Source organism: Loxodonta africana, chromosome 23 (genome assembly GCF_030014295.1).
Source record: "Loxodonta africana isolate mLoxAfr1 chromosome 23, mLoxAfr1.hap2, whole genome shotgun sequence".
NCBI classification, from domain to species: domain Eukaryota; kingdom Metazoa; phylum Chordata; class Mammalia; order Proboscidea; family Elephantidae; genus Loxodonta; species Loxodonta africana.
In genome coordinates this window covers 66618575-66757851 of record NC_087364.1, presented here as the reverse complement: position 1 = coordinate 66757851, position 139277 = coordinate 66618575, and the positions used below count along the sequence as shown (strand labels likewise).

The 139277-nt window shown below is 41.2% G+C and overlaps 2 protein-coding genes across 11 annotated transcripts; one reads left to right on the top strand and one right to left on the bottom strand.

Annotated features, from left to right (window-relative positions):
* Positions 1–24017: 24017 nt before the first annotated feature.
* On the top strand, positions 24018–74191 carry HLTF (helicase like transcription factor). Of its 8 annotated transcripts, none has more exons than XR_010319151.1 (25): positions 24018–24239; positions 25710–25917; positions 29486–29652; positions 31323–31456; positions 31982–32079; positions 33697–33771; positions 33923–34114; positions 36509–36604; positions 39114–39186; positions 40481–40574; positions 42343–42422; positions 42507–42551; positions 43618–43707; positions 49609–49706; positions 53433–53576; positions 54471–54609; positions 56481–56616; positions 58575–58754; positions 63493–63617; positions 64486–64664; positions 66689–66814; positions 67154–67266; positions 67575–67755; positions 70627–70807; positions 71585–71665. XR_010319151.1 is itself a non-coding variant. In XM_010595967.3 (25 exons), exons 1-25 carry the CDS (start codon positions 24220–24222, stop codon positions 74107–74109), a joined length of 3024 nt encoding a protein of 1007 aa, XP_010594269.2. In that variant the 5' UTR covers positions 24018–24219; the 3' UTR covers positions 74110–74191. The 8 variants fall into 8 exon arrangements, 7 of the variants coding, with proteins under 7 accessions (XP_010594269.2, XP_010594267.2, XP_003416211.2 ...); XM_010595967.3 differs by lacking the exon at positions 70627–70807 and adding an exon at positions 73957–74191 and having other exon boundaries at positions 40484–40574; XM_010595965.3 differs by lacking the exon at positions 70627–70807 and adding an exon at positions 73957–74191 and having other exon boundaries at positions 43621–43707.
* A 1053-nt stretch (positions 74192–75244) lies between these two features.
* Positions 75245–125871, bottom strand: GYG1 (glycogenin 1). 3 transcript variants are annotated; one of them, XM_064275579.1, is made up of 7 exons: positions 125773–125871; positions 122693–122828; positions 120667–120841; positions 120226–120388; positions 105830–105956; positions 87301–87520; positions 75245–77193 (listed from the first exon to the last, which is right to left on the bottom strand). In XM_064275579.1, exons 1-7 carry the CDS (start codon positions 125777–125779, stop codon positions 77188–77190), a joined length of 834 nt encoding a protein of 277 aa, XP_064131649.1. In that variant the 5' UTR covers positions 125780–125871; the 3' UTR covers positions 75245–77187. The 3 variants fall into 3 exon arrangements, with proteins under 3 accessions (XP_064131649.1, XP_064131647.1, XP_064131648.1); XM_064275577.1 differs by lacking the exon at positions 75245–77193 and adding an exon at positions 83658–84677; XM_064275578.1 differs by lacking the exon at positions 75245–77193 and adding an exon at positions 83658–84677 and having other exon boundaries at positions 122693–122823; positions 125773–125864.
* Positions 125872–139277: the final 13406 nt, after the last annotated feature.

Sequence of the window (139277 nt, the reverse complement as noted above, 5' to 3'; positions counted from 1 at the left end):
TGGAGTTGAGACAGAGCTGAAAGTCCAGGGAGACCCAGGGAGCTAGAATTTTGGAGGACAGAGTACCAAAGAGCTGAGAGCTGTACACTGAGATATCGAGGAGTCTGCAGAGTCCCTCTCAGTATTCAGTAGGGTGCTAATCAACACATGCAGTATTTGAGGAAATTACCTGAAGCTGGGGAAAGAACCACGGAAAAAGATTAGAGGTAACAGAAACTCGTGTTCACTCAGCGCCTGGAATGACGACTGTTCCCACCAGCCAGCCTGGAAAACCTCATTATTCTTGGGGCATTGGGTAGAATATTCCAGAGTTTTGCCTCAGTTGTTAGTTGCTGTTGCGTGGACTCCAGCTAGTGGTGATCTCACGTAGTCTAAGGAAAGGAAGCCTCGGAGGTCCTGCACCAAACTCACCGTCACTGCTACGTTTGAGACCATTGTTGCAGCCGTTATGTCAGTCCTCCTCACTGAGGGTTTCCCTCCGTTTCACTGACCCTCTACTTTGCTAAACATGATGTTCTTTTCCCACGATTGGTTTTTCCTGATGATGTGTCCAAAAATCAGCCACTGAAAACCCTGTGGAGCACAATTCTAGTCTGACACATGGGGTTGTCTTAAGTCAGAATCAACAGCAGGTGGTATGTATATCATGGTAACAATCAAAAACTGGAATTTAAAAATAACATTTACCAAAGGACTCATGGACCCCAACTACCATGGCCTCCACCAGACTGAGTCTGCCAGTACAACTAGGTGGTGCCCGGGTACCACCAGTGACCGCTCTTACAGGGATCACAGTAGAGGGTCCCAGACAGAACTGGAGAAAAGTGTAGAAAATTTCAACTCACAAAAAAGACCACACTTACTGGCCTCACAGAGACTGGAGAAACCCTGAAAGTATGGCCCCTGAATACCCTTTTAGCTCAGTAATGAAGTCACTCCTGTGGCTCACCCTTCATCCAAAGATTAGACAGGCCCATAAAACAAAACAAGACTAAAGGGGCACACCAGCCCAGGGGCAAGGACTAGACGACAGGAGGGGACAGGAAAGCTGGTAATGGGGAACCCAAGGTGAAGGGAGAGCGATGACCTGTCATGGGGTTGTCAACCAATGTCATAAAACAATATGTGTACTCTTTAATGAGAAGCTAGTTTGTTCTGTAAACCTAAATACAATAAAAATAACATTTAAGAAACAGAACATATGAAATATTTACAGAGGAATCTGATAAAAGATGTGCAAGCCCTGTACACTGAAAGTATAAAACATTGCTTAGGGAAATTAAAGAAGACTCAAGTAGGTGGAGACATTCCAAGTTCATGGGTAGAATGAACTGCTCAAACTGTATAGATTCAATGCAGTCTCAATCAAAATCACAGGCTCTTTTGTATGAATGGGCAAGATGATTTTAAAATTTATATGGAAATTCAAAGAAGAGACAGACAACATTGAAAATAGAAGAACAAACTTGGAGGACTAATGCTATCTGATTTGAAAACCTACTATAAAGCTATAGTAATAAAGTCGGTGTGTCACTTGCCTATTGAAAACATTCCACTCCTTCCCAGGATATTTAAAACCAAAACTTAGGTTGGCCCGCAAGGTCTTACATTATCTGGCCTGTGTGTCCCTCTGCAACCTCAGTGTCTACCACTCTTTTTCCTTCCACCCCAGACACAGAAGCCCTCTTCCTTGTTCCCAAACATCTGCTGCTCATTCCTTTTGATATGGGTTGCACTGTGTTCCCCCCTCCCCCAAAAGCTATGTTGATGTCCCAACCCCCTCAAACCCTATTACCTTATTTGGAAACAGGGTTATCACAGTCGTAATTAGTTCAGATGAGGTAACAGCAGAGTTGGATGGGCCCTAAGCTCTTTGTGTCTAGTGTCCTTAGGAGAGAGAAAACGGAAGACAGACAGAGAGAGAGGGAAGATGGCCATGTGAAGACAGAGGGGAGGTTGGAGATGTGGTGCTACAAGCCAAGAAATATCTGGGACCACCAGAAGCTAAAAGAGGCAAGGAAGACTTCCTCCTCTAGAGGCTTCAAAGGGAGCACAGCCCTGCCTACACCTTGATTTCAGGCTTCTCTCCAGAACTGTGAGATGATACATTTTTGTTGTTTTAATCCACCCAGTTTGTGGTCCTTTGTTACAGCAGCCCTAAGAAATTAGTACACCCTCCTTAGGACCTTAGGAGCCCTAGTGGTGCACTAGGTAAAAGCTACGGCTGCTAACCAAAAGGTTGGCAGTTCAAATCCACTAGCTACTCCTTGGAAACCCTATGGGGTAGTTCTACTCTGTCCAATATGGTCACTTTGAGTTGGAATCAACTCGCTGGCAACAGTTGGTTGGTTAGTTCTCTCTGCCTAGAACTGGTTCCCAGATCATCCTATGACTTACTGTCTTGTTTCTTTTTCGGCCCTCTCTAATGTCGTTTTCCTAACATCCTATGTAACTACTCTCCACCCCAGGCTCCTGGTATTCTCTCCTCATTCTACCTTATCATTACCTGGCATCTTATATATCGTATTTTCTATTTATTTGCTTTTTTTTTTTTTTGTCTTCCACTAGAAAAGAAGCAATTTAAGAGTATGGACTTTCTCTCTTCACACCTCTACCGTGGTACCTGGAACGTCACCTGACACGTGGAAGGTGCTCAATAAGTATTCGCTGAATTAGTGAGTTTGGACTCCGCTGGATAGGGTCGCTAGGAGTTGGACTCGACTCAACGGCTGTGGGTGCAGTGGGTAGTCCTAGAGTTATTTAGTCTCTTAGAGCCTCGGTTTCCTCATTTCTATCTGCCTTAAGGGGCTGCTGGGAGGATTAAATGAGATAAGGCATTTGACGTGTTCAGCACAGTGCTGGGCATAGGGCAGGGAGCCCACACACTCTCTCATGCTTTTACATTAGCCGTTATTTCTGCCATTTTTCTGTGACCCACGTGACCCATGACCCTCAGCAGCAGCCAGGAAAGTATATACTCACTCTCCTCTGGGAAAAGATGACGCAAGCAGAGCCAGAGAATCTAAATCTCGGCTTTTACGTTTTGAAAGCTTATATGGATTCATAGGACAGAAAGATCTGGAAAACAATGAGATCCGTCAGGGCCAGTCGACTTCTAAACCAATGAGGAGACAGCGTGTTAAAATGAGGTGAGAGAAGGAGAGCCCAAGGGAAGCAAAGGAGTCAAAGGCAGGTTTGTGATCCTGAGAAGGGGCCCGAGTTCTGCTCAAATCCAGGACACCCCACCACCACGCAAGACATGGCCCAAAGGAAGGAGAAATGACAGAAATCCCAGTTAGACTTAAAGAATCAAGAGCAAGGGACCAAAAGCAATAAAACAACAGTTGCTCTGCAGAGATCCGAAAGGCCCTAGGGCCGTGCAGGAGCCAGAGAGTGGAAGTGGTGCTGTGGGGAGTATAGGCAACAGGGCCTGAGTGGCCTTATGGCCTCCCTGTGTATCCCAGGATGCGGTCGGGATTAGGAGCTCCACGCACCCACAAAGAGTTTGGAGGTGCTAGGGGCCATACACAGCCCCTTTGGTTTCCCATAGCCCTAGACTGGAGGGGAAAGAAATCAAGAGGGCAAGAGCGCTGGAAAGGCCTTACAGTTACAACCAGTTGGGTGAAGCAGTGATCTGCAGAAAACCAATGGGGAATACAAACATCTCAGCAGATGCCAGCCTGGATCTCCCCCACTTCCCTCCAAGAGCCTGGGTTGTGTATAAGCCCCCACCACACCCACAGAACACAGACACGGAGTTATGGGGAAGGCTCTGAACTGACTGAGGTTTAGTTGTGTCCACTCAGAGAATGGAGGCTGGAAGTGAAGATTATGTTCAATTATAGAAAAATAAAGAGGTACATTTCTTGTAACTCTTAGTTTGTGAGCTGTACTTCCTACTTCCTACAACTATATACAAGGAGCCCTGGTGGCACAGTGGTTAAAGAGATTGACTACTAACCAAAAGGTCTGTGCTGGAAACTACCAGTCACCTTGTGGGAGAAAGATGTAGCAGTCTGCTTCCACAGAGATTTACAGCCTTGGGAACCCTATGGGGTCGCAATGACTTGGAATCAACTTGATGGCAGTGGGTTTCTTTTTTTTTACATCTATATACACCAAGAATCCAATACTATAATTAGGCTGCTGTACTAATTAGTTTCTCCACTGCGAGGGTAGGTGAGCGCATGGTGGGAAGGTTGAATACCTACAGCTCTTCTTCGGCCCTGGAGGATCTCTGTAGTTTGGGCTTACGCTGCTGAGGGAAAGTGGTTGACCTACTCCTTCCCCTCAATGTGGACTCACCTTTGCTCTTTAGGAGTTTGCTGAAAGCAAGAGCAGTAATCACAATTGAGACTGTAGGAGGCCTATTATTTTAATAGGTCCTTGTTATTACAGGAATTTGAGAGGCCTCAAGCACAGGTGGGTTCCAGCTGTGGAAATCCTGGACTACTGCTAGGGCTTTGCTAGGCACCCCTCACTTCCACTGATGGTCTGGCAGTTCACCCCCAGTATGTGCCAAAGCAAAGGTATTCAGAGGATGGCATTTGGACATAAAGTGAACATAAAGATCATAATCTCCGACTTAAGCAAATTTATTTTTAGTGGTTGGGTCTGTTTGACGGCTCTCAAAATGGCATCATGCCACTGGTTCAACAATCAATCCAAGAATGTTCTATGAGTGATCCTCCCTCTGCTGAAAGACTGGGAGAGGGCATCGAGGTTGGATTTCTGGTCTTCAGTCCGCAGGCAAGTTCGGAGGTGGCTGCAGCATCTGCAGCATTGACTGGTGAGTCTGACAAGGCTGGGAACAGACAATGAAGCCAGAGTTCAGGAGGGTTCTAGGGCACTGCCTCTCTGCATTGTTTCCACTCTTGAGCCCCTCCCAAATAATATACAATCTTTGAATTCTCTGGCATAGCAGAGAGGTGTCTCCATCTTTGTCTTCCGTGCATTTCCTCCTTTATCTGGTAACGTTTCCATGCCCAAAGACTACAGGGTTGTGCATGCAATGAGGACTTGGATAATCTTAGCAAAGGCTTATCTGACCTTCTCCAGCTCTCAACTTCTCACTGAAAAAAACTCTCAGTCTTTCAAATTGCTCTGCTTTAATGGGACATTTTATTTCAATAAATATCCATTAATTAAAAAATATATAAACAAAAACATATTATTTATGTTTTAAAAACATAAATGTCCAGAGGAGCTTTGAGAATCTCCATCCAGGAAATGCTCGTCTAAACGAACAATACATCCCAGCTCAGTATTTCTTGCTGATACTTTAACCCATGTCTTTTTGCAGTTTTCTGCTTACAGAGAAAAACTCAAGAAGGCAAACTTCAGGGTGGGCATGCCATTCTAGAAATTTGTAGTAACAAATCCTGCTGAAGTAGGCCTTGTGGACTTCTGCACCAACCGAAAGTATAAATACATATTGGTGTCTAGAATTTGTCCTTTAAAGAAAAAGTGAATGATACTTAGTTTAGAACATCAAGTAGCAACGCCACCTTATGCCCAAGTTGCCACCAAAGTTGCCCCTCTAGCCCTGTTCTACCAGTGCCATCCACAGCCACAAGAGGCCACCCCAGGTGGGCCTTTCTGTTTCTCCACCCCAGAGCCTCTGAAGCCCAGCCAGACCAATGCTGTTCTTTTCTTCCCTTCAGCAGCTCCCGTCACCACCTACGATTCCTTCCCCTACAAGACTGCTCCTAAAACCAACCTTCAGAGTAGAACTGCCCCATAGGGTTTCCAAGGCTGTAAATCTTTACAGAAGCAGACTGCCATATCTTTCTCCCGTGGAACGGCTGGTGAGTTCCAACCGCCTACCTTTCAGTTAGCAGCCAAATGCTTTAACCACTGTACTACCAGGACTCTCTAATGACTGTTAAAAAAAAAAAACAAAAAAATGACTGTTAGGAGGGAAAAAACAAACAAAACCCAAACAGGCAGTAACGGTAAACAATAAATATGAATAAACGCCAAAGGTTACAGATTCTTCCAAAATTCTTAGAGTAGACCCCAGACTATATAGTTCCCCATTTTCCTTTGTGAACGTAAATTTCCTCCTGTCCACAATGACTCACATACACACACTCAAGCATTTCCATACCTACCTTTTGATCCAATAAAGCAGAGCTGAAAGAACAAATGCCTCCTTTTCTCAAAGGGGCAATTTACATTTCTGGTGTCCTCCAGACAGGGTTATACCAAGTCCACTTGGTTTCTGCCTTATTCAGGAGTGGTGCCTTCCTTACATAGGATGACTCACCTTGAAAGAGCTGGTAGCATCCTCTACTAGGCTAATAAGTTATTGCTGAAATTGTATGAAAGCTGTTACCTAATTAGTCAAAGCTCCCAAGTTCGAATATTCTAAGCATATATTATTTTTTTCTTTTCTCACATAGGCACACATATATAAATTAACTATGCTTACTATAAAACAAACAAACAAAAAAAAAACCCCAAAACCCATCGCCATCAGTTCTGACTCATATCTATTTCATAAATAACATTATTTTCTGCTAGCTCTAAGCTAACAAAATTTACTATGAACTAGCTATATTAATTTTTTTTTTATTGTGGTTTAAGTGAAAGTTAACAGCTCAAGTTAGCTTCTCACAGAAAAATTTATACACACATTGTTATATGACCCTAGTTGCTCTCCCTATAATGTGACAGCACGCTCCTCCTTTCCACCCCGGATTTCCCATGTCCATTCAGCTGGCTCCTGTCTCTTTCTGCCTTCTCATCTCACCTCTGGACAGGAGCTGCCCATTTAGTCCCAAGTATGTACTTGAACTAAGAGGTAGTATCTTAATGATGTTTCACAAGTATTATTCTATGTCTTCCAGTCAGAATCTACTCGACGGCACGGGGCATGGGGTAGTAAAAAAGATAGAAATGCTCTGTTGACCAGAATCGACCATAGTCAGTTTAGACCAGCCCTAGGTACTTCCACCTATAAACCTTACTTAAGCGGCATTTCTCAAATCCACATTCTCTTTGAGACTTCATCACAGTAAATCCAAGAACCCTTGTACCTGTTACAAACAAAAGAAAAGGCACTGGGCTTAACCACAAAAGGCTGCTAACCAAAACGTGGGCAGTTGAAACCCATAAGCCACTCTACAGAAGAAAGATGTTGCAGTCTGCTTCCATAAAGATTATAGTCTTGCAACACACAATACAGAAAAGATCAGCATAACTGAACTAAGCCAAAAGCAAAGAAGTTTCCTGAATACAACCAAATGCTTTGAAGGCCACAGTAGCAGGGGCTGGGGTTTGGAGACCATGGTTTCAGGGCACATCTAGGTCAATGGGCATAACAAAAATGTATTAAGAAAACATTCTGCATCCCACTTTGGTGAGAGGTGTCTGGGGTCTTGAACACTAGCCAGTGCCATCTAAGATGAACCAATTGGTTTCAACCCACCTGGAGCAAAGGAGAATGAAGAACACCAAAGACATATGGTAAAGATGAGCCCAAGGGACAGAAAAGGCCACATAAATCAGAGACTCCATCAGCCTGAGACTGGAAGAACTAGATGGTGCCCGGCTACTACCGATCACTACCCTGACAGGGAACACAACAGAGAATCCCTGATGGAGCAGGAGAACAGTGGGATGCAGATTTCAAACTCTTGTAAAAAGACCAGGCTTTAAAAAAAAAAAAAAATGAGACTAGAGGGACCCTGGAGGTCATGGTCCCCGTACCCTGTGTTAGCCCAAGATTGGAACCATTCCCATAGCCAACTCTCCAGACAGGGATTGGACTGGGCTATAAGATAATGATACTGGTGAGGAGTGAGCTTCTTGGTTTAAAGAGACACATGAGACTGGGCAACTCCTGTCTAGAGGAGAGATGAGAAAGCAGAGGGGATAGGAATTGGTTGTATGGACACGGGAATACAGGATGGTGAGGATGAATGTGCTGTCTCATTAGGGGGAGAGCAACTGGGAATACATAACAAGGTGTATATAACTTTTTGTATGAGAGACTGACTTGGTTTGCAAACTTTCACTTAAAGCACAATAAATAAATGAATAAATAAATAAAAGATTACAGTCTTGGAAACCCTATGGGGCAGTTCTGTTCTGTCCTATAGAGTCATTATGAGGCAGAATCAACTCGATGGCAACGGACCCTTCAAAAGGACCTGGCTTTGCTTAAATGACAATTTTCTAGAACCTACTCTTTTTTTTCCAACTAAGTTCCTCAAAGCCTATTGTAAAAGGAATCTGCTATCTTTCCAAATTAAAGTCCTAAGTATTTCCTTTTGAAAGCCAGCCTTCTTTGCCACAGCATTTACTCCCAAATAAAAGCTTTGTTAAAATTGTTTATAACTAACTCAACCCCAGAATCTGTCATTTCACAGCTCTGAGCAAAGTCAAGGCAAAGAGCAAGTTACTTTACCTCACCAAGACGATTCCTTCCTCTGCAGTACTGTTACTGTGAGGCTCATATAAAATAATAGGTATAAAGTTTTTAATGAATGCTTGTCACATAGTGAGAAAATAAATGTTATTATGCTGCTTCACCTCCCTACAACATGCCATGCAATATGGTGCTAGAAACTAGAGTACCTTAAAAACAAACAATGGGTAGAAATGTAGGCTTCAGAGAGGAGAGAGTGAAAGAGTAGTGTCAATGGATGTGATCAAGAGATGGGACGGTAAAGGGGACATTTCACTGTTTGTATATTAGGAGGTAAAATCACAGAATGATTAAGAGTTTGGCCTCTGGAGACAGACTGCCTGGATGTGAGCCATGTGCAATTCACTAGCTGTGTTGTGTGATCCTGGGCAACAGACTTAACCATTTCGTGTCTCCGTTTCCTCATGTGTAAAAGTGTAATAATAATGGTCCTAGCCTGTTGCTACAAAGATGAAATAAAACATGAGGTTAAGACATGTCTGCACATTATAAAAGGTCAATGAGGAAAGCTATTACTATCATCTCTCAGTTTGATTGCCAACTTATTCCAGTGAGACCCTTGCACCTGTGAATACTCAATAGCACAGAGGAGCAGTTACCTTCTACCCTCATTGGAGTTGCATCCAAGCACCTTTTTCTAGATGCTTCCCAGAGGATTCCTGCTTTTCTCTATGATGTCATCCTATGTAAAGTTTAGGTCTGCAGTCCTCTCTCAGAACTGAGAGGAGGGCTTAAGGCTTTGGTTCCCAAACTTTGCTGCATATTAGAACCACTGGGTAACTTTTAGAAATACTGATGCCCGCGTCGCACTCCACCGCCAGCGGAACTAGAATGCCTGGAGATGGGAGCCATGCATCAGTATTTTTTAAAGATTCCGAAGTGCAGCAAAGTTTGGGAACCACTGGCTTAATGGACTCCTTTTTCCCTCTGTTCTTAGGGTGATAAATAAATCAAAGTGCTTATCTGGGGCATTGTTTCAGTTTTCTAAGTAATACATATGTATCTATAAAAATAACAGTGTTGTCCTGTCCAAATTCTAAACTGAATAAATTGCTTCAGGCTGAATACTGTTAGTCAATGGTGCCCTCTGGTGGTGTGATGAGAACCTACAATAACAATATTTTCTTGGTGCAGGAAAGTGTCAATGACCATTCCCCCTGCACCTCTCCCCCACAAACACCTTTTATCCAGAAGGGGAACCTGAGGCCTAGAGTAGTATGCTGAGCAAGGTCACCTAAGAATCATTGATGGCCGTGGAACTGGTGCCCAACTGGTCTACCTACTTCACCTTCCTTTCAAAGGCATCCTCCCCAAAGTGGCCTTATCTTCACACCTTCCCAGCATAAGCACCACCAGTGTTCATCAATAGCTTCCGGGTTCCTTCTCTAGCTCCAAACATGACCCCGATTCCTGCAACTGCCAAACACAGCCACATAACTGACCTGAGCCAGAAGTACCTGGAGAGGAGTGATGAGTCTCCTCCTCTACACCTGTAGAGCCTTGTCTTCCCTTTCCCTGTGGAGTAGAAAGCAAAGATTTCACTGTTGGCTATGGAAGTCTAAGGGACTGGGACAAAAGATATAGGTCCATTTTTCTGATTAAGGATACCAACCAAACCAAACCCGTTGCTGTAGCGACCCTACATAACAGAGTAGCATTGCCCCCTAGGGTTTCCAAGGAGTGATTGGTGGATTTGAGCTGGCGACCTTTTGGTTAGCAGCTGAACTCTTAACCTCTGTGCCACCAGGGCTCCTGGTTAAGGATAACTGTCCTCATTTTACAAATAAGGAGAATGAGGCCCAATGAAGGTTATTGTCCAGATTATCCATCCTGATACACTCCCCCCTCCCTAAATCCAAGGGGCTTCATATCCAGTAGGGCAAGTGAGGTTCAAGGACAGAACTGTCCCCTCAAGGTAGACTTCTGAAAGCTCCTAGCTGACCTGTAGCCCCAGCACTATAGGGGCACTGAAACCCATTGCCGTCGAGTCAATTCTGACTCATAGCAAACCTATAGGGGCACTGGATGAGTGATATTGTCGGTATGACGTAACAGCGGATGATACTCGGGTCCAAAGGAAAAATATGGAATGAAGGGTCGGAAGGAAGCTAAGCTGTCAGAGTTGAAGGCAGAGGCAGAAGATTTAGGATTAAGGGTGGAGGCTGGGCCCCTGTACCTAGATTGGAAGAGTTGAAGCAGAAGTGGAATGGAATCTGAAGACTGAGGGTCTGAAGCAGGGGAGAAGGGAGGGCTAGGGTCCCGGATTGCCATCCTCCCTGGAGATTGAAGCAGAGAGAGCAGCGCCCCCCACCCCCCCATGGCCCACTAAATGTCTGGGGGATCCCACGTGTGGCCCCAGGGCAGAGTCGGGGATGGGAGGAGGGGGAGGACAGAGGACGGCTCCTGACTAGGGGCCTAAGTCCACGGGGGCATCAGACCAGGCGAGGGGTGCAGACTGCACCAGGTGACACTGTTGGGGGGATGACACCACAGGGTCCAGAGATAAGTCCAAAACCAAACTACGCCAGACTTGAGCTGTTCTAGAAAGCCCATGCCCGCTTCATCCATGTTTTGGAGCTGCTCTCTGCTGTCCGGACTCTCCGGGTGATTCACCAGCCCGGAGGGGGCCGCTGGCACTGTTGCCGTGACCGTGATCATCACTGTGGCCGTGGCCAGGGCACCCCTGGAGCCCTCCGGTCAGCCTGCCCATGCAGCCCAGGAAGCGTGGTGGCTGGAAAGTCCCGCAGGCGCACTGCAGGCCACTCGGATTCTTCTTTTGTCCCTGCTATCAACGTCTATTCACCTTGAAATTTGGGGGAGGGGTGGCGCAATTGAGATTGCCCCTGGGCGCTCTAATTGGGAGGGGGTGCAATGTAGAGAGTGCCCCTGTGCGCTGATTACCCTCGCAACGCACCTGTCCCCGAGTACTGGGACCCCTGAAGACCAAGGACCCTGCCCCACCAGCCTGAGTAGGTAAAGGCCTGGGGACCCACTGATCTTCAAGCCACCGGCCTCTGCCTGGCAAGTGGGAGTTGGGCAGCTGCTATGGAGATCCCCGCCTCTTCCATTCTCTCCACAGTCTTCATTCCTTGGAACTTGACACCCTGTGATGACAAACTGTAACAAGGCTATGCGAGCCTTCGCCTTCGCAGACGCCATCCCCGGGAAGTCTAGATTACCTCGGTTCCCGCAAAGGAAAAGATACGAATTAATTTTACTCTCAGCATTCTCTTGGCAGAAAGCTCCCAACCACTCAGAGAAGCGTCGCAGAGCTTTCTGGGAAACGTAGTTCTGAGTGAGGAGGGCGCGTTTCCCGAGGATTCTGGGAATAGTAGTTTTCGGGCTCCGCACGCGCATGCCCAGCTTCATGGCTGCGCCACGCTCTGGGGCTCTTGCTTAATCTCCCGCGAAGTAGGAACGTGGGGCGGACCCCTTAGACTTGGGCTGGTGCAACCTGGGGGCGCGCTGCTGGGGCTTTTCTTCTCCATTTGCCTTTTTAGTCGAGGCTCGTTCTGACCACACTATGGGAGGGGAATTATTTCCTCCAGACTTCACAATCTGGAAAGGACTGACAAGTAAAGCTGAGAGAGCAGCACATGTGTTATAACTGCTGTTGTGGGTGAAAGTATATTGGTGGGAAAGATTTCCCAGATAGACCGAGATTTGAGCCGGAACCTGAGGGACCAACAAGGGAAAGCAGGGCAAGGGGCATGGTCTGAGCCACAATCCGTGGTAGACTCGGGGACCAGACTGGAGTTAGCCGATAGAACTATATGTCATTTGAAGGGGAGACAGATGAGGATGGGGGAAGGATTACCTTAGGAAGTCATGGCAAGAAATGGTAGTGGTCTGGGCTAGAGTAGGAGCAGTGGAGATGGAGAAGAGATGTTATGGAATGGGATATATTTAGGAGCTAGGCTAGAAAAATTATGGTGATTGACTGGGTAGAAGATGATCTCTTACTTTGGGCCACGCTAGAGAACGGTGGTGCCATTCACTGAGATAGGGAAATTCACACACATGTACCCAAACATTGTTACATGATGATGTCTTTATAAACCACCTCATACTAAAAATAAACTGAAGGAGATTCTTGGTGGTTTCTGTGGGCTCACATGCAGTCAGCCCTCCATATCCGTAGGTTTTGCCTCCACAGATTCAACCAAGTGAGGATTGAAAATATTTGGGGCAGGAGGCACAGGCTTCTTTTTCTTGTAATTTTTCCCTAAACAATACAGTATAATAACTTTTTACATTATATAAAAAAAAATTATATAGGCATTATAAATAATCTAGAGATGATTTAAAGTATACAGGAGGATATGCATAGGTTATATGCAAATACTACTCCATTTTATACAAGGGACTTCAGCATCCTTGGATTTTGGCATCCACAGGGGTCCTGGAACCAATCCCCCATGGACACTGAGGGACGACTGTAATATGCAATGCATTTATAAACCGGTACACATAAACATTCACACAAACACATGCACATGTGTTAGACTGAGAAGGGCACATAGAATGAGACTAGGTCCCTGCCATCTAAGCTTCTCATCCTTCCCTGACACACCCCAGGGTCTGCTCTTCTTCACCATATGCTCTTGAGAAAGCCACTTAATCTCTTTTGGTTTACATTCCAAAAGATGACTGCTTAGGGTGTGGAACTCTGAGCACGACTTTTAGGTTCTAACGAGGAATTCTAGTATGTCTGTCCACAGATGGTGGCGTTGGGGAGATAGACATCAGCCCTTAGAAGAGAGGAGCCTAGCATGACAAAGAGACATAGAAAGAAGTGTTGAAGTAAACACACCTTCCAGGCTTTGGAAATGCAGATACAGAAGTGGGAGTCAGGGTTGATAACCTGGGGATGATTTAAACAGAAGGAGATTACTTGGGGAAATTAACTACCCACAGCCTCCTTCATACCTTGGAACTATGAGCATACAGACTTGTGTTGTTGGGAGCAGACAGGGAAGTGGTAGAGAAACCAAAAAGCCATTTCTTTCTGGAACACTCCCAGAGTCAGGATAAGGACACAGCCAAGGCCAGGATGAGCCAGGGTAGGTGAAGGCCTTCCCCGTGAAGCAGATTCTTGCTGGCCAGGCTAAGGAGAGGCTCCACTGGGCCAGCAGCACCTGTCCTTGGCAGGAGGAAGACAGAAGGAACCTGATTTTGCCCACAGGGAGAAATAAGTGAAAACTAGGCTATCTCCTCTCCCTGTGTTGGGGAATACCTCCGAAACTAAAAAAACCCACTGCCATCGAGTCGATTCGGACTTATAGTGACCCTATAGGACAGAGTAGAACTGCCTCCATAGGGTTTCCAGCTACAGATCTTTATAGAAGCAGGCTGCCACATCTTTCTTTGCAGAACAGCTGGTGGGTTCTAACCGCCAACCTTTCAGTTAGCAGCCAAATGCTTTAACCACTGTGGCACCAGGGCTCCTTGGAAGTACCTCCAGGAAGGAATTAATTCACACAGCTGTGCTAATGGTTTCATTCCATTCAAAAGTGGAGAGAGGTATGGAAGAGACCCCAAATTGAGCAGAGAAGAGAGGGCTCCATTTCAGAACAAGCCCTAAATCTTCCGTAACACAGCTCCATCTGGACTGGCTCCCAGGTATGGGGTAACTATAGAGGGCTTGTAGCAGGGCAAATCTCAGAGTCTTTGCATGGAGGAGAGGGTGATACAGGGATGGTCTTGGTTCATACATTTCCCCGGAGATTGTATGAGATCATAGGTCCCTAAGGGGTTTCCACAGCTGGAGGAGGGCTACTGGGATAATTTCCCTGAGACCTCCTGGGGATTCAGGCTGTTTCCTCACAAGTGTCAGGGGCACTGGGGAAGGACAGAGAGAGACTGCATTGGCCAATGGGGGAGAAGGAACTCTCAGCAAAGTTTCCCCAAACAGGTAGTCCCCAACTTATGACAAGTTCCCTTCTGATGACTCTGTCATGACGTAAGTCAAATACCTTAATTATTTTTTGTTTTCATTTTTACTGTCTTTTATCATCAGTATCTTTATAAATCATAACATTGAGCATCTGCAAGTGAACATCTTTGAGTGATCATCCGCAAATTACACGCTGCAACACTGTATGTAGTACGTATTAGTAATACGTAGTAACATCATATTACTAACGAAAAAAAAAAAAACGATAAAGCCTACAAAAAAATCGATGGCGGTAAGTTCAGTTTGTCATAACCTGAATACGTCATAAGTCAGGGACTACCTGTACAGCTAAGTCTCCAAGCCCCCAAAACCCAAACCCACTGCCATCGAGTTGCTTCTGACTCATAGCGACCCTATAGGGCAGAGTAGAACTGCCCCTTAGGGTTTCCAAGGAGTACCTGGCAGATTCAAACTGCCGACCTCTTGGTTTGCAGCCGTAGCACTTAACTACTACACCACCAGCCACCAGGGTTTCCAAAGGCTGTTATATCCCCAGAGCATTTATTCTTCTGAAGTTTCCTGCAATGACTCAGCAAGAATAGTGAGACAGAGACCCCACAGTGCTGTATTCTTTACCTGGCTTCCTCCCCTACAGTGTTGTATTGGAATATCGGCTCCTTTGCTGGGCTCCCCCTCTTCCGCCCCAGCTTTGCATTTGAATCCTGCTTTTTTTTTTTTTTTTTTTTGCTCTAGGCCTGCCTGGGGCTCCTCTGTGCTTCTGAGAGCGGGTGCCTGTGTGGGGTTCTCCCCAGAATGGCCCTCCCGAGGGTCACTGCAGCCCTCCTGGACCCCGCCCACCTGCCATGCTCCTCAGCGGGTGGCTCTATGGGGAGGATGTGGTGAGAGCGGAGCCCAGGAGTCTTGCTCAGATGCAGGGCAGCTGTAGTACAGCATCCTCTTCATTCACCCCTCTCTCTTCACTGTCTTTCAGCCTTTTCTCCAGAGACCGCATGGAGCATGCCGCTGACAGACCACACGGCCGCCTCTAGCCTGGTGGGCTCGGAAATGAGGGTCCTCGGGAGTCCCGCTGTGCACCGGCTCCGTGCTGAGCTGCTTGTCACGGCCCCAGGGCACTGAACAGCCTCCCACCCCTGCGGGCCGCCCCTAAAAAAAAAATAACAATAATTTTTTTTTTTTTTGCTTGGAGGTTTTTAACAGGTTTTTGCTTGGAGGTTATACGTAAACCCCATTGCACCTGCATAATATGATTACAAATGTTGCTGACGTAACTTGTATGAACTCCCTTCTTGTAAACTCCTTTAAAAGTAACTTGCCCGCCCGCCCTTGGAGAGCAGTCTTGGCAGTGTTAGGGGACCCAGAGGCTGAAGACAGTTAGTACTCCACCAGTTATCAGGCCACTCCCAGTCACCTCCCCACCATGTCACTCACTTCCCCTAAGTTGTTTTGCAGAGCCTCTGGAGAGCTCCGTCGGGTCCAGTCTAACCAGCTCAGAGTGTTCAGACATGTGCAGAACAGACAAAGATGACCAACTGACGACCCCAGACTGCCACCACGCTCAATAACACAAGAGAACTCATGTTAAGGAAAGAAAAGGTTCATGTCAAGGAATCAACATCACCGACGTAGGGCATCTGCAGCAGCCCAGCCCATTTCAAAAACGGAGCCTGTCGGCCACTTCGTGCGGAGTCGTAGCCCTGCCTCGCAATGAATAATCAGCAGAAACTGTGAATAGTTAAAACTTCCTGATCCAGCCCGCAGCCTTCCTCCACCTCTATATGAATATGTATAATTATAAAATGTGAAAGTTTCCTCAAATTGAGGAAGTCAATATGAGGTTGATATCTCTGAGTTCCGGCTTGCTATGCTAGCCTTCAAAAAAAACTCTTCCTCTCAAAGCCAGTGTCTGAGAGTTTGGCTTCTTGCACACTGGGCATTTGTCCAGTTTCAGCAGCAACAACTCCGGCTGACTCCATTTCCTTGTACAACGAAATAAAGGTGCCTTTCCTGTTCTCCCATCTCAGTCTGTTTATTGGCCAATACGAGTCATGCCAACCAAAAACCTGGGGTTTCCACCTGGTAATAATAGGCAAGCAAATTTATTTTCCTGTGAAAAGCAGATGGGAACTGAACCAGCCTGTACACAGACGGTACAGTAAGCTACACATATAAGCTAGATTGCCGCCTCTGTATTTCCAATATCCAGTATAAGGGTGTTTCATGTAGGGAGTGACTAATAAAAATTTTTCAAGCAGATATGGTTTGTAGGAAGCAACAGGGGCAATAGTTTGATGAATTGTGATGATGAACAACAATGATTTATTAGTACAATATAGTTTCCCACTATAGAGTTTTTGATTATACAAAAAGTGCATCTAGAGTTGATGTTTTGGTCTTTTAACTTCCTAGCTACACAGGAGACAGAAAAGTGCTCAGCAATCCTTGCAGTCTTCGTTAAAATAAAAAAATAACATTGGCTATGTCCATGATAAAATCCATTGACTTCAAGTCGATTCCAACTCATAGCAACCCTATGGGATGGAGGAGAACTGCTCTATAGAGTTTCCAAGGATTCAAACTGCCGAAATTTTGATTAGCATCTGAGCTGACCAAAAAAACAAAACCCATTGCTGTGGAGTCAATTCTGAGTCACCCTTAAATCATTCTACAGCCCAGACTGGCGCATGCGTGTTGCCCTGAAGCTGAGAAAAAGGCCTTGGGCAGGAAGCAAAGGAGGGGGCATATCTGAGGCTGGCCAGATGCCTCAGCAACCCTCGGCGGGGGCCTGGTAAGAGCATGTAGGGAACCAAGGCCTAAAGGAGGAGGAAACAATTATCTCTTGAGAAAGGGCTGTGTCATCTGGAACACCATAGATTCTTCAGCGTGGGAGTTGGGGTCTGAGTGTCTCTTTGTTCTGGAAACAATTCGGGCTGTTTCAAGGACATGCACCTGGGAAATGAACTGGCTTCTGGCAACAGCGTTATTCTGGTATTTAGGAACAATCCTAACCATCTGTACCAGGAAGTCTACCTAAATCAACCGTATTCCTTGTCAAATGACGGAGGACTCATTAGACAATAACTCTATAACAATAATAGTCATGATAATAAGAGCGTTTACTGAGTGCTTACTTCAGGGCAGGCATTTGGCATTTGTTATTTTATGTAATTAAGAAGAATTTTTTTTGAATAAACTTTAAACCAGACTGTGAAACACAAAATAGGCAATCTGCAAAAGAGACTGCAGAGAGAAAACGAAATCTCGTCCTTTTATATAATCAGGCAGGTATAGTCTATGACATACATATCTAATTAAGAAAAATTTTACTTGGCATTAATTTTACTTTATTTCCTCTGCCCAGTCAACTGTGGTTTCACCTAGGATTCTACCCGGAATAAATGTGAGAAAATTCAATTGTAAATAACTGACTCACACACACAAAAAATTTTCTATCATTTCCTCTGCCTTATTCTCTTTGGTTACTTAAAAATAAGGCTCAGAAATAGTATTGCACCAATGTTAATTTCCTGGCTTTGATAACTGCACTATAGCTATGCAGGGTGTTAAAGTAAATGAGGTAAGGATATGAGGGAACTCTGTACTATTTTTGCAACTTTCTGTGTCTAAAATTTGTTAATAAAAGTTAAAAATTGGTTCATAACTTCCTTACTCTAAATATTTTACATTTTTTGTTATAGCAAAAAAGCAATACATGTTTAATATAAAGAACATTTTCCATGCATATAAGGACCAAGAAGAAAATGAAAATTCCCCTAATTCAAACAGCTAGAGGTATCTGCTATATCTAGGTGTCAATTCACCGAGATATGTGTGTATATGTCTGCACAGCATATATGAACACCTATCACTAACTCTGTTTGCCAAGATAAAACTTTATTTTTGTTTATTGAACTTAATTTGTTTTAGGCCTCCAGTTTGCCTAAAAAAAAAAAAATTAACTTAGTGACTTCCAGGTAGTTCAGTAAGGAGCCCTGGTGGTACAACGGTTAAATGTTTGGCAGCTAACCCAAAAGGTCTGTGGTCTGAACCTTCCCGCTGCTCCTCCAGAGAAAAGACCTGGCAATCTGCTCCTATAAAGACTTCTAAATAAAGACTACAGCCTAGGAAACCCTATGGGGCAGTTCTATTCTGTCCTATAGGGTTCTATGAGTTGGAATCAACTTCAAAACACAAAACAAAAATAGGCAATTCATTCATTTTAAGATTTAAGTTCTTTCAATTTCAGGTTTCAAATTCTGTCCCCTTCCTCTCACCCTCCCCCCAAAAAACTCAGCTGCCATTGAGTCAACTCTAACTCATGGGGATCCCACCTACGTGTGTTGGAGTAGAACTGTGTTCTGTAGGGTTTTCAATGGCTGATTTTTCAACAAAAGATCACCAGGCCTTTCTTCCAAGACTCAAGCCTTTAATTTTTGGTTAACAGCCAAGTGCATTAACCTTTTATACCAATCAGAGACTCCCTTATCTTCCAGGAGGATTATATTTGGATTTCATTCATTTCTGCAGGCAGCCACTGCTGATATAATTTATCCTGCTTCATCTTTGGACATCAGGCCCCTGCTTCTGGTTGCTAGAACCATGATCTGGTAAGGGCCTCCTACCTTCACTGACTCACTAGGGAGTCTCACAGGATTCTGGAAGGCTGTCCTCAGGCCCTTTCACAAAACCTCCCTCACCTTCATTTCTTTATTCCTCTGGCATGTTTCTGGTCTCTGAGGCTCTGCAGATATGCAGAATACTGAAGCTACTGTAGGGAAATGAGCTACAGCTTCCTTTGCTTATGGGGTCTCTGGAAACTTTCCTGCCTTTGTGGAGCTTGGCCCAAGGTGATAGCATTCCTGATTCTTTCCCTAAGACCCTCCAAGCTTTCATTCCTGATCCTGAAAATTCTCTGGCTCTGTTGAACTTTCTCCCCTTTTGAGTGAAAGAAATAAACAAACAAGCTCTTATATTATCATTCATTTTCCTGGAATCTATTATGATGTAAACTTGGGAATTTTTTGTATGGAAGCCAGACTTTTAGAACTCCAGAGTCTTTGCCTTTTTTTTTTCTTTTTTTTTTACCAAAGGCTTCAAAATTCTATTTTGCAAACCAACTGTAAAAGGACATTTTTTGAGACAATTGTGAAAATTTGATAATGAACTAGTTATTAGAATGCATCAAGGATTGATTTATTATTAATTATATTGGGTAGGGTAATGGCCTTATGGTTATATACAGTTACACCTGTGAAAGCTGGAGCCTATGTAAGGCAGAAACCTGTCAGAGAAGGAAAACTCAAACATTTTCCACTAAAACGAGCGATAGCAAAGTGTTATTAACACTACATCCTGTCAAAGGTAGAAAACTCACAAGACCCAGAAAAACAAGGCAGTCCTGTTGCATTCTGGCTCTCACAGGTTTCACTGTATAAAAGTACCTGTATTTTTTAGAGAAGTCAGTAAAGGACATTATAGGCAGTGTGGGGCGGGAAGTGACAAAAGATATGAGGCTGGAATAAGAGGGAAGGAACAGATCTTAAATAGCCACACATGCCATTCTTTGATTTCATGCTGATGGCATTAGACTGATATAATTAATTTGGACGACCAGTAGCCAAAACCAAATCTGTTTCCACTGAGTCAATTTTGACTCAGTGCGACACTATAGGACAGAGAACTGCCCCATAGGGCTTCCAAGGAGCAGGTGGTGGATTCGAACTGCCAACCTTTTGGTTAGCAGCCTAGCTCTTAACCACTGTGCAACTAGGGCTCCTCTATATGTACAGGTGTTAGGATTCCAACACATATTTTTTTTGGGGGGGGGGAACAATAATTAAAGCCATTATCATCTCTTACCTGAATACAATGGTTTCTAATTATCAACTGAGGGTCCCTTTGCTTCTGTTCTTGTTTCCTGTAATTCATTAACCCCAGAACCGCCAGCGTGATTTTTTTAAAAGACTAAATCAGCTTGTCATTCTCCCGCTTCAAACATTAAATGGTTTGCCATGGCATTTAAAATAGAATACATCTTTGCTCTAGACCATGAATTCCTATGTAATCTGGCCCATACCTTCCCCATCACCCTCTTTTTATGCCACTCTCCTCCTCACAACCACACAAGCCACCCTACTACAGTTTTGTTTCTTTTCAGTTACAAATGTTTAGTTCATTTTCCAGAAAACATCTAGTGTGATGTTTTCGAATTTGTAACTGTTGTAACATTTCAATCCAACTAGTACAAACTGCACTTAACCTCATTTTTTTTTTAAAAAAAGAAAGGACAAAGAATAATGAGACAGAACCCCCACAGTGCTATGTTCTTCCTCCCCTACAGTGTTGTATTGCAAAATTGTTTCCTTTGCTGAGCTCCCCCACTCAGCTTTGCATCTGAGTGCTGCTTTTCCTTGGAGAGTCTATGTAAAACCAATTGCACCTGAATCATACCATCAGGAATGTTGCTGATGTAACTTGTAGGAACTCCCTACTTGCAAACCCCTTTAAAAAGTAACCTGCCTGCCTGCCTTTGGGGAGCAGGTCGGCAGCATTAGCTCCAACTGACTCCATTTTCCTTGTACAAGGAAATACAGGTGACTTTCTTATTCTCCCACCTCCGTCTCTCCTTTATTGGCCAATACGAGTCACGCCGAGTTAAGAACCTGGGGTTTCCACCCAGTAACAATCATGAAGTAAAAAACTGTGTCCAACCTGAACTGGTGGATCTGAGATGTAAGATAGTAACAATAGCGAGAAAAATGTTGACCTTGAACAGCAAAATTTTTACTTCATTCGAGAGGCAATCTTCAGCCATGGGGGTGTCATTATTCATAGATCTTAGGTCTAGAAAGAGCCAGGATCGCCTATATTCTCACATAATTTTATCTTTCTGTCTAATGAGCATGGATTCATTATTTTACAGGCAAAAGATTATCGATCTGAGCATTTTCTGGCATATTTTCAAAGAATTTATGCAGAATTTGGCGCACCAAAAATGGAACTGCATTCCACTTGCCACTTAATACTTCAAGAAGAAAGGAAAATAACTAAGATACTTGAAATGCTACTATCTTCGTCTTCCTCATCGTCTGCCTTCTGTTTGGTGAGATAAATCAATAAATTGCTGCAAAACCTATCTCTCACTGCACTGCTGGCTCATGTTTACCAGCTGCCCTCTAGCTGATTGCGACTCATGACAGCCCACGTGTGTCAGAATAGAACAGTGCTCCATAAAGTTTTCAACACCTGATTTTTCAGAAGTTGATTGCTGGGACTTTCTTTCTAGGTGCCTGGGGATGGGCTTGAATTCCAACCTTTTGGTTAACAGCCTAGCATGGTTAACAGTTTGCACCACTCAGGGACTCTGGCTCAAGTTTACGGATCACCATAGTTTATTTAGGAGCCCTGGTGGCAAAGTGGTTAAGCACTCAGCCGCTACCCAAAAAGTTTGTGGTTCAAATCCACCAGCTGCTGCAAGGAAGAAAGATGTGACAGTCTGCTTCCGTAAAGATTTACAGCCTTGGAAACCTCAGTGGGCAGTCGTACTCTGTCCTACGGGTTGATAATGCAATGGGTATAGTTTATTTAGGAAAATGAACAAATGTCTCTAGAAAAACTGTTTTACTGACTGCCTCTCTTACTCTCTTAATGGGACTGTAAAACGGAGCATTCTTTGAAGGGCAATTGTCAATATTTATCACATTTACAAATACATTTGCTCTTTGATCCCAGCAATTGTTTTCTGACAATCTGACAACTGCAATGTGCAAGTAGGCGTGGCTCAGAGCCATTACCAGCTTCATCCAATTCTGGTGCAGCTGAACCAAAAAGGCCTCTCTAATTGGTAGCAGCCTCTCTTTGGCTCCCAAGGCAGCAGAGCCGGCTGGTACCCGTCCTGCATGCCCTGGGCTACAGCCGCCTCACTGGCCCACCTACCAAAGGCTGAGTTCCCCTCAGACTCCTGCAATCTGGCCATGGAGTGTCTTGGACTGCCCCTAACAGTTCGTGGAGGAAAACAAGCTCCTTCCCTGGGGCAGCTACACGTGCCTCAGGGAAAACTTTGACCCAACCATTTCCAGCAATGGCTTTTGGGTTATCAATGCCCACAGAAACAGCAGTCAAGAAATCAAAAGACACACTGCACTGGACAATTCCGCTGCAAAAGACTTCTTTAAAGTATCATAAAGATATTACTTTGATGATTAAGATGCAGCTGACCCAAGCAGTGAAGCCGTGGTCTTTTCAACAGCCTCATATGCATGCAAAAGCTGGACAATTAAAAAGGAAGATCAGAGGAGAATTGGCACATTTGAATTGCGGTGTTGGCGAAGAATATTTAAAATACCTGGACTCCCAGAAGAACGAACAATTCAGCCTTGGAGGAAGTATAGCCAGGTGCTGCTTAGAAGTTAGGATGGCGAGACTCCATCTTGCTTACTTTGGACATGTCATCAGGAAAGACCAATCACTAGAAAAAGACACCATGTTTGGTAAAGAGTCATCGGGAGCCAGAGAAACCCTGCGTGAGATGCATGGGTGGATTATGCAATATGCAAGGTAAACACAGTGCTTACCTTGCTTACCAGATCATCTGTAGTGAACAATTCCACATTTTTTCACCACATCAAAAATTTTGCTTCCAGGTATGGCTGGCATCTGTCTCCCTCCCAGCCCCACAGCACCTCCCTACAGAATCAAAGCCTCTTTTCAAATTTACAACCCCTGACAGGAAGCAGGGTAAGCACAGGTTTACTTCTACCTACTTACTAATACGTAGTGCAGTTTCACACGGGTTTCACTTTGATGTGGCATGGTGAAATCCGTGTTAAATTGTTCACTAGAGATTAGTAAGCACAAGGAAGTCCGCACTTACTTTGTTTACTAGGTAATCCACTCCTGGTGAAATGGATTGACATGCTGGTTGCAACAATGCGTTCAAATTCTCCAAGGATTGTGAAGTTGGAGCAGGACCTGTTTCCTTCTATTATACATAAGGTTGCCTGAATCAGAACGATCAGACAGCAACTAAAAATAACAGTGCTGTGCTTTCCTGCATTAAGAAATGATAAATTTAATTAAAAACAACAACAAACACAACCAAAGTGGGAGAGGTGCTCTATAACTCTAAGTTCCAATTAAGATTTTCTGAAAACCGTCCATCTCATAAAACCAAAAACCAAACCCATTGCCATCGAGTCGATTCCAACTCTTAGCGATCCTAAGGACAAAGAACTGCCCCATAGGGTTTCCGGGAAGCGGCTGGTGGATTCCAACTTATTCAATGGGAGACCCTATTCCATGTCCCATCAGAGGAGGAGAATATTGGAGGCAGGATCAGGGAGGGACTGAAGAATGAGGCTGAGGCTTAAGGCTGGGGGGGAAAGAGGAATGAAGAGACACTGCCTTGCGTTTGACGCAGAGAATCAAACAGAAAACCTAGTATCACGGGCACCGCAATCGGGCCCCAGGGACCGCGTGGCTTTCCCGCGCGCCCGCATTGGGGGCGGGGAAGGACCCGGATGGTCCCACCCCTGCAGCCCGGGCCCCCACCTTCGGTGCATCGGAGCGCGGGGCGGAGTCGCCTTCCCCTCCGTGTCCTGATTGGCTTGTCTCCGTAGGCTCTTCTTCGCGATTGGACGCGCTCAGCGCCAGTCACACAGGGTCGCCGGTCTCTCAGATTGTTGGTAGCAGGGACAGCGTCGACGCCTGACTGGATTCGCGGCGTTTTATCGTCTAGTGGGGCGCTCTTCCTCGGGCGCTTGGAACCTGTCTCCGGCTTCCCGGCCGCGGAGCCTGGAAGGAGGCGTCCCCAGGCGACTGGAGAACGTTCCGGGGGCGCTCAGGAGCTCCCCTCGCCGCCCCGCGCAGCGCCATGTCCTGGATGTTCAGGAGGTACAGCGGCCGGAGGGGTGGGGCGCTGGGGTTAACCGAGCGGCGTCCCCAGATGAACCTGACCTTCCCCGCGCCCCTGCCGCGCTTCCTCTGCTGTTTGCGCCGCTCGTATTTGTGGTGCCCGTCGCTCCTGGGGCCGCGGAAGAAATAAAGGCTGCAGATGGGTGGCCCCCCAGGCGAGTCTTAGGCCAGGGCCTTGGGAGGTCTCTGTCACGGGCTGTGGGGGCCTGGGGCTCCGTAGCCAGGATTCCGGCCGTGCTTTATTCCCCCAGCCGTCCCCTAGGGAGCCACTGTGCGCTGGCGTTGTGCTCGGGGTGGAGGGCCGAGTGGCAGAGTCCTTGCCCCCGAGGGGCTTTGATCGGTTTATGAGCGTGCACAGACGTGCAAACACAGGCTTGCAGGGGAGCCAGAGAGGTCTGCGTGATGTGCGAGGCAAACGCAGGGAAAGGAGCGACTGCCCGAAAACCCAGTGCCGTCGAGTCGATTCCGACTCACAGCGACCCTACAGGACAGAGTAGAATTGCCCCATAGAGTTTCCAAGGAGCGCCTGGCGGATCCGAACTGTGGACCCTTCGGTTAGCAGCCGTAGCACTTAACCACTACACCAGCAGGGTTTTAGGAGAGGGGAAACTTCCTGAAGGCCCCCCGCCCACCACACTCGCCCTCACTTTCATTGTCTGAATCGCTCTTCATGCCAATTCTGCATCATTTTATCCACGAGGGGCCTGGGGTGGTCCTGGAACCAGCGGGGAGAGGGCGGGGCTTGAGGTCAGCTCCCCGTGATGGCAGGGTTTGACTACCTGAGTGAGATAAGGATTCTTTGCGGAGGAAATGAAAGCGGTGAATGCTGCATAAGCTATCCGTGTCTACTGTAATAATCCAGGGATGGGCTGGATTATCTGTAAATACAGAAATTGCTGAGCCGTTTTGGCAAGTCTCTTCTAGCTCAATCCACATTGAAATATTGGCCTATAAATGTAGTTACAGACATCACACATATACCATCTCATATAGATTGGTTATCCTTAGGCTAATCAAGAAATTTGTGAACACTAAACTCTGGTGGCATAATGCTTAAGAGCTACAGCCGCTAACCAAAAGGTCATCAGTTCGAATCCACCAGGCGCTCCTTGGAAACCCTATGAGGCAATTCTACTCTGTCCTTTAGGGTCGAAGTCAACTGGACGGCAATGGGGTTAGTGTTTTTTTTTTCTCCCATTCTGAATACCTTGGGTGTGGAGGAGGTTATGTTCAACAGGTAAGGTTCCTGGAAACCTCTCCTGCCCCAATCTCTGTTTTAACCAGGGTAACTCTTAGTGTATATTCAGTGGTTCACACATTTGATTTCGTTTGCTGTGTGAGTAAAGTGTGAGAAAACTGGCCTATAGATAACTGGTATGGTCTTTGAGAAATACCTGGTTAAATATTGTAGTGTTTTTCGGTGACGACTTTTTTTTTTTTTTTAAATAGAGATCCTGTTTGGAAGTACTTGCAGACTGTCCAGTATGGAGTCCATGGAAATTTTTCACGCCTTTCATACCCTACTTTCTTTCCCCGTTTTGAATTCCAAGATATTATCCCTCCAGACGACTTCCTAACTAGTGATGAAGAGCTAGATTCTGTTTTATTTGGAACTTTGAGAGGTCATGTTGTTGGACTACGCTATTATACAGGAGTAGTGAGTATAAAGTAGATATTAAGTTAAATTGTGACATATTTATGGTGTTAACCTAGAAAATAAGAGAATCTAAAAGGGGATATGTGCAGTTAATATTTATTTTTACTCCAAGTAATTGAATATATCCAGGCAAGAGATAATAGATAACTGAACTACTTTGACTTAATATTCTCTTATGCTTACAGTATACAAAGCACTTTGCCTGCACAGTTTCATTTGATCCCAGCAATAACTCTGAGGCAGATGGGACATCTGTATCCCCTTTTTATAATGAAGGAACTGAAGCTCAGAAAGGGGCTAAACATTTTGCCCAAAACACACGGATTACTAAATGGTGTATTTGGGAATGACTTCCCAGTCCATTGCCTTCTCCTCTTCTGGCCCTTTAGTGCATTTCTGCATTTTAATTTTGGAAGATCAGCTCCTGCTGTGTAAGCGAATTGTCTATTGTTAAGAGCTTTTTGTCTTTTTTCTTTTCCTGTAGTAAAGACTGTCCCTGTCTCCCATTTTTTCTTTTCTTTTGTGCCTGTCTTTTTGTAGCTCTCTATCCTCTGCATTTTGTCTGTGTTGCGCGCGCGAGCGCGCGTGTGTGTCCGAAAGAGAATGTAACTTTCTCTGGTCGGTAATTTGTTATGGTGGTCTAGTATGCCTCTGTGTTACGTAATTTTGTTTATTATGAAAAATTTAAAACATACATAAAAGTAGACTATAAACTCCTGTATAACCATGATCTATATTCAACTGTTCACAAGATCTTTCCATATCTGCTTCGTGTATCCGTTTTTCCTTTTCTTTGTTCTTTTGTACTTTAAAGGAAATCCCAAACATATCAACATTTTACACCTGTATAATTCAGTGTGTATCTTTTTAAAACTACATTTTTGTGTCATTTGTATAGTGAAAGTTAATAATTTCTTCTTACATGTAAGAAGTAATTCATAATCAGATTTTCTTGTCTTTTTGTAGTTGGTTTTTTCAAATCGGCATCAAAAGAAGGTTCATACATTACCTTTGGTTATTATACCTCGTAACCCTCCTGCCGTTTTTTTTCATGTCATTGACTTATTGTAGAAACCAGCTGTGTTATTCTGTAGAATGTTCTAGATTTGTTGCTTCTTCCACGGCCCCATGTTTTTCTTAGGTTGAAGCTTCTCAGATCATTTTTTGGTTGTCTGAATCATGTTCTGCAGGAGATTTCCTTGCGTAGAAATTTTCTGGATTTGTCTATGCTTCTGTTTTCCCAATTTTTTTTTAAATTGAAAGTTTTTTTCAAGTCATTCTGTAGTTGTCTGAAAGATATTTACTAGGAAATTCTATGGAAAGGAACAATGTTTCCTCAGTTTTTACGTGTTCATAGTTGAGGAGTTTATACTTGAAGGGCAGTTTTGCTGAATATGTAATCCTTGGCCCATGTTTTCTTCCTATGTTACCTTAACGTTGCATAAAATATTACTGGTGAGAATCTTGATGCCAGTAGGGTTTTATCTCCCATATAAGTGTATTGGAATTTTTTGCCTGGATGACCAAAGAATGTTTTTCCTTATCTTGAAAGTCCAATTGTTTTGTTATGGTATGTCTTACTTAGTATTGACTCTTCTGTAAGTTCAAATTTCCTTTTATTTCAGAAAATTTTCTGTAACTTTAAATGTTTGTTTTGTTCCATAGCTTTAGTTTTTCTTCACTGATCTCTCTATATGTTAGACTTTCTCAGCCCATGTCTATTATTTCCTTTGAAATCCTTTTTATTGCTTTCCTAATTTTCGTCATTTATTTCCCTTGCCATGTTTTTCACAAGTTCTGTTCACTCTTGTGTTATTTCTGCTTTTGTCTTCAATCCAGAAATGGTTTTTCTTTTTTCTAATTATTTCCTGAATTCTATTGGTTCTTATTTTATATCCATCTCTTGCCTAACCATGTAATTTCTATGCTTTTCTATTTCTGATTTGTTCTATTTTTTTTAAACTTACGTTGTTTTCTAAATTACTTTAAACAATGGTAAAATATTAGATTATGGTTTTCTGCTCTGTTACTACTCTGAGCACAATCACTATTTGATATCAGAACAATCTTTATGACATTGGTAATCTAATAAAAATGTGGTAGGCTGATTAAAAGTCATCAGCATTTAATTTCTTCATTTTTTTAAAAAAGGTGTGTTGTTTATTTTATATGTAATGCTGATGAAAAGTCATTAGCATTTAATTTCTTTATTTTTACAAAGGTGTATTATTTATTTTATATGTAATACATGTTCATTATTTTAAAAAATGGCTAAAAGAAAAAAAGAATTAAATCACCCTAACACCTACCATTCAGAACCATACCGTATTCACATTGATGTTTCTTCCACAATTTTCTCTGTGTGCATGTAAATTGCAATCATATTGTATATTAATAAAAATGAGGTCATATTATGCTACTATTGTGATTATCTTTTTCTGTTAGGTCAAATACAAACAGCTTTGCAAGTGGGTCTTCTAGGGAACCACCAGACTGGTCAAATAATGATAATTCTTTGGGAATGAGACTTTCTTTTTCGTTGCAGAAAGTGTATAAGACACATTTGCCAATTCAACACTTTTAACGTGTATAATTCAATACATTGATCATATTCATGATATTGTGTGACCATTTACCCCTGTCTTTTTCCAAATTACTCTGTCACCATTAATGGAAACTCAGTGCCTGAGAGTGAGACATTGAAAGAACTTTATCCATTCTGCTTCCTCTAGTCCCTGTCAGGCTACGTCAGGAATGCCAGTAGGCTTTTATTCTTAAAGGCTACCGTGTAGTTGGAGAGCAGGGGATGGGACTATGGCACTGATAACTCAGTTATTTTTCCTGAACTAATGCTATTCAGGTTGTCATAAGCCTTTTGCTAGTTTCCAGAGTTGCTTTTATGGAAGAGAAAGTTCTTGGAGGTCCTTACTTTGCCATCTTCAATGATAACACTCTTGGGCAACTTTCAGTCACATGAAATCAGAGAATGGCATTAATTGAAGGCAGGATATATTTTTCTTATTCCAGTTCTTGTCTGCCTTATAATTAACACCTTTATTTTTCACTTTTAGATTTTGGAAAACTGAGGCTGAGGAACCAGGCTGCCTGGGTTCAGATCTCAGCTCTGCTCATAACTTTATGACCATGAACAAGTTATTTAACTTTTCTATGCTTTAATTTCTTCATCTGTAAGATGGGGATAATGATAGTAACTGCCCTACAAGTCTGTGAGGATTTAACAGGTCAATCCATTTAATGTACGTAGAATAATGTTTAGCATATAGTAGGCACTCAGTAAAGGTTTGCTGTTTTTCAGAAGTTGTGATATTAGAAATTTTAGATAGTGTAAATCTGTGAGCTTTTAGATATCAGGAATTTCTTAACTTCCCAATGAATGTAAATTAGAAAAGCACTATAAAAAGAATTACTATAAAATACATTCTTTAATTTTTCTATGGTTTGCTTTCAAGAAAAATGCTTTTCTTATATGATATTTATCAGTAAGCATTAAAAAATAGATAAAATATGATGAAGTAAAGTGTTAACTTCTGCTCATTATTTTTGTTAGGTTAATAATAATGAAATGGTTGCTTTACAACGAGAGCCTAATAACCCCTATGATAAGAATGCGATTAAAGTAAACAACGTGAATGGAAATCAGGTTGGCCATGTTAAGAAAGATCTTGCAGCTGCTTTGGCCTATATCATGGACAACAAGTTGGCTCAAGTTGAAGGGTAATGTACTTTGAGAGTTTAGTTTTAATAATTGGGGATTGGTAGTTAACTCTGAACTTGTTAAGGCTCCTTGCTAGCGCCTGTGTAGGTACTCTAAAAACATTTTTAAAAATTGTGATAAATCTATAAAAACCCTCTCCTTGTTTATCGACATGGTTAGATTCCAAAGACCAGGTTGTTAAGCAAAATCAGTGTTACGTGAAAGTGGAGGATGACCGAATCAGCTGACAAAACGGAGGAGGACTACATCATTGCATAACTGCCAAGCTGCATCATTACATAACTGCCAAACCACTGGGAATCATGGCCCAGCCAAGTTAACACAAAACCTTAACCATCAAAGCCAGCATTGCTCTTGCCTCACACCTTGGCATTCGTTACTACCAGGCTTATGTTGTTAATGTGCAACATAGTTGGATAGTAGCTTTTTCTACTAATGTCATAAATGTGAATGTTGGATAACAAGGTAGTCGATAAGTGAGGAGGTGTGTAACAGATCATTTGCCATTTTGACATTTTTTACACGTACCATTCAGTGACATCAGTTACGTTCATCATGTTGTGCAACCTACACCACCTAAGAACTTTTATTACTGCACCTTTAGTATGTATTTAGTAAGTGTTTTCATCCTCTCTTCAGTCTCCACTACTCCAGCTATGAAACAGGTATCCTCTCACTTTCCTACTGGAGAAATATAGACTTTGGTTCAAATATTAGGAAATCCATACGTCTCTCAAAATCTTTGGTTACATAGGCTTGGGAGTCTGGAAGTGTTTAAATCAGGGGTTATAAACTGGCAGCCTGTCATCAGATGTAGCCAAGTTTCAGCTGGCACAGTGTTAAAACTTTTTTCATTCATTTTAGCATTCAAATATCAGGGTGTTTCTCATTTTATATGTATTAGCTTTTCTTTCTAAACGTAAAATGTATTTACAAAGATTTTCTCTTGACAAATGGGATATCTGGCAATGGTAGACCCTCATTCCCACGTGGCATCAGTTGACTGGAGCTGAGTAGCAGCTGTTTGTTTGGATGGGGTGCACATAAACTTTCTAGTTTCACCACTTCTTTTTTTTTAAACTCTGAGCCTCTTTAGTTATCTTTTTTTTTTTTCAAGGCATTTATGTTTCTGATCTCTTCAAATATTTGGAATATTTAGGATATGAAAAGGTGAGTTTGGATGGTAAACTGCTTAGCTGTGTCTTCCTTTACTTGTTTTCTCCTTTTTAAATTCAAGTTTTTAAGGTATTGAGAATAAACTTTTAATGAATTGTGCATCAGAAATAGTTGTTATGAAGCATTTCCCATTCTCCCAGCACAACTGGTTTGCTGTCTTTGGTGGCCCTATTAACCAAAGCTGTTATCCTCTTATACTGTTTTACCTGTCTTATAATCTTTGTCACAGGCTATGCTTGTATTTTAAAATTGCTTTATCCTACTTTCTCAGTTTCTTCTGGCAGTCTGTTCTTAAAATCTACTATTTTCTGGTTGTTGTTGATTCTATTCCCTGTCCTTTTCCTCTTTTTCTGGTCTGTCCAACCTAGTTCCTTTTTATTTTATTCGCATGCAGCATTTGAATGGTACACTTAGAATATTTAACAGATTCTCTATGGTAAAAAAAAAATTCACACTTCTAATTTCGCACTTTTTTCTCCCCAAAATACAATAGGGTAGTTCCTTTTGGTGCAAACAATGCTTTTACCATGCCTCTCCATATGGCTTTTTGGGGAAAAGAAGAAAATAGAAAAGCAGTTTTAGATCAGCTGAAGAAACATGGATTTAAACTGATTCCTCCACCAAAAAGTAAGTTTAGGGTTTTGTTGACTATTATTTTGATTGTAAAACGTTTATTCTCTTAAGTAATACTTTGAGTTTGGTTGGCCAAACTAATTTGGGGTAAAGGTTCCAAGTTACAACTTTTTTTTAGGCATCTCTTTAAGGAAGTTCCAGATTTATTGTTTTAACTCTTTATTTTCAAATAATTAAAGGTTCACAGGGAGTTGCAAAAACAAACAAAAACATTTGCTGGAAGGTGTCCTATATACCCTTTACTCTGTTTCTTTTGGTGGTAACATCTCTAAATCCTGAATTTTAAGCATTCTTACTGATAAATTATAGACAAGAAGAAAAGGATTGTTTGGCAAGAGTTTGCTCAGATAACATGGAATTATTTTAATACTTTTTTTTAATGATTTAGGATTTAGCTTTTTTTTTTTTTAAAAGACCTATTAAGGGAATTTTTAATATAGTTTATTATGTAAGTTTGAAAACTACTTAATGCAAAAAATGCCTATTTCGTGATTTTGTTTTCGTTTTGTAAACTAACAGCTTTAGGATTCAGTGTGGAAAGTGGTTGGGGCTCTGGAAGAGCGGGACCAAGCTACAGTATGCCAGTTCACGCTGCAGTGCAGATGACGACTGAACAGGTGTGCTTCTCTTTTATTTTGTAATCTAAATTTGAATTGAAAATGTTGAGGGTCGAGGTGTTAAAAAGGAAAAGGCAAATATGTATATGCAAATACTAACGATCTTCGTACATGTTGTTAAGTTATAATTGTAGAATAGGGTACATACGTATTTGTAAACGTTTATGTAAAAAGAAAGAGGTGATAAGGAAATATATTCCGTACACACGTATTTATACATACATAAAGACACATGACTATATGTGGGATGTTTTTCTATTTTTTGAAATTTTTACAATGTAAAAATGAAATTTTTTATAGTATTAATTTTTTTAAAAAGTAATTCTTGAAACTTCCTGTTATTTTTCTTAGTCATTGTTAAAAGGGCTTGAGTCTGTGTGTGGTGGGTAAGCCTCAAGTTACTTCTAATTTTTTAGACCTGGCTTGATTTCTTCTAGACTGCTGCTGTATGTTTAAGTCCTGATTTATAAAAGTATAACACATACTTGTTGCCATGAAATTGAACTCAGTCAAGTTAAATAAAGAAATTAGTGTAGCACTGAAATCATCCTAATACCTTATACCACATAGTAAGTTTCTATTGCAGTAGTAACAAATGGAATGTCATTTACTGAAAAAGATTCAGTTGCACCTGGTAGGATAAACCAAATGGTTTGAATACCACTAATAGAATCACAGAACTGCTCTGACAGGGATCACAATAGAGGGTCCCGGACAGAGCTGGAGAAAAATGTAGAACAAAATTTTAACTCGTATAAAAAGACCCAACTTACTGGCCTGACAGACTGGAGAAACCCCGTGAGTATGGCCTCCGGACACCCTTTTAGCTCAGCAGTTAAGTCACTCCTGAGGTTCACCCTTCAGCCAAAGATTAGACAGGCCCATAAAACAAAATGAGACTAAAGGGCACTGCAGCCCAGGGGCAAGAGCTAGAAGGGAAGAAGGGACAGGAAAGATGGTAATAGGGAACCCAAGGTCGAGAAGGGAGAGTGTTGACATGTTGTGGGGTTGGTAACTGATGTTGTAAAACAATATGTGCACTACCTGTTTAAGGAGAAACTCTGGTGGTGCAGTGGTTAAGAGCTACGGCTGCTAACCAAAAGGTCTGCAGTTCAGATCCACTAGGTGCACCTTGGAAACCCTATGGGGCAATTCTGCTTTGTCCTTTAGGGTCAATATGAATCAGAACCAACTCAATGAGTTTGGTTTTGGTTTAGTTTATTCTGTAAACCTCCATCTAAAGTACAATTAAAAAAAAAAAGGAATCACAGAATTTCAATGGCAGAAGGAACCTTAGGCACAATTTAAATTTAATTCATCCATTTCCATTTCAAGATACAAGGCCATGAAAGTTAAATGTCTTACGCAAATTTAGATACAGGTTGACATGTTACAGAGCTGTTACAGAAACCCAGAACTTAACACTATTTGTATTCTTTTGACTGTAATGCAGTTACCTCTTAACACTTGAAACACCTATTGATTATATCTTTAATGAACAATATGTGTCCCAAAGAAAAGTTTATTTTTGCTGTCTGACTCTTTTAGTTGCATGATTTAAAATCCCTGAAATAAGTGTAATTATTACTTTAATTGGTTTGTTCTTGTTTATTGCAGCTTAAGACAGAATTTGACAAATTGTTTGAAGATTTGAAAGAAGATGATAAAACTCATGAAATGGAACCAGCTGAGGTATCAGGCACTATTTCTTTTTGAAATTTTAAAATATGCTGTTACTCTATACATTTTCTATTATAAGATCAACTTTTTTTTTTCAGGTTCTGCATGTGGAAAGAGAAAGGACTTAGGATATTTCTATTTATGATATTTCTATTATTTATAGGCTATTGAAACACCATTACTTCCACATCAAAAGCAAGCCCTGGCTTGGATGGTTTCACGGGAAAATAGTGAAGATCTTCCACCCTTTTGGGAACAGCGAAGTGATTTGTACTATAATACCATAACAAATTTTGCTGAGAAGGACCGACCAGAAGATGTCCACGGAGGAATTTTGGCTGATGATATGGGTTTGGTAAATAAATAAATTTTTTTTCTGTTTGGGGCTAGATATTACTTTCATTGTAGAATGCACTTTTCCCTATGGTTTTCACTTAAAACATTGCTGGACTATGTGTGTGTGTGTGTGTGTTTTGAGATTTGGTTATGGTACAGTTAAAATAATTAGGTAGCTGTAAACATGTCTTCCTCAATTTTCTTTGCTCTTTCATATTCAGGGAGACCTGTCTTTCATGAGTTTTCTTTAAAAAAGATCATCTTTGATGAAATTGTGCTTGTATTCTCTAACAAATATTGTTATATGTGGAGTGTTAAATATATGTATTTATGATTCCTGGTGGCAGAGTAGTTAAGTGCTCGGCTGCAAACCAAAAGTTTGGCAGGTCGAATCCACTAACCACTCCTTGGAAACCCTATGAGGGCAGTTCTACTCTGTCCTGTCAGGTCTCTATGAGTCAGAATCAACTCAGTGGCAGTGGTTTCAGAAGCGGGCATGATTCCTTATATCAGCAGGTTTTATATTTTTCAGCCTCAGACCTGTGTACACTCTTAAAATTTATGAAAGACCCCAAAGAGCTTTTGTTTTTGTGGGCTGCATCGATAATTATTGTATTAGGAAAGAAAAAAAATTAACTTCAAAATAACAGTAGTAAATCCATTACTTGTTAACATGAATAATATATTTTTAAATGAAAATGTATTTTCCAGAACAAAAGCTATTTTAGTGAGGAGAGTGGCCATATAGGACTTTCCATAGTGTACTCTGTTCCATTAAAACTCATTGGTGTATCTTGCAGTTGGAATGATTATTTACCCATGCCTGATTTTGTGGCATCAGATGTAGCTTGTTTGGAAACTCTTGGTTCACTGAGTTACGCAGATCTGCCACATGTTGATGCAAAAATTAACATGCATTAATATCATGTTTGATCTTAAATTCTAGAAAAGTATTTCCATTTTAGGAAGCTGCTGCATCATAGTGTCGTGTATAAGTTTTCCAACATTTTCATTGTCTCTTGAAAGCTCAAGTCATTGGCTACAAATAATGTCAGTTATTTCCCTTGAAGGTGACAGTCTGGTTTTGCTCATTGCCAATAAAATGTGTGCTTTATACTCAATCATGAATAACCACAGCTGCTAGACATTTTTTAAAGTAAGATAAAGGTGTTGCATGGAAAAAGTGGCTCGTGAGCTTGCAACTCAGTCTCACAGGTGATTTTTCTCCAGACAACCCTCATATGCAACAAAAGTATTTTATGTGTACTTCCCATTTTGTTATAGAGAATATTAAAAAGACAAGTACTTAAGGGTTGATATTTAATAAAATTAATATGTACTACATCAAGGTCATTCTTAAGTGAAACAGGCTTTGTCTTTTTTTTAAATCTCCTTTGAGTTTATAGCAGTTAAGAATCTGATGACAGTAGTTCAGTGCCAACTGCTGTGTATCAGAACTGCTAAGGCAGCAGCAGTTTTATCTACTATTGATTTGTATAGCATTAGTGTAGATGTCAAAACAAGTAAGGTCTTAGTAGTAGTATGAAGAGGAGCCCTGGTGGTGCAGTGGTTAAGTGCTCGGCTGCTAACTAAAAGGTTGGCAGTTTCAACCCACCAGCCACTGTGAGATATAGATGTGGCAGTCTGTTTCCTTAAAGATTACAGCCTTAGAAACCCTGTGGGGCAGTTCTGCCCTGTCCTGTGGGGTCACTATGAGTCAGATTAGACTCAATGGCATTTTTTTTTTTTTTTTTTTTAGTATTAAGAAAATACTTTTGACCTCACATAACCCTGAAAGGCGTCTGGGGGCCCCCAGAAGCCCATGGACCACACTTTGAGAACTGCTGCTTTATGCTACTTGAAAATTGCTAGATTCTTATTTCTGTATTGCTAACAATAAATTTTCTACAGAAAATATTGCATAAGTACTTGTTTCCACTTAAATGCGTAAGAAACATTGTCGTCTTTATGCTTTACAGATAAGTTAGGCCTTTAAGTTTTGGTATTTAAATCAGATGTAATAAAATGATCATCTTATATGTATGTTGCAGTTAACTAATCCTAAATTAGCTCTGAACTTCGTGGTAAGCTAGTAATTTCATGATAAAATGAATAGTTCAGAGTGTTAAATGAATCTTAGAACAGCAATATTTTAATATAGTGACGTTTCTCAGAGGTGTTCATGGTATTTTATGTATAAGTCATTTAATAATTCCCAGTAGTGCAGTGGGGAAAACATTTCCTAACTCAGTCAATGTAGTGCTCATTTTTTATTAATATGTGTGTTACTTTATATAACGATCACTATAGCCTGTAGTCTTGAATGATACTAGATTATTTTTAAATTGCTTTTGGAATGTTTTCTGGTCAACTAGGTTTTAGAATCTGACCATCTTTTTAAAACATTTTAAAGGGAAAAACTCTTACAGCCATTGCTGTAATTCTTACCAATTTCCATGATGGCACACCCCTTCCTGTTGAAAGAATTAAAAAGAATCAACTGAAGAAGGTAAGGTATTAGTAAGTGCATTTCTTTTGAAGCTTCTTATATGCTGGGCAACCTTGTAATTTTGCCATTAAAAAATACTGGCCAAAAATATTGACAATATCGACTGTTTGCAGAGATGTGGTGAATGGCCTCTCTCACAGGTTGCTGGTGAGAGTGAAAGCTGGTAGCACCTGCTAGAGGGCAGCTTGATGATGTGTGCTAAGAGACTTAAATGTATTTATAATCTTAACACAGTAATGCTGTTTCTAGGAAACTATCTAAAGAAGTGATCAGAAATTCTTTTTTCCCCCAAAATATATGTACAAGTTTTTTGTTTTTTTACTCTTACCAGCATTATTTGAAAGTTAGAAGATTTGAAATCTCTCTCACTAGGACATCAGTTAAATTATGATATAGCCATGAAACTTAATATCAGGAAACCACAAAAATTCTACTTTCGAAGAATACTCATTTTGATGTTTTTTAATTAAAAAAAAAAAAAAAAAGCCAGGTATAAATCATTTTGTAAATAGAGTTGTTCTTTATTATTCATGAATTCCATATTTGTGAATTAGTCTACTTGCTACAATTTATTTGTAACCCCAGAATCAATACTCTTGACACTTTTGCAGTCATTTGCGAATATGCGCAGAGCTGCAAGTAATTTCGAGTTGCGTTGTCAGCTCTCATACTGTAAACGATATATTTAGTGCCACATTTTTTTGCATTTTTGTTGGTTTCACATTTAAAATGGGCTCCCAAATGTAGCGCTGTATCGTATTCCTAAGTACAAGACAGCTGTGATGTGCCGTGTGGAGAAAATGTGTGTTAGATAAGTTTTGTCGAGGCATGAGTTATAGTACTGCTGCCTATGCGTTCAGTGTTTATGAATCAACAATGTATTAAATAAGGTGTGTTTACTCAGAAACACAAAAAAAATGTTATGTATTGATCAGTTGATGAAAATATTGTTATCAGAAGCTTGCAGGAACCTGGCCCTGTATTCCTCCAGGGAGCAGTAGTTCAGTTATTTGTTAATTCAGTGTTCATGCTGACTTTATAGAACGTAACTACCGCAAATAATGAGAATTTCCTATGTATGTTTATGTGTGTCTAAGTAAGATTACTTACACACTGTATGTACGAAAATGTTAATAATTTTCTCCAGGTGTGTTAGTCTGGCTCCAGAGAAGTAAAACCAGTAAAGCTTATAAATATAAATATATAGAGAGGTTTATATCAAGGAAATGGCTCACGCAGTTGTAGAGGCTGGAAGGTCCCAAGTCCTTGAGTCAGGATAGAGACTTCTCCTGATTGATGTAGCTGCAGGGGCTGGTGAACCCAAGATCCAACAGGTCGGAGAGCAGGGCTCTTGCTCATGGACTGTGAAGATGGATAAATCCCAAGATAAGCAGGCAAGGCTGTAGGTAAGCTGCTAGCTCAAGTCCCAAGAACTGGAGGTCAGACAAACGGGAGCCAGCTGCAGGATCCAGCGCGAGCCAGAAGCCCCTGAGCCTGACCAGAATGTCCGCTTACATTTGATGCAGGCCACACACCCAAGGAAGCTCATTTGAACTGATCCGCTGCTCACAGCTGATCCCATCATGGGGGCGGTCACATATCAAATCTCAACAGGGAAGTGATCACAACATTAAGTGACTGCCAAAACACTGAGCATCATGGCCCAGCCAAGCTGACACACAATCTTAACCACCACACCTAGTGATGGGAGTGTGGGTGACTTTTCTTTGTATGTAACTTATGTATACTTATATACATAAGTTTTTTATACTCATGTGTATATATATATATGTGTATATATATATATACACACAATAAAATTAATTTGTTTTAAATTCATGTAAATTAAATATAATGAGAAAAATAAATGTTACTAGGAAGGAACACTTATCCATCGTTCTTCCTTAAAATCCAAAGAGCTTAAAGTAGGAAATAATCAAAAATATGTATGCAAAATACCTCTTTTGGACTTTTGAATAACTTCACATTTTTTGGTTTTCAGAGAGGGTGCGCATCAGTTGCCTGCCACAATGTACTGAGATTCTGTTTCATTAATTTCTGCACTTAGTGGCATTTCCTTCTTTCCACTTTCACTGGGAGTTAACTCAGTTATGTCAGATTCAGTTCCCTATCCCACGAGTCCCCGTTCTTTATAAGTTTTCCCCCCTTCTCTTAATTCATCCCTCCCATTGCTCCAGAATGGAGTAGCAGTTTACATAGTCTTTATCATGTAGGAGCCTCTACCCTGGGTGGCACAAATTGTTAAGCCCTGGGCCGGTAACTGAAAGGTTAACAATGTGAATCTGCCCAGAAATGCCTGGGAAAACACCCCTGGAACTGCTGCAGAAAGATCACAGGCATTGACAGCCCCGAGGAGCACAGTTCTATTCTGAAACACGTCACGTTGCCATGAGTTGGAATTGACTCAACGAATATAAAGTGGGTTGAATTTTTAAATTTATATAAAACTGACAGCAGTACCATGTAAGAATTATGTCTGTTTCTCCAGGAATGTAATGTTAACAGTGAATCTGTGAAACTTGAAGGAAATACCAGTGAAAAAGCAGATGGACTAATCAAAGGTAAACTTTAATTTTGAACATGACTCAATATTTGATTTAGATTTTTTTGCTCTGATGGTTTTGTACTAGAGAAATTTAGGGTATCTTTCTAAAGAATCTCACAAGGACTGTGATGAAAAGTTTCATCGAGGAGGTATGATGTTTGCGTTGGGTGGTAGAGCTCCAGTCAGAGAGCTGTGGGAAAGCAATTTTGGTTGAGAAAAAAAAATCCCATGAGAAGGCAGTAAAGAAATATAGCACGTTTTATTTTGGGATTTTAGAGTAGGTTATGGTGTTTGTAATATAATGTGCAGGGATCCCTTTATCCGTTACTAGATAAAGATATAAAGATAGGTTACAGCCAAATTCTGAAGTCAGAAGAGAAATGGAATCAGATTTCTATTTAGCAGTTATATGATCTTCTCAAAATTACTTTTTGAAAATTGATTAGAACAGAGCAAGCTGGAAAAGGTTTTAAGAATAGTAGGTGAAGAATTGAAAGCACACCTGTGTGCTATTGTTGTGCTCAGTTTGGGCAAGGAGATGTAGGATAGTAGTTGGAAACGGAGGTTGAGTTGAGGGTGTTTGTGTTTTAGTTATTCATTTAGTTTTTTGGTTGTAAGAAGGACGTCCGTGGCTAGGAAGAGATGAGGGTACAGTGGAGAGGATGATTGGTCGGCATGTGGGAGGAAATGTGATGAAGACAATAGTTAGATGAATTGGAAGGGGGGACATCTTCCCTGCTTCAGAAGGAAAGGAAGTACGGTTGAAGAAGGTTACAGATAAATGAGGAGATAAAGACAGGGAAATTGGAAGTCTATGGAAGGTGGCATTTGATTTTCTTTGTAACATGAACTAAGGTGTGTGGTGGGAGTGAGAGTTGGAATCCAGGCAAAGGATCATTCTGGCGAGTGGGGAGGGAGACTGAACAATGATAGGTAAGAGTTGCTGAATGACACAAGGCCACAGCTGAGATTTGAAAATGTGAATTTATAATACCACTGATTTGTGGTTCTGTTATTTTTTTCAGCAGCCGTCAGCAGTCTTGGTACTGCAGGAAATTCAGCCAGTGTGGGAATTGACTGCACGGGACAGACTAGGTCACAAGAGATTGAAGAGCTTTCTAGTGAGAAAATACTAGATTAGGAAACAGTGGGTGGCTGATTAACTGAGAAAACAGGGAACTTGAAAGGAATGAAGTCTTAGGAAAGTTGAAGAACTACTGAAGTAGAAAACCAAGTTATTAAGAGAAGTACTGTTAGTTAAGATAATTTATTAATATTCTGTATGATATTTGTCTTTTTCTTTGAAATAGAAGGATCTAGATGTAGCAAAGAATCCAGTATTTCAGATATCAAGGAAAAGAATAAATACCCCATGTCAGAATTTTCTAGCTCCCGCCCCAAAAGGTAAACTGTATTATGATTTGATTATATGTAATTTTTTTATTAATATATTTATTTAAACTCAGTTTTTTGTATTTGTAGGAGAGAGAAATGACCATTATATCTGTTATAGCGTTCTTTCAAATACTTTTTTTTTTTTCAAACTTAAAACTGCCCAAATCATCTGTGACTTAGGGCATTCTTATCTCACTGTTGAAGAAAAGTAATATTGATTTATAAACGATATGGATTGCTAATTTTTGATAACTGCTCATCTTTCTACCCCTTTCTATTTCTTTCACCCATGAAGAAATCTAGCTCTTGGTTGGTTTTTTTTTTTTTTTTTTTTTAATTTTATTTCTTGGTACCTAGAAGAATTTTCTGTATGTATTTGAGGGGATGAAAACGGAAGAATGGTTAATGGATGGCTTGGTAAAGACATTCTTTGCACATCTCAGTTCTTTTTCATTTCACCTCTAGTGGAAATAAGACATGATAAAGTTATTTATACCAAAAAACCAAACCTGTTGCCATCGAGTTGATTCCAACTCATAGTGACCCTATAGGACAAAGTAGAACTGCCCCGTATGGTTTCCAAGGCTGTAAATCTTTACGGAAGCAGACTGTCACGTCTTTCTCCCATGGGGCAGCTGGGGATTAGAACTGCTGACCTTTCGGTTAGCAGCCATGCACTTAACCACTGCGTCACCAGAGCTCCTGGAAGTTATTTATGGAGAGTATTATATTAACAGACTAAAAGGAGAATTTAAATAGAAAAAAGAATGCCATTTTGTTCTCACTTTGAAATGGGCCTGTGTTAACTTTATAGGCTTCATTTACTCTCTGAAGTAGATTGAAATACTAGGCTTTTGTTGCATTGTCCACAATCAGTATCTGCAGGGATGACCTCACATCTATGCCTCTGTTAGCTATTCCACCAACAGAGATCTTTAAACTGCAGCTTTGTTCATTGTTTTGTCATTAATACCCACTGAAACTAAGCACAGAACTTCGCATCTAGATCTCAGATCTCACGACTCTGAATTGACCATAAACCTGAATAACAGCATTACTTGGTAGACCAGACCAAATTAAAGGACGTGGAAATAATGAGGGTATGGAGAAGGTGAAATAGCAACACACGTAGTGTACTAATATATACGTGTCTACTGTGCAAACTCTAACATATGTTAACACATTTTGTCCTGTGAAGTATATTTTATTTTTATTCCCATTTTCCAAATGAGGAAACTGAGGCATACCTGAAGTGCCATAGTGAACAAGTGGCAGAATGTGGATTTGATTCTAGGTAGTCTTGACTTTGAAGTCTGTGGCCCACTGTGCTATATGTTTGTACACAAAAGTTTCCATTGTGAAAGAATTATGGTTGTACCTTTCGGCTACTTATTTCATTATACTGGAAGTGTTCTTTTTGCTATGAGCCTTGGGGTTTTTTTGTTGTTGTTGTTCTAGTCTTATATAAATATTTCAATTACCAAATATTGAATTCAGTATTAAAATAATTATATTTTTAGAATGGTTGAATTCTTCCAATTTATTTTCAGTAATAGTGGTACTGTAGTTTGGGTAGTCAATGCATCTATTTAGGAAAGCAGATTGCTTTTTAGCATATTTGACTTTGCTTTGTCAAGAAGTTTCCTTTGAAAATATTTTCAAAAAATAATCAGGGGCAAGACAAAAGCATTTGTATTATATTTGTTAAACTTAACGTTTTTATATTCCATTTTGTTGTGGGTTGGTAAAAAATTTTTTTGTGTATACTTAATTTTAGAAGAAAAACCGTTGACAAGTATATGGAAAGCAGTGATTCAGAGGAATTCGAAATAAGTGAATTACCACAGAAAACAAAAGGTAATAAGAAATGGGATTTGATTTGATGTGTCCTGTATTCTGATCTCCTAGTATGACTCATGTTTATTTTGGTTTTGGTTTTAGGCAAACTGAAAAATGCAAAGTCAGAGACTAAAAGCAGGGAAAAGGGTATGTTTATACATTTTCTCAATACCTGTAATCTACAGTTAGAGACCACTAAAGTAAAACTCCACCGATCTGTATCTTTTTAGTTTCGAATTCTTTAGGAATGGATCTTAAACTTGGCTGATTTTTACATTTGAACTCTTCAAGGAATGAAGCTTACCAAGGGTGTTACATGAATCAAATGAATGAGGCAAACTGAGTGAATGGCTTCAATTAAAATCTAACGGATAATATTTAAACTACCTTCAAGTGAAATAAATAATATTCTACTAATAAAATGACTTTACTAAAACCTTATTTGTTTGTGCTTGCCCTCTTGGTAGTACTATGACTGTTAATTCACACTATCATGTAGATGTAAAGTAATCAGTGAATATCTTTATCTTGTTCCTGTATTTTTAAAACACATGATTTACTTTTCTTTTCTCAAATTAACATCATGTTTCCTTACATATTCCTAATTAGTCGAGAGATTGTATTGAATTTGGAAAAATAACTGTTCACTGACTTTAGGCATCCTCATTGTCAGAAGTCAAAAATCGTTTCTTGAAAAAATTCTTCCTGGGAGCAGGATCATTTTGCATATGGCTGCTCTTACTTTAAGGAGCCTAGGTGGTGCAATGATTAATTGCTTGGCTGCTAACTTAAAGATGACAGTTCAAACCCACCCAGTGGCTCTATAGGAGAAAACTTCTGTCGAACTGTTTTGGTAAAGATCACAGCCTAGGAAACCTGTGAGGCGGTTCTGCTCTGTCTCATTGGGTCCCTGTGAGTCTGAATCAACTCTGTGGTACCTAGTAGTAGTAACAAAAGTTCTTCTTCACTTCTCTTTCTCAAAGAGAAGATAACAGTCTATCATGGATCAGATACGTCACTTCTCTGAACTGGAGATAAATGGCTAGTGTCAGAAGTGGCAACTCTGCTAGTCCTAAATTTTATTTTTATTTAATATATGAGCTCTTAACATAGAGAATGTGAAGTGGTATTCTATCCCCTAAGAAAGTGTGTGTACCTGAGCATGGGAGAGAATTTTGTTTCATATCTTAATAATCCTGCGGGTTTTCTTCAGCAGGCTCTTCGAAGATTAAAGAGGATTCAGAGTTTGCATGTGCACTTACATCATCTACCCCTACAACAAAAAAGAAAATGTTGAAAAAGGGTCAGTAAGTCTGCTGATTTTCTAGCTTTTGTTTGTTTTTTCTGTTTTTTAATTAAAAAAAATTCACATTATATAAAAGTTACAAAACCACATTCCAAGAAGAGGGCACACTCCCCATCCTTTAGTGATTACTGTTTACCTATGACATCATTAAAAAACAAAGCTACAGATTTTTCTGTTTTCCTCCTGGTGCCTTTTCCTATTCTTTTTGTTTTAAGTAAGCAAAATTACTCTTTTTTAAAGGGGTTCTTAGTTCTCTTAGTAGTGAAGAGATTTCTTCTAGTAAAGAAAGCAATTTATGGCTGTTTTAAAGCTTAATCTAATTTGGATTAATTTATAGTAAAGATATTTAATTCTGGATATGATTAGAATTTGCTTTCATTTAAGAATGTTAGCCATCTTTTATAATTTTGGACATGGGATTCATAAGAATACAACATTAAGAGTCTGAATGTTTACAACAGAAAGAGGTTATAAAAGAGGTTGAGGAGATCTGGAACAAGTTGTTATATCTTTCCACTTCGGTTTCCTCTCTTTTTCATGCTGAGGATACAGCAAAGTTCTTAGTTTGATGGAGCTTATAGTCTAATGGTGGGGTAAACATACAATAAACAACTAAACACATACTTTCAAATAATGGTAAGTGCTGTGAAGAAAATAAAAGCGAATAATGAAAGACTGAAGAGGGGGCTGTTTAAGAAAGTGATACTTGAGCTAACAGAATGATGACTAACAGCCAACTTTTTCAGTGTAACAATCAGAGATAATTTGGGAATTGAAGATCTAGGCATTTCTGATAAGTTACCTTTGACCCTAATTTTGGAAGTTTTAAGCAATGTGGAACTTTCAGTTGCGATAGTATTAAGTTCATACATGGAAACCTCTTTGTCTTACAGACACACAGCAGTGATTCAAGAGAGAAAATTTAAAAGGTCATAGCTCTGTTAAAAACAAACATTATCTGTGGAAGGAGAACCAGATTAGAAATGAAAACCACTGAGTAGAGACAAAAGTCAGAGTCCTGTTTGCCCTTGTGGTAGATAGTGATTTTTTAAATAGGATATAAAAAGTCATGAGGGAAGAAGGAGAGTCAGGATTAGGATGGGGAGGTGGAACGTGTGGCTGATTGCTTCCATGAAAAACTGCCTCCTTTGCCGTGAGATCAGAACTGGATGGTGCCCAGCTACTGTTACTAAATGTTTTGATCAAAGATTCTATAGAAGAATTCTAATCAGAAGGGGGGTGGGGGGGATGCAGAACAGAATTTAAATTCTCATGGAACTTAGACTTTCTGGAGTAATGGAGTCTGGGTGAACCCCTGAAACTACTGCCCTGACATAGTCCTTAAAACTTAAACCAAAAATATCCTCAGAGGCTCCCTAAAACCAAACAATAGTTTAGCTTAACTAGTAAAGAATGTCTGAAGTATTGTGGTCTTTTAAGATCTATCTACATGGGTTCAAATTGACAACAGCCACTCGAAAGATTAAACAGGAAACTTAGGGGGCAGTGAGTTTATGTTAATGGGGGAGGAACAACTCGGAAGGGAGGGCGAGAATGGTTGCACAACTTGAAGAATGTAATCATTGTCACTGAATTGTACATGCAGAAATTGTTGATTTATGTTCTGCTGTCTATATTAATAACAACAAAAATAGTTTATTAAAAAAAGTCATGAGGAAAAGATGGATTAAATTCTACATTTTAAATTTTCATGCATTAAAGGGCATCATAAACGAAGTGAAAAGTGACAAAGTTGAAGAAGATATTTTCGATAAATATAACTGACAAAGGATTAGTATCTAGAATATGTAAAGAACCTCCTACAAATCAATTAGAAAACGCAACCCAGGAGAGGAATAAAGGATATAAATGTGTGGTTCATGGAAAGAAAACCCAAATGACCAGTAAACATAAGGAAAAGACTCATTAATCATTCAATAAAACCAAATCCATTGCAATAGAGTTGTTTCCAACTCATAATGACCCTGTAGGACAGAGTAGAACTGCCCCATAGGGTTTCCAGGGAACGACTGGTGGATTCAAACTGCTGACCTTTTGGTTAGCAGCCTGAGCTCTTAACCACGTTGCCGGCAGGGCTCCTGTAGAGGGATACATGTCTTCAATTTGGTGATTTTTATCTGGGGAAGGGGAGGGTATTTTGATCAGGGAAGTATGCAAAAGGGATTTTTGTTTTTTTAACTGTAGCTAAAATGTTCTCTTTCTTTAAAAAAGAAATCCGAGGAAAATATAGGGAATTTTTTTTTTTTTTTAATAATTTTTAGTGAGCTTTAAGTGAAGGTTTACAAATCAAGTCAGTCTGTCACATATAAGCTTATATACACCCTACTCCATACTCCCACTTATTCTCCCCCTAATGAGTCAGCCCTTCCAGTCTCTCCTTCATGACAATTTTGCCAGTTTCTAACCCTTTCCACCCTCCTATTTCCCCTCCAGAAAGGAGATGCCAACACAGTCTCAAGTGTCCACCTGATACAAGTAGCTCACTGTTCATCAGCATCTCTCTCCTACCCATTGTCCTGTCCCTTCCATGTCTGATGAGTTGTCTTCGGGAATGGTTCCTGTCCTGGGCTAACAGATGGTTTGGGGACCATGACCGCCGGGATTCCTCTAGTCTCAGTCAGACCATTAAGTCTGGTCTTTTTATGAGAATTTGGGGTCTGCATCCCACTGATCTCCTGCTCCCTCAGGGGTTCTCTGTTGTGTTCCCTGTCAGGGCAGTCATCGGTTGTGGCCGGGCACCAACTAGTTCTTCTGGTCTCAGGCTAATGTAGGTCTCTGGTTCATGTGGCCCTTTCTGTCTCTTGAGCTCATAGTTATCGTGTGACCTTGGTGTTGTTCATTCTCCTTTGATCCAGGTGGGTTGAGACCAATTGATGCATCTTAGATGGCCGCTTGTTAGCATTTAAGACCCCAGATGCCACATTTCAAAGTGGGATGCAGAATGTTTTCATAATAGAATTATTTTGCAATTGACTTACAAGTCCAAATATAGGGAATTTTAAAGATTTACTTTACACAGGTAGTGACAGTATGTGGATATTGATCTCCATTTTTTTTGTTTGAAATATTACGAATTAAAAAGGAATGTTTTTTGTTTTATGTAAACTCTAACCCAACCAAAATGAATGTAAAAGAACTCTGAACTTAAGCTACTAGTTAATTTAGTTAGATTCACTGTTTAGGAACAGAAACCTCAATTTATGGACCTTGAAGGGTCTTACACTGCTATCTGCTGGAGTTGTATGTGTGGCCATGTGTTGTGGTGTAGCTAAATCTGAGGAAATGAGCTGTCTCCTGATTAAGTGAGCTATTAGACTGAGAGAAAAATAGCAGCAACATAGTGTCCCAGTGTGTGATACTGATTATCTATTAATATATGTCTCTATGGCAACTGGCAGCAACAGTTGCTGAAATTAGCCTCCCTATTAAGCAACAGTTAACATTTTGTTAGAAATGCAGATGCCACTGTATTTTAACAAACTGGTAGGTACTGCTGGGTGAAGATCTCTAGAAAGAAACCATTTATGATTAGGTGATGAAAACTGAAAATAAGAATTTTCAAACTTGTAGCAAATATTTGTTGGAGGACTGCTGTGTCCAAGTAGCTTCTGGTTATTTGCTTGGCTTGTTCTCTCACTTCACTTAGGTTTCTGATCAGTTGTCCTTCCTCAGAGAGACCTCCGAGCAGCCCTGTCTTTACACGCACCCCACAGTTTGTACACTGATGTCATGATTGGTTATTTCTTCCTAGTACTTACCCTGCCTGACATTGTGATAGATGCCTAACTTCAGATTAAGCTGTAGACCTTACATTAGAACGTAAGGTCCATAAATGTAAGGACTCTTGTTTTATTCACAAAAGTATCCCCAGCCCCTGCTGTAATTTTTGTTACACTGCTAGCTTACTAAATTGAATTATTGAATGAATAAATTGTTGAGGTGTGCACTAAAAATTGCAATGAGAGTTAATCAGTTAAGCACATGTCAAGAATGGTAAGTATTGTATTTTAGTTTTTAGTATTTTTTAGAGAGACTTTTGAGTAGAACGTGGTATTAGTAATAGTTTAGCAGTTGATCTCTGTTAAAATTAGGGGGAAACCTGCATGACTGGGCTTGCCCTTATTTGTAATTCTTTTAAAATAAATAATTGGACTAAAATTTCTGGACACCCGTCAGAGATTTCTGTTGTAATCATAATTGTCTTTTAAGATGATGCTACATAGCATTTAAATGTTATGCGCATTGGTTTTGGTCCTCTGCCCTGGAGATTTCTATTACTGCCCACTTCCACCCCCTTCTCCCCGCTGGTATCAGCAGATCTGGACCATTTTCAGAAGGGAGTGGACACAGAAGGGTTTGCATAGAACCCAGAATCAAGTTCTGTCATTCTCAGTAAGCAACTATTTCCAAGCAGAAAGGTGTTCTGACGTTAGTTGACTCACCTTGGTCTGAAATGATGGCTAATAGTAACATCCAGCGACAGTTCAGTTATTTCGTTGAGATAAGATATACTTTAATAGCAATATTAGAGTAGCAAGGAACTGATTCCTTTGGGGAGATTTCTTACAAAAATTTTGCAAGCATTACATATTCCAATTTGTTTAGTGATAATTTATCTTTTGGAGAAAGGTCTACAAGGATCTTGTAACTTGCTTAATAGTTTATTAATCTCACCTGTTTTTTCAAGAGAGAGCAAAATATTCATTAATCTTTTGATGAGACTCGGCGAGTCTCTTAACACCTTTTGAGCCTCCTCAGACACAGGGAAATTATTAGTATTTTAGGCTGAAGTGATTTTATTCTTATATCAACTTTAAATATTTCATGAAATCTTTAATTTTGTATATAACTAAGGGTCAGTTTTACCTTTGGTTATCTTCAATTTTATTTGAGAAATTAATGTGAGAACAGAATTTTTTTTAAAAGCCTAAAGCTGCATTTTAATTGGATTTCCTGGGGAAGATATTCCACTGGGCCAGGGATATACTAGCTACAGAATTTGTTTCTGAATTGTTTGTTGTAAATGTATTAGTTACCTGTTGCTTTGTACCAGATAACTCTAAAACTCAGCATTTTGAAACTGGACATTTATTATCTCACACGTTTGTTGTGGGATGGGGGATGCTTAGCTGAATGGTTATGGCAGGCTGGTAGTGTCCCATGAAGTTGCAGTCATTAGTCAGGGCCGCAGTCACCTGAAGTCACTTGGGGAGGATTTAATTCTAAGTTCACTTACAGGTTGTTGGCCAGAGTCTGCGATCCTCACCGTATGCGCCTTTCCATAGGCTGCCTGAGGTCCTCACAACAGGGCAGTTGGCTTCCCCCAGAGCAAGTGAGAGTCCAAGATGGAAGCTGCAGTCTTTTATAACTTAATCTCACAAATGACATACTACTGTTTGACAATATCCTACTGGTTACCCAGACCAATGTTGGTAGGGTATGGAAGGGGAGCATACAAGGTTGTGGATACCACGAAGTGGGGATCTTTAGAGTCCATCCTAGAAGCCAGCTACACAATTCAGAAAACTACTTAAAACAAATACTCACTTTAATCTTCATTATCAGGAGATAGAACCTTGCCAGACACTACACAGTTCCTCCTTTTGCTTCCTCCCAGTCACAGCCTTCTACCTACCACCATAAATAATCAGTATCTGGATTTTTAGTTGTTCAAAGTGGCACAGTAAATCCAGTCCCTATTACTCTATAATGGCTGGAAACAGAAGTCCATCCACTTAATTTTTATTCTTCCTAATTTCTCATTTCATAGAGGTGCATTAGTAACCTTACTGACCCCCTCTGTGTATGACTCGATGGCACTGGGTTGTGCAGAGAAAAACAAAACCTAAAGGCGGTGTTAACAATTGGTTCTTTCAGGAGTGTCTGCAGCGGAGGAGTCAAAGAAAACTGATCTTGGAGAGAAACCAAGAACAACACTGATCATCTGTCCACTTTCTGTGTTAAGCAACTGGATTGTAAGTCTTTTAAAGCCCTTTAAAAATGTGATGTAATTTACGTTTAATACAATAGAAAGTATCCTGTTAAAGATTCACTCATAGAAATATATCTAAATGTAAATAATTACTAGGTGAATTGAGGTCATTTTTCTTTGGAAATTTATAGTAGAGAAAGTAAAAAAGCATTATTGATTGATATTGTAAGATTTGTTTTCTGTGTCTGGCTCTGTCATTTCTGTCCCCCATAGTGGGAAAGGTGTGTAAGACTCCACCATATGTATAAAGTGACTTGTTAGATGCCATTTTCTAAGAACTCTATTAACAATAACCTTTTTATAATAATATGTAACATTTAGTGAACTCTTTTATTTGCTTGAGCTCTTTTCATAGATTTTCTCATTTAATCCTCATAACTGCTATTCTCATTGTCCAGGTGACCAAACTGAAACACGGAAGTTACGTAACTTACTTAAGGCCATCCACTTAGTAAATGATGGAGCTCACATAACTAACTCTCCAGCATTCTGAGCACAGAGCTTGCACTTTTAAGACTATCCATCAGAAAATTTTGTCTTTTTTTTCCCCCCCAGATTTTTTTTAACATTATGGTGGAACGGAACCTCTTTTTGTGTTATGTTTAAGGAGCAGCTTGGTTTTTTTTCCTTCCCAGTTTGATCTTCAAGGTGCATGTTGTAATGAAATAATGACTGTGTTGGAGACAGTATGAACATAAAGATGCCTGGATGTGAAGTTTGATTCTTGCCACCTGCAAGCTTACCTGCACCTCTCCTGGCCTTACCCCTTCTCGTCTCATAGGAGAAAGAGGTCCCACTCTTTGCAAGACCAATACTTTAGCCTGTGTATTGTCGACTCAATAGCACTGGGTTGTTTTTTTTTTTTTTTTTTGTATTGGAGTATATCTTTTCCCACCTTTGCTTTTTTTATCTGTTATTTTTTCCTTCACCTAATAATTCAGTCTCTGCCATGGTTTTGTTATGAAACATACTCTGGTCTTTCCATTTTTACATACTTTCTCTTATTATAAGGTCTTGCTTTCTTAATTTTAAAAAGAAAGTACCCCAAAGCTTTTTAGAGTCCTCCTGATTAGTGTGTCATTTTTCCATCTAAGATCAGAATGAATTTTAGTTGTTTCTCCCCTTTTTTCTTGCATCCCAGGCAAATCATGTCTTTGTTTTTGTGTGGGGTCCGTCACACACCGTGTGGGTACTTGAATGGCAGTTTTAGAGTGAGCTTTAGAGGTATTAATGGAGGTAGAAACGATAGATGTTTTTTAAAAAGGGGTAATCAGTATTTCACTATAATTTTATAGTTGGGAAACAAAAGTTTTGGTATAGTAGGCTTCAGGAAGAAAATCGACAAAATGTTAATACTGGGGTCATGCAAAAACCATGATTTTAGGAGAATGAGGGATGTTTGGGCTTGTGGGCTTCTTGGTCGAAAGTTGGAATTTCAGTCTGTCATCAAGCTGCTCTTTTCCTAGCCCCGAAGTAGATGACCTAGCATCCCAAAGGGCAGGCCGAAATGACTTTATCTTCCCTTCTTTGTTTTTAAACAATGAAAAGAATCCAGTTAGGGTAGTTAAGATCCTTGGTACCAAACCCACTTCTACCACATACTAGTTCTGGATTTTTAGGCCAGTTATTTATCCTCTTAGTGGAAAACACAGTACACCTATTTCATTTACACACACACACACATACACATAACACACACACACACATACATGTATATTGATAAAATAGATGGTATTTTATTTTTAGTTGAGATACATATATCCCAGCAGAGTTAATAGAAACTCAGTAACTATAGTTCTTTCTCAAGAAGTTAATTTTTTTTTCTATTCCAAGTCTAACCCTTCAACAGATACTTTTTCAATATGTATGCTGAGCAAATAATCCAAGAAGCTGGACTATATGAAGAAAAATGAGGTATCAAGATTGGAAGAAGACTCATTGACCTGTTGTGATATTCACATGACACAACCTTGCTTGCTGGAAGTGAGGAAGACTTGAAGAAGCACTGATAAAGATCAAAGACCACAGCCTTCAGTATGGATTATACCTCAACATAGAGAAAACAGAAATCATCACAATTGGACCAATAAGCAACATCATGATAAACGGAGAAAAGATTGAAATTGTCAAGGATTTCATTTTACTTGGATCCACAATCAACAGCCATGGAAACTGCAGTCAAGAAATCAAAAGACGCATTGCATTGGGAAAATCTGCAAAAGACCTCTTTAAAGTGTTAAAAAACGAAGATGTCACTTTAAGGACCAAGGTGTGCCTGACCCAAGCCATGTTGTTTTCAGTTGCCTCATATGCATGTGAAAGCTGGACAGTGAATAAGTAAGACTGAAGAATTGGTGCCTTTGAATTATGGTGTTGGCGAAGAATATTGAATATACCATGGACTGCCAGAAGAATGAACAAAGTACAACCAGAATGCTCCTTAGAAGCAAGGGTGGCGAGACTTCGTCTCACATACTTTGGACATGTTATCAGGAGGGATCAACCCCTGCAGGAGGACATGAAGCTTGGTAAAGTAGACGGTCAGTGAAAAAGAGGAAGACCTTTTAAGAGATGGCTTGACACAGTGGCTACAACAATGGGCTCAAGGTAGCAACAATTGTGAGGATGGTGCAGGACTGGGCAGTGTCTCATTCTGTTGTATGTAGGGTCGCTACGAGTCGGAACTGACTCAGCGACACCTAACAACAGTGTATCATTTGAAATATCAGAGGCTTCTTTTGCCTTCTCCATTTTCTTCATATCCCATATTTAATTAGTCTCCAAGTCCCATCCGTCCCTCCTCCTTAGTACCTTTCTTTCACACCTGTCTTTTCCATTGTAGCTACTTCTCCCATTATGGCATAGGGCTTCATGTCTCACCTAATAATTTTTCAGCTGTTTGTCTTTGGTATCTTCTCCCTCCAATGTAATCATTTTTCTTTCTGCACAAAATCTCTCTGATCTGTTGTTTTTTTCTGTTGTGTTAATGGTAAAAACAAACTTTAAAAACTGATCTGGTCCTCAAGGAGGGCAGGTTCCAAGTCATATTTTCTTTTTAGCTCCACCATTCTTGTGCTTGATAACTGGCAAACCGTCATCTCAGAATAAATGAATGAGAGAGTGGCAAGTGTGCTTGAATCTGCCCGCATCCTTGAAAATACTGGTGCTGTTAATTATTAAAATGTTAAAAGTTTTTGAACGTAATTACTGTTCTTAAGAAGCTTGGTTGTTTCATCCTCCAAGTAGTAAAGTGGCTGGGCTCATTGGTAGGGCCGGGTAAAACTTATTTAATGTGTTATTATGTGTATGTCAGTTTTCCTGGCATGTGATAATTAAAGTTATTATCATCACCATCATTATTGTTATATTAGTTTAGATTGCAAGAAACTTGATCTTATGCAGTTTTACTGCTTTGATTTGTGACAGTACTATCAAGACACTTCTTATGTGCTTTTGACTCATAGGAACCCTAAAAGACAGAGTAGAGCTGCCCCATAGAGTTTCCTAGGTTGTAATCTTTACAGGAACAGATCACTACTAGGTCTTTTCTCCCACAGATCAGCTGGCGGGCTTGAACTGTTGACCTTTCAGTTACAAGCCAGACAACTAACCATTGTACCACCAGGTCTCCTCTTACGTTTTATAGCACATATTAAGTCTGACACAAATCTTATTATTCAAAAAAAAAAAAATTTTTTTTTTTTTTTAGGACCAATTTGGACAACATATAAAATCAGAGGTGCACTTGAATTTCTATGTTTATTATGGTCCTGATCGTATTAGAGACCCCATTTTGCTTTCAAAACAGGATATTGTTTTGACCACATACAATATTTTAACTCATGACTATGGGGTAAGTATGCTTGTGCTCAGGAGTTTTCAAAGGTCGATTTTAAAAGTATGCTACAGATCTAAAGTTCTGAAATTCAGAGTTCGTGTCCTTTTTCCTCTTTTTAAATACTTAGGAATGTAGAGAAAATAGGAAATATTTAACATTTTACAAAAATAATTGTACTTTAGATATTTAAAAATATTTTAGAACATTTTAAGTTAATTTTAAATTCTCATTATAAACCAAAACAAAACCAAACCCAGTGCCGTCGAGTCTATTCTGACTTGTAGCAACCCTATAGGACAGAGTAGAACTGCTCCATAGTTTTCAAGGAGCGCCTGGCAGATTTGAACTGCTGACCCTTTGGTTAGCAGCCGGTACTTTTAGGAGTCTAATTCTTAATCATCTGCAATTTCAGTTAAAATTTTTTTCAACATACCTTATTGCCAAAATTTTAGCCTTCTGGTAAGGACATTACCTTTTATATAAAAGAAAGTGATGTTATTATATTAAAATAATTCTTATAACTGACAATTTTTATATCATCATTATGTGTTAATCTGAGGCAGTTCAGCAGAGAGCTAGACTGCGTAAATTTGAATGTTAGCTCTGCCACTTCCTAGCTGTGGTATTTTGAGCGACTTTAACACCGTGGTGCGTTAAGTAGCCCAAATTTCCTCATCTTTAAAGTAGGGATAGTAGCAGTACAGTCTTTGTGAATTTGTTGTGATCATTCAGTGATTTAATTTATACACACGCATATGTATTATATACGTATATATATATATGCCTAGCATATGGAAAGTGCTATCAAAGTGTTCGTTGATATTAGAGTGTAATAACTGTTATTTAGCCAAGTAAGTTAAGTACTGTTCGCTGTGTTTTAATGAGTTCACATTGAAACATTTGTTGCAGACTAAAGGGGATAGTCCATTACACAGCATACGATGGCTCAGAGTGATTCTGGATGAAGGACATGCCATACGAAATCCAAATGCCCAACAGACAAAAGCTGTACTGGATTTAGAAGCAGAAAGAAGATGGGTATTAACAGGTGATCATAGCATTAATTTTTTTTATGTTAATTCTCCAAAATGTATTAAGTAAGTTAGATAATTTTGTAAGCTTCAAGTGAATATAATGTTTGTGCCAAAATTAATCTTGGAAATAGTGTAATAAAACGTTTTCACTCTTCATAATTGCCCTTGTTATAGCAACATTTGAATTATAGCTAATTTATATAACAAGAGAATTATTCTTGAACCTTGGAGATTCAGTCGACACTCTTAATTCCCTAATTAGAGCTTTGATTTGCCTGCTACCCGTCTTGAAGCCTGTTTTCTACTCATGATGCTATTACTAGAAGGTTTGGGAAGAGAATATAAACTCAAACTTGCCGGGGGCCAGCCTCAGCAATGAACAGGGTTACCAGAGGAGGGGTAGAGTTCGGCGAAAAAAAAGAATGCGAGGTAGTATGTCTTATATTTTCATTTTGCAGAAAAAGAAGGCTCTGCTCTTTATTTTTTACATGGTCTTTTATATCATAAGCTTACAAAAGCATAACATCGCATGATCAATAAAGGGGCAGTACAAGATATAATCATAAACATCATTTCCCAGAGACATAATTTTCCAAGTGACACATAGTACAGTTCCGCATACATACACAAGTACAATGAGTTTTTTGTTTAATTGAAGAGAATATTTTGTTGATATATTTTTACACAAAATAATAATTGACTTCATATTGCTTTACACTTATGCTTAATCTTGCAATACCTTCCACAGTTTTTATAACAATTAATCTTTTTGCAAAATCATTGTTACATAGGCTTTGTCCATCTTGTCCAGGGTGGTCAAGTTCCTGAAGCCCAGCCACTTTGGGTTACGTCATATTGTCCACGATTATGCCAAGGACAATTAGCCCAATCTCTATACCCAAAGACCAGTCAAGCGCAGCAGTGAGCGGGGTGGACGAGAAAGTTGACCTGTAATTGGCTGAGAGATTGGCTGAGAGAACTCACTGCCTTTTGTTTTTCCACTTTTATGGGGTCATGTGTGGGTGGTGGTTTAATCACAAAAAGGGCCTTGGTAAATACCAGGATTTCACCATCCTATTCTTGTTTTCCATAGTCGAGCTATTTGTTTTTCCCCTAAGACAACTTCATGTTGATCCCCAAGTAACACACGGGCTGTCCCTACCCGAGATTTCAGCAGGGGATTATGAGTAGGACGCCCCCCGTCCAAAGGTCCCTAAATCTATAATGGAATTTTATGCTTATACATTCTGCTATATACAGGCTGAAAATGAAATAGAAACATAACACAGATGACAGAGATATTCCTGACTTTTCAGGAATTCTTCGATGTTTATGCTGGGGGCAGTGGGTGCAGAGGGGCCGCCCTTGCAGCCTGGCTCTTCCTGACTTTTCAGGAATTCTTTGATGTTTATGCTGGGGGCAGTGGGTGCAGAGAGGCTGCCCTTGCAGCCTGGCTCCTCCTGACTTTTCAGGGATTCTTTGATGTTTATGCTGGGGGCAGTGGGTGCAGAGGGGCCGCCCTTGCAGCCTGGCTCCCAGCACAAACTTGTTTTTGCCTTCTTGCTAATGCTGCTGATTTAAAAACCAAATTAGCAAATGGACTTGATAAGGAGAGGTTGAATTTAGAGGGTAAAAATAGGAATTCAAGTCTGTCGGTCTTTTCTTTGTTAGTATTGTCAAATGAGATCTGAAAGTTAGAGCACACCTGTATTTTGAGGTTGTGTATATGTTTAGCAAGAGATTATAGTCAAACAGCTTGCTAATCACGTGCCATGCCTTTAACACGGTGCCAGTTTTCAGCTGGTATTGTCTCTGACTGGGTTAGATGGATATTCTAATTAGATACTCTGGTTATAGAGTTATAACAATTGCCTCTTATTTTTAGGTACTCCAATCCAGAATTCCTTAAAGGACTTGTGGTCTCTTCTTTCCTTTCTAAAACTTAAACCATTTCTTGATAGAGAATGGTGGCACAGAACAATACAGCGTCCTGTTACAATGGGCGATGAAGGAGGACTTAGGTAAGTCATTTCATGGCAGCTGCTGGAGTGTAGCTACAGATAATTGTCAGCAGCTTGAACTGATCGCCGCTTTCATGACTGCTTTAACTCCAGTGTTGCCTTTTGATTCTAGAATATGTCTGCAGCTCAGTGCCTTTGACTCTGATAACCTATTGATTCTTGTTTGGGGAGACAAAGATTTCTATCTATGACTGAAATATAAACTTTCTCTTACCCTGACATTAGCCAAACTAAAAGGAAAGATAGAGCTTTATGTTTTATGTATATGGCTATTATTCCTCAAACCAGTATTAATAGATTCAGCAGTGATAGAAAAAAAAAAATCTTATACTCTGAGGAGCTAATAGGCACTGAATTTTCATGACTTATATGGCTTTATATGGCGGTGACTGATGTGATATATTGTGACTTCAACAACCAGTTTGTAAGAGAGTCAGTTTTATATGGTTTCTAGTGATGACAGATAAAAGTTGAGAACATAAATTAAAACTCAACTTGATGATAGCCATTTTGTAAGGTACTAAGCTAATGTGGTTCACGCCTGCCCCCCGCCCCCATAGCAGTGGTTTTCAAACTGCAGGTCTTGAATCCATTAGGGGGTTGTCACATTATTGTAACGGCCACAGCCAGAATTAACAAAGAAAATGAATTTGAAAAGGTTTTTTAAAATTAGGGTATATCACGCATAGTAAGAATATTTTGTGAAATGTTTTTGTTATATGTGTGTGTGTGTGTTTGTACGTCTGCCGGATGGAGTAAAAAGGTTCAAAAGCCACTATCCTATTTGGCAGTGTAACTGGACAGGGGTTCTTGTCCTGTCCTATTAGCCGATTGAAATAAGATGGACATCATACCACCAGTTGCAAGGGAAACAGAAAGTGGATATTTATTGCTTGTGCAAACAAGGAGCAGCGTGGGGTTTAGCACCCGAAAGACCATGTGCTTCCTGTCTGAGGGGGTTGGGGAGCTTTTTATTTCCAGTGGCATCTGGGGCTTGGGTTTAGTGCCCTGAACTCTCCGCCCGTAGCCCTCCCATGTCCATATTTGGAGGTCCGGATGTTGAATCACGTCGGTCATGTTCAGGTCCAAGGACAGATTGAGGACACAGCTCTTCAGGTCCTGCGCATGCGCCAAAGTCCTGGTTTGTGCACGTGCAGGATTCTGGCACCAAATTCAAACTGTGGTTAGGGCCGCAGTACGGTCAGGACAAACCGCCATCAGAAGCCGTGGCTTGGCGGGCAGCAGTGGTGTTGGGGGGAGGTTTTGGCGGAGGCTTCAGCAGTACTGTCTGCTTAATTTTTCACTACCAGCTGTTTAAACTCTCAGTTAAGAAATTGTATGTATACTTCAGTGTTAGGAAAAACCTTTTCTTTAAGAAAAAAATGCCGCCTCTTTTTCTGATGGGAGAGAATAGAGGTTGTAGAACCTGGAAGGCATTTCTCCCTCTTTTGAATTCCTGTATCACATTTTTATTCTTTTAGCACTCATAACTTTATAAAAACTACTTATTTCTATATCTTGATTTTCACATTATCAATAAACTGCTTAAAGATAGGGTCTTACTCATATTTGTGTCTGTGTTCTTGAAATTACAGTAAGTTCAGTGTCATGTGCTTAATAAGAGTTTGAATGTTAAGTGACATAGTTAACAACAGAATTGAGAAGTAAAAAGATTAAAGGTTAGAACGAAAATGGGGAGAAGAGCTTAAGAACAATAAAAACAGATTTAAGATAAAAGTGTGAGAAGTACTGAGTTGAGGGTAGATTCAGTGCATTTTTTTGATAATTTTCTATTATAGACTATATCTGCAATTATCAGGCTGGATGAAAACCCAAATAAAGGATTTTAAGTAATCTTTACTAACGGTATGAAACAGTAACAAAAATATTCTTTTTTGTTCTCTTTAGATCAACTTATATAGAAATAAAAAGTGTTATAATTGTTTTATTTTGACTAGGCGTTTACAGTCCCTAATTAGGAATATTACACTTAGAAGAACAAAGACAAGCAAAATTAAAGGGAAACCTGTTTTGGAGTTACCGGAACGTAAAGTATTTATTCAGCACATTACGCTTTCCGATGAGGAGAGGAAGATGTATCAGTCTGTGAAAAATGAAGGCAGAGCTACAATTGGGAGGTACGGACAGACAGTGTAACGTTAGAGAGAGATGTACGTATGCTTCCTGTTTGTCTCCGATTTAACTGAATAGCATTTTTTAGACATGCTAGCAGTAGAGTCTGAAGTGTACTTGAGATAATTGGTTTCTGTGATTTAAACTTTTTTTGACAACTTAATAGTTGAAGTGAATGAAATAATACGATTTATCAGGTAAGTAATTCTTTAAAATTAGTAAAAAATGAAAAGTTTACATAAAACGATAAGTTCTGAATTGATAGAAGACAGTGCTTGCTTCTGCTCCTGACTCTGCTTGCTTTCTTTAGTTCCACAGTTTGTGAAATGACTGCCTTGAATTAGTACCGCTAACATCGGTTTCTGGTCTACTTTGAAAGATGCGTAGGGACTTACAAGTCATACCAGTTAGTAGGGAGGGGTCACTGTGGCGCTGAATTTTGATTATTGCACAGTTATTTCAAGATAATTGGATAAAATTGAGCAAACATACATTATGGGGCAAGATCACGCCCTTAAATCACGATACGCTAGAATTAAAATACATAATTGGGACAAAGCAGAATGTGGCAAATACTGTAGGAGAGATACAAACACAGAGGTTTAGATGGTCAAAAGAAAATGAAATTGTCTCTAAGAGAAAATGGAAAGCTTGGTGGGAGAAGTGGCTCATACTAGGTCTTGAAGGGTAGCTAAGACTTTGGTAGATTACGATGGGTGTGGATTTGCTTGTAGCATTTCAAGAAGGGAGAATGGCATAATGATAATAAAAACAAATATTACACTAGAGTAGTGCTTTATAGTTGGCAGAGTATCCACGTGATTTCATCTCAGCCTCAGTTGTCCGTTGAGATAGAATGGCATTGTTTATCTTCGTTTTTTAAATTAGGAAACACATGGCAGAATTGGGACTGGAATCTAGATTTTCTGACTTATGAGGAGAGTTCACAAAGCGTGGGTCAAGTTTGGAGAAGAGAATGGACCAGTGTGGCTGCAGAGTAGGTATGTGAAGAGTGGGAGATAAGAGTATAGAAAGGTAGATTTTAACCAAATGTGAGGGGCCAGGAATTTTTTTCTTATTTAAGAGTTTTGAAGGATTTTGAGCCACGGAATGTTTTCATCTATGTTGAATTTTAGAAAAACAAAACTGACAGCGATGTCAGTTGAGTAGGTACGAAAATCCTATACCAGTGTTTTTGCAGCAGGATACAAAAGAGGAAATTGTCTACTCAATGTGACAATTGAATGAAAGGAATAAAAGTATGGACCGAGGTCTCAGGATTGGAGTATATGGGAGAATGAAAGTGAGTTCAGGTGGCAGCAGGTGAACATTTGTTTTAGGTCAAGTTGACCTTGTGCTGACAGACAGAAATTTAGGACTAGAGTTGGAGAGAAAGTCTGCAGCTTGATACATGTCGAATAAGAGTTCTTCCTATAGTGGTGATAATTGAAGTCGTGAAAGTAGATCTAAATACTGAGGAAAAGTAACAGCGAGCGAGAGACAGAGAGAGAATAAACCTGTTAAGGACCAAACTGTAGGCAATGTCCACATTTAGGAAATGGGGAGATAAAGAGAAGCCAGTGCATGAGGTTCTATTAAAGGTACAGGTGTGAAGACAGTAGAGGTTCTATTAAAGGTACAGGTGTGAAGAAAGTACAGGAAACTGTTAGAGCGTCCCAAGAAAGACAGCACATTAAGAAAGGGGGACTAATAAGCAGTGTCATACAGTGCAGAGATGTAGGAAGGGCTGTTTAATTTGGCGACCCAGAAGTCCTGGTGTAAACTCCGTTTCAGTGGAATGATGAGGTTCAGATAAGCCAAATTATAGGAGTAAGTAGATGGCAAAAAAGTTGAAGCTGTAGGAGTAGATGATTTTTTCACGAAGTTTGGCTGTAAAAGGAAGAGGAAGGTGAGGTGAGTGGGGTGAGTACTTGGTTACTGAATCTGGTTTTTAATAGTTTCATTTGAGTAATTGCCTTTAGAGGAAGAGGATGTGGAAGGGACTACAGATGCAAAAGAATAAAGGAGCTTGGTGGGGGACAGTGATGTCTGGTGTGGGGGGAAATACGAAGAACATCATCAGTGAAATAGGAAGCAAGGGTGTCTACAGAGTAAGGCGCTGGGGGTTTGAGGAAGGTAGGTTGGATTTGAAGCTATCATGAAAAGCTAAGGTTTTCAGAGTGGCAGAGATGTTTAATATAGAATTAGATAACCTTTGTAAAAAGTTAACCATATGACTTTCTAACAGCATGCCAAGATCTGAGAATAGGGGCTGATGAAGTCGATTAGAAAGGATTGGGGATTGGTAGAAGGTGAGGTATTCAATAGACCCAGCAAGAGCATAGTCAATGTGAATGACCAAAGGGACTGGAATGAATAGGAGGCAAGTAAAGGACCACCCCCCACCCCCCAAAAAAATTGGCTGTTGAGTCAGTTCTGACTCATAGCTACCCTATAGCACAGAGTAGAACTGCCCCATAGGGTTTCCAAGGAGCAGCTGGAGGATTCAAACTGCTGGTTTTTTGGTCAGCAGCCAAGCTCTTAGCCACTGTGCCACGAGGGCTCCTCAGTAAAGGACGGGCCTGAGAAAGTAGGGTATCTTCAAAACATAAGAGCTTCAGTGAGGTGCTAAGCAGATTTGGTATGAATGAAGGAGATTGGGAAAGATGGTTCTAAGCAGGAGATTTCAGAGTTCAGAATCTTGCAATTAATGTTTGAAATTTCCTCCACATTCATTCATTCATTCATTCACCAAACTTTATTAACGGTGCTATGTGCCAGGCACATTGAGTTAAAGCAGAATAAAACAGACAAGACTGCCCTCAATGAGTTTATATTGTAAGGGGGGTGGGCACATAATAAAAAAAAGGTAATGGGAAAGAAAGCAGAGAAAGATTATAGGGAATGTAGGAGCTGTTTTGATAGAGTATTTAGGGAGGACATCAGTGTCTTTAATTGGTATATTTAGACTATTCACATTTAAAGTGATTATTCCTTTTTTTTAATTCCTGTAGTTGAGTTAATAGCTACCATAGTCACCATATTTGTAACTAAGGAGCCCTGGTGGCACAATGGTTAAACATTTGACTGCTAACTCAAAGATTGGTTGTTTGAACCCACCCAAGAGCTCCATGGGAGAAAAACTTGGCGATTTTGCTCCTGTAAAGATTAAACCTGTTGCCATCAAGTCAGTTCTGATTCATAGCAACCCAGTATGACAGAGCAGAACTGCCTCATAGGATTTCTAAGGCTGTAATCTTCACAGAAACAGACTGTCACATCTTTTTCCCACAGATTGGCTGGTGGGTTCAAATGGCTGCCCGTTCTTTTAGTAATGAGCACTTAACCACTGTGGAACCAACCCTATGAGGCAGTTCTACTCTGTCATGCAGGGTTGCTATGAGTCGAAAATCGACTTGATGGCTGCCAACAACAATACAGGTTTCTCTTGTTATCTGAAAGTAGAGGATTCTTGTGAAACCTTTCGTAAATCGAAATTGGCATAAAGTGAAGAAGCAATTACCATTAATTTACATGGGAAAATTTTTGAGTGTTCCCAGACCCAAAAAATAACCTACTAAGTCATACCAAATAACAAGCTCCCTTAGGCTTTTCTGATACCTTAGGACGCACCTTGCTAACAGATGCACAAAATACATTGAGATAAAGCACAGATGTTCACACAGTTCAAAGCTGTGGTGCTTGGTGCTCAGATGCTGAGTGTAGTTCCTGGGGAAGGGGTGTGGCGACACCACTCTCGCTGCTTGGGGTGAGCGCTGCCTGTGTAATGGCTCACTGCAAAACAAGTGCTGAACACTATTTCTGCTTTTCGCCTTTTTTGTAAAAATGAAAATCCTCTTCGGGTTTCTTTCTGTTAGCGGAGACAGTTGCTAATGTAGGTCTTTTGTAAGAGCACGGTGGTGTGAAGTGAACTTTCAAAAAGCTGGGTATTTGTTACCGTTGCCCTTGTTCTTGGTTCCTTTTTTGTCTTTTAATTTTTTTTTCTTCTCTGCTTTTAATTAAGCATTTTGTATGATTCCATTTTCTCTCCCTTCGGCATATCAATTTTATCTCTTTTAAAAATTTTTTAGTAGCTGCCCTAAAGTTTGCCATATACATTTATAATTAATTTCAGTCCACTTTCAAATAATACTGTATTGCTTCATGAGTAGTATAGGTACCTTATAACAGCGTATTCCCAGTTCATTCTTCATCCCATAACATTGATGTCATACATTTCACTTAGCCATAAGTTATAATCATCCAGTGTATTGTTGCTATTATTATTTTAAATATCTCATCAGTTAAGAATAAGAAACACAAGACTTCAGTTTAACTTCATTTATTCCTTCTTGAATACTTTGGCCTTCTTTATGTAGATCTGAGTTTCTGACATATATATTTTTCTTGTCTCTGAAGAACTTCTTTTAACATTTCTTGTGAGGCAGATCTAGTGGTGACAGAGTCCCTCAATTTTTGTTTGTCTGATAGAGTCTTTATTTTTCTTCCTGCATCTTTCTATCCAGCTTTTACTGCAATTGGTAACCATCCCTCATCTATTTTGCTTTATTATTATAAATATCTTACGGTTTTGTTAGAGTTTGCTTTTCTGTTTTCCATTCTTATTTTGGATTGATTTTTTCAGAGAAGAGGAGGACAATACCATTATTACATCATTGTTTTAGAATAGGAAATATCGTTACTGTTTAGAAATTTTTATAATATTTGGCATTTTACCTCTAGGTATTTTAATGAAGGAACTGTCCTGGCACACTACGCAGACGTCTTGGGTCTTTTGCTTAGATTACGGCAGATCTGTTGTCATACTCACCTACTTACAAGTGCAGCTTCTTCCAGTGGCCCCACAGGTAACTAAATGTGACTGGTTTATACTATACCCTCTCATTGTTTATTGACATAGTTAGGTTCCAAAGACCAGATCGTCGTGTGAAATTGTCATGTGAAAATGGAGGATGACCACATCAGATCACAAAAAACGGAGGATCACACAACCGCTAAGTTGAATCATATGTAACTGTCAAATTATATAACTACCAAACCACTGCAAATCATGGCCGAGCCAAGTTGACACATAACCTTAAGCAGCAAAGCGAGTGTTACTCTCACCTTGAACCTCGGTGTTTGTTACTGCCCGACTACGTCCTTAATGAGCAAAATAGTTGAATAGTAGATTTTATACTGTTGTCATAAATGTGAAATGTCGGACAACAAGACAGTCAATAAGTAAGGAGATGGTGTATTATATTTGTTAGAAACATTTAAATTAGAACGAGAAATTTTTAATGTGGCCTAGTGTTGAGGTTCGCTTTTTTTGTGCAGTGAACATAATTCTTAGTATAGGACTTAGCTGGAAATATACTCGGGAACTTCACTGATTCTCTTACCAGTGAATTGGAATTATGATGCGGCCTTTCTAGGATTTCCAGCGAGAGATACTCTTGGACAAAAGACTCAGATTGGATCTACCTTTTATTCTGCGCTAGTGCAGGTCGTGATATAACCATGCTTCTGTTTGCGGTGTATTATGTGGGTTGCCTACTAATTTTGCTTCTTAATTTTTCCTAAAATTTCAGATTTAAACTATGCCTTTTGCTTATGATAGAGAAAGACTAAAGACTACTCTGGCAAGCAAAGCTTTTCACTGTATGAGGTAGAGGAACTTGTCATATTAAAAATCTTGCTCTGAAGTTAATTTTTCAGTCTTTGTCTCTCTAGGAGATGACACACCTGAAGAACTTCGAAAGAAATTAATAAGGAAGATGAAGTTAGTTCTGAGTTCAGGTTCAGATGAAGAATGTGCAATTTGCTTGGATTCTTTAGCAGCTCCTGTGATAACACATTGTGCACATGTGTTTTGTAAACCTTGTATTTGCCAAGTCATTCAGAATGAGCAGGTTGGTTTTTCGTTCATTATAGACTGTGGTTGATGTAGTGGTGAACTTATCTGAATGTAACGAAAACTTAGGAGACTAAGGAGTTCTACACTTGGACTTTGCACTTTTTATAATTTATTATTCCAGTGTTCTTCTAGGTGGTATATTTCTTTAATAAGCCCTCATTTTAACGTATAGAGACTTTTTTTTTTTTTTGAAAGACATTATTTCTTGGAAATACCCTTTTATAGTCCATATACTGGTTCCACTAAGAATTTAGATCATTGCTGTCTAATAAATAGATCCATAGTACGAGATGCAAGGTAATTTTAAATTTTCTAGCAGCCATATTTGGAAACCCTGGTGGTGTGATGGTAACGAGCTACGGCTGCCAACCAAAAGGTCAGCGGTTCGAATGCGTCAGGCGCTCCTTGGAAACCCTGTGGGGCAGTTCTCCTCTGTTCTGTAAGGTCACTATTAGTCAGAATTGACTCAACAGCAACAGGTTTTGGTTTTTTAGCAGCCATATTTAAAAGAAAGTGAAAAGAAACAGGTGAAATTAATTTTAATAATACATTTTACTTAATCCAATGTGTATATATATTACCATTTAACATGTAATCAGTATAAACGCTGTTGCAGTACTTTGTATGCTTTTTTTTTTTTTAATCTTCAAAATCTGGTGCGTATTATAAACTTGCAGTACATCTCAATTTGGCCCAGTCCCATTTCAGGCATAATGGCTGCATGTTTCTGTTGGCTGTTGTATTGGGTAGTATCGGTCTAGGCTCTTGCATCTGGTAGAATTTTTGTGAGATAGATTAATTTTTTAAGCAGCCCTTTAGCTAGCATAGGATTTTTTAAAAACCTTTTTAAAACGCTTTGGTAACCCAGTTATTCCCTGCTTTGAATTTTTTGTTGATACAATGTTTTTTCATTAGTGGAATGCATGCTGCATCATTGAGCTTGCCTGAAGTTTGGGTAGGTAATACGGATTTTTTTCTAACTGTACCCCACAAATCCTGCCCTTAGAGTCGATAGGGACATATGTGTCCCACATACTCAATTCACAAAGTCCACAGGACATATGTGTCCCATGGAAGGTTTTCAAAAATTCAGACGTACACACCTCATGCAGCATCCCGTAAGAACAGTGATGTGCGGCATATGCCCATTTTTTCCATTGGAAACTGTACAGGTCCTGGCCTTGCAGCAGCATATGCACTGTAAGCGGGAAAACAGCCTTCCAAGAAACCCCCGAGGCGTAAGACACAGGTGGGGGCTGAATGTCCCATTGGCAACCAAAGGGTTAATTGACATGTAACGTACATATTGGAAAAAAAAAACTGCACAACTCATGGTATACCTCGGTGAATTATCATGAGATAAACACCTCCATGTACCTACTACACAGGTCTTCTTTTGTCCTAATCATTTACCCTCTCCTTTCTTCCCTGAAGTAACCCCACTGTGTTTTGACTTCTGACATAGTTTTAGTTTCAGAATCCGTGTTATAATGGTATTTGGTATCTAGTTATTTAAGATATTTTTTGGTGAAAATACACAGCAAAACGTACACCTCAGATACAATTTTCTCAGGTTTTGGTAGACATGGATATAATAGATGTTACACTGAGTGAACCCAATAGAATTTAACACATCTTGACTGGCTATATAAGACATTAAGAAAGAAATAATAGTTTTAAGTAGTGCGATGTGTTGTAGTGAGGTTCAAGAAACTGTTACTCATGTTTTTTTTTTTTTTTTTTTTTTTAACTTGCCTGCAAATGGTATCTTCACGGTTTCAAGCTCTCGCTGCCCATCAGGACAGCATACTTCTTAACAATCCCACCTAGTACATTAGATGGTACATCTTGATTTTCAACATATACAGATTTATCTCAAATGTATTAGCGTAATAAAGGTTTAATAAAATGCTAGCTATTAGGGATATAAAATTTACCATATTTCTAAAAAATATTTAGACAAAGTTACATTGCCGTTCTGTGATAAATATCACACATACTTTGTTTTTTCTTATACAGCCTAATGCTAAATGCCCTTTATGCAGAAATAATATAGATGGAAACAATTTATTAGAATGTCCTCCAGAAGAATTAGTATCCAACACTGAGAAGATGACTAGTACAGAATGGATGTCCAGTTCAAAGGTAAGATACATATGTGCACATATTTGATTATTTGGGGTTTATATAAGGAAATGCACACCTTGTGTAAAAATACTGTTTTTTATTTTAATTCTGTTGTTTGATTGTTACGGTATATTGGTAGGTACTAGCTTTTTGTTTATTTCTGGCAGTGAATTTGAGAGGAGAGAGAAAGAGTTCAGATTATTATAGTATCCTTGCAGCTTTAATTAGCAGTCTTTCAAGGTTTTATTTTAGGGAAATTTGTCGGGACCTTTCTCTTTATAATAAACGAACAGATACAAACTTGAATGTATTTTGCCACTTCAAAATGGAATAATGGGTTCTTTAATTTTTTTTCAGATTAATGCTTTAATGCATGCATTGATTGACTTAAGAACGAAGAATCCCAACATAAAAAGTTTAGTTGTTTCTCAATTTACAACGTTCCTCTCTTTAATAGAAACACCACTTAAGTAAGTTCAAAAGTGTTTCTCATTTTGAGTGGAAGAATTTTATCTAAGTGTTTTGATTTTGAACAGAAATAGAATTATTTAATGTTTTACTAGCTTTTGTTTATTTCATATGTCTAAAATAACATTCAAAATCACAATAAAGGGTATTTTCTGGATTTTAAAGATTAAGTTCTGAATTTTCTGGCATACTAGTAGGTGCTTGGTAAACATTTGTTAAATGAGTGAAAAAATTAAATGAAGGCATTTGTAATTAATTAATATTTATTATAGTGTAGTAAGTGCAACTTGTCTCTCTTTCCTCCAAATAGAGCCTCTGGATTCGTATTTACTCGTCTGGATGGTTCTATGGCCCAAAAGAAAAGAGTTGAATCAATTCAGTGTTTTCAAAATACTGAAGCAGGATCTCCAACTATCATGCTTCTGTCTTTAAAAGCAGGTGGAGTTGGTTTGAATCTTTCTGCAGCTTCTCGAGTGTTTTTAATGGATCCGGTAAGTAGTTTAGTGGGCTTTTAGCCGTGTTATTACTACCATTTGCTGATGAGTTGACCGTGACTCACTGCAACCCCATGTATCAGAGTAGAACCGTATTCCAGAGGGTATTCAGATGCCAGTTTGGGGGAACTAGATCCCTAGACTTTTTTTCCAAGGTGCCTCTAAGGTGGACTCAGACCTCCAATGACCTTTCAGTTAGCAGTGGAGAGCGAAGGATATTAACTGTCTCTACTTCCTTCAAAAAAAAAAAAAAACTCACTATTTGATAAAAACGCTCATAGTTGTCATTACAGAAATTCTTATTAGGCAAACTAGAAATTCATAAGAATAAATTAGTAAATGTGTATTGGGGGCTTTCCCTTAAGTGCTTTACATATGCCAACTGAAATTCTCACGTTAGTTTATTATTATTATCATCACTATTTTACATATGAGGAAACTGAAGCACAGAGAAGTTAAATAACTTACCCAGCATCACAGCACTAGTAACACACTAAACCAGGATCAGAGTCCATGTTGTTAACTGTTTATATGCTATGGTACTTCTCTTCTGTGTATGGAATAAACGCCTATTAATTTAACTAGTTTATATGCTATTCTACTTCTCTTCTGTATATAGAATAAGTATTAATTTAACTAGTTTATATGCTATTCTACTTCTATACGTAGAGTATCTATTAATTTAACTAGTTTATGTACTATTCTGTATATAAAACCCCAAAAACCAAACTACTGCCGTCGAGTCGAGTCCAACTCATAGCGACCCTGTAGGACAGAGTAGAACTGCCCCATGGAGTTTCCAAGGAGTGCCTGGCGGATTCGAACTGCCAACTTCTTGGTTAGCAGCTGTAGCACCTAACCGCTATGCCACCAGGGTTTCCGTTCTGTATATAAGTGTCTATTAACTAATGAATTAGGAAAGTGGTTCATTCAGCCAACAAATGGGATCCTGCTTTGTGTCAGGCACCTGGAATCTGGCTGTAAATGAGAAGGACAAAATAGTGATCTATCTTCATGGTGTTAGCGGTCTGAAGTTTTAATGTGCATAAGAATTGTGTTAAAATTCTATTTTTGAACTCTGCCCTCAAAGATTTTTTTTTTTTTAATTTATTTATTGTGCTTTAGGTGAAAGTTTACAAATCAAGTCAGTCTCTCATGCAAAACGTTACACAGACCTTGCTGTGTACTCCTGGCTGCTCTTCTCCTAATGGGACAGCACATTCCTCCTCTCCACCCTGTATTCCCCGTGTCCATTCAGCCAGCTCCTGTCCCCCTCTGCCTTCTCATCTCGCCACCAGGCAGGAGTCACCCCCATAGTCTCATTTGTGTACTTGAGCCACGAAGTTCACTCCTCACCAGCATCGTTGTCTAAAAGATTTAGTTCTTGATGAGACCCAGGAAACTGCATTTTGAACATTTAATATAGGTGATTGAGGTGCAGGCAGTCCAGGATCACAATTTTAGAAATACCACTATGGAATGTTCTGGTTAAATTCTAGTACCTAATACAGTGTCACCACTTGTTGTGCGGTACAAACACAGGGTAAGAATGGGAGCTAAAATTCAATCTGACTTTCACTCCCCCAGCTGTGTGACCCAGAGTATCCCCATAGGAGTGCCTTGTTCTGATTGTACTTAGGAAACGTTTATGCTGGAGGCACCCGGTACTAATTTAGTTTTTAATTTGCGCTGGGTACTATTTGGGCATACTATTTTGGTGCTTCACAGATTTAAAATTTGTAGTGTTAAAGCATGTTGCCTGAAACTCAGAATATTCATAACATGTAGAGCTCTGAGATTCAGATTTGAGCTATTCAGGTGAGGCTACCTAGTTGATGCGTGTAAATGTTACCAAAGCTTTGTTTTCTCAACTGGGAATAACCTTTCCTGGGAAGTTTATGACTAGAGCCATATTCAGGCATTAATGAGTTTCCGATTGATGTAGTGGATGGCAGTGGTCTATTGTATTTTCTTGCCTTAGTAACTTGGGTGAAGTTTTAAATCTTTGTTAGGATTTTAGTATTTTCTGGCTGTTATATTAAAAAATCCATTGTAACTGCAGATTAAGTTACATGTTAACTAACCCCACGATATCCTGGAAGTTGATTTTTGGAACAGATTCCCAAATTATTTTCTGCTTTTTACCGTCTTAGGACCTGATAAGGAACAGGCTGCTTAATATCAAAATAGTGTAATTTAATTAGTATTATAAAGTTGATTAGAGAGTAAACTCTTGAACAATTAAAAAGTTTTTAGAATGTTTTGGCAGTTTTGTAGTAACCTGATTGTTTTTCACTGAGGTTTTCAAGCTTTCCAATGTTCTGTGTAACAAAACGAAAGCCAGGCTCCAGAAAAATAGTACAAGTCAATAAAAAATTGGGTTTTTTTTGCACATGAAAATCTTTTTCCTTTTCATATGGAGCACTGCATGAGGGTTAGCGTGACGTTTTGATATTCCATTGTGAGCTTTTCGTGAAGCTAAAATTGTTCCTTTAAGCCTACGTCAGAAAATGGAAGCTATCGGTTTTTTATTATCATGAAATTATTTGATACCTGGTAGTCATACTTTTTTTTACGTATACCCAACTCATTATCATGTTCCTAAATGAAATACAGGCAACCAAAAAGAACATTTTACCTGGGCTCTTGGTACAGCTGTTTAAAACATATCCAATTGTGAAATATAAAATATTAAACCTGACAGTTTGGGAAAGTTATAAGCTAAGTATGTTCTTAATAGCAAAACTTTCCCTTTCCATAGATTTCAAGAGAATTAAAGAACAAAAAGTTAGCCTAATTATAAATCATACTATAAATACGTCAGTTACATATACAGCTATGATTTTGTTCTTCTTTTAACCTATTGAGGAGGGGAAAAGTAATGATCCTGTCCAGATACTAGGAGCCCTGTTGGCACAGTGGCAAAGCGAAAGGTCAGCTGTTTGAAGCCCCAGCCACTCTGAGGGAGAAAGGGCCTGAAGGTCTGCTTCCACGAAGACGACAGCCTAGGAAACCCTGTGAAGCAGTTCTGCTCTGTCCTGTGGTCGCTGTAAGTTGGGGTCAGCTCAGCTTGCTGGCACACAGCACAACATCCAGACAATTCTGTTATTAGAACTACTTAACTCTCTTTCTAGATTGAAGAACTCTCTGTCTTTTTGGTTATTTCTACCTCTTGTTTGTTTTTCAACTCAAGACATTCTCATGATAAAAAAGTTTAATTTGCTAATGTTACTTTTTTAGCTCAGTTTTGCAGTCAAACTAATTTCCAATGCAGGTATAGAAAACTATATCAAAAAAGTCTTAAAATAATTTTTAGGACTTTTGTTATTCCTGAAACCTTGTTTTATAATTTTATCTCATGAGTGGAGGAGAGTGAAAGAAAAAAGAACCAAAGACCAACCAAAGCAGAGAGAACTTTTTATAAATGGGCCAAGGAATTGAGTCTTTTTTTCTGATGTAAATCAAGTCATCTAAGAGGATGTGTAAACTTTTTTTTTCTGTTAAGCAGATGCGAATCGCTTTAAAATGAAAACATAAAAACCACAAAGCAGGAAGAAATGATTAATAGCAAATATTTATGTTGGGTGCTTCCTATGTGTGTGTGTGTGCGAGGCCCTTGACTGCATACTGGAAGCAATGGAGTGCAGCGACAGCCATGAGAGGACCTGCCTGTCGTGGCAGTGATGGCAGCGGGAAAGGCAGTGTTTTTTTTTTCCAGTGGGTCGTAATGTCAGTATCTCAGTCAGGAAAAGGTTGGACAGTGCAATGAAAGGACTTGGCAGCTCTCCCAGACGGGGCAGGAATAAAGGACTCCTCTTCTTCTCAGGCCTGGAATCCCGCTGCCGAAGACCAGTGCTTTGACAGGTGCCACCGACTTGGCCAGAAGCAAGAAGTTATCATCACAAAAGTGAGTTCTTAAACCATCACTTGTAAGATTAGGTTGAAATGTTGTTTTTTTCCTCTTTTCTTTGTACTTACACAAATAATGTTTGAATATATTATTATAAAAGATTAAAATAGAATTACACGGAGCAAAATATGAGGAAACCACCATTAGTAGTTTAATATATGTACTTCAGGGTCCCGTACTGAAAATTTACATACTTTTCCCATTTATATATACGTCTCAAGAAAATTTTTTTTTAAGATAAATGGATCATACTTGATTATTCTGCAGAACGTTTTTGTTTCTTAACAGTACGTGCTGGAGACTTTTCAATATTTGTACATTTAGGTCAAATGCATTCTTTTTAACATCTGCATGGTACGTTTCATAATACGGGTACATCATAATTTATTTAACCAGTCCAATTTTTTGCTAATACAAATAGTGCCGTAATAGGATTTATCATACATACGTTGTGCATATACAACTACCTAGATTAAGAAAACTAGACTTCTGGATTTATAATTTTTATTAGATGACTGCCCAGTTGCTTTCAAAACAGGCTTAATGGTATATGAGAATGATGCAAATTTACGCTTACGTTTTACCCTGTTTTCGTAGCTACAGTATAAACTATGGTTAGAGTAGAATATAGTTTATAATATAAAGGAACCTTTTTATACATTCTGACTTGAATCCCTTGTTTTGCAAATTGAAATGATCTCTTGCTTATTTTTGAACTTTGTTTATCTGCTTTTTGTCATGAAAAGTTTAAAAATTTTAAGCGATATAGAAAATACCAACTTTTCTCATTTAGCTTCTGGATTTTAAGGTCTTTGAAGGACAAGAAGGTTTTCTCAACATTTGTAAAACTGTTCTCCTATACTTCTGATTCTTTTGAAAATTTTATTTTGTGTTTTGTTGATGGTTAGTGAAATGTGGGTGTACGTCTGCCTTTATTCTTTTGTCAAATGAGGAGCCATTGGTTCCATCACTGTTTTTTGAAAAGTCTGTCCTTTTTTCCTGACTGGAAATGCCACTTTATCATGAACTAATTCATGCGTTTTCACATTGTTTTACAGAGGCCTCTTTGTGGACTCTGTTCTGTTCCATTGATCTCTTCCTGTTTCTAGGACAATATTCTTATAATTGCTATACTTTTATCAAGTGTGTTTTGATACCTGGTAGGCAAAAGTGTTCTGATTACCCTTCCTTTTGAAAATTCTATCAGTTATTCCTAGTATTTACTCTTACATTGAACTTTACTGAAAATCTTGTTTGGAACTTATAATCGTATTGAATTATGACTTATTTGAGAACTGTCTTCTTTATAAATAAGGAGCGTCCTATCCAGGAGCATCACCAGTCTCTCTGTATTATATATCTTTTCTGTATATTAGTAAAGCTTTATAACACAGCTTGTCTTTCTTTAATTACCACAGTAACTAGGATCTCTGTACAGTGTTGAATAGTAGTAGTGATAGTAATTTTTGACTTGTTCTTATTTTTATTGAGAATATTTTTATTGTTTAACATGGAGCATGTTTTTCTTAGGTACCTGGTATATACCCTTAATAAGGTTGAGGACTTTTTTTTTGTTCCTGGCTTAATGAGGGTTTTTATGAAGGTTTTTTAAAATCAGGAATAAATGTTGAATTTTATCAGATATTTAAGCATTTATTGAGGTGATCATGTGTTTTTTTCCTCTGTAATTTGTTTATGTTATGAATTATACTGGATAATGACTCATCGTTGCATTCCTGGAAAAATTATTTTTTTAAAAAACGTAGTACTAAAATCATTTTACTAATAATTTTAGTTACAGTTTTGCATTTATCTTTGTAACTTATAGTTACCCAAATAGTTTTCTTTTTTTGTGCTGTTCTTTTCTGGTGATGGAGTTATGAGATGTACCTTTGGCCCTAAGGCCATATTCTTTATATAGAAAAATCATGTGGAGTGATAAGGGAAAGCAATGCTCAGATATAGTTAATTTGTGTATTTTCATTATAATGAGAAAAAGGGGTGCTAAACCAGTTTTCCAATAGGTTGTTATTATACATTCTTAAAAGCTCTGTAATATTTGTACGAAAACAAATTTCTTTATCGTAGACCAATGTTCCCATCCAGTTTCTTTTTCTTTCATTTTTTTTAGTCACAGTGTTGTTAGCATATTTATCCTCATGCCTCTCAGTAATAGTTCATGTCATTTTCTTAGTAGTGCTTTTTTTTTCCGTCGAAGATTTTAAATAGTGACCTAAAGTATTTAACCAATTTAACTCCCCCCCCCCCCCTTTTTTTTCTTTTTAAAGTTCATTGTAAAGGACTCTGTTGAAGAAAATATGCTGAAAATACAAAACACGAAGAGAGAACTTGCAGCTGGAGCTTTTGGAGCTAAAAAGCCAAATGCTAATGAAGTGAAGCAGGCTAAAATCAATGAAATCAAAACTTTAATCGATTTATAATTTGGGAAGTTTTAGTAAAGTCAGCTTGGATATACATACAGAGGTTTTGGAAATGAGAAAAATGCAGAGTTTTAGAAATGAGGCCTAGAGAGTATGTCTTCTGAAAGGGGCATATTTTATATTAGGGAAGAGGTATTCTTGACACATAATCTCTTCTATACATGATTCTATTTTTAATGATATTCCAAATAGCAATAAGTTCTGTTCTATACTGTGGCCTAAAATAATTTTTTGAGAAAAAACTGTTACTTTGTTATTCAATTTTTCATAATACCTATGCTGAGTATTTTCATATATCTCCCAGGTACTCAGCTTTTTCATATTTCAAATGAGGTCAAATCTTTTATACTTTTGACCGAGTAAAGAGTTATTTTCTATGTTGGACATGCGTGGTTACTCACCAGAGCCTCCCGTTTGTGATGCAGTGGACTCCCAGTCCTTGTCAGTGATTAATATATACATTGACTTTACAAGAGATTGACTTTATTGGGTTTTCGGAAACCATATTTGCATTCCAGAACCAAACCTTATATAAGAGACCAAAGTCCAGGTTAGCAAGTTGCTTGTAATTTTATGTCCATGGAAAAATTAGAGGCTGCTAATAGCGCTATTTCTCCATGTTAGTCAGGAGGTACTATAGTCACTGTTTAAATGTAACTTGATGTTTAAGGTGTAAAATACAGTCTGTGGATGTGGGAGAAAACCAGTTCTACCCAGTTTCATTTGAATATTTAAATTATGCCTTGCTAAATAGATATTTCTATAAATAGATAATTTTTATTTATATAGGTTTTTGGGGAAATACCTTTATAAACTTTTATAACTCAGAAGACTGCTGTATGTGGACAGTATGATATCTGGATGGAAGTTGGGCTGGAATACTGCAAGGTCATTTCAGCCCTTAAAGGCATCTTAATCCTGAATGTGAAAATTTCTTCATGTGTGTTTAGAATGAGAATTTGGTTTTGGAATTTAGTAATTCATTCTTACATCTACCTATAGAATTAGTCATCTTTTACTTACTTTTTGTTAATATGCAAATTAACGATAGATGCCACACAATTCCACATGACTCTTTGAGTCACATTTCAAACAATTAAGATGATAAATTTAGGGATCAGGTTAGGTAGTCACTGGTGGTGTTTCCTTAAGGGAAACTTTTTTTTTTTTTTTAATCCAAAGAAAGATTACTTTCTGTAACAAGAGAAGCTTTGTGCTCGATGATACAGACTTAAGAACACTTTAGATTTTACTTACACTGTTAGAAGGGATGTTACTGGAATTAGAGGGGGTTGGAGGCAGTGTTGTGCTGTGTGGGACACACTGAAGGTATGTCAGGCCCGTCACCAGCTAAGTCCTCTCCTCTCTGTTCCCAGTCTCTTGTTCCAAGGGAACATTGGCAGCATCGTAAGGGGGTGCTGATGAAAAAGGACCAATACATCTCTCTGCAGTTATAAGAGTGGAATGATAACTTGGGGTTGGTCCACTTGCATTAGGAGCAGTAGGGGAATGCCTTACCTTTTGGGCCTAGTTACCTAACATAGTGCATATGGGTCCCAATCTGCATGACAGAAGGAAATCAGGTTGATTGGGATCTCACACAACATGGAAATGGGAATTTTCTATATATCAATAATCCAGTGGGATTAAGTATAAAAAGAGTTTTCAGCATAAAACAATACAATCTACTGTTTGCTTAAAAAGGCAAAGCCTCAAAAACTTACTATAAAGGTAAAGACTTCTTTACCCAAACATTTGCAGAGTTATACTTTTAAATACATTTGTAACGATAAGTTCAGCAAGTCATTTAAAAAATGCCTTTCTGTTTTTGTATACTTCTGTTAAATGGTGGGGTTTTTTTTTGTTGTTTGTTTTTTGTTTTTTAATTCTAAGAAAACATGTAAACTACTGGAATGAAAACTTCACATTATGCTATGCTGTTAATTCTGTTTCATGATTGAGTAGAATAATAGTTTCAGAAATATATTGAAAATACTGTATTCACGCTTGTGGTTCAAACTGAATTTTGTGGTTCAAACTGGATTTTAAGTTTAAAATCAATAAAGACTTCAGAAATTTTTATTTGGTTCCATAATTTTAATGACTACTTCATCTTTTAAAAAATTAATCTTTCATTAAATATACTTCTGTGAAGATGTCTATTTTGCATAATTACTGAAAAAAGTACTGTGATTAACTGAATAATTTACTCGTAATCCCACCACCTTTTTTCGTTTTGCTCAATTTAACTGCGACTGGATTTCTTGGTCAGAAATTAGAGTATATAAATTTTTAAAGTTTATTTTAAATGCCTTGATCTTCAAAACTTCAAAAATCTTGGCTCAGGTTTTTATTTCCTCATCTGCAATAAAGGAGTTCTGATGATTTCTACATATAGTGGTATTAACAGGTGACACTCGGGATCATTGTAGATTTCTAATTACAGCTCTTGGATGGGAAATAGTCAACCAAGAAAATACTCCTAAGCAGTTTATTACCAGTGAGTACCAATGAAATTATCCTCAGGTGTATGTTTTCTCTTGGGGGATGTCAAGGACATTAGTGTATGTTTTGTTCCTCATTTTATTTACCGTACTTGCCAAAGTTTTATTTATTAGATTTTGGATGACAGACATTAAAAACACGTGGGCAAATTCTGTCTCATTAACAAGAACTCAAATGTTTATCCTTTAAGTTTTTAGCTACGTTAACTTTAAAATATCTACAAATGGTATAATACAGGAGAGAATAACAGCTTTCTCCGCCTAATTCATCATTAAGTATGTAGGTATGTTTGCAGTATTACCTCCTTACAAGCTCTACATTCTGCTGTTTGATACCTCATTTGTGTGGTACTTCAGTCAGAACTGACTCATGGCAACATTTTTTTTTTTTTCCCCTGAATAAAAAGAGCCAATAATACCGAGAGCTGTGAATAATGATTGAGTTGCTGCCCTGCAGCCGTGCCCGCCCTTGAGGGGAGTGTTCGGTTGTCAGCAGACGTGGCGTTTTCTCCCAGGTTCATCTGTTCATACTGCTGCCTCATGATAATAAAGGGCGGGAGTCTTATATGAATCCTTAAAGCTAAAAATGGAGAAAGACAGTGCATATTTGGGTGAAAGCTTTTTTGACAGCTAAGTTACTAATAATTTACTGCTTTCAAAAGGATGATTTATAGTTTCCAATCAGATCTTTTACTAGTTAAAATGAGTGATTCCTTATCTCTTTTCCAGCTCCTGCTCAACACTTTTTTTTCTGATAGATTTTTACTCATTTCTGCTTCTAAATATGAAAATTGACTTCTGTGTGAAAAGGGAATGTAATTTTAATAATATAATTTCATGTAAATGGAAGTTGTACAGGTCACTTCCATTAACGTGAACTAAGTATCCAAAACTTTAAGACAACTGGACTACTTTGGGACATCAATTAGAAGGATGGCAAATGTCAAAATGATTTCTTAGATTAGTGATGAAACAAAAATTCTAGGGAGTTACCTTGCATATTTGAAACACAGTTGACTTATTTCAAGAGTATTTAATGTGATGAGAAGTGATAGTACAAGTTGTCAAAAAAAGACATAGTGTTAAATCTGTGTTTACCAAGGCAGGGACTTAACGTTTTAGTAAAGTTTTCATTGTTGAAAGTCTTTTCAGCATGCCCATTTATTAAAAATAAAGTCAGTTAACTCGGATATGGCTTCCTGAAACCTTAATTTATACTTTTTGTTGAGAGGGAGGAGAGGTTATTCCTTAAGAACACATTGTAGGTTTTTAAAAATTTTTGCACTGGTATCAGTACGTTGCTAAAGAGAAAGTAAATATTTCATGAGAAAATGGTCTTGTGAAGGAGATTTAGTACACTTTTTGCAGTTCTAGCTGTAAGTAAGGAGACGTAAACATTGAGGCCTTGATCAAGTGTGGAGCTAATCCCCAGAGGCATGGGTCTGACCTTTGTGTGGTTACGTTTGTCTCAGCCAAAAGCTATATTATACCCACCATTGGTCATAAGACATAAAGTAAACGTATGGAGCACCTCTACAAAAGTATGTTCTTGTAATTTGAGTTATTGCATATTTACACATCTATCCCTTGGTACTTTAGGCTCCCTAGAAAATATTCTGCAGTATAATTGTGTGCCTTTGAATGGAAAATTAAATACTTCACCTTTATTAAGGTGTATCCTTGGAAAATCAAGGAAGGAAAAGAAAACTGTTAGCCTAGTGCAGTGACTTACTAGCCTCATAACTTGACACCTTTATGCACATTATATGTTATTTGCTATGGCAAACTTGTCACTTTGATTCGTAAGGCTAATAAAAAAAAAAAAAAAAAAAAACCTGTTGCCATTGAGTCGATTCTGACTCATAGTGACCCTAAAGGGCAGAGCAGAACTGCCCCATAGGGTTTCCAAGGAGCGTCTGGTGGATTCGAACTGCTGACCTTTTGGTTAGCAGCCATAGCTCTTAACCACTACGTCACCAGCACTTCCAAAGTTAATCTTTACTAAGAAATTTTGTAAGCTTTTTCACTCAGCTGTATTTCTTATCCTATTGTATAAAAAATAGGGAACAAAAGGTAAGTAAACAGAAAAATGAACGGACAGAACAATGTGTGACTCCCTCTGCCAAACTTGGTACTTTTACATCATTTCTCAGTTATTTAAAAAAAATGCTTTCAATCTTGTAATCTCTTCTGATGCAGAGGCAGAGTTCCAAAATACATTTATTTGGATTGCATATATTGCATAACCACAGCAATAAAGCAGTGGTATTTATCTGAAGACTAGGTTTTTGTTCACCTCAATGAGGGACCCAGAAGCAAAAGACTTCTGACCAGCAAAATAATAGTCTTCAGTAAGTTGATAATACAGTAGAAGAGGCCCTATCCTTGAACATTTAACTCTTACTCTTCCTGTTCTAGCCAAACATACTTCCAGTAGGAGAACTGGTAGCTGGTAGGCTTGGCATCAAGAGAGGAACCTCAAAAAATTAAAAGTGTATATACATTGAGTAGATCCCAAGTGTTGAGCTGCTCGGTGCAGGTAGAGTCCTGCGCAACCCAGGGCCCCTGAGGACGACACAGCATCACAGCATAGTCATAGAATTTTATCTCTTTGGGGCCCAGAAAACAACTGTGAAGACAGGATATTCTATGTAGGGTTGTAAAAAAGTCTATTCACTATAAAGTTGAAGCTTGTGCATCCCAAAATTCATAACTAAATATCCTTGGACTTTCTTACCCCTTTATTTTTTATGTTACAATTTCAGACAACCTATTTGGGAAGGCCTTTGCAAAAGGTATTTCATAAGCCCTATTTCAAGGCTTAACTTCATAGTAAACAAAATGAAAGCTTTTTCGTTATTGAATGTGTTACTCCCTAGGTTGCTGGCATTTGTATTTCTGGCGATACCCAGGTTTCTCTGATCTCTGCTTTTTTCCCCCTAACCATTGACCGTTTGACCACAGGTTTCTTTAATGAGACCTTTTGCAAGGATACCCTTCTATCTTCTGATTTCTTTATCTGCAAAATGGGGATACTGCTTGTTCATCATAGAATTGCTAAAGAATTGAGACATAAATACCTAACACCAAGTCCTTCTTTTTGCTTTATTCCACATTGTTCTTTAAAGGATACTGAACTTCAGCATTTTGAAACTCAGAAATAAGTTACCAAATAAGTTATCTAAATATAAAAATAGATTCTAGAACATTTTTGTACTTGGAATTATAAGCACAGTAAAAAGCAGACCATGGTGTCTTAGTCATCTGGTGCTGCTGTAACAGAAGTACCACAAGTGAGTGGCTTTAACAAACAGCCGTTTATTTTCTCTCAGTGCAGGAGGCTACTAAGTTCAGACTCAGGGTTCCGGTCTTTAAGAGGCTTTCTCTCTCTGTTGGCTCTGGGGGAAGTTCTTCTCTTTTTAGCTTCTGTTCTTGGTTCCTTGGAGATGTGTGGCACGGCATCTTGTCTCCCCCCGTCTGTGCCTAATCTTCTCTTTATATCTCAAAAGAGACATGACTGAAAACACACCCTATACTAATACTGCCTCATTAACATAACAAAACCCTTTTCTCAAATGGGATTATAACCACAGGTACAGGAGGATTTCCAACACATATTTTTGGGTCAATCCATAGCATATATTTCACACTCTCACTATTTTATTTGAGAAACCAGGTTAAGTCTTCCTTGGCTAAATAATAAATCTCCGTGACATTAAAAGGGTAAACACTATACGCTTTTGGTGGTTCTCTGGTAGATTTTTCGCCATCCATGCAGGAGTCTGGCCAGTGCACCTATGTACAGCTACCATCCGTCAGTGGAGGCTTTTTTGTTGCTATATTGCTATACAGGGTTCAGTGGGAGCTTCCTGGCTAAGATGGAGTAGGAAGGCCTGGGACCTACTTTCAAAAATTAGCCAGTAAAAAAACCCTGTGGATCACCATGGTCCAGTCTCCAACCAATCATGGGGTTGGTGTCAGACCGGGCAGCGGTTTATTGTGGATGGGGCTGCCATACATCGGCTGACTCCAGGGCAGTTAACAACTTATGATGATTTTTATATTTGTAAATGTTACTTAATGTTTCCTACATCACTCAAGGAGCTATTTTTGGAGAATCTAATTAGAAGTTGAGTCCCCTACCATGCAATAACAACTGCCTCACCTCTTTATGTACCTTCTGTTAAAAATCACCTGACCCCTGTTGTATTTAGTGTAAATAATGTATCAAGTGGTTCTCAGGTATCATTGGGTCAGAGTCATCTGGAGTGCTTGAGAGTTGGAGTGGAGGTAACTATGGTTCCAACCTAGACCTGCTGGATCAGAATGTCTGTGAATGAGGCCTAAGAAACTGTTTTTAACAAGTCATGGGTGTTTTCAGGAGCAGCCATGTGGGAGACTTCGTTGGGCTACCCTTGTCTCTTTCCCGGACCGCTGCAGGAAGCTAAACTGGCCTTCCCGTCTACTCTTAACCCTCATCCAGACGATTTTCCACAGAGCGCCAAAAGCATTGTTCTTAAAATGTAAATCACAAAGTTAGGACAATTAGATCACCTTTAAGGATAACTTCAGTGGATTGAAACTTAAAATCCATTGATTCATGATGATACTAAACCCCCTCCTCCAGACCCTCCTGGTTACCTTTGGATGTTAGGAAACCAAGTCCTTGTTTTGTATACTAGTGAAAGAACCAAGCATTTGCTCATCTTGCCTCCTACAGGAACTGAGTCTCAGGATAAACGGATTATTCATGAATGGGAGTATATAAAAATATTTCACCTACTGAGAGCTATCACCCTTTTGCAACTCTTAATAAAATAACGTAGCTAGGCAATAATCATCAGTGACAATGCATAATAACCAGACACTTTGAAGTACTCAGTGTGCCTATAAAGTTGCCAAAAAATCAAACGTTAATCTGATTAAGTCCTCTCGATCAGTTTACAGCAAATATAGAAGACCGGGGAACATGTGGGAGTTTCTGCAGCAGAAATGACCTGGTTTTTTCCAATAAATAAACTGCAACAACAAAAGGGGTAGGAGTAAGAAAACCAGAGTATGTCATAGATACATCAACCAATGGCATTGTGTGCACCTTACCTGGATTCTGATTCAAACAAACGGGGGGTGGGGGGGGTGGGGGGAAGGCAATAAAGGACGTTTGGAATTTTAAAGATGAATATATAGAAATATAGATGAAATTGCTTCAAAATACTCTGGCAGGTGAGGGTATAGATGAGAAATAACTTGAAACAGTTCTTTATACTATTCAGCTTGCTTTTGGGTATGTTTATAATTGCTCATTAATAAAAAATATATAAATTAGATTCATAAAACTCTTCGATGGATTGCTACGGAATTTAGAATAAAACCCAAAGTTTATGGCTTGGCCTGTGAAACAGCTCCGACTTGTGTCTTGGACTCGTTTACATCTACCAGGCTCCTGCCTGCTGCAGGGCCTCTGCTCTCACAGATCCCTCTGCTGGGAATACTCTCCCTTCTGCTGTCCCCTAGCTGGCTCCATCTCAGGGCCTCTCTTTCTGGCTTAAAGGGCATCCACTATATGATCGGACCATCCCTGACAATGTCGTCAGTGTACTTTGTTCTTGGTCTGTCTCCTACTAGAACATAAGCCTTTTGTACAGTCATGTATTCCTAATACGTGTCGTGCGCGTGATAGTCTTCAGTAAGAACTTGAATGTGAGTGTTGTCTACCTTAAATGTATGTCAATTCAAATTGTATGTGATGTGAAACGAAGATGACCAAATGTTTTGGTAGATGTTATTTCTGGAATAAAACCAGCTGCCATTGAGTTGATCCTGGCTCATGGCATATTTCCTTGAAACCAGACAGGCAGCTTTATGACCACTGGGGTTGCGAAGGTAACAGGGCTAGAATGAACTTTGAAATTATACAGATAGCTGTCCTGAGTCAAAGACTTGTTTGAATGATTTACAGATTACACCGTGATGAAATTTGTTTAGATTTTCCTGTGCACTGGACTCACGCTGGCAGAGTTTAGCTCATAACCACCTACTGCAGATGTCCTTGAAGACTGGGGGTATTTTGAAGTCTTTGTGTTATAGCACCTGACACATGGAAGCACTTAATAAATGCTTGTTTGCTAAATGCTTCATGGACTTGAAGATTATAGCAACTCATTCTCTGTCAGTCCAAATAACTGGTTTATTTCACCTTCAGAAATCACCATTTGGTATTTTACAATTTTAGCTAAACGTTCATTTTGAGGTCTTGGGGTAGCCACGCTCCACAGTGGCCCCAATGGTTCTCGCTCTAGGCATGCATGTCCCGTGTGCATTCATTCATACCCACATGGTGGGCTGAGCCATGTAACCCATAGGGTGTTACTGTAGAAATGGAGTGTGGCCTCCAAGGCTAGGTCATAAAAGCCATCGGGGCTTCTGCCCAATTAAACCGCTGAAGTTTCCTATTGGTGTTTGTATACATACCTATATGGTCCACACTCCTGGTTTCTTCAGTGGAATGATTTGTTTCTGATTACTCACTAGTTTTTTATTTATTCACTTTAGTTTTAAAAGGTAATTCTAGATCCTACCCCTTCCTAGTTGGCCAGCCCCTACAACCTAGAATCATCTGGCAATTTAATAAATATGCTTTACACTTCCATTCTGCCATTTTAAGTCATCGATAAAAAACATTAGAAGGCAGTGGATCCAATACTAATTGCAGCAGCCCTGAAAGACTATTGAGTATATTCAGAGATTAACAATGAGCCTACGATAATTTGAAGGGTCCAACAGTATAAATATCTGAATAACCCACTTAACATGGAAATACAACAAAAAGTGACAGACTGGATAGATTTGATCTCACATTGCTCTGTCTATCAGATCTGTCACCATGACTGCAGAATGCTAGATTTAAATCTCTCCTAGGTATTTGTTGGAGCCCTGGTGGCACAGTAGTTAAAAGCTCAGCCATTTGAACCTGCCAGCCTCCCCTTGGAAACCCTATAGGACAGTTCATTCTGCTCTGTCCAACAGGGTCGCTATGAGTATTGACTCGACGGCAGTGGGTTTTTTTTTTTTTTTTGGTAGATATTTCTAAAGTATATCCCAGGGTTAAGCCTTACGCTGAATTTGAAAACCATGACAAAATTCACAAGTTGTGAAAAATTCCCTAATTACGTTTTCTTCCAGGGGTGGGGGGGCTTTCTCAATTAGACAACCGAGATATGGCGCTAAGTCTTTATTTTTCACGTAGGGTTCCACCGCAGTAACCGTTCAGAGAACACTGGTGTAATGCAGACCGAACAGAAGCGTCTTAGCATGCTGCTTGCTGTACACACAAAGCTGGTGAACGTCTTCATACACTAAGACGAGGCGATAAAATGGGTTAACTCCATCTGCTGCTATGTTTATGAATCACTCGGCAGTGTTATTACAGGCTGCCTTCACCCGAAAGCAGAATTACAACCGCTGGCAGCCCCCAGGCAATTCTAAAATGCAGGTCTAGTGAAGGCTACAAGGAGCAAGCAAGGGATAGATGCTATGTCCCTGTTCTGAAGGGCTCTGCACATTTTAGGATTGATATGGCCGCCCTAATAGCTTAACGTTGAGTTTCCGTCACCAGGAATATTGGCATCGGCACTGAGAACTTCTGCAACGGTAACTGCGTACGTTTAGGTTTAAAAAGCAGAATACTGTCCAGATAATAGAACGGCTACTTCCCAACTTCTGCCCAGTTCTCACCCGCTGTCCTGCAAAACCCCCTCACATCTGATGGAGTTTTAGTGAAAGCCTCTAGGGACTGTAACAGACCTTCCTCAGCCCGGGTTCCAGATACTAAACTAAGTATCAGACACAAGCCCTGGGAAGCTGCTGTGTTCACAGGAAGACGCAGTGTTTCTACTGGAGGTAAGCGTCAAGTCTCTTCTGAATGTTGTCAAAGGAATCTGCTCCCATGTAATCAGCCTGGCCCTGTTCCCACCGTTCCTTCCGTTCTTCTGAGGATACAAAAGGCTGTGCCGGAGCTGGGGTCTCCTCAAGGGACAGATGTGCTATGTCTCCTGAGACCTCTTCCTAGAAGGAGAGCATAAGCAGACAGTCCTTGAGAGCTGGAAATCAGACTGGTTTAAAGAACGCAATAAATTGAAGATGATGAGAAAAGCCAGGACGGATTATCATGCAAAGTGGCAAAAACCGAAAAGCATGACACGAAACGAACAAACAGAAGACACAAAAATACAAGGGTCATATGATTTTTTTTCCTAACGAAATGAAGACTTCTTGACTCAGTGAAAACATTGGGAAAACAAAGTAAGCAGGGTTAATGTTTAAGTTCTGCATACCTTTCTACAGAAGCCACAAGAGAAAGCCAGTGTATAGACCAAGTTTGAAAGCTGCAAACAGTTCATTAGAAAGGGTAAGATGGATGCAGAAGGAAACACAAGTCTCAGGATATATTCTCGATCTGTGTGGGCTCAGAAAGGTTGAGAACTTAAACAAAATGATACCTCTGGGGCTAAGCTTCAGAAAGAACCTAACCAGCGAGCCACACCACATACACGAGTTGTCACATGATAAGCATGAAAGCTAAATGGTTTCAGACTATGTACCAAACTCATCTGCCTGGTCAAGCTTTCATTTGGATTACCGAGTAGCATCTATTCCTTGTAGCTTCTGTTAATTTAATCTGGTTAGTTTTGACCAACTGTTTCAATTCCCATCTTCACCTTTCCTTGGTTCATATTTCTCAGTCCTTGGATTGCAGAAGGAACAGGGTAAACATGCAGGAAACAGAACAAACCTAGCCTACATTAAATTTGATTCTCATTATGATGGTTAGCAGTAACTTCAAATGTACCATAAAAGAATACCAGTGCTATCCTTCAAAAAGCTCTGCGGTGAGAAGGTACTGGAAATCTTAGAGAAAGAGGAAGGCAAGAGTATACGTAGGCATTGCTTTTACTAGAGAAAATGGGTCACCTCAGAAAAAAAAGTTTCTGATCACTTGTTTTTGCTGCTATATATAAGTATAGGTGTATATGTATGTATTTAAAAATACTGGAATTCCAAGATATTTGGGCAGGTTCTGTGGGATTGTATCATAGCTAAGGCCATGTAAGAAGTCCTTCCACTGGATGAGCCCTGCCTTTGCCTTCCAGGTGCAGCAGAAATGGTGCAAGAAGCCTCTTCCAGAGCCCTCCGCTCACAATCTGGGCGCAGGCAGGGGGCCCTTTCCTAGGAGAGGAGCCTGAGAGGTCACGCCAAGTATGCTGGATCTACCTGAAGAAAATCCAGCTTCTAAAGTGTGACATCTCCATGCCACTCCCGAAAGTGCTATATTTAATTCTGGGCTATAGAGAAATACATTAAGCAAGGTTCATCTCACATTTTTCATAAGGGTAACAGTCTCAGACCTGACTAGTCTGTGACAAAACTAAGGGAATTTTTGTTAAGTTTTTTAAGCCTTGGTTAATTTGGCTGCTTCCATAAAGATTCCAAAAAAAAAACCCAAACCCGTTGTCATCAAGTTGATTGCAATTCATAGTGACCCAACAGGTCAGAGTAGAATTGCCCGTGGGGTTTCCAAGGGTGTATCTTTACAGGAGCAGCCTGCCAACATCTTTCTCCCATACTGTGGCTGGTGGGTTCAAACCACCGATTTTTGTTAAACAGCTGAGTGCTTAAACACTGTACCACCGGGGCTCCTTCCATAAAAATTACAGCCCTGGAAATCCTATGAGCCAGTTTTACTCTGTCCTGTAGGGTCTCTATGAGTCAGAATCGACTCCATGGCAATGAGTTTGGTTTGTTTTTTTACTTATGTGCCAAGCACTGTTCCAAGTGCTGTATAAGTATTCTTTCACAACCCTATAAAGCACTGGGTACAAATGCTAACAAGGGGCTAAAATTTATACCACAGAAAAGCAAAGGTGCTCTTAAACCTTACAATCTTTTATAATTATAGGCAGATAATTAACTGATCGTTTAGGCTACATTTCACTCATTTCTATTCTTTATATCTTTATATGTAATGTAACTGTTTAATTCCTCATATTCTTCCAATTCTTCCAAAGTTAAGAAAACTTCAAAAGAGGACCTTTCGTCAGAAAAGATGCTAAAGCAGGTTGTTATTGTAAATGCCAACATTTCCCCCTGACAAAGAGACTCGTTTTCCAGGACCCTGTAATAACCATAGGAGTATAAACATAGGAAAGCAAAATAATCGTACAAAAGTATTTGTTTTATGTTCATGTTATTGTGACTTTTACTGCAAACTCTTTCTTCTAAGCAGATGGCAAATATAAAACAGGGATATTTAAATGTTTGCCTTTTCTAAAACATGCACTGGGGCATCCTTCATTTTTACAGACTACTACTTCAGGAATAATCTCAATCTTTTCATAGGCAACAGGCTAAGACTTTTACAGTTATAAGATATGTATGTATATTTAAAAAAACTCCCCAAACTGTCCTTATATTTTCGGAGCCAATGAAATGTGCCACAAAACCTACTCCAGCTTTTGCTGATAGTATTTCTCTTTTCTAAGCTGGCCACTGTTTTTCCTTCCACAAAACAACTTATCTCTTTGTTTAAAATACCACTAAACATTCCCCATCTCTACTGATACCTCAGATTACAAAAATAAAATTAAAAAACATAGCATAAAATGATTTGGAAGATAAAAACAGAACCTACCACATTCAGGTAGGAGACGGTGTCTTTGACAAGGCCACTTTGTTGAAGCAGAGGTAAAATGCTGGTGGTGAAGATGTCCCACCAGACGTTGAGAAACTCTGGATGCATCGTGGTAGGGTCATGGACATCACTTTTCACACTTTTTGTTTTGGGATCGTAAGTATAATTCCACGGTTTGATTTGTCCCAGGAAATGCACAACTTTGGCATTTGCACCGAACCTGCCGAGGGAACACAGGCTGGTCAGTGAACACTGAGCACCATCAAAAAGACAAGGAGCACTTTGCTGGGTCGCCTTATTCATGCACCTTCCATCTGCCGTAGTGGTTAGAAAAGAAACTGGCCTCACTGAGAAACTGTGAGACAGACACCCTTCTAACTGTCGGATGATGGCAATATTTGAGTACAACGCAGTGTTAAATATACTAGGTGTCATGGATTGAATTATGTCCCCCCAAAAATGTGTGTATCAACTTGGTTAGGCCATGATTCCCAGTATTCCGACACCCTGAATTTGGACTTGTAACCTACTAGACTGTGAGAAAATAAATTTCTCTTTGTTAAAGCCATCCACTTGTGGTATTTCTGTTATGGCAGTGCTAGATGACTAAGACACTAGGTAATTAAAAACATAGTGGGGTTCAGTGCAACAAACAAAACGCCGATCCCCTGCTGACAGGAAAAGCACAACCACTTGGAAAACCATTTGATATCATCTAGTAAAGGTGAAAATGCTGGCGTTTGATACATGAGGAAATGCTCACTATCATTAGCCATTAGAGAAATGCAAATCAAAACTACAATGAGATACCATCTCACCCCGACAAGGCTGGCGTTAATCCAAAAAACACAAAATAATAAATGTTGGAGAGGTTGGGCAGAGACTGGAACACTTTCACACTGCTGGTGGGAATGTAAGATGGTACAACCACTTTGGAAATTGATCCGGCGCTTCCTTAAAAAGCTAGAAATAGAAGAACCAGATGATTCACCAATCCCACTCCTTTGGATATATCCTAGAGAAGTAAGAACCATCACGCAAATAGATATACGCACAACCTAGGTGCGCATCAATGGGCAAATGGGTAAACTGGTATGTATATTCACGGAATGGAATACTACACAACCATAAAGAACCATGATCAATCTGTGAAACATCTCATAACATGGATGAATCTGGAAGGCATTATGCTGAGTGAAAAAGGACAAATATTGTATGAGACCACTATTATAAGAACTCAAGGTTTAAACACAAAAGAAAACAGTCTTTGATGGTTATGTGGGTGGGGAGGGAGGGAGAGGGGTAGTCACTCACTAAAATAGGTAATTAGGTGAAGGGAAGGACAATACACAATACCGGGGAAGTCAGCACAAATGGACTAAATGAAAAGCTAAGAAGTTTCCTGAATACAACCAAACACTTTGAGGGACAGAGTAGCAGGGGTGAGGGCCTGGGGACCATGGTTTCAGGGGACATCTAGGTCAACTGTCATAACAAAGTTTATTGAAAATGTTCTACATTCCATTTTGGTGAGTGGCGACTGGGGTCTTAAAAGCTAGCAAACAGCCATCTAAGATACATCAATTGGTCCCAACCAGCCTGAAGCAAAGGAGAATGAACATCAAAGACGCAAGGAAAATATTAGGCCAAGAGACAGAAACGGCCACATAAACTACAGACTCCATCAGCCTGAGACCAGAAGAACTAGATGGTGCCTGGCTACCACCAATGACCATCCTGACAGAACAGAACAGAGTCCCTGATGAACGGGAGAAAAGTGGGGTACAGAAATCAAATTCTACTAAAAAGACCAGACTTAATAGTCTAAGACTGGAGGGACCCTGGAAGACATGGCCCCCGGACTCCTGTTAGCCCAGAATTGAAACCATTCCTGAAACCAACTCTTCAGACAAAGATTACACTGAACTATAAGACAATAAAATGATACGCACGAAGACAGTGCTTCTTAGCTGAAGCAGATACATGAGACTAAATGGGCAGCTCCTGTTCGGAGGAGGTGAGATGCGAAGGCAAAAAGGGATAGGAGATGGCTGAATGAACATAGGAGATCTGAGGTAGAAAGGAGGAGTGTGCTGTCCCATTATACGGAGAGCAACTACGGTCATATAACAATGTGTGTATAAGTCTTGGTATGAGAAACTAACTTAAATTGTAAACTTAAAACACAATTAAAAAAGAAGAAGAAAATGTTGGTGCCGTATCCAGCAGCTCAATGTCAAGGCATCTACTCTGAAGAAACCGTAATCCAACGTTCTTAGCAGCAATACTGTTTGAGTCGTTAACTGGAAACAACCCAATATCCGTGTTAGATTATTGTTCAGCAAGTGTCCACTCCTTCTTCCAACCTCACAGGGAGAGTATACGTCCCTGCCTCCCTGATGCTGGGCATGGTCATATGACTTGTGTTAGCCAATGGAACGTGAACAGAAGTGATAAGTGGAAAGAGGCATTGATTGTATTTGTTCACCTCTGGGCAGCTGCAACTTCTGCTAGCAGAAGAACGTGTCCTAGGTAGCCTGGGTTCCAGAAGACTGAGACACGTGGCACAGATGTGGACTAAACCCATGACTTGGCTCCAAGCTCAGCTGGGATTATCAGCGCTACCCCAGCAGACCCTCCGACATACAAGCCAAGAAATACACACTTATTGTTGAATGCCACTGAGGCTTTATAGTTATTTCCCCATTCTGTTTTCTTTAACGGACAACTTCTGGTGTGTTCTCACCATACCATGGCAGGGACTGCAACATAGCAGTGAAAATGAATGAATTAGAGCTACATGCGTCATGCAGCCACGTGGATGAATTTTCAAAACATTCATATGTTGAAAAAAGGAACAAGTAGAATGAAAATATATACATATTACTGTTGTTGTTAGGTGCCGTTGAGTGAGTCAGTTCCAACTCACAGCGACCCTATGTACAACAGAACGAAACACTGCCTAGTCTTGTGCCACCCTCACAATCGTTGTAATGCTTGAGCCCATCGTTGTAGCCACTATGTCAATCCATCTCGTTGAGGGTCTTCCTCTTTTTCACTGACCCTCTACTTTACCAAGCATGATGTCCTTCTCCAGGGACTGATAACATGTCCAAAGTCTGTGAGATGTAGTCTCATCATCCTTGCTTCCAAGGAGCATTCTGGTTGTACTTCATACTACTACGTGTATTATTATGTAAATATCAAAAATAAGCAAAAAAAAAAAAAAATGTACTGGTTAAAGAACAGAAAACTGTAATCAGTATCAATTTTATGACATGGGTTACCTCTGGGGGAGAGGGAACATTGTAATTGGGAAGGGGCAAAAATGGCTGTAAGTACTGGTTGTGTTCTTTTCTAACTTGGGTGGTGACTATTTTTTTAAAAAACTATATATTTTTTCATAAATTTTTTGTATATACACTATTTCACAATAATATCCTTTAAAACAGGGTGGTCCTGCCCTGGCTGGGAAGATCTCTATGCACGTACAAACGAGTGACAATAAGAGTGAAAACAACAGGTGCCAAGGGAGACTGAAGAACAGTGAGCATGCTTCAGGAATTCAGAGGCAGAGGTCACTACAGTGGGCGCAGTGGGGTGCAGTGGGGCAGGAGACGTGGCGCTAGCAGGGTGTGATGTAAGCTTGAAAAGGAGATAGGGCTGGGTATTTGGTGATAGGAATACAGGGGATTCTGGGTGGGAGGGCAAGCAGCGGGCAGAGCACATGTGTGCTAGACCACGTGTCTTCCAGTTACAGCCAAAGAGTGAGCTCTGGGTAGGAAAAGGTAAACAGGAGAGATCTGCAGGTGCTAGGCCAAGGGCTGTATTTCAGTGGGCTTGGGTGGTGCAAATAGTTAACGTGCTCGGCTGCGAACCAAAGAGTTGGAGGTTTGAGTCCACCCAGAGGCACATCAGAAGAAACGCTTGATGGTCCTACTTCTGAAAAACCAGCCATTAAAAATCCTACAAAGCACACTTCTGCTCTTACCTAGGGTCGTCATGAGCTAGAATCAAAGGTAACTGGTTATCATACAGGCAATTAAAGTATGATCTGTAGATGAAAGTAATGCAAACTCTCTGTTACTTTTCCTATCTCCTAAAGTTTGTTAAGAGGTGGCGCAGTGGTTCACTGTTCAGCTGCTAACTGAAAGGTCAGTGGTTCAAAACCACCAGCCGCTCTGCAGGAGAAAGACGTGGCAGTTTGTTTCAGTAAAGATTACAGCCTTGGAAACCCTATGGGGCAGTTCTGGCTGTGCCCTATAGGGTCACTATGAGTCAGAGTTGACCTGATGGCAATGGGTTTTAAAGTTTGTTTAAAAAAAAAAAAAAAAAAGGCTAGGGACCTATGAAATAGCTATTATCACCCAGGAGTTTACTGGATTTGAGGTCTACATTCTTTAAGGCCAGGATTGAGTGTAAGGACAGTCCTGTGAGGTAGAGTTAATGTGTTAATTAAGGCTCCTGAGAGGTGCTAACTGAGCTGCCTAAGGCCACACAGCTACTCCGTGGCAGAGGTGGCATTTGCACAGGTTTGCCTCTCTCTAAAGGAGCCCTGGTGGTGCGGTGGTTAAGTGCTCGGCTGCCTACCGAAAGGGCAGCAGTTCAAGCCCGCCAGCTGCTCCACGGGAGAAAGATGTGGCAGTCTGCTTCTGTCAAGACTACAGCCTTGGAAACCCTATGGGACAGTTCTACCTGGTCCTGTGGGGTCACTATGAGTTGATGGCAACAGGTTTGGCTTGGTTTTTGCCTCTCTCTAACAAAACCTAAGCTCTTACCATCCTACCATGCTGCCAGGGAAATACAGCCTGCCTGTAAAGTTCTTCTTGAGGGTGACTGACTATTCCACAGTGTGTTTCTTCTGCAAATGAGGGGGATACCTGATATCCCTAGCTTACTCTTCATATAGTGTATTTCACACACATGCAACCTTACCCTTAAAAGGGTAGAAATCATACATTTGTGCACAGGCGGAGCTCTCACTTCCCAGCCGTGAAATCCTGTAAGCAACTATTCTGAGCATGGGGCAGTGCCCAGTGTGAAAGGAAATGTGATGGAAGTACCGGACTGCGGCTCCGGGAGACTTCCATCCCAACGAGGAGATGGCTCATCTCCATCACCGCAGCACAGAGAGACACGGCAGGGCTACAGGGCAGTGCAGACATTAGGACTGTGCGAATTCAAAGGGCTACAGGGAAGTGTGGACGTTAGGACTGTGCGAATTCAAAAACAGTTACCGCAGGTGGTGGTTTTCAGGGGAGGTTTCCTGCAGGGAGCAGACCCAGCAGGCCATTAAGACGACCACCTTCAACAAATGTTCTCGCCAGATCTGACGTACGTGCAAAAAGCACGCGTGTGCGTGCGTGCGTGGCGTGGAGGGAGACGTGCACTGCCTCATCTAGCACTACAAACCCTTAAGTCTAAAGCTACAACGGAGCACGTGCGGAAGCACCAGTATGCCTTCGCTTTCTCAGGCAGTCACCACCACGATTCAGCTTTCCTGCCCAAAGTGGCACTTATTTGCTCCTCTTGTGTTATCTGACCACTGAGCGTCAGCGCATGATTTGCCTAGACCTAACATCACTGTCAGAGCCCTGGTGGCACAGTGGTTAAGAGCTCGGCTGCTAACCAAAAGGGAGACAGTTCGAATCCACTGGCTGCTCCTTGGAAACCCTATGAGGCAGTTCTACCCTGTCCTGTAGGGTCACTATGAGTTGGAATCAACTCGATGACAATGGTTTTTTTTTTTTTATATAAATGTCAGGCAGTCGTAACATGGCAGTTAGCAATACTAATTAAAACATGAATACAGCTTGAACATTATTCCTTTCTAAGCTGCTCTCTTGACAGCTCACAATTGACTGAGCACTAATAATAATAGTTAACATCTATTGAGTACTTACAATGTGCCAGGCACTGGTTAGCATTTGCATGCATTTCCTCAGTTAATCTCCAAAACAACCACCTGAGAAATCCCAGGAATGAAGAAGTTAAATAACTTGTCGACTGGTGAGTTTGACAAGGCTGGGATTCCACCCAGGCAGGCTGGCTCCAGAGCGCAGGATCTCAACCACAGCTAGGCTGTTACCGTAGAGCATTCACAGAATTATAAGGGCAGCATCTGAGAGTGACATCTGTTAATCCATGAATTAACTCCTGGCCTATAGACAGTCAACGGGAGTGACAGTTGGAAAAGGGGTGCCTAATAAGCCTTGGAAACAGCCCAAGTATAGTCAAGGACAGAGCAATAGAAAGCAACCAGTAGGAAAGAAAGTGACAAACCAAGCAACCTAGCACAAACCATCTGAAGACAGGATGTTCTCAGAAGGATGTTCTCGTTTCCATGAATTTTAGGAGAAACAAGTGGGAGAATGAGAGGAAATGGTTGGTGTTACCTTTGGTTAGCAGGTGACCCACAAGGGGACACAGTGTCTAAGGTCCTCCCAGCTGCTCTGCAGCATCTGACTCCGTGAACTGGGCTTCAGAGCTCCCGGCAGAGAGAGGGCACAATGGTCCAATCACCAGGGAATGCCACGGTGACGGCACATGTATCCGACAGTAAGACTGCTCAATGTTCAGCTGCAGGCAGGAGTGTGCCCCTCAGCATCTGCCTGTCTGTTCCCCAAGGTGGGTCAGGTCCTGTCCACAACTGGCTCAGGGGTGTGGGCAACTTCCCTGGAGACTGGCTTCATCGTGGTGAGATACCTCCCCATGTGGTCCATGGCCTTCCCCTTTATGTCAGTAGGAACACCACTGAGCGACAGTTCCACACCCTGCATTTCGCTGTGGCTCAGGCCTTGGGCTCCACCTTCATGCACCCATGATCTCTGAGTATCTTTTCAATGCTAAATCAGTGCTTACCCTCCGTGGGCCAGCAGAAGGATCCTCCTTCCTCAAAATGACCTTATTTACCTATTCCACCGTAACAAGGTGAAAAACTGTATCCACTAGATAGTCCTTTCATAGATAGGGCAGTCTTAGTTCTAAGGAATTTCTTGATAAGCTCATTTTAAGTAGAATCTGAGATCTTAAACTGCCCTCTCTGCCTCTGAACTCCTTAGGAGCTAGGAAGAAGTGGGGAGGGTGTGAAGAGACAAGAGGTGAGCAGGGGTGTGGTGTAACCTCCCAACAGCTACCCAAACCTTTAGGAACAACACAGAAACCATGAGTGAGCAGGTTTCTTGAAAACTGGTGGGGGTGGCCAGGGAGAGCAATGTGTGGCCAGGTACTGAGGGGCAGACCAGAAACCATTCCTGAGGATTCAGGAGTGTGAAGGCAGAAAGAAGTGAGAGAGAGGAGGGAAGACGGATGCTGGAGCAGACAAAAATCACGTGGAAGCTTCCGACGTCATGGGTGGCAGAAACAGAGTTCAGGCGACGGTCAGCCCTATTTCTGGATGGCAAGGAACAGGTACTCTTTTTAGGCGCTGTAGGTACTGAGATTACTTTAATCCCACTGCCACACACTTATCTACGGAAATGACAGGGACAGGGGTGGTAAGAAGACAAGTTTCAGAGCAAGGCCTAGTTATGAGAACATCAGGCCTAGGTGTGTCACTGAATGTGGAAGGAAGGGTTTAAGCAAAGACAGGGCTACTTGAGCTTCAGGGGAGATGAGAAGTGGGGGGTGAGCAGCTGCTAAGTGGGAAAATGGGGCTCAGATAGGAGGTAGGGCAGAGTGAAGACAGATGGCAGCTTTGCATAAAGCAGTCATCCCAAGTATGTTCCTGGAAATCATCTAAGATGGCACCTGGCCTGTTATCAGTGCCTGATGTAAAGGGTATTGTGTGGGCCCAACACCAGCCACCTTATATAAAGGTTTGGGAGTCCCCTTAACTATGTAACTGTGCACTGACTGTAAAAACAGCACTTATTTACACAGTAAAGGAGTCTGAAGGGCCGCTTTCACAAGGAGGCACATTGAATGCGAGAAAGGTGAGCAAAGGTTTCAAACACTAGGCCACTTTGTGTATCTAGAGTTTCAATTAATCGAGCTATGTACGAGCTTTGATTAATCACTCTGATGTCGCCACCATATTCTGAGGGATGCTTCTAAAAATCATTTTCTATCATTTTAATCGATTTATTCTTCAATCATCTGTGAAAATCCAAAACAGTCATATCAAAATGAAATAAACGAGAGCAAAGATCCTAAGTAAAAGGAGAAAAAAAGAAATTCTTTTTTTAGCCTTAATGCAAATTTAGGGGTGTACCTTGCAGAAGGATGACCCGGGACATTTTTCTAGTGTTCGCTCTCTTCCAACAAAGGCAACAGCTTGTCAATCAGTTACCAATCAAAATTGATGTCACTTGACTAAAAGCCAAATAGTTAGCTGATGAATAAGGAGGGGAAATGTTGATGTCAGAAGATAAAGTTTGACCAGCGTCAACCCAGATTAAGGATAACCAGAACATGACTGACTCACACCTTGATTTACCCACCAAATTACCAGCCAGGAATTAAAAAAAAAAAAAAAAAAAGTCGTGTACATATCACGATTGTCTCTAAATGACTGACAGCCATTCATTCTGACCCACTAATGGGGATTTGTCTCAGCTTGCACACATCTCTTAAAATAAGTGTTCTAATTTTAACTTGATAGAATCTCAAAACGAGACATCCAGATCACAAGACAGAGTTTAAACTAGAGCCAGCAACAATACTGCTTATGTTAGCCATTAAAATAATCCCTGTGACCTGCTGTTACCAAAAGATCAGATAGAAGTTTCAGACTAGTTGAGTGACTGAGAACCATAGCCAGTAAGGTGTGGGCGAGACCACAGAACTGTTTAGAAAGGAAAAGGAACTAATCCACTGCAGTGGCCCATCGGAGCAATTTTAGCTCTCACTAAGCTCTTTAATCAAACGATGTATTGCATTGGGCAAATCTGCTACAAAAGACGTCTTTAAAACGTTGAAAACCAAAGATGTCACTTTGAGGACTAAGGTTTGCCTGACCCAAGCCATGGTGTCTCCAACTGCCTCATATGCAGGCAAATGCTAAACAACGGATAAGGAAGACCAAAGAAGAACTGATGCCTGTGAATCATGGTGTTGGCAAAGAATATTGAATATACCATGGAGTGCCAAAAGAACTAACACATCTGTCATGGAAGAAGTACAGCAAGAATGCTCCTTGGAAGTGAGGATGGTAAGACTTCGACTCTTGTACTTTGGACATGTTATCCGGAGGGACCAGTCCCTGGAGAAGGACATCACCTTGGTAAAGTAGAGGGTCAGCAAAAAAGAGGAAGACCCTGGATGAGATGTACTGACACAGTGGCTGCAACAATGGGTTGAAACAAAACAATGATTGTGAGGATGGCAGAGGACCAGGCAGTGTTTTGTTCTGTCATACATCGGATCGCTATGAGTCAGAACTGACTCGATGGCACCTAACAACAACAACCACAACGAGCTCTTTAAGCATGCTGTTCAATTAGATACCAAGAAAGAGAGACAGACAGCACTGCTTGTGTGACCTTCTCTGGGAGACAATGAACTAACTCAATGTGGCAGCTATGCTGAGCATCCTTTGCCCACTTGGATGACTTGTGTTCTCTGTGACATCGCCACTCACTCACACACCTTCTCAGCCTCACCCTGGTGTGCTGGTGCAGCCACATGTGGCTCCCGCCCCACAACCAATGAACCACCTCTCCTCTCTCACCGGAAAAGCTCTTCTCTTACCCACTCACAATCTCAGTCGAGGGCCACAGACTCAGATGCCTGCAGGGGTGAGGCCGAACGTACAGAGGAGGGGACCTGGCCAAGTAGGGACTGTGGAGCATTACCATGCGCACTGTCCCATCTCCAGAAGACAGCTGCCACCCAGCAGCAAACAACAATGGTCACCAGGGACTGTGGACCCTGAGCTGCCCCCAAATATGATTTTTCTCTTGGCTTTCAAGCTAAATATCCATCCCAATAATGTCAATACTCAAACCCAGATTCCAGTACCTAGACTAGGACCTGGTCAACCACAGTGCCTACCAGGTGGCCCCTCTTCACAAAGCAGGCCAGGGAAGGCCCACGATGCCAGGCCACGAGGGAGACTTTCTTGGGGGTTAGCACATCATTCTTAGTCTCCACTGGTTGGCTGCTCATTCATTCATTCAACCAAAAAATACACCTGTCTACCTGCATCTGTGCCAGGTACGTATTCTTTCTTCTTTCCTGTTACTAAGAAAGAACTCTCATCCGAAGCCAACCTCTTCAGGCCGCTTGTGTACTAGTGGTCCCACTGCTTTTCACCTAGCCAAGGACACCACTCTAGCAAGCCTCCCCTCACTTCTCTGCATCATTAGTTCTCTTTCTCTCACCCATCAGTATACAAACATGTTGTAACTTCTCCCATCTTAAAAAAATCAACCACCTTCTCTTGGTCCCACATCCCCATCCAGCCACCGCCTTATTTCTCTGCTCCTTTATACAGCATGATGCTTTAGAAGAGCTGTCTGTATTCACTGTCTTCAATTCCCCTCCATTCTTTTGGACCCACTTCAATCCAACTTTCTCCCCCACCCCCCTCTACACCAGATGTGCTCTTGCCAAAGTTACCAGTGACGTCCACATTCTAGATCCAGTACCAATTCTCAGTTGTCATCTTATATGACCTATCATAATATCTGATGCAGGTGATCACTCTCTTCTCCTTGAAACACTTCCTTTGCTTGGCTTCTACGACACCACACTTCCCTGGTTTACCACTTGGCTTGCTGTTCTCAGTCTCTTCTCCCTGCTGCTCTTCACTTTCCTGCCTTGGAGATCAGTCTTCAGGACTCTTTTCTGACTATAATCACTCCCTTGGTTACATGGTTACATGTCTTGTAGGTATAAATGCCATTTATATGCTGATGGCTCCCATAGTTCATCTCACTCGGACTTCTCTCCTGAACTCCCGACTCTTGTATCTACTTACCTATTCCGCACTTTCACTAGGGTGATTAATATGCATCTCACATTTAACAACAAGTCCATAACTTAATGCGTTCAATACATTTCTCATCAATCCTGGCTTCACCCACAGCCTTTCCCGCCTCAGGAAATGCCAACTCTGTCATTCCAGTTGCCCAGGTACAAGACAGTCACCCTTGACCTCCTTCTCTCACATCCCACCGAACATCTGATTTTTCAAAAGAAGTTGGAAATCCAGGTTTTATGTGAAATTCTCAAAATTTAGAGGAAAAAATGTTTATTTTGTTGTCGTCAATATACACAGCAAAACACACACCACTTGGACAGTTTCTACATCCACAATTTAGTGACATTGATTATACTCTCTGAGTCGTGGAACCATTCTCACCCTTCTTTTCTGATGATATTCTCTAAATTTTAAATGTTGACAATCGATTTTTTTCTTTTTTTAAAGGAAAACTGTGCGTAGGGGAAATGTATCCATGGGACAAATACTGTCAGCAGCCCACCAGTTTGAGACCTCTGAGGAAGACATGTCTTTTACTCAATCTCTACGCTCTTTCTCTCCCTTGAGCTCCCTGTTATTGAGATGGCATCTCTTGAAGATTCTGCCCATGAGATCTCACTCCTGTGCCCTTCTTGCCTACTGTCAGAGCAGCCTCTGAAGGCTGAGCTGGGTCTGGCGTGAAAGCTTTTCCCTCGGTGATAAGGACTCGGGAGGGACAGTGGAAGGGGCAGCAGCAAGATCTGCGGACAGATCATTTGATAGAGATACCACACTTGGCGAGGAGGTCAGAATGACCAGATGGCCATGCTGAGAAATGGGCACTTGGGGCCCAGGAGGCATCACACCGAGTCCGGAAAGGAGGGGCAGGATGTGTGTACAACCATTGCTTGAGTCTTCCTCAATACCCAAACCAGGACAGCCTGTATCATGCGTTGCACAGGACACTTGGGACACCTGAGCAGTTGCTAAATTCATTAGACTATGTGCTCCTTGAGAGCAAGGGCACACCTCATTCATCTTCGGGGTCCGCAGCAGAGCAGAACGTGCACCACACTGTACACGCTTCAGGTTTGAATGAAGAAGTGAGTAAACCAACAAATGGCTAAGAAAAACAAAAAACAAAAGCCAACAGTGACCCAAATTACAACAGCCTCAGGGGTTTGGGTGAAGATGTAGGAATGGCAAAAATAAAAACAGGAAGCTTATGACTTCAATGGCAACAGTCACGGGGGGACTGGAGCCAAGGGGTCTCAGGGGCTGAAGAAAGACCATCAAATCAGAAAAACACAACAACAACAGAATAGAGGGGATCTAAGTAAGGCTTCAATTTCCATTCTGGAAAAAGTTGATCTTAAAGGGGTTTGATAAATCAGAGTGAATGAGTCAAATTCATGTAAAAGAAATAATGGATATGAATGTCCTCAGAGAAGTTCAATGCAGTAAATTAATGGGAAGGAGTCTTGTAATTCTCACTAGACCAGGTGTCAGGTCATATCTAATCTCAAGTAAAAGAGTAAGACAAAATAGCTGGAAGTGATTTGGTAAACCAGGCTTTTTTAGTCAATCAATTTGACCTGCTAATCTGTATGGCAGTTTGAAGCCACAGCAGAAAATTATCTTTGTTTTAGGCATTTTATACAGCATGATATGACACAGCTTTTAGTCAGTGGATATAGAGAAAGCTAAAATGAGAACTAAATGACTTTAGAAAGACTAATAAGACTTTTTCTAATCAAAAAAGACGACGAGACAACCCAGCACTCCGTACAAACCAAATTCTATGCTCTCTGGATGAAACAGGCTCTCCAGACAGAGACAATGTGAAAGAAACCAATATTCCTTAAAAGCTACTATTTTCTAAACATTAAGCTAGGCACTTCCAGAAATGTTATTTCATTTATGAACTTATTTCCCAATATATACACTACAAATTAACTTAAAAATTACAAGTTAAGTATTTTAGTTCTAAATTATGATGCATTAAAGAGGATCTTCTACTACAGAAAATACTAATTTTTTCAGAAGCTATGTTTGAGTAGGAAACCCTGGTGGCGTAGTGGTTAAGTTCTACGGCTGCTAGCCAAGAGGCTGGCAGTTCAAATCCACCAGTCGCTCCTTGGAAACTCTATGGGGCAGTTCTACTCTGTCCTATAGGGTCGCTATGAGTCGGAATCGACTCGACGGCAGTGAGTTTGGTTTGGTTTTTTTTTATGTTTGAGTATTCACTCAAAGTGGTAAAACTATTAAGTGTGTCTCCTTTATGGTTTGTTCTATCCAAACAATATGTAGAGAAAGGCTTTAGATATGCTATGTCATAGCTCAAATGCATATTAAGTTTGATTCACATGAGGCTATTTTTTAGTGGAACTTCAAATAATAGCAAGGTCCACAGTGTTATTTAAAAATATTCAAGGCTATATGATTCTAGGAGCCTTGATGGTGCAGTGGTTAAGAGCCTGGTTGCTAACCAAAAAGGTCAGCAGTTCAAATCCACCAGCCACTCCTTGGAAACCCTATGCGGCAGTTCTGCTCTGACCTATAGGGTCGCTATGAGTCAGAATCGACTCAAGGGCACCGAACAACAACATACTATTCTAGGGTATGCACATCTAAATACTGCCTCAGTGACCTCTTGGTACACAGTTTCCTGCAGTTTGTGAGAAAAATTCTTTATTCCTTCTTCCATGAAACCCAAGTTGCTCTACAAACGACTCAACGAATACTATATGCTATTACTTATATGAAAATAAGAAAATATACAGAAACCAAAACTGGTTACCAGGGCAGGAGGAAGGGGGAGTGAGGAGGTTTTCGCACAGAGTGTGGTGAAATAATTTGGAAAAAGAGAGCGAGAATGTCGCATAGCTTGAAAAATACAATCAATGTCAATGAATTGGACATGTAGAAATTGATGAAATGCTGTATGTTTTGTTGTGTGTATATCATTATAATAAAACAAAACAAACACAAGCCAAAAAAAAAAAAAAAAACCTGCTCTACGGTCTCCCACTTCACCTGCCAGCACACCACAGAGCCACTTGGCCCTAGAGACACCAACGGCATTCTGAACCCAACAGCGGGGCTTCCAACTCATGCCGAGACCCCACAGGTGGTCTTCCACAGGACTCCTTGAGGGGTAGCTATGGTGGCTCAAATGTTCTTGAGAGGCTACTTCAGATTCAAAGGTTGGGACCACAATTTTCCATCAACAGAAGGCAAGAATGAAATGTTAACTACCTGCCATTTCGGCCCTCCCCCAAATCCAAAATGTTAAGAGAAAGTGTCTCTGGAGCTGGAGCTCTTCAAGAAAAACAAAACCATTTTCTGGCAGAGAGAAGGCAAAAGGAATTCTCTGATCTGGTGTCAGCATTCCTAACTGGCAAGCAATGGGCCGAGACAAGGCATGGCTCTGAGCAATGTTATCGTAGAATGTAGAGCTGACACCTGCAGGGGCGGGCTGCACACAGCGTTAACTCCTCCGGGCCCACAGGTCAGATGACATCTGGCTAACAGCTGGAGCTGCTCCTGACTTCCTCAGTGTGTCATATACTCTACGGTTATAGCCATGAACCAAGGAGACTGCCAAAATCAGCATGCACTCCTGAAGCTAGGAAGAAGAAACCATCCTAACCGTTTTAGTAACTTAGATCTCATACTGTTTTTCTGAGAAATTCATTTGGAGGATATAGAAACAAAGTTCCAGCGAGTAAGTCTAATTTCATTAAAACAAAACGACAACAACAACTCTGCTCTATCTGCTTCTTACTTGTCTGCATTAAAATCAAGGCAAGCATTGTCTGTGCAAAAAGCGATTTCCCTGAAAGGTACAGAGGAGCCCCTTTTACTCAGGAGCTGGTACTGACTGTTGGCAGGTGTTATGGATTGAATTGTGTCCCTCCAAAATGTATGTCAACTTGGCCAGCCCAGGATTCTAGTATTGTGTGGCTGTCCTCTACCTTCGCTACCTGGTGCTGTTCTAACAGAAATACCACAAGTGGATGGTTTTAACAAAGAGAAATTCATTTTCTTACAGTCTAGGAGGCTAGAAGTTCGAATTCAGGGCATCAGCTCCTAGGGAAGGCTTTCTCTCTCTGTTGGCTTTGGAGGAAGGTCCTCGTCATCAATCTTCCCCAGTCAAGGAGCTTCTCAGTGCAGGGACCTCGGGTCCCAAGGACGAGATATTCTCTTGTTTCTTAGTGGTATGAGGTCCCCATGTCCCTCTGCTTGCTTCTCTTTTATATCTCAAAAGGGACTGACTTAAAAAACAATCTAGTTTTGTAGATTGAGGCCTGCCTCATTAACACAACTGCCACTAATCCCATCTCGTTAACATCATAGAGAATGGATTTACAGCACACAGGAAAATTACACCAGATGACAAAATGGTAGACAACCACACAATACTGGGAATCATGCCCCAGCCAAATTGATACATATATTTTGGGGGGACACAATTCAGTCCATAACATCTTCCATTTTGTGATCTGATGTAATTTTCCTATGTGTTGTAAATCCTCATTTCTGCCTGTGGTTAATGAGGCAAGATTAAAAGCCGGCCATTGCCATCGAGTCGATTCCGACTCACAGCAACCCTATAGGACAGAGTAGAACTGTCCCATAGGGTTTCCAAGGAGCGCCTGGCGGATTCGAACTGCTGACCCTTTGGTTAGCAGCTGTAGCACTTAACCACTACGCCACCAGGGTTTCCAAGGCAAGATTAGGTTATGTTAAAGAGAATTAGGGTGAGATATTGCACCCTAACTCAGGTCACAGCCCTAACCAGATGTAGGGGAGTTTCCCTGGGGCGTGGCCTGCATCACCTTTTATCTTACAAGAGATAAAAAAAGAGAGAGAAGTAAGCAGAGAGATAGGGACCTCATTATCACGAAGAAACAAGTGCCGGGAGTAGAGTGCATCCTTTAGACTCTGCTGAGAAACTCCTAGAACAGGGGAAAACTGATGACAAGGACCTTCCCCCAGAACCAACAGACAGAGAAAGCTTTCCCCTGGAGCGGGCGCCCGGAACTCAGACTTCTAGCCTCCTAGACTTAAGAGAATAAACTTGTTTGTTAAAGCCATCTGCTTGTAGTATTTCTGGATAACTAAGACAGCAAGTAAGGAGAAAATCAGAGTCGAACTGACTTACAGGTGAAATAGTTGCCAGGCGCTGTGAGCCACACTGTACAAAAAGCAGGAATCTTTAAATACCAGGTTCACTCTGTTCAGGAACTGAGGTCAGCTGGAGGGCTGTCAGATTCACATCTCCCTAGCACACTCTCCCCAGGACACAGCCCCAGCACGCTCACCCCAGGACACAGCCCCAGCACACTCGCCACAGGACACAGGCTCACTGTACAGTATTGAGTGGAATGGCGGGTAGCACTGCTCACACTATTAAAAATTATTTTTCCATTCCTCTCTCATCTTTTTGTTCACTAAGCTGAATTTAGTCATTTAAAGGTACAGTATTATGCAACTGGAGCCCTACTGGTGAAGTGGGTAAGAGCTCGGTTGCTAACCAAAAGTTTGGCAGTTTGAATCTACTAGCCACTCCTTGGAAACCCTACAGGGCAGTTCTACTCTGTCCTATCGGGTTGCTATGAGTTGGAATCAACTCAGCAGTGACTCCCCTATGACAGACCAATTCAGTTCTAGGGGTAAGCTGCTGTGGTTTGCAGGTATACTCTTCAAACTGGCAGAGTTAGCTATGAGCAGTAAGGGTTAAAACGAAGCAGGTCCACATTTCCCAGCAAGGTTGAACTTTACAAGGCCACAGACTGAGCAGTGACTATAAGCTTCCCTTACTGCAACCCTTGATAGTAAACCTTGTTATGTTTGCTCTCCTTGGACCACAGTTGGTAAGTTTGAGAATTTGCTCTGATATGTTGGTCAGTCAAGAGAAAACATTAATTTGCTCTAATATGTTGGTCAGTTAGAGAGGAAAGAACACAGATGTTTATGATCCTTATCTAGAGAATGTTGACAGAGTCTGCCCAGAAAGGGACAGAGAAAGAAACATTTCTGCCACAAAAAGCTGGGCGTGCTCATTACTGAGGTACAGGAGTCATGGACAGGACTTTGGATAATGAAATGGGAGGAATGAAAGGCCCTTTGTTTTCTGATCACTCAGCAATGCCTAGGCGGAACTGCAGCTGGGACAGCCAAGGGCAACTCCATGGAGAGCTTCGCTGCTCACGGCTGTGTCTCAGGATCAACCTGACAGCTAGGCTACCGTTCCAGAAACCTGAATCATCTTCTCAGTTCAACATAAATGAGTCAGAAGCACAGGGTCCCGGCCCTAGGGACGGGACCAACACTGTAACAAGGCTGGGTCCGTTGCTGCACTGGAACAAGCGTGTAATGCCAACAGCAAAAACAAACGCCCAGTGAGCACTACCCTGTTAGGCATGCCATGTGTATTAATTCACTTCATCCTTATAACAAGCTCTAAGTACCATTTCCTTCCTCATGTTATATACAGGGAAACTGAGGCACAGAGCCTAAGTCACGTAGCAGGTGAATGGCACCTGAGGATGTGCTCCCAGCCTTTTGGCTTCACAGCCTACTCTTAATACTTTGTTATTGTTAGGTGCCCGGCATTGGCTCTGACTTATAGCAACCCTATACACAATAGAACGGAACACTGTCTGGTCCTGCACCACCCTCACAATCGTCGTTATGCTTGAGCTCATTGTTGTAGCCACTGTGTCATCCATCTCACTGAGGGTCTTCCTCTTTTTCGCTGACTCTCTAACTTAATACTATACTACCTCTCAAAAATGTAAAAGATTAATAACCTAACATCTGAGTGCTAAGGCCAGGCCCTCTTCTAACCACTTTACCTGATTGCTTCTTTCATCCTCACAACAACCGCATAAGGACACTGAGGCAGAGAGAAGCTCACAGACTCGCTCATGGTCACCTCTTCAGTAAGCGACCACCTCAGGATTTGAACCGATGAGACCAGCTCCAGGGCCCCAATCCTAACCACCCACCATACTGCTGACAGGATCTTGCCTGATCTCCACAGCACTATGGAGGAAGCTGTTAACACCCTCGTTTTCTAGGTGAAGAAACTGAAGTTCAGCGTGTTGTGGTCTTACCGGTGGCAACGCAGCCATTAGGAGGAAGTAGCTGTGTTTGTGTCCTAGTTGGTCGGACCCTACAATCTGCGTTCTTGACTACGACTTATGATTTGCAAGTGGGTATCTTAAATTGGTGGGAACCTTGTCCTGTACCTGTTGCCACTGAGTCAATTCCACCTCATAGCAACCCTATAGGACAGAACAGGACTGTCCCATAGGATTTCCAAGAAGCAGCTGGTGGATTCGAGCTGTTGACCTTTTGGTTAGCAGCTGAATGCTTAACTACCATACAGCCAGGGTTCCCCTTGCACCAGAAGGCTGATAAATGTCCTCCGGGTTGCTCCAAGCACAAGACAGTAACATCAAGGCCTCTCCCCATCACAGCAATGTTTCTTCCTAAAGAGAGAGCCTGTGCCCAACTTGCCATGTTCCTCAGCTGGCAATGAAAGACACTCGACACATCCTATACTCCTCCCCCGCCCTCACCATCCCCAACCACAGTCAAGGCAGGTGCACTTACTCTTTGAATGCTGGGAGGTAGGAGTATATAGAAATGCTGCTGAGATTATAAATAAACGGCAGGTGCTTTCTGATATCTGTTGTGGCCCAGTTGCTAAAAAACGTGTTCAGTAAACCCTGGTCCCCACCTGAAAGAGAGAGAGAAAAAAAAGAATTACAGTTAACAGACCTCTAGGACAGTTCAGTAATTTTACAGGCACATACGACTAAACTTTTAAAAATTAGGTACAAATTCCATTTTAAAAAATAATAAATCTCATGTGAAACCTGCTAAGAATGTTTTAGGAGTAACCGTTTCCCTGATTTTATTCACTAATGAAACAAATATTTATTGAGCGCCTATTACTATGCCAGGCACCGTACCAGATGCCGGAAGAGTCACTGATGAATAAGAGAGATGGTATTGTTTTCACAAGGGCCTGGGCGGGATGGTGATACCAGCAAAACGGCACTCAGTGTGAATCATCACAAACAGCGCTAAGGGCAGTGAAGGAGGTCCAGGGATCTGTGAGCACAGTTAAAGGAGCTCAAGACCTCAGCTCATGGGTCAGGAAAGGCTCCCACAAGGAAGTGGTCTTTAAACCAAGATCTGAGGGACTCTATGAATGCAGGTAGAGAGAGGGAGGGTAGCTGGTGTTCCAGGCTGAGAGCAAAACGGTAGGTGCCAAAGACCTAAAGGTAGGCAGGAACGTGAGACTACGGAAAGACCAGGAAGGCAGCCTGCGTAAGGCCACTGCAGAGTGGGGGATGCAGCAGAGAGGCAGGTAGGGGCTAGACCACGCAGGGCCTCCAAGGCCATGTTAAAGATTTTAGACTATCTCAAGGCCAATGGGGCACAAAATGTAAAACACGAAAGAGAGCAAACAGGGATAACGGAACTGTTTTCTGAGGGCCCTGACTATTTGCCACCAACAGAGGGCCCAGAAGGCCACATGGTCCTGCAGTCCACAGTCCTACCACAGACCAAGCCTCTGGGCAGGGCAGGTCCATCATCACCGCGGCCGAGGTCAGACCCCAACCACACTGCACACATGCTTGCTCAGCCCTTGGGGTTCCCTGGACTTCACGTCTTCTTCGGATGGTGAGGACCATGGCAATTCATTCCAAAGAAATAAAAGCGATAAAAATCTAAAGAGTTAAGTGTCATAAACACCCAAGTAACCGAACAGGTTCCTCAGCCATCTTAAGACATATTCCTCTATGGAGTTCACGTCCTTTCTGTTTTAGACTCGTGAGATTTTGGAAAACATGCTTAGAACCAGTCTCCTGTGCAGAACAGTACCGCGGGACGTGTATGTGTGTGTGCGCACGCACAGAGAGGTATGTATGGGGGATGGCAGGTAGGGAGGTCCTACTTTTCCTAAGTGAGGCTTGCATACCCTACAGTCACTTCCCTCCTTGGTCTGAGCCCCAGTTTCTTTCCTAAAGCTACAGCGGGTACAATTACTCTTACTCTTCAGGTTTTCTTGGCTTTGCAGAATGTTAGAAATCTGGGAGATTTAATATTCTGAGTTAAGCAGTAAGATCAGGGCTTTAGATTCAAAGCCCAAATATACCTCACCCACCCTCTATGCCATCCCTATCCCATTCTTCCCATCAACCACTGAACAACCTCTCTGTATACGGAGGCTCTGACAGGTCCCCATCCTTCAGGGATAAACGTCTAAGCAAAAACCAAGGATTTACCCTCATTAAGTTCCAAACAGATAATAAAGATGGCAAGCTTCACTCTTACATAGACAAACAGATAATGAGAACAAAAGATTTCAACCATATAGAAAAATTAATGTATGCTGATACACAAAATATTAAAGGGAAAACAGCATGCTGTTCATCAGAGGCTTATTTCGGGTTCTACAAGCAAAGATATCCCAAATGTGGACACACACACTGGAACAAAGGTGGCTGAGGTACAGAGGCCTGAAGTCTTATTAATTTGCTTTTACATGTAATAATCAAAATAAAGGCTGAGCAAATGTTCATAGAGGTTTTATTCGTAATAGTCCAAAACCAGAAACATCCCAAATGTCCTTCAGTGAGTGAATGAACATGTATCCATAAAAGGAATAGTACTCCGCAATAAAAAGGAATGAAGTACTGATACACACAGTTTGGACTGATGTCAAGGGAATTATGCTGAGTGAAAAATGCCAATCCCACCAGGTTACATATCGCATGATTCCATTTATACACCCTCTCCTCACTGACCCATGTGGTTAGGTTCCAAAGTCCAGGTCATTAGGCAAAATTGGTTTCATGTGAAAATGGAAGATGACTACATCATTACACAACTGTCAAGTTACATCATTATATAACTGCCAAATTACATCACTACGTAACTGCCAAACCACTGAGAATCATGGCCCAACCAAGTTGACAATAACCTCAACTATCACAGTCAGCATTATTCTTGCCTTGCACCTTGGTGTTTGTTTCTGTTCATTACTGCCAGACGTACATCACTGATGCACAAAATAGTCGTATAGTAGATTTTTTTACTATCCTCGTAAACGTGAAATGTCATATAACGAGACAGTCAACAAGAGAAAGTGTATTAACATTCTTCAAATGACAAAACCGTAGAGATGGAGAACAGATTCATTGTTGCCAGGGGATATGGAAGGGGAGAGGGAAGGCTATAAAAGGGTAACATGAGGGATCTTTGTAAAGGACCAGGGTTGAACCGGTTCATTCAGTTCAAACTCCTGCTGAGAATTTGCTTCTCTAAGGAGATGCTAATACTGCTGGTTAGGGACCAATTCTGAGAACTGCTAGTAGAGCGGTGGCTCTCAAAATTTATTATACGTAAGAATCACCTGGGGATCTTGTTAAAATATAGATTCTGATTCAGTATATCTGGGGTGGAAATGTAAATTCTCATCAGGGGTTCAAACTGCAACAAACTGGTTCAAAGCCCTGAAAGAACTACTATTATGTCTTGACTATGGTGGTGGACATACCAATCTACACGTGGGATAAAATTGCATAGAAATACACAAAGACATGCAAGATAAATGACAGCATATAAGTGAAATCTAAATAAGGTTGATGGGTTAGATCAAGGAGCTCTGGTGGCACAGCGGTTAAGAGCTATGGTGAGCTATGGCCGCTAACCAAAAGGTTGGCAGTTTGAATCCACCAGCTTCTCCTTGGAAACCCTATGGGGCAGCTCTACTCTGTCCAATAGCATTGCTATGAGTTGGAATTGACTCAACGGCAACGGGCTTGGGTTAGATCAATGTGAACTTCCCGGTTGTGATATGCATTATAGTTATGCAAGCTGTTACCACTGGGGGACACTGGGCAAAGGTTATATGGAATCTCTCTCTGTTATTTCTTACAACTGCATGTGAAGCTACAATTCTCTCAAAATAAAAAGTTAAAATGAATAAAATGTCTGAGAATCAATATGGTAAAAATACAAAATACAACTAGAAACTATTGGTCACTAGATGCTAAATTCCATAAGGGCACGGATATGACTCTTTTTGCTTACCACCGTGTTTCTAGCATATAGGGGTGCCTTTCACACAAATTATTTGTAGGATGAATACAAGAACCTGGAAGATGTTCTGCAACAGCAGAACTTACATGCCCATCCATGGAGGAATGGTTAGAGCGCTGTGATACCAACTGCCCACTGCAATATTATTCAACCATTAAAATTAACGGCTATACAATCAGTCCACTGTGCAAAAAAAAAAAAAAGATAAACAGCCACGTATACTGTGATTGTAGCTTTACATATTCATCTGTTCTTACTATGAAATAGGATACTATCAAAATACATGTGACCGACATAAAGAATATTAATGTAAAACTCTATCTACCCCATATCCAATTTAAGAACCTGAACTTTACTAACACTGTTGAAGTTCTCTGTGTTGGCTCTGCAGTCTGATCTCCCTGCTTGGCCCTCTCCCGGCTACCTTAACTACTAATCATGAATTTTGTTTGTCTTTGTCTTGCTTGATTTATTTTACCACATATGTCTGTATCCCAGACAACATACATAGTTTTGCTTGTTTCTGAACTTTGTAAAATTGAGCATAACACTATTTTTTTCTACTAGTTTTTTTATGCCACATTATCAGACCTTTTTTTAATAAAAATTAACTAAGCAATTCCATTATACAATGACTACTGGCTACATGTAATGCAGTGAAGAAATATAATTCCGTGAAGTTCAGAATAGTAGTTGTAAAGCAGAACTTCTCAATCCAACCAGCATGAGTCTGGAAAACAGGAGTCAGAGATCTTGATCACTCAGAGTCCCTGGCTGGCTGCCTCTGGCCACCGCAGGCCGCTTCCGTTTGCCCTCAGTTACCCTACAACGCTATCAGTGCATCATCTGTGTGCCATGGGAAGGCTGAGAAGCACTGGAGCAACAGGAAACAAGACAGGGGAGAGAAAAGGCAGCAAAGTAGACTTGTTGATTCCATGGTGCCCATTAAACCGGCAAATCTTTAACACTCAACAAGACCCTCCTCACCTCCAGAGGATGCAGCTGAGATCATAAAACTACAAGGGCCACTGATTGTATTGTGTCACTACAGAGGGTCACCTTTTAGACAACCCAAAACCCACTAAACCCACTGCCATCGAGTCAATTCTGACTCATATCAACCCTATAGGACAGAACAGAACTGCCCCACAGGGTTTCCTAGGCTGTAACCTTTATGGAAGCCGACTGCCACATCCTTCTTCCGCGGAGTGGCTGGTGGGTTCGACGGCCGACCTTTCGGTTAGCAGCCAAGTGCTTTAACCACTGCACCACTAGGGCTCCTTTTAGGTAAAAACCGCAGATCAAAAATAGAATTAAATACCATCCAGAAGTCTGTGGCTTTTCAAATCATTTGTTAATTCAGTATTCCAGAGATCTTAACCATCTTTTTCCTACTGCCCAGCTCAATATTTCAAGGTCAGGCAAATGTTTTAACTTTGTCAGAAAAATTTATGAGTGGTGTATCAATAACCTCTCTTTCAAAAAAAATCAAACCCTTTGGCATCGAGTTGATTCCGACTCATAGTGACCCTATAGGACAGAGCAGAATTGTCCCAGGGGGTTTCCACGACTCTAGTCTTTACGGGAACTGACTGGCACATCTTTCTCTCGCAGGCAGCTGATGGATTCGAACCACTGACCTTCTGGTTAGCAGCTGAGTGCTTTAACCACTTGCAAATCTAAGCACGTCTGAGCTACAAAGCCTACAGGAGTGCCATGAAGACTGCTGGATTCCCAGGACTTATGTCCAGAACATTCTAGTCAGACTTCCACAGGCGGCTTTACTTGTGCAGACAGGATAAGGCACTTTTAATCTCCATCATGTCAGAACTGACAAACATGATTAGCAGACAGACATCGCCCTCAGTTGTGATCCAGCTGGCCAGGGTGTGGTGGTATAGGCGAGAGAGAGAAAGAGAGAAAGAACGTGGAACACAGGGGAGAGAAAGAGAGAAAGAAAGTGGAACACAGGTAAGAGAAAGTAAGGAAGCGGAACATAAGTGAGAGAGAGAAAGGAAGTGGAACACAGGTGAGAGAGAGAGAAAGGAAGTGGAACACAGGTGAGAGAGAGAGAGAGAGAGAGAAAGGAAGTAGAACACAGGTGCCAGAGACAGGGAAAGGAAGTGGAACATGAGGCACATGGCACCTGCTTTGCAAACAAAAGCAAGTATCTGATTGTGTCTCATCCTTCCACCAAACTGCCCAAACGCTAATAATAGCCTTACGGCCACTGGGTATCCTGCAGGCATTTTAAGCAGGGTTAGGAAGCAGCTAACAACTATGGACATACTACAGCATTTATTAGAATTAGCTCTATTAAAACAGAAATGGAGTCGTCTGAGTGGGGTCTCTTAGTTTGTGTATTTGTCCAGTGTTTGTGTAGATTGTGTTCACTTTCATAGTTCATTGGAAGCTGGCTTACCTACTGTGGGTCTTGGGGCAGGTGGGTCAATTTTGGTTTAAACTTGAATCCCACTATCTTGGCCTCAGGAATGTTCCCCCCTAGACCCTCACTACTCCAAGCGTGGTCCAGATTCCTCCAGCATGGGCATCACCTGGGAGCTTGACAGAAATGCAAAGTGCTGAGTCCCACCTGGGACCTACCGGGTCCGAGTCCAGATTTTAATATGCAGGTGATGTCTGCACATTAAAATTTGAGACACACTGGTCTAGAATCTTTTGGAGAATGACTCCTTTTTAATTTTATTATGTCAGAGAATGCAACTGTCAAAAATGTCATTTCCATAGAAAATGTCTAAAGTTGTATAAATAAGGTATCAGGCATGAGAGACACGAGGTAAGACAGGTTCCAGTTCTCAATCCAATAAGGGGGCAGAGAGGCAAATATTAAGCAAATAATCAAAGCCAGATAGGATTAATACTATAATAGAGATATAGGCAAGTGCTGAAATGAACACAACTCACTCCTTAGAAGTGACTTCCTCTGATATACCTGGCAGATGTCATCACTCCTGCCTACAGCGAGCATGCAAGGATCACTAAATCACAGATTATGAATGGCCCAGCTCATGGAAACTGAGGCTTTTGTAGCTCAGGGCCCAGCATCACTGAATCTCAGTAGACTCAATCTGTGCCAGTCAAGAACAACTGCCTTACTACCTTTTTTTTTTAAAATTGTACTTTAGATGAAGGTGTACAGAACAAACTAGTTTCTAATTAAACAATACACATATTGTTTTGTGACACTGGTTGCCAACCCTGTGACATGTCAACCATCTCCCCTTCTCGACCTTGGGTTCCACGTTACCAGCTTTCCTGTCCCCTCCTGCCTTCTCGTCCTTGCCCCTGGGCTGGTGTGCCCCTTTAGTCTTGTTTTGGTTTATGGACCGGTCCAATCTTTGGCTGAAGGGTGAGACTCAGGAGTGACCTCATTACTGAGCTGAGAGAGTGTCCAGGGGCCACACTCTTGTCTCACTACCATTTCATGTTATAGCTTTTGCTTTCCAACTTTATTTTTAAAAAGAGATTCTTAATAACCAAGTTCTTAATTAAATCACTATATATATGCAAGGGAACACTTATTCTTCATTTAAACTTCCCTTTCTCACTCTAGGGCAAGTCATTCTGGTCCAGAATTTCTTAGCACCCTGAGTTTGTCAGAATAATTACATAATTAAATTGTGCAATGCCTATAAGGTTATACAGAATATAGGCTTTATAAAGGTAGGGCTAAAATCGTTTTTGAAATACTGAATTAACAGACCTACTACAGAACTGTGGAGCCCTGGTGGCACAGTGGTTAAGAGTTCGGCTGCTAACCAAAACGTCAGCAGTTGGAATCCACCTGCCACTCCTTGGAAACCCTATAGGGCAGTTCTACTCTGTCCTATAGGGTCGCTATGAATTTGAATAGACTCAAGCTCAACGGGTTTGGTTTTCTGGTATAGAAATGTGGGTGAGAGTAACGCTTCAGAGAATATTTCCAGAGCCCATAAAACAATGCAAGGCTATCAACTGTGCTGCAGATTTATAAAGACAACATTATTTCTAGGTTTTTGTGCACAGAGAGGAAGGCCAGTGGAGCTGTGGAGGCAGAAGACTTGAGCTCCCCTTTCTCTATCCCTAAAGCTTACTGGCTGCTCTCTCTACTCAGGAAGGAATGAAGTTTAAGGAACTAATCTGGCGGCACAATTGTTAAGAGCTCAGCTGCTAACCAAAAGGCCAGCAGTTCAAATCTATCAGCTGCTTCTTGGAAACCCTATGGGGAAGTTCATCTCTGTACTACAGGGTCACCGCAAGCTGGAACTGACTTGATGGCAGTGTTTTGTTTTTTTTTTAAATCTGTAATAAGAAAATAGTAATAGGGGTTTTCCCTTCAACCTCTATCCTTCTCAGGATACATTCACAGGAACGTTGCGGTGTGGGATAATGGAGGGTGCTATGGATTAATTTGTGTCCCCCCCCCAAAAAAAAAAATTTTTTTTTTTTTAAGAAGATAACATTCAAGTCCTAACACCCCTGGTACCTGTGAAGGTGGCCTTATTTGGAAATAGAGATTTCACAGATGTAATTAGTTAAGCACGACGTCATACTGGAGTACGGTTGACCCTAATCTAATCTGACTGGTGTCCTTGTAAACGAAGAGGCAGAGAGAGATGCAGAGAGAAGACGGCCATGTGAAGACGAGGCAGAGACTGGAGTGCTGTAGCCCCAAGCCAAGAAATGCCTGGGCCTACAAAAGAAGCTGGATGAGAAACAGAAGGGTGTTTGGAGAGAGCATGGCCCTATACTCAGAATTCAGAGTCTATCCTCCAGGACTGTGAGAGAATACAGTTCTGTTGTTTTAAGCTGCCCAGTTTGTGATACTTTGTCATGGCAGCTTAGTCTTAGACTAAGACAGGAGGAATGAACCACACACACAAGCACGCACACACACAGACACACACACAAGGCACAGACATGCACAGATATACACACACAGGCATACACGCACACACACATATGTACACACACACATACACACACATACACCATAGCCACAGAGCTGAGAAGACTCCCATTCAGACCCGGATCTGGATACTGCGCAGGCTCCAGTGCTGACTCCTAAGGACAGTGGGTCCCCAGCACTGTCTATGGCGCACAGCAGCCCCTCAATACGCACTTGTTAGATGAATGCGTTAATGAGTGAGAGAATGAATAACTGAAGGCCTATCTCACAGAACTGTTGAGAACTAAGTGAACAATAACTAGAATGACCAGCATAAGAGCCTACACACATGTAACATGGGAGTTCCTCCCTCCCTCTGTTTCTCACGGAGTTCCTGGTCTCTGCTGGTTACAAGGCTACAAACAGATGGCTAAGTTAAAAAAAAAATACTCATGGGTAAAAGTAAAAATAGCTTTAGAAGAGTAACTCTTTAGGAAAATACTTCTGTGTGCTCAATTCTTTTGGCATTACATGAGACGGCTTTTCTTCTCATCTTTGCTTGTGTAACAGACTTATTACTTAATTTATCAATAAAATGACATAAATGCAAGAAAACAGTGTCGTTTTCAAAGCAAGTGATAAAATACTCAAAGGGCAACAGCCAGCCTCGGGCTCAGACCGGTGGGGAAAGCCTACCATGGGAAGATAAAGCCACAGTAGAAGCTATCAAGCCAGGGAACCAAGAGAGGCATGCCTGAGCATCTGAGCCCATTTGGTTTGGAAAAGACAGGTCCTATCTTGAAATATCTCCTTCCTTCATTCCTCTTTTGGGCAAGTCCAGCAGAAAGAAGCCTAACTACAAGATTAGGGAAGGTGGCACTGGTCAATTTTACCCTTCAACAGGATTTAGCACCAAATCTTTTCTGTTAAAAATCATTTAAGAGACTGCCGATACACTGCGGGGACTGCAACCAACCGACGTCACCACTGTGTATACATTTTTGAATTGAGAAGCTAATTTGTGCTGAAACTTTCACCTGAAGCACAATAAAATAAAATTAAAAAAATCATTTTAAAACATGACGTGCGTCACTATGCATTCCCAAGCAGAGAAAAAAGATTTGGGAGTTTAAGGGTCTCAGTGACCACTTAGAATATGGAGTGCAGCAGGTATAATGACCCCACAGCAGATTCTGGATTCTGCTTAAAATAAAGCCATACCAAAAATTCTGCCACCAATTAATTCCTTCCTCTTTTTTTCTTTCTGAAAATTCAACTATAGGTCAAAATTCCAATAAAGGCTTAGGGTATTCCGGTTATAGTAACTAAAGGAATCGTAACATTCACACACACACTCAAATTGGAAGATACAAATTCCTTTTTGATTTGGATTTTGAAAGAAGTACTAACACATATGGATGAAACTTAATAGATAGCAATTTTCAAAAACGAAAAAACCAAACCCAGTGCCATCGAGTCAGTTCCAACTCATAACTGTACAAGTACTCTTAATTTAGGATACTCTGGAGTCCCAATGGAAAAGGAAAAACAAAAAAAAGAAACAGAAAAACCTCAACAGGCATTCAGGGTGATTTCTTCAAATTAAAAGTCAAGTTCACCAGCTTCATTTCACACGAGTGCATGGAAGAGACAGAAAATGGCTGCTTAGTACCTACAACACTGTGACCCCCCTCTCCTCTTCTCACTGCTGACGAGTCTTGAGGTTAGCCTTTAATCCTGTCAGGTTCCATAAAATGCTAGCGGTATCTGTTTCACAACCCCTATTGTTCAACTTTCAGGAAACTTGTAACTTCAGTGGTGAAGTAAGTACCAAGAGTTTGAAAATATAAGCAAGAGAATTACTGGAACGTAGACTGTTCATTAAGGGAAATTAGGTGTCAGCCATGACTTAGGTATACAGTTACAAGCCTGAAATCTAATACTCTAGGTACTTGGGAAGAAAAGAGAAGTCAAGGTGCCTAGCCCTGCTGCCATATTAGGCTTATTCTCTTGGCCAGAGGCTCGAGAGTGATTAGAGAGAAGGCTGGCGATGAGAAGCATGACAGCTGCATTCTTTCGAGCTACAAGACTTCCAAACGCAGCTGCGATAACCGCTCAGCCATCAGCGGCCTGTGTGGCTTGTCAGTGGACACCAGGTCCCAGCCGTGTCTCTCGATGTATGTGAGAGATTAAGCAGGACTTACAAGACATTCAGACGGAGACACAGTCATCTCCATGCCGGTCTTCCGGAACCACTGCTCTAAAAATGCTGCGACTTAAGCCTCTGCTCAGGAAAGCAGGGGTACCCACGGATATCAGTAAATGTGACAGTCAAAGGAAACACCCCAACGTCTATGGTATGACACCTAAACAAATCAGGCACCGTACTGAAAACTCAGGGCAAAGCAAGCTTATTGCCATCAGAAAAGGATGTAGCACCTTTTCTAATTTTATTAAATTTCACTTAATACAAATTTTTATAATTTTAATGAATCTTTTATTAAAATTCTTTGTAAGTCCAATAAATCTGTGTATCACACAGGTATGGATTCAAGGTGAATAAACTCCTCCAGGAAGGAGTAGGGTCCCTAAGGTATGGAGTAAGCTTTCTTTGCTGAGTAAAACTTACCAACACACACTTCAGGTGGAACCGACCTTTCATTTAAGAGCTGCCAGTGTGTTCTTTGGAAACCCTGGTGGCATAGTGGTTAAGTGCTACGGCTGCTAACTAAGAGGTCAGCAGTTCAAATCCACCAGGCAGTTCTGGGGCAGTTCTACTCTGTCCTATAGGGTCGCTATGAGTCAGAATCGACTCGACCGCAGTGGATTTGGTTTGGTTTTTTGGTAGTGTGTTCTTTCTTTTAAATTTATACAATATATTGAGAAGTAACTGTAAATTCTCACGTACGTACTTAAATTTTTAACTCCTTCAATTAAGCACTTCTATTTGAAAACCCTATGGATCACAACAGTCTGATTCACAACCGATCATGGAGAAGGGTGAGTGCTAGACCGGGCAATGTTTTGTTTCCTTGGGCATGCAGTCACCAAGAGTTGGGGTGACTCCATGGCAGCTAACAATTAGAAAATTCTGCCTCTGGCCACCAATTAGCCAGCAGAAGGAATACCTTACAGGAGGGCCAGAGCCTGGAAGCCCTGTTGCAGGATGCTGAAATGTGCTGCTAGCCAGCATGGGGAGAATCTCCTTGCTTTCAGATTCTGGCTGAAAAAGCAAAAATTGCTTTCTAGTTGAGCACTTCTCACAACTACATCCAGGCTTCTTCACAAGTTGACAACTCCTGCAGTATTCTAGAACAAGGCAGACAATCTAGGTTGGTTACTATCAGTTACTGAGCTTCATACTCTAAAAATGTAACCTGCAAAATTTTCCATGGCATGTGACTCTTTACCTTTTAACAACATCTAACACTTGGTTAGAAATTGGATTCCCTTTCTATGATTAAAATCAAGTGGATTTCAGGCAGCTGGGAGGCCACAGGTCCACTTTAGAATTTGATTTTCTACTGACGCTAGGCATAGTTAAACCGAGTTTCTGGCAGGATTACGTTGACTTCCTTCAATGAAATGAAGTGAAGAAATCCACGGTCTGACAGGAAAGCTAAATTACGGTGAACTGTGGACTTCTGCTAAAAGTGCTCTCCTTCCTCTTACGCAAAGGTAACTGTTTCAGCATAGCAGAAGGAATAAGGAATACCTATTTTGAGCTCGAATACTTACAGCAGCTTTCCTTCCTTCTAGGAAAGGAAAAGAATAGGAGCTAAAATCCTAAGTTACTAAAGCCAAGACGGTACAGTTGGCCCTGACCACGGTGAGCAGCAGGATGTGATTATTTTTCTTACTTAAGGGTTCCTTAAAACAAGATTGCACTTCTTGTCAGATACTGCCATTCATGAGGGCTCAGAAATTCCTGCTCACTGTTTCAGAGCTGTGATGCCCTGGCACAGAGCAGGGGTCCTCAGCCGTGGCACTATGGGCATTTGGGCCAGGTAATTACGTGTTGTAGAGGCTACCCTGTGCATTGCAGGATGTTCAACAGCATCCCTGGTTAACATTCCTAGTGCCCACTAGATGCCAGCAGCACCCACCTCCACTGTGACAACCAAAAATGTCTCTAAAAACTTGTTGCCGTGGGGTCGATTCTGACACACAGCGACCCTACAGGACAGAGCACAACTGCCGCAGAGGGTTTCCAAAGCTGTACTCTTTATGGAAGCAGGCTGCCAAGACATCTTTCTCTGAAGCAAGTGGTGGGTTCGAACTGCAGACCCTTGAGTTAGCAGCAGAGCGCTTAACCACTGTGCCACCAGCAAAATGTCCAAGTAGCTGAAAACTACTGGCAGAGTATAATCTAGCCAAACGGTGAAACCCGGTTGATACTTTAAACTTCCTTATCCTTCTCAATGATATTTTAAACAGGTGCAAATCCCAAATCCTCAAATAACTGAACGGAATTAAATTTCTATGAACAGAAACACAATCTCAGTTTTATGTATAATTAAACATTTTTTTTAACTCCCAAACCTTTTAACTTCAACAATCTAACAAACTTATATATTTCATTTTTTAATTTAAAGAGTTTGAGATTTTCATTTTTAACTGTATAGCCAGTCAATGGGAATGAATCCCCAGACCCGTGCTCGGGGCTAAGCCTTACATCAACTGAGGGAGGTTGTGTCTGCGAATTCCAAAAGACCTATCCACTGCAAGTCCCAGATTTGATGTTGGACATGGAGCGGGGGAAAACAGCCCCTGGTGCTGGGTCTCTGCTACAGAGCTCAGGTGTCTGGTCCCTGCCTGGGCTGCTGTCAAGATGTCAAGATCTAACGCAGAGTCACTGCGGGCGGAGGGGGAGGGATTCACAGTCTATGTCTTCTTCTTGTGCACAGTGGGACTCTTCTTTGTCCAAAAAAGCCACCAACTAAAAAATGAACTATTTTTGCATATTAATTATCTTTTTTACTAAAGGGACACACCAGCTCTGGGGCAGGGACTGGAAGGTAGGAGGGAACAGGAAAGCTGGTAATAGGGAACCCAGGGTTGAGAAGGGAGAGTGTTGACATGTCATGGGGTTGTTAACCAATGTCATAGAACAATGTGTGTACTAAGTGTTTGATCAGAAACTAGTTTGTTCCGTAAACCTTCATCTAAAGTTCAATTAAAAAAAAAAAATTATCTTTTTTGTTGCTGTTATAAAATTGACGTATTATGTATTGTTTCAGTATGGACGCATACCTACTAATTCATTTGATCAAAATTCTCCAAAGGCTGTGAGGCCCTAAATTAGAGTCAGAAGCTTTCTATACGTACACACAGCTACAGATACACATGCATTCTGGAAAACGGATGCAAACTTTGTTGATTTTACACCCTCCACCTTGCAGGTGCCACTCTACCTCATGAGCGGCGGCTTTAGAGAATATGAGGCCGAAGACAAAGATTATTCACATAAACTTTCTACTCTCTTTTCGGCCCTGCCTGAGGGGACAAGAGCCAAATGATCAGATTTATCTTCAAGTTTCCAGGGAGACAATGGCATCTTTTGGTGTCTATGGAGCGAACTCCAACATAATTACAGCTCTGGAGCTTGGTCCTCCTGGTAGCAATGGCTGGGCAACACTCTTGTGCTTAAGTGTACTCAGGTGTAAAAACAGTGGCTATGTTTTTGATTAGTCTAACAGTCTTTTGAATTCTTGAACAATTGTCATACTCTAAATGAGAGACAAGGAAGGCCACCTTTAAAGGCAAGCCTGCAAAACTGCCTATCCTAGTTTAGGTGAATGTAAGCATCGATAGAAAAAATACGCACGTGTGCACACAAATGCTAACACTATTTCCAAAAAAGAGCACAATTTAAAAATGTTTGCTACCTCTCATGATAGTGCTGTTTCCTGGGCACGAAGCACCATAGCAATTATGTCCCTTAGAAGAACAGCCCCTAGAAGTTACCAACAGCTTATCAGAGATGAAGTTAACAGATACATACCATCAAAACTACCTTTCTCGGAAGCAAACTGTAACAGCTGATTGTATGTCTCGACTGAGGGCTGATAAACGAAGACGCCGGAATTGAAGCAGTCAGGCCACCCTGGGTCTGGCGCTGCTGAAAATTCTTCTCGCTCAAAAAGGTCATCGATGTTTGCTAGGACCTGATTCAAAGGGGGAAAGGTGTTAGAGAAATGTTCCGTTAGAACATCACTTCCTTAAGTCTTCCTAAGTGACCCAACACAGAGGATTCATTTGTTGGTCTTAACCATCCAGATGACAGCTGTAAGGCCTCCTGGGTCTGGTCTCCTCTGTCACCTGACTCTTTTTACAACAGTGGTTTTATCTGAACTGTCCTGTCAAGTGTTCCCAGCCATATCTTGAATGCCTAACAGGTCTCTGTTGCTATATACGTCTTCTCGGCCCGCAAAGCCACACTCACCAGAGTATCTGCGTCCATGAACACACATTTTGAATACTGTGTCAGCGACCAGCAGTGTAGTTTCGTTAACGTGACACCCAGCTCGGGCCTCTTTATCAAGGTTAGGTGAGCAGAATCGCCACTGTCCAGGACGTCTACCGGGATGACCTCATCAAAGACTGTCTCTAACACTTTTCTGTCAAAATAAAATCCAGACAGCAGCGCTTAGCATCTTTTCAGAACAAGTGACCGATCTAACGTTAAGATGGCTGTCTCCAAACCCTGTCCGTCTAGTCATCACTAGAACAAGTTAACGTTGGCAGAGTATACTTTTCCGAATTAATTCCAGGAAATACTGTATTTATGTGCATATACAGTTTATTTCACTCAAGTAATGAAAACTGACATGGTGAGGGTGAAGCTCTTGTCTTAAAACACTGTTGTAGAAGTTTTCTATTTTCTAGTGTGCCACTGAACACCAGGCAGAGTGTGAAAATAGCTTGCAAAAACAATAATACATCTTAGCAATACATCTTGGCAACAGCCTGTGTATTACAAATGTTACTTTATTTGAATTAATTGTTGCTGAGCGTTGCATATTTTTGCAAATGATGCTGACTGATGTACGCGCATATAACATCTACAATAAAGCCTATTACCTAATCGCTTTTGCTAAAGCTGCTGACAGAAAAAATGCCTAAAATGGTCAGTCCCCAAAGAAGTTACAGGGCTCGGTTATTCAGTTGCCATTTTCTTAAATCCTATATAATCAGGATTTATTGTGCAGTTAGCACTCTGTTCAGGTATAACGAGAGAGACTCGTTTTGGTCTGTGAGGTACAACACTTCTCCACGCCCTAAATTAACTATGAGCTTTATTTTTGGAAAGCTCTTGAGATGGGTGGGCTTAGGTAAGACACTGAACTTGACATGAGAAAAAAAAATTGCTAGACAGGTCATCATGGAAAGTTTAAAACAGTATCAGACACGTAGAACAAAGGTAGTCTTGTGTATCTCCAAAGCTGTACAGAAATATGTCCTTTCTAGTTCACACAGTACACGTACTTGATCTTTTTGACAATGGCCAGCAGCACCATTTAGCCAGTAAATCAGGGTGGAAAATCAAAGACTATGTCTGGCTGCTTACACACATCCTCACCAATAGACTACAAATTAGGAGGGACATATTAGGAGGCAAACTTTTAGGCATCTTCCTAAATTACCCTTGAGGAACAAGGCTGTCAATATAAGAGCTGTATGCAGGTTTTAATATCATGCCTCTTTTAAGGGGCCCTTGGCACGTGCTTACATTTTTTGAAAAATTTCACAAGAAGGGTGTTTTCTACTTCCAAGAAGGCTAGGAGAACGCAAAAATAAACACAATACAGAGTTGCTAGTGTGCCTAGATATTTTTAAGAACCAGTGCATTCAAGACCTTCAACATTTAATTCCAACAAATCAAAGTGAGCTAACCCCATGGAGAAGTAACTCGTGCCCTTGGTTGGAGTGGGGGAGACCGCCTAGTACAACCACTGGATTCCAGTCTATTGTATCCTAAATTAAGCTCTAAAAACCATTAGGTGCAGATGTCATCTGGCAGTTAAATACACTGCTACCTCTCTTTTAAAGTCACCTGAAGGGTTTTCCCTGGTTGGAAAGAGGAAACAAGGTTGGCACTGCTGCATTCCGGGCTTGAGGATGACAAATGTGACTGCACAAAGCTGGGAACCCGGGAACACCTGGACCGAAATACTCACTCCGATCGCCCAGAGAGGACTTGCTTAGGGAGAGTCTTCCACTCCTAGCTGCAATCAGCAAGAGGGTGGGCCACATCATTACCGCCCAGAAGGGAGCTACACACCCTGGGTAGACTGTCTTCCCAAAAGCTAGGAGGTATCAGACCTGCGAATCCTTCACTGAGCAATTCTCATCTCTCTCCACTTGGTGCTCAACCCCTGAAATGCACATGGCCTCGATGCAGGCAGATGCCGGAAACAGAAGCTGGGGAAGTCAAGGACCTGCAAATGGACAGGCAGTGAGGGCCTCACCTCATGGAGTCCGAGACCTGTGGAGTGATGAGCACGGCCAGCCTCCTGGTGGTCCTGTGCTGTTTCAGAGACGAGCCCAGGACTAGGGCTCCTTTGGCGTAGGCATCGTTTGTGGTCAGCGTCACAAAGGCCTGATCTTAATACAAAGAACAAACCACACTCATTACAATACCTTACCACCTGGGAAGGCGTCCTTGGGTAGTATAAACAGTTAATGTGCTTGGCTTCTAACCAAGAGGTTGGAGGATTGAGTCCAGCCACAGGTGCCTTGGAAGAAAGACCTGGCAATCTACTTCAAAAAAAATCAGCCATTGAAAACCCTATGGAGCACAGTTCTACTCTGACACACATGGGTTCACCATGAGTTGAGATCTGCTCGATGGCAACTGGTACCACCTAGAAAAATCAATCCAGAACCACTTCCAAAAAGGTGTTGTTCGGTACCGTCAAGTTCATTTTGACTCGTAGGATCCCCATGTGACAGAGTAAAACTGCCTCCTAGGGTTTTCTAGGCTGTAATCTTCACAGAAGCAGATTGCCAGGTCTTTCTCCTGTGGAGCTGCTGGGTGGGTTCAAACCACCAACCTTTCAGTTACCAGCCAAGCACTTAATCATTACGCCAGCAGAGCTCCTTTTTTAAAAAGCAAACTCATCAACATCAGTCCTACTGAGATAAACTTGTTCTATGAATAAAGTAGCAGTCCCTTTGGGGGGAAAAGCTCAAGTACCCACTTCCAGAGTGGTTCAAGATAGAAATGGCTCATTCTGTAGCAGGAATGTCTGTGGCAACCTCCAAGAGGCTGACTGAACTATACAAATTAAATCCAGTTTAGAGACTGGATATGCTAAAGTCTCAGACTAAATAGTAGCTTAACACCTAGACAGTGACCCTTGGGCAATTAAAGGGTGGCACAGTGGTTAAGAGGACAGGTGCTAACCAAAAGGTCGGCAGTTCGAATCCACCAGCCACTCCTTGGAAACCTTACGGGGCAGTTCTACTTTGTCCTATAGGGTCACTATGAGTCGGAATCAACAGCAACGGGTTTGGGTTTTTTTTTTTTTTGTTTGGAATGAAGAGATGAAGTGCATTTTCTGTTTCTCCTACATGGTGCTGCAGACAGTATCTTCATCCAGGCGCAAATTCAGCTGTGGACCTGAACTGAGACAGTCTGACAGCAGAAGCCTTATTCTTCATTCTGGTGCTTACATCTCCGGCAACCTTCTGGCTTTTATACTCACTGTTTCCTCAACCTGGAGCAGAAGCTCTACCTGCCCTAGCCCCACCACCCCTCAAGGGCCACCTTCAGTCTCTGCTCAAATATCATCTTCTCAGAGAAATCTTTCCTCTTTGATGCTTCTAAATAGTGATCAACTGCTATTAAATGCATTTAGGGACCACCTTACAAGCTCTAACAAACCTGACTTCTGTTCCCTGGAGAACCAAGCAGTACTCCCACCCCCATCTTCCCCCCTGGACTCTTCTCCCCAACACTCACACACCAAAACTCAATCTCAGTAATCACTTAGCTGCCGGAACAGAAGGCAGGGACATGGATTATTCTTCCTACTGAATAGGCCCCGCCCTCCCGAGACCATCAGCCCAGACTTTCAGATTTTTCCCTGGGACGATTCTGGGGCATGCCCTGTGCCTGAGGGGATCTTGACGGCAGCAAATTGGTGAGCATCCAAAAGTGCAGGACACGTACGACCAGCTCTGGCAGGTGTCACTGGGGGCAGTGTTGCCCAACCAGGGAGTTGGGACATTGTGTCATGAAGTCACTCTCTTTCTGTCTTGGGTTTCTTCGTTCTCCCTTTGCCATTTTCCAACCTAGAGGAAAGAGGCACTGGAAATTTCGTGGAGGGAAGTGAGAAGAAGCTGTGGTTTGTGGAATGGACTGGTATCCTCCAGCCTCTGATCTCAGAGGCCTCTTCACACATAATGTTGGCCTTTCTCTCAGGGTAGGCCCACCACTAAGTTGTAGAAAGACTAGCATTCCTTGCTCCTGCTGGGCTATTTACTGGCTTCCCAGAGCGTTTCTAGGAGAACTCAGGCCAGTGACACCTGTCACCTGACATACCCATCTGCCTGCACTTGCTACAACCAGTCGTAAAATAGTAACACTGCAAAGTTGGCCCCAAGGATACTTCATAACCTGAAGCCTAGTGAATGAGGTTTTAACTCAAGAGTGGTTCGAATCACAGAGAATCACGAAGTTTAACAAGGTAGGACTCAACTATTTCCAGAAGAGAAGCCGGATATTGACTTTCTGTCCCTCTCTGAGATGAATTAGGAGACAGGACAAATGCTCAATAACGCTCAGGAACAGATTAAGGCTAGAAAACACTACAAACGAACAGGAAAGGCCCATGACAGCTGGGTAGAAGTTCAAGCTTCCTGGAGACGCGGCACTCTGGGGACACCTGCAGTTTTTGCGGCTGCTGAATTGCTGCAGGAACCCCGCGACGGGAAGGGCAGGTTACCTCGGAGCCTCCCCGTCCTCGGGGCTGACTCGCCCTGCGGCCCGGGCACCTCGCGACAAGTGGGGCTGGGGCCCGCTCCCCGGGGACGCTCGCCGGCTCCCGGCTTTCCGCAACCCGGCCCCAAAGGCCTAAAAATAGGCGCGGCGCTGCGGCCAGGGCCGGGGCGGGCCGCCGAGCAGCCGGGCCGGGCCGCCGGCGCCCCGCCCTTGCGGCCGCCCTGCCCGGGGTTCCTGCCTGCGGGCGGCGGCGCGGACCCCCGGCCCCTCGCGCCCGGGGACCCCGACCAGCGTCCCCGGGAGCCGCTCCCGCCCCCGCGCCGCCGGCCGCGGCCCGCCCTTCCCGGCCGGAGCAGGAGGAAGGGCGCGGAGACGGAAGCGAAGCGGGCTGCGCCGCGGGCCGGGCTGCGCCGAGGGCCGGGCGCCGCCGCGCTGCCCCGGTTCCTGCGCGCCGGGCTCGGGCCGGGGGCGCCGGGAGCCGCTGACGCAGGAAGCAGCGCGCTCGGGGCGGCCAGCCTGCAACTCCGCGGCGCCCTCTCCGGGCGGGGGCTCCCGGGCGGCGGGGTTCCGGGGCTCCGGGGCTGCGGGGGCGGCGGGGCGTACCTGTCATGTCGCTGCCGGGCAGCCGCAGGTGTGCGACTCGGAGCAGCCGGCACCCGGAGGGAGGCAGGGCGGCCAGCGAGGAGGCGCGGCGGGAGCGGAGCGTCGGCCCGGGGCGCTCTTATAGCGGCCGTCACGTGGCCAAGCACGCTCCTGCGGCCGCCGGCATCCTCCCCGCTGCGTCGCCGGACGGGGGGCTGTCGCCTGGTTCCCCTCAGCCTCCTCCTCCCCGGCGTCCCCGGCGGGGTCTGCACCTCCTGGGTGGCTTTCGCCCCGGGTCAGGACGAGGACACCTGCCCCAGACCGCGCGCGCCTCGCCAAAGCACCTTCCCTTCCAGCCGGGAGCTGGAGAGGGGCTTGGGGGCAGTGTGGCATCAGCAAGACTAACTCCCAAACAAGTCAAAGGTAGGGGCTCTTAAAAAACAGGGTACTTTAGTTATGATTATGAAACGAAAGAGTCTGAGCTGATAGAATTAATGCAACATGGCAGTTTAATTCCACTTTTCTCACCCACAATTCCACATCAGTCTGTGGAAAGACTGTTTCGTGTGGTCACAATGGCATTACGGCCTTGACCTAAAAATAGAACGAATTTGTCAGTATTATTTATATTCTTGGAGTCATCTGCATCAATTAGATAATTCAGTGCTTCATTTACGCCTCACACCAACTCAATGAGGTAGTGTTTCATTTTACAGATGAGGAAACTGAGGTGCACAGACGTTAAATTACTTGCTGGTGGCCACGTAATGTAAGTGGAGAAGGTAGAATTTAGTCCCTGGCAGTTTGGCCACCCAACAAACACTCTGGCCTACAGTGCCATGACATCTCTGGAGCATACCGAACCCGTTGCAGGCAAGTGGATTCCGACTCATAGCGACCCTGTAGGACAGAGCAGAATTGCCCCATAGGGTTTCCAAGGAGCGGCTGGTGGACTCCAACTGCCCACCTTTTGGTTAACAGCTGAGCTCTTAACCACTGCTGCCACCACGGCTCTGACCATAGCTGTGCAAAAAAGGTTGGTAAATTATGGTAACTGTGGTTAGGCAACATGTGGGAGTCTGTTTCCTTAAAGATTACAGCCTTGGAAACTCTATGGGGCAGTTCTCCGTTGTCCTGTGAGGCCACTATGAGTCCAAATTGACTCGAGGGCAATGGGTGTGGTTTGGATGGTTAGGCAATGTAATTGTTCAGGGTAGTCTGTCTCCCAGATCTCAAACAGGTCAGTCTTTCTAAGATGTTGAGAAATAGCTGTCTAATGTGAGCGCACACCTCACCGCTCCCCATTCCTTCCACCCAGCCTGCACACAGCAGGAAAGCAACAGGTAGTACAGGTCTCTGCAAACAATAAACCTCTTGCCATGAGGTTGGTTCCAACTTAGGATGGCCTCGCGTGTGTCAGAGCCGAACTGTGCTCTGTGGGGTTTTTAGTGGCTGAATTTTTAGAAGTAGATGCCCAGGCTTTTCTTCTGAGGCACCTCTGGGTATACTCAAACTTCCAGCCTTTCAGTCAACAGCCAAGGACCATTTGCACTACCAGGGACTCCCGGCGAAGAATAGTTGCTCAGTAAATGCTGAATAAGGAGTCCTGGTGGTACAGTGGTTAAGTGCTCAGCTGCTAACTGAAAGGTCAGTGGTTGGAACCCACCAACCCACCAGTCTCTCCTAGGGACTGCCATAAAGATTACGGCCTTGGAAACCCTATGGGGCAGTTCTGCTCTGTTCTGCAGGGCCCTATGAGTTACAATCAACTCAACAAAAGGTTCGATTTCTGTGTGTGTGTGTGTGTTGAATGAATACTACAAAGATAGTTGGAAGCTAATCAGGAAGTTGACATCACTTTCAAAAAGGGAAGAAGATATTTAAGCGTAAGTGATTTATTTTTGAAGATACCATTCTCCTCAAGCCAGTTATTTTACTGTTTCTTCAGGTGTTTCCTCCTATATCAGAATCGCTTGGGGGAACTTGTTAAAATGCAGATTTCTGGGCCTGAGCCCAGACCTACTGAATCAGAACTAGAGAATTGGCATTTTAAATAGAAGCCTCTCATAAGACCCCCCCTCCCTTCCATGGTATGGAGACCACTGACTAACATGGAGGACCTCCCTGGTTACTTGGCACCATAAACTTCCTTTACAGAAAGCAGATATATTAGGGTCAAGGGTTAATGAATGGGTTTCCACTTACTCAAACCCTATAGGCTTGGAAGAATTGGAGCTCTATAAGAAGCAGAAACTCTGTAGTATTTTGTTTGTTCCTAATGGCAGGAGGGGAAACCCTGGTGGCACAGTGGTTAAGACCTACAGCTGCTAACCAAAAGGTCAGTTCGAATCTACCAGGTGCTCCCTGGGAACCCTATGGGGCAGTTTTTTTACTCTGTCCTATAGGGTCGCTATGAGTCGGAGTCGACTCAATGGCAGTGGGTTTGAAGTGCAGGAGGAGGTGAGCAGGGGGAGGTGCTTTCAGTTCTGAGTTGCCTCTTTCCATACTGATGAGTATGAAGAGTCAGGTTTTCCATCTTTCACCCAGGAACCTTTCTGCTGCTGGAAGCCTAAGTGTCTAGGCTGGGCTGCCCCAGGGATGTGGTGTTGGGGCTGGAAGGACAAAGCCAAGAGGAAGAGCTGGGGACAGCTGAAACCATCAGAGGCCTTGTCTTAGGGACATGCTCCTCTCTGCTGTACTTCCCAGAGTGCTTAAATAAAAGGGTCACCACAGCCTTCTTTTTTTGTGTTTCATGTATTTACAAAAACTGAAAGCTTACAACTTTTACCACCTTGAATCAAATACAACATTTTGAGGTTGCTACAGTCCACTCTTGCGTGTCGTTTTAATCCAGATTCCTAATAGTGACTGACTGCCCAGTGTTCCTCCACCGCTCTGTATGGAGCTTCAGTTGTGTGTGGGAGCCGGGCTTCTCAAACTTGAATGTATGTGAATTGCACGGGAAATCTTGCTGAAATGCACATTCTGCCTCAGTAGTTTGGGGTGGGTCTTTTGGGTGCTGCTGAGACTGCTGGTCTGTGGACCTACCTTGAATAGCAACATGCTGGAACATTCTGTTAGAACACTTTGGATATGGTAGACCGACATTTAATCGGGAGGCAAGTATTTGAGACTTCAGCTTGTTCGTTCTTTCCCCTGAAATTTGAAGTAGCTGAATATCTTAATCCCGTAAGGAAGATTTAGGTTAAAAGGAAAAAAGGTTTACTCTGTATAAGACTGCATAACTATTAGCCATTTAAACTTAGGCTAAACGAGCAGCATACGCAGTGTGGATGGTCCAAAATTCCTTTTTAGTTGCTTTGGAATGCATTATGTAATTTTTTGGCAGGATACTTACCTTCCTAATTATGTTTTGTTTAAGATAATGCTAAAATCAGTTTGCATTCCTTTGAGCACACATACTAATTGATGATGAGGGCCACTGACCTGGAAATGGATTCCAGAGCAGAGGGCAACCTGCTGGCCCGAGACTCAGACCGTTCCCATGAGCAGTCCATGAAGTAGGTTAACCACAACTGGCCAGGCACAGGTACTAATAAGTTAATTAACTGCTTAAAATTTTGCCCTTTCTTGATGAAAGAAAATCTGTACCTAGAATTCTTGCCAGTGATGACAGCTCTGTTCAATTGTAATTGGAAGGTTAGTTTCAAAAAATATCATCTCTGGAAGCCCGAATTAGCCCATTCTTTTTTTTTTTTTTTTTTTACTTGGAGGCTGGAGTCCCAAATTCTACAAGTTACAATGGCCTGGTGTCTTACATTATCTTTTTTTTTTTTTGAAGAAACTTTACTGAGATGCAATTCACATACCGTAGAATTCTCCCATTTAATGTATACAATTCAGTGTTGTTATTTTTTTTTTAAATATGGTCACAGAGCTGTTCAGCTATCACCACGGCCTAAGTGTAGAACATTTTCATCGCCCCAAAAGAAACCCATACCTCTCAGCAGTCACTTCATTCTTTCTCTCCTCCCCTCAGCCTTAGGTGACTAATATCTTACTTTCTGTTTCTATAGATCTGACGATAGAGGTTTGCCTGTGTTAGTCTTTTGTGACTGGTGTCTTTAACTTAGCATAATGTTTTCAAGGTTCTACCATGTGGTACCAATCAGTATCTCATTGCTTTTTGTTGCTGAATAATATTTTATTATATGGCTATTAGAAACCCTGGTGGTGTCATGGTTAAGTGCTATGGCTGCTAACCAAAAGGTCGGCAGTTCAGATCTACCAGGCCCTCCTTGGAAACCCTGTGGGGCAGTTCTATTCTGTCCTGTAGGGCCGCTATGAGTCAGAATTGACTCGACAGCAGTGGTTTTTTTTTTGTTTGTTTGTTTTACATGAATATACCACATTTTGTTTATCCATGTATTATAGATAAACACATCGACGGCCACTTGGGTAACCAAACCAAAAAACCAAACCTGTTGCCGTTGAGTCAATTCCGACTCAAAGTGACCTTATAAAGGGCAGAGTAGAGCTGCCCTGTAGTGTTTCCAAGGAGTGCCTGGTGGATCCGAACTGCTGACTTTTGGTTGGCAGTCGTAGCACTTAACCACTATACCACCAGGGTTTCTGCCGTTTGGGTAGTTGCCACTTTTTGGCTATTACGATTACTGCTGCTTTGATCATTTTTGTACAGGTTTTTCTGTGGACATATGTTTTCCATTCTCTTAGATATATACCTGGAGAAGATTTGCTTGGTCATATGATAACTCTATGTTTAACATTTTCAGGAACTGCAAGACTGCTTTCGAAAGTGATTGCCCCATTTTCAATTCCCATCAGCAATGTACAAGGATTCCAATTTCTTCACTTCCTAGCCAACACTTGTTATTGTCTGTCTTTATTATAGCTATCCTCATGAGTTTGAAGTGGTGTTTCATAGTGGTTTTGAATTGTATTTTGCTAATAACTAATGTCACCACCCACCTGTCAGTTTGTTGTACTGTGGTGCCGTGAGTGTTGAGGAGGCTATGCCGCTGGTATTTCAAATACCAGCGGATCACCCATGGTGGACAGGTTTCAGCAGAGCTTCCAGACTGACAGACAGACTAGAAAGAAAGACCTGGTGATGTACTGTGGAAAATGAACCAGTGAAGAGTTCACGAATGACAACGTTGTCTGACTTGTTTGTTTTGAACGCATCGGGAAGGACCATTTGCTGGAGAAGGACATCGTGTTTGGTGAAATAGAGGGCCAGCAAGGGTGAGGGAGAACCTTGGGGAGACAGGTGGGCACCCTAGTTCCAACAGTGGACTTGAACATCGTGAGGATGACGCGGGACTGGGCAACGTTTCGTTCTGTTGTACGTAATGTCTCCGTGAGTCGGAATTGACTTGAGGGCATCTATCTGTCTAATGACTATGTTGAGCATCTTTTTGTATATTTATTAGTCATTTGTGTGTATATATATATATATTTACAGAAATGTCTATCCAAATCCCTTTCCCATTTTTTAATTGGGTTATTTCTCATTTTATCTGTTGACTTGTAAGAGTTCTTTATGTATTCTGGATACAAGTCCCTTATCAGTTATATGCTTTGGAAATACTTTCTACCATCGTGTGGGTTGACTTTTCACTCCCTTGATATTGTTTGTAACACAAAAGTTTTAAGGTTCGACATAGTCCAATTTATCTATTTTTTTCTTTTGCTGCAGGTGCTTTTGGCATCATATCCACGAAAGCCTTGCCTAACTTCAAGGCCATGAAGATTTACTCCTATGTTTCCTTCTAAGAGTTTATACTTTTAGCTCTTACATTTAGGTCTATGATCCATTCTGAGTTAATTTTTATGTACAGTGTAATGTAGGGGTCTGGCTTCCTTCTTTTGCATGTGGATATTGAGTTGTCATAGCACCGTTTGTTGAAAAGGCTATTCTTTCCCCCACTGAATTGTTTTGGGACTTTTGTCGAAAATCTGTTGACCATAAGTATGAAGGTTTACGTCTCGATTCAATTCTGTTGTCGTCATTGTTAGTTGATTTCGACTCGTGAGTCAGTTGTGACTCGTGGTAACCCCAAGTGTACAGAGTAGACCTGTACTTCACTGTGATCTATATGTCTTTCCTAATACCTGTTCCCTGGTGGCATAGTGGTTAAGCGATATGGCTGCGAACCAAAGGTTCGGCAGTTCAAATCCACCAGGCGCTCCTTGGAAACTCTATGGGGCAGTTCTACTCTGTCCTATGGGCTCTGTATGAGTCGGAACTGACGCGGCACTGGGTTTGGTTTTGGGTTTTTAATACCAGTTCCACATGGTCTTGATTTCTGCAGCTTTCTAGTAAGTTTTGAAATTGGCAAGTCTTCTGATTATGATCTTATTTCTTTTTAATATCATTTTGGCTGTTCTGGGTCCTTTGCATTTCTACATGAATTTTAGGATCAACTTGTCAATTTCTGCAATAAAGCTAGCTGGGATTTTGATAGGGATTAAGCTGAATCTGTAGATAAATTTGGGTAATATTGACATCTTAGTATTAAATCTAACCCATGAACATGAGATGTCTTTTCATTTATTTTGATCTTCTTTAACTTCTGTCAACAATGTTTTGTAGTATGTTTCCTTTTAAAACACACAAAACCCAAATAAGGTCTGTTAGCTATATAAACCCTATAGGTATGGCAGCTAATTTGCACATATGCCAGAAACTCTGAATTTATGCACTTGACTAAAATATGATTATCTGCGAGCTTCATACATTAGCAGCAATGTTCTGATCTCTCACAAAACAGTTTTCACAGTTTTATTTTGACATAATCGTTTAGTAATAGCCAGTGCTTAACTCCTTTAACCTTCCCAACAATACCGTGAGGTAGGTAGTCTCTAAACCCCACTGAAAAGGTGAGGCACAGAGCTTGCCCACCATCATACAGCTACGTAGAGCTGGAATTTGAATCAGGTGACCTGCATCCCCAGGTCATACACTTGACCACAATATTTATGGTCCTATAACCATCACCGAAATCATCCCAAAGAGTTCCCTTTTGCATCTTTGTGGTCAGTCCCACTCCCGACCCTGGCCCTTGGCAAGAACGACTCCGCTTTCTATCCCTATAGATTTGCCTTTTCTGGAACTTCATAGAAATGCAGTCATACAGTATGTAATCTTGTGTGTCTGACTTCCTTTTCTTAGCTTAATGCTTTTGAGATTTATTGACGTTGTTGAGCATTTCAGTGGTTTGTTCCATTTTATTGCTGAGTTGAATTCTTTTGCATGCATATACCACAATTCATTTACCAGCAAATGGATGTTTGTGTTTTCTGCTTTTGGGTTTTATGGATAAAGCTGCCATGAACATCTGAGTACAAGGAGAGGGATTACAGCTGCATGGTACAATGTATTTAACTTTGTAAGAATGTCCGTCAGTTTTCTAAGCTAATTTCCAAATTTGGATAGGATCATCAAGAATTGAGATTATTGTCTTTATACAAAATTGATTTTGGCCTAAGATGCCATGGTATCTGTTGATAGTATACTGAGAGGATGGGGAGATAACTCCCTATGTGTGTAACTGGAGAATTACTTACTTTCCTTTAACATGCTGTCTGCTTCTACTTGTACACATGTGCTCTTAGGGCCTCATTGGCGAAGGATTAGGAGAGATGGCCTGAAGGTCCATTATAATCCAGAGTCTTAGTGATCCTATCAACTGGAAGAGTATAGCCTAAAGAGCTGAAAACATGGACGGAGACAACATTGTCACCATACCTCTAGGTCATGATCTATAAAATACAAAGTACTTTCCTGTGGATTGTCTCATTTGATAACCAAAACAACTTATCTGGGAATCTAGTTGGATGCATGATGTTTTCACAAGGCTCTTTTGAGTCTGGGGGCAGTGGTAGTTCAGTGGTAGAATGCTTGGTGTGTTGTTCCAGTGTGCAGGGACCGACTTGAAGGCAGCCAACCACAACATTTTGACTCTAGCAACACTTTTATTCTGTTTTAAAACAAACCATTTACCTTTCAGCTTAAAAAAAAATCGAAAGGCTGTAACAGGCACCCTCACATAACCCTGAACCTCTCTTCACACCCCTGAGCTGTACCCTGTCCCTCAAGCTCAGCATGTCTTTGAGTCCAACCCCAGCCCTCAGCCCACAAAGTGAAGGTTAGGTTGAGCAGTGTCTATTAAACACAAGACTTGGAAAGAAAAAGAAATTTTTAGTTCTTTTTTTCCCAATCCAGGTGAAAATGACCTTCTTGAGTTCACGCAAAGTGATTGCCCCTATATTTCTGATGATGTAACTCAGACTTGTAGAAGTTAGGATCACTTAACTAGAGAGTGGTGTGTCTGGGTCTTCTTATTGATTAATCAGTGCTGTCTCAGTGAAATTTGAGTAGAATGCAGAACATTCCACTGAATTTAGGACCTTATAGATAGATATTCATTGCCAAGGTAAGCAGTCAGTATATCAGTAAGTCCCCACTATCTGCCTCTCATTTTGATGTAAAGAAAATGGAGGAGTGAATGGAGCATTAGGTTTTTGAAGGATTCCTGGGAAGAGAAAAAGAAGTGGGAGCAGAAGACGGATGAATGTTATAGGAAGCCTGAGAGAGGCTTCCAGCCCATGGGCAGGCAGAGGAGTGTGGGTTGGAGGGACGAAGAACAAAGAAGCCTTCGAGGTCCTGAAAAAGCTGATGACAAAGGACATATGTTGCTTCACTCCCAGCAACTCCCAAGTAGCCCCTAGAATAGATCCTACCACTTAGATACTGGCTTAGAGAGGAGAGTCATCTGAATAAGGGCTTCATGATGTCTTGGAATGTCCTAAACTCCTGAAGTATCTCCATCTGTTCGAAATTCCTTTTAGAGGACAAAATATTTCACCCACAATTAGAAAGGAAATAAGTCTGGTTGAAGGAAAGACACTTATTTTGAGAACGAATCAGGCACAGTAAGGAATAGGTATTACATACTGTGTATGATCTCATTTAATCTTTCCAACAGCCCTGTGCCAGAGATGTCATTAGGTCTATTTTATAAACAAAGATGATGAAATTGAGAGGTTAAGAAACTGTTTACTTTCAATGTGTGAATATACCTTTTGTGAGACTGTAAATAGACTTTGTGTCTGGAGGTATTTTTGTCATACATGAATACGTATAGTTTCGCTTGAAAAGATGACTGAAGGTTTTTGAAAACAAACTTCTTAATAAAGGAGCATGTTTTCAGAGGCTGCATTCATTGAGGCATCAGTATTTTGAGACCAGGGCAATTATAGTAACATAATTCCTAGAACCACGAATGCCTGGTGCTGTCAGCGTCATTCATAAATGCAAGAGGTGTTTGTGTAGGGGCAGAAATTTACTCTGTTCTGGTATTTAAGATTTTTTTTTAATTAATTTTTATTAAGCTTCAAGTGAACATTTACCATTCCAATCAGTCTGTATATTTAAGATTTTTTTAGGGATAGTTTTTTTTTTCTCCCAAATATGTATTTTAAGCCTTTTTGAAAAGGTGAGAACAAGTGATTTTTAATTATTTCATACAGCTCAGTATGATCCTTGAGCTATAAAATATGTCCTCATTCTGCTTTGTATTACGTGTTTTTTTTTTTTTAATTTTATTTATTTTGTTGTTGAGAATATACACCAATCCAACAATTTCTACAGGTACCATTTAGTGATACTGATGACGTTCTTTGAGTTGTGCAACCATTCTCACCCTCCTTGTCTGAGTTGTTCTTCCTTCACTAACATAAATTCACTGCCCCCAAGGTGCCTGTCTAATCTTTTGAGTTGGTGTTATCAATTTGATCCCACGTAGATAGTTCTTTAAAAGAGCATAATGCTCAAGGTAGGCATTTTTTACCAATTAAGCTAAACTGTTGTTTGGTTTTAAGAAGACAGCAGGGGATATTTTTTGTTTTAGGTTTAAAGATTATCTCAGTGCAATCGTTTCAGGGGTTCATCCAACCTTCATGGCTTCAGGAAGACTGGAGTCCATCAGAATTTGAAATTCTGTTCTGCATTTTCCCCCATTTGATCAGGATTCTTATATAGAATCTTTGATCAAAATATTCGTAATGGTTGCTGGGCACCATCTACTTCTCTGTTCTCATGACTAAAGAGGCAGTTGTTTATGGAGGCAATTAGCCACACCTTCCATCCCCTTCTCCGGTTCCTGACTCTCCTTCTTTCTCTGTTGTTCCAGGTGAATAGAGACCAATTGTTGTGCCTTGGATGGCCACTTGCAAGCTTTTAAGACCCCAGGTAAAGCAAACTAGGAGATAGAATAGAAGCACTAAACATGTTATTAGGCCTATTAACTGGGATGTCCCATTGCATGAGTTTTTAAATACATGCTTCTGGTTGCTTTCACTTTTGGTTCTGATGAGCTTTCAAATTCTTTATTTCTGAAATTTTTTTGTGATGACAAGATAAATGTTTGGTTACCAAAATATTTCTGGTTTTGTTTTGTTAGATGATTGAGATAACTTTTGCTTTGGATTTAAATGGCTTAAAAATTTTACTGATGTTTTCACCATGTTAATCTTCGTCAGGAAGTACGTAGGAATTGCAGTCAGTTGCTGTTGGTGCCCTGGGAACAGATGTGCAGTCAATAGTGGAAGGGCTTGTGTATAGAACCATGCCGTGCAGCACGGACTGATCTCGAGCGGAAGATTTTTCTTTGCTGATTTGCGTCTGGAAAACCCCTCTTGGAGCTCAGGCTTTTCCTGGAATGCTACAGAGCTGAGAGCCATCGCCAGAGTTTAATACTATACCATTCTATTACCACATAGCATGCTGTGGCCAAACAGCTCACCACAGTTGACCATTAGGAGACACCTAGCTTCTGGCTTGGCTGAAGCTTGGGAGGAGTGATAGTATCTAACCTCGTTGAGCCTATCAAAAAATCAGCATGTGAGCTCCTTGGCGAGGTCTGCTGGTGTCAGCCGAGGGCAGTCCTTTCCGGAGGCTAGTAGTTCTCTAGCCACCTGTCCTGAAGTGGTACTTGTTTTATAACTCTAGTTAAGCTAGAGTGGAATTCATCCAGGAAGTGTGAGGCCACTGTTTGGGAAGTTTAGGAGGAGGTCTAAACATCCCAGGGATGCAAGAAAGCATAGTTGTTATCAAAGATACTATTTCTGGCAATTTGTCCCACAGACCTCCTGGACAAATCAGTTCCTGAAGGATAGCTTTAGTCTAGAAAGGTGTTCGGCTGCTTTTTGAGGTCAGAAGAAAAATGCCTCAAACGGTTAGAGGCCCTACAGCTAGCAGTTGTAATCCTGAGGAATACGCTCAGCTGGTCAGGACAGCTGGGTGGGTGGATGCTGGCTGATTCAGACACACCCATGGCACAGAAAGCACAGAATCTTCTGGATTGAAGGCTTGACAGCTAAGACCTTAAATGGCAGGTAAATAGTCAAGACTGATGGCTAACATTTAAGGTGGTTTTAAATGGGGGGGGGGGAGGCAGAGGCTAATATAGGAATCCACATCCTTTTGGAATTTATCTTTTTGGAAATTTTACAAGATTTTCTATATACCTTTATTGGTTTCAAGAAGATTGCAAATTGGGCCCCAACTTTCAGGATTTGAAGAAATAAAATTATTGTGTGATTGTTAAAAATATGAAAGGAATGAATAACTATTTGGGATCGTATTTTAATATTTAAATTGGCTTTTTGAGTGTAAGAAAAGGATAGAACATGTTTTTGTTTTGTTTTTTACTTTTTAATTTTTGAATATTTTTACATGGTTGAAAAATAATTATAAGAAGGTCTGTGGTGAAAATAGGGTCTCTATGAGTCGGAATTGACTTGATGGCAACAAGTCTGGTTTTTTTTCTTGGTTTATGGTGAAAAAGTCTTCCTCCAGCTGTTACCAGAATAAGGTTCTTGCCTCTCACTGGTCAAGAATGAGCAGGTAAGACATGTAGAATTTTCCACGAGCAAAGCTTTATTGAAGAGGCTTGCAAGCAGAGATGAGGAGGGCCTAGAGCAACACGTAACCCCGTCTGACAGAACAAAAGACAGGCCTGAGTTTTTAAAAGTTCTTGGGCAGGTAAAGATTCATGTTTATTCATAGACACAGGCGGGGATATGTTAACTAAGGTGCTTGTGCAGTAGCTTTCCAAGATGTCTCCTGTCCTGGAGGCCTCTCGGATTCCTAGCAGGACATTATGGGGTATTGAGCCTGCATAGCCTCTAGCTCTCCAGTTCGATTCCCCAGCTGGGTCTGTAGCCCCTCGCTGCCCCTGGTGAAAGGTCACACAGCAGTCACAGGTGGATGTTCTGCGCCTGTCCCTGGGCCTGGTTTTGTCCAGCTGCTTCTGAAAGGCAACTTTAAAGAAGTTTGCAGACTATTTTTAGATACCCTGCCCCATTGTTCTGGGGAATGGCTTAGTTTCTGTGCTCTGGTCCATTTCTTGTTACTTTGTTCGCAGATTTGAGGGCTCCTCTGTTCCCTTTCTTAATAAGTCTCTAGGCTCTACACTCAACCCCTTGTTACCTCTCTGATAGTATTGTCAATTTCTCTTTTACTTGCTTCTCTAACCACACCAGTCTCCTTGTTGTTTCTCAAACAGGCACCCTCCAATCTCAGGGCCTTTGTTGCCTGTCTTACAACCATTGTCTTCCCTACTCCATGGTTAATCATTTCATGCATATATAAGAAAAATGAACATATATGTAATCCTTTCCTCCATTTTCTTATACAAATGCAAACATCCTATACATCTTGGTATGTGGTGCCTTGATTTTTTCCTTAACAATATAGCTTGGAGAACCTGTTATCATGGACCCTAAGCGCTGTCCTGCTATGATTATTTATACCTGCATAGTACTTCATCGCATGGATTTTTACATTGCATGGATAGTAACCCAACAACCCCTTGTTATTGAGTCAGTTTCAACTCATAGTGACCCCATAGGATAGAGTAGAAGTGCCCTAAGGGTTTCCAAGGAGCCCTGGTGGTGCACTGGTTAAGCGCTCTACTGCTAACTGAAAAGTGGGCAGTTTGAACCCCCCAGTAGCTCTGGAGAAAGATGTGGCAGTCTGCTCCCATAAAGATTTTAGTTTTGAAAACTCTATGGGGCAGTTCTGCTTTGTCCTGTAGGCTCTCTATGAGTTGGAATAAACTCAGCATTAGTGAGTGTGGATTTTTTAATTTTTATGGGAGCAGACTGCTACATCTTTCTCCCATGGAGCCTCTGGGTGGGTTCGAACCACTAACCTTTCGGCTAGCAGCCAAGCGCTTAATACTGTGCCTCCAGGGCTCCTTATTGCATGGATATACTAATAGTTTCTTTAACTCGATCACGATTGATGGATTTTTTAGGTTATTTCCGTGTCTTTTTTTTTTTTTTTATTGCACTGTAGGTGAAGGTTTACAGAGCAAATTAGTTTCTCATTAAACGATACACATATTGTTTTGTGACATTGGTTGCCAACCCCGCGACATGTCACCATTAGCCCCTTTTCGACCCCTTTTCCCATTTCCATTTGTCCGGCTCCTGTCCCCTCCTGCGTTCTCGTCCTTGCCCCTGGGCTGGTGTGC

What these genes read in the sequence shown, in the direction of transcription:
- HLTF (XM_003416163.4), top strand. Translation starts at nt 24,220, where the DNA reads ATGTCCTGGATGTTCAGGAG. An exon ending in AAGTCATTCAGAATGAGCAG is followed by an intron (nt 64,665 to 66,688) that starts GTTGGTTTTTCG and finishes TTTCTTATACAG; the next exon opens with CCTAATGCTAAATGCCCTTT. An exon ending in GAGTGTTTTTAATGGATCCG is followed by an intron (nt 67,756 to 71,584) that starts GTAAGTAGTTTA and finishes TCTTCTTCTCAG; the next exon opens with GCCTGGAATCCCGCTGCCGA.
- GYG1 (XM_064275577.1), bottom strand. An exon ending in TACCTCCCAGCATTCAAAGA is followed by an intron (nt 87,521 to 105,829) that starts GTAAGTGCACCT and finishes TTCCCTCGGCAG; the next exon opens with GTTCGGTGCAAATGCCAAAG. An exon ending in CCGTCTCCTACCTGAATGTG is followed by an intron (nt 84,678 to 87,300) that starts GTAGGTTCTGTT and finishes CTCTCCTTCTAG; the next exon opens with GAAGAGGTCTCAGGAGACAT.